This window comes from Cibotium barometz, chromosome 66, assembly GCF_041138505.1.
Source record: "Cibotium barometz isolate CiBa-2024 chromosome 66, ASM4113850v1, whole genome shotgun sequence".
Taxonomy (NCBI): Eukaryota; Viridiplantae; Streptophyta; class Polypodiopsida; order Cyatheales; family Cibotiaceae; genus Cibotium; species Cibotium barometz.
In genome coordinates this window covers 13,683,238-13,827,416 of record NC_141111.1, presented here as the reverse complement: position 1 = coordinate 13,827,416, position 144,179 = coordinate 13,683,238, and the positions used below count along the sequence as shown (strand labels likewise).

Below are 144,179 nucleotides of genomic sequence, written 5' to 3'. Positions count from 1 at the left end.
AGCCTATCATACCATACTTGGACAACATGTCCAAGAAGCCATACTGTCTCTGTAGTAATCCAATACCATGTGGTGACCTAATCACCTCAATGCCCAAGAAATATCTGAGCTCTCCCAGATCCTTCATCTCAAACTTCTGTCTAAGCAAGATCTTTACATCAAAGATCTCTGCATCATGGTTCCCCGTAATGATCAGGTCATCTACATAGATGACAACAACCCCTCTATCACTGTGTCTCACATACATCGAAAAATCTGCATTGGCTATATGAAAGCCAATAGTGAGACAAGATATTCAAAAATCTTGTTAGACCATGCTCTTGGTGCTTGTTTTAAGCCATACAAGGCTTTTTTCAACCTGCAAACATGCTCGGGGTGACTCACATCCTCACCAGAACATATACACCTCTTCCTGCAAATCTCCATGCAAGAATGCATTCTTTACATCCATCTGATGTGAAGACCATTTCTTTGATGCAGCCACTGTTATCACAACTCTCACTGTTGCCATCTTGGCAACTGGGCTGAAAGTTTCCTCATAATCAATGCCATATGTCTGGGCATATCCTTTGGCTACCAATCTAGCCTTGTACCTGCTTATGCTTCCATCACTATTATGTTTTACTTTGTACACCCACTTGCATCCAATGGCTTTCTTGCCTTCAGGCAATTGCAGTAAATCCCAAGTCTCATTTCCATATAGTGCATCCATCTCCTCATCCATAGCTTTCTCCCAAGAAGACACATTTCCAACAGCCTCATCAATGCATGTGGGCTCTACAACTTGGACAACTTTTGCCATGTATGCATAGTGATGTGCCACATAACCATCATAGATAAACCTCTGCACAGGATTCTTCACTCTCCCAGATCTTCGCAGCTTTGCATTCATGGCTTCCATAGCCTTCTTTACACCAAGTGTTTTCATAGCTGGTATCCCAAGATCCTCATCAAGGGGCTCATCTCCGACAAACTAGACTCTCCATCAACATGAGAATGCCCTACAGAAATATCAGGTATACTAAGGGGCTCAATCACTTTCTCTTTGCCTTTATGTGATGTACTAATCACATTTGTAGGACTGGTATTATGACGCAGCCTGCCACTCCATGGTCTATCAACAGAACCACTAGATGAGGACTCTCCTGGTCCACTCAAAGATTGTGATTGCTGACTTGCATTTTGTGCAACCACATTTCCACTCACATCAGCCCCAACCGCTTCTTTTTCAGCAGCATACCAGCAGCTGCTCATCTCATCAAAAACAACATCCCTGCTTACTCTCAACTCACGTTGTCAAGCAAAATTTTGTAAAAGTGTTTTGGGCTTGTGTACATATGGGATGCATGGCATGCAAAAAAGCTTTGCCCTGAATGCCCTGGCAGGTGTACAGAGTGGATGGCTTTGTAGTAGGCTAGTACATGCATGGTTTTTTTCTGTGAGCAGGTGCTTGAGGTTTGAAGTTTTTTTTTTGGTGCATTGTAGCTGTGTGTATGGCCTTGGGGAAGATTGGTCTCCAATGTGTGGAAAGCTTGCGAAAGGCCTTTGATGTTGGCAGCCTTTGGGCTTTGATGCATGTATGTTGGAACGGGGTGGTTTTATGCTCTTTTAAGAGCTCTTGGTGATGCCTCCACGTGGAAGTTTATGGGAACTCCAATTGGCATGATGGCTGATTGATCCTGGGCTGATTCTGGATGTCGTTCCCTGGCGCCTATAGTATGTAGGTGTTGGCCATGTTTAGTAAGCATGTGATGATGGTCGGCAGTGCATGGCACCGAGACTGCAGTGGCCATATTTGGTAATTTATGATATAGTTGATCAAGAATCTGTGACGGCTTTGCAAGGAGGAGTTCCTGCACATGTATGACAGGTATGTCAAATGCGGTGCTGTTTTCAAAAGCCATCAAGTGCTAGTGGCCACCAATCAAGGAAAACAAATCCAGAGCGGGACTATAAGGTATGCTGTAGTGGTATTGCAAGCTATGTACAGTTGTGCATAGGCCCTTGTAAATGAGGGAAAGCAAAGCTCTGTTCGGGAGTGGGTAGAGAGTAACTAGTAGCAGTTATGTACTTATTGTGTGTGCTGGAGATAGTGGCACTACTTTTTTGATATATCAAGAGGCAGGGTTCTATCACGTGAAGGGCTTCCTCTCCGACAATTGTATATGGAATGTGTGGGTATTGAGCAGTCACCTCTTCAAGGGCCAGCGTCCGAAACCGGGATTGAAGCTTGCAAGTGGGTACCTGAGTGAAACCTGAGTGGTTGGGTGTTTGTGAAAGTGTTGGAAGTGTGAGTTTATGTGGGCACAGGGTGTTCCCAATACGGTTCCTAGTGTGGTACCACCTTTACTACTCTCTGTAAAAGATCTCCAGGTCGGGAGAGCTAGAGAATAGAAGCGTGTAAATATAGCAACCTTCTCTCCGTAAAAGATCTTAGTGGAGTAGTGGGTAGCCGGTGCTGTGTGCCAGGCCCAGTGTTGACTCCAAAGGTTCGAGAGGAGTGCGAGTGTGATCTCATATGCGTTCGGATGTTTTCCTCTTCCGTAAAAGATCCAGAGGCTGTTGTGGTTAGAAGAGGGTCATTGTGCTGTTTTTCTGGTGTGGGTGGTGTGGTGAGCCGTGTGAGAAGTGTTCTAGCCAGTGTGCTGGTGGTGCCCCAGGCTCGTGGTGTTTCCAAGGCAGTTGGATGGACAGCTATAGAGGCAGGTGATTCCGTGGTCCGGAATTTCCAACAGCTTTTTGGTGCCCCCCCAATGAGGAGGGCCAAGTGTTTTTCTTCGCCTACAAGGGTGTATGCCCCATAGGAAAGAGACTTGTACCGCTTCTTTTGGCAGGGATTGTCGCAGATTTTCATGATGTGGTCTTATCCAGAATTTCATGGCAGGAAGCGTGAAGATGTGTTTAACTTTTTGGAGCAAATGGAGTTGGCATGCACTAGCAATCATGTTACAGATGAAGAGTAGGTTTTGAGGCTAGTAAAGATTTTCTTGAAGGAAGATGCCCGAAGAGCTGGCTTAAAGATTTTGAAGCACAGGATGCGGCATATGAGCTACATGGTGTTTTGACCTTAGACAGGTTGAAAGAAGGCCTTTTGGAGCATTTTCAGCACAAGCAGAGGAGCCTAGTGTGCCTTGCCAGGAGTTGAGCATCTTGAAGCAGGTCCATGGGCAATCACTGGATGATTTTGTGAAGGTATTTACATGTCTATGGGGTAAGTGGTGTATGACATTGAAGCAGGAAGTTCCTCCTATGTTTTTGAAGAAGAGCTTGTTTATTGATGGTTTGCTACCCCATTTGAAGGTTAGGGTTGAGTTGAAGAATCCCAAGTCATTTGATGATGCAGTTAGGGTTGCTAGGGAAAAGGAAGGCAAGATTTTGAAGCAGATGGAGATGGGTATTTATCCGCATGAAGGTGTTGTGTCTGCAAGTGATATGCATGTAAATTTGGTTGAGGTGGATAAGAGTCCTATGCAAAGTTTGATTAGACAGGAGCCTCAAAGGCCTATGTAGGTGCAAAGGGGGTCCCTCTTCCATAGATGGTGCACACTTGCTGTGTGCCTCTTAACTGGCACTCCTCTTTTGTGTGCCCTTGATTGTTGCACCTTGTGCATGAGACATCTGGCCTAAGTTTGGATCCTACATGTCCTCCGGTAATCTTGGCTAGGGTCGCCCTTAGTTCCTAAACTTTCTCTGCCTGCTTCTTGCGTTTCTTTTTTTGGGGCTTCCGCTCTTCGGCATGTGACTCCTGAATGGATTCCGATGCTGAGGTATCTTCTTTGGAATTAGATTATTCTGAGGTTTCTTCCTCTTATCCTTCTTCTTCTTCTTGGAGTCTTTGTTTGTTTGCTTTAGGACTACTTCTGCTCTAGCGACTACTACTGCTACTACTTGTTCAAAGGTCAGGGCTTTTAGGTCATATGAGGCTACTGTCATCTAGAGCTTTTCCCTTAGCCCTCTCACAAACCATTGGTGGCTGAGTGTGGATGTAGCGGGACGGTTGGGCTGGTCCAGGTGCATCAACATTGCTCTAAATTCAGCTGCATAGTCTTCTGTGTTGGCCTCTTTTTTGTTTCATCCCCTGTAGCTTTTCTAGTACCTCTGTCTTTCTTGAATCTTTTCAAGAAATCCTTCTTTAGCCCTTCAAATGTCTGGAAGTGTTCCACACCATACTGGGCATACCAACTGGTGGCTTTGCCACCCAACATTGTGGCAAAATACTCCATCTTTTGGCCCAACAGAGCTTTATTTGCTTGGAACGTGGTTTCAAAAGCGAAGATGTGGGCATCTCGATCCTCCTCACTCTTGCCTTTGAAATTTGGGTATTTGAGAGACATCTTGTCCCTAGTTGCGAGTTCTTCCCCTCCTTGAGCTTCTTCCTGATTCCTTAGTGGTTTCGAAATCAATCTTTCCTACTATTGTGGAATCCTATCAGGTTCCTGGTGATATTCTTCCTAATTCCTTAGTTGTTCCAGAATGAGTCTTTTCAACTGTTGTGGAATTCTATTTCCCAATCTTCTTGGTCGTGGCGGCGGCAGAGGACGGTACAGTGGTGCTCCTTGTTCTACAGCTTTATCTTGTCTACAACAGTACCACATTTCCTTATTTGAGCTTCCTTCATTCTCCATGCCTGCTCCATTGTGCTCTTATGCCTCTCTGGTTAGCATTCCTGACCCTAGTTGGTGTGTGCTTTCTTTCTAGGATTCTTTTGGCCACTTTACCCTATTGACCATGTAGGACTTAACCTATACTAGCCTCTTTCTCTCTACTCCCTTACTTGGCATACTACTCCCCCAACAAGATCACCAAAAGTGTTGGTGTTCATAATAAGAAGATGATATGCAACATTACATAGCAAATGCAAATCACTGTCTCACACCAACAAAACTAAGCAACACAAAACCATAGAAAAACATAACCAAGCCTATACCAGGCTAGTTCTAGACTCCCACAAGGGCATTCCTACCCTTTTAGAGTTGTAGAGATATCATTTGTATGGAGCACAAAAAAACATGTCACATATTGCCCCAACCCCCGTGGTAGAACACTTTCAAGTGTTTCACAACACTCTTGTGTACTCTGAACAAGTGATCCTTCCACCTGGATCAAATGGGTAAGAGGCCACTCCAAACTTGATGGCCAGCCACCCAAGGGCACTTGTAGCCCTCCCCTTGGATCAAAAACCACATATTCTTGTTACTCACTTGCATATATCCCAAAGACTATAATTGTATGATTCCAAAAATCTTTCATGCCTACACACACATCTCCATCCTCAAAAAAATCAAACCAAATTCGAGTAACAACTTGAACGCTATCAGCCAAACAGCCCAAATCAATAATCTTCATGCAAGCAACCTAAATCAACAACTTGCTACACTCCCTAGTCAACATCCTCAGCTTCTTCCTTCCACAATCTAGTAACAACATCCAAAAGCTCATTATTCCCAACACATACTCCAGCATGGGCATCAACCTGCTCAACATCACGTATATCCACAAATTCTTTGAGCAAAGTAAAGACACCCAAGACACTTGTATAATTGAAACACTATCATAGTTCATGTGGAAATAAAAGAGTTTTCAATTGAGTTTGGTAAAATATTGGAAGCAACTTAATTTAGCTAAAGTTGTCTTCATTTATGCCTTGAAGCTACAATGGCTAACAAGCCACAATTGATTTAGTTAAGGTCTTCTTCTTCACAAAGCTCATCATATGTAGGACCTCCTCTGGCAGATGTGGGGACAAGTGAAAAGTGTCCATCCATTCGGGGAGCCTCAGCGGCATGAACCATTCATACTCAGTCCTCAAGGAGCCAAGCACCTCGAAGGTGAACCCAACACAAAAAATGCCTTGGATATGTGGTTCAAAAACCAAAGACAAAGTCATAGTAGTTGTCTTGATCTCCAAACAAACCAGCACAGGAACAAGATCAAATGTGTGATACTTGTGTTGATCTCAAACTAATCTCAAACCCACCAAAACCATACAATCAATTAAGGTAGAACAACTTTTGAACTCACTCATCTAACTTGGGGAAACACATGCCAAATTTCCAAGGAAACCCTCTCAACTTCCCCCTGTCTCACCCTCACACAAGGATACAATGATCTTTACAAAGTGACAAAAAGGTTATACAATTATTATGATATATGGTTTCCACAACTCACAGACTTTCTTAAAAATGCATGACAATAAGATACCACCACACAGTATTCATAATGCAAGAAATCTGGTACAAAGCTTAGGATCAGACATAAATGTATTCATAATGCAAGAGATCTGGTACAAAGCTTGGGATTAGACTTATAGAATTGTCACCAAATTGACAAGGTCAGCACATAACCCTTCTCCACAATGGCTTTGGTACTTTAAAATGAAGGTATGAAGATAGGAAAAGAGGTGTTTCCTCTCTCACACCAACTCACAGTAATAGGAAACAACAATTGAAGAAGCCCTTGAGACAGCTTCATCTCCACTCGATCTTTCAGGTTGAAAAGAGCTCCAGTTCACCAGTTGAAAAAGCTTTAGGAGAACTTTAGATGGCTAATTCACAAGTCCTCCACTTCATTTATCTTGTATGAACCCACCAAAGACCACCAAAATGTCCCAATGTCAAGACTCCCACTGGCTTGTCCACTCTTTCTTTCTCTCAGCAGTCACAGGCAACAACTACCCATCCACCTCCTTTATCTACACACTTTACTTGCTTCTTCAAAGAGCTAATGTTAGCATAAGCTTCAAAAATGAAACACATGAGGCCAAGCACTGAAGTATACTCAGCTTTCTGCTCAGAAATATTGTAGCAACAACTCCTTTTACACGGCCAAAAAAGCGACTTCTCCCTTGAAGCTTCTATGGCACACCTTTCAGTAGAATGAACTAATTAGCCAATAGCAAGCAAGGTTCTCCAAATATTTTGGATTAGAGGACATGATTTTGATGAGCAGCAAGTCAGAATCAAAACCATAGCGTGACAATATCTCCTAGGCTAGCCTCTCCTTCTCATGCACCACGACAAGGCGTCTCTCCCCTCTACTTATGAACTGGTTGCAGTCTTCTTCTTCTCTCTCCCCAGTCCAAAGAAAACAGCTCAAGGTCTTTAGCTTCTCTCTCAAATAAAAATGGCATCACCTTGACCTCTTCACTTGCCTTTCGTCTCAAACCCTCCTTGTCGTTTTATAGCTTTTAGATACCTCATGTAGCTTCTACTCATACACACATTCAAACCAAGGGCAAGTGTGGCCACTTGGCCCCTCTCTTTTGGATAGCTTGACCCCCATTTCCCTACTCAGATGCACCCAAAAGGCCAGCTCGACATCAGCCAACTGCAGTTCTATTCAAGTTTTTTGGTTGGCTAAGGTCAATACCTTATAAATGATCTTTATCTCTTATAAATGCTACCCCTTGTTCCTATGCTAGCACACCAACTCACCCAAGCACCTCCCAAACACTAGCTGTCTCAGTCAGAAAAGGTACTAGGCACTACCATACAAAGCATAAATATAGGCATCAAATACAATTAGAGTTGTGCCTATGAGATTATGATCTTTCCAACATGAATGCCCATAAAAAATAAATGCTTGTACTGCCCTTCTGACCACTGAAACCCATTGGCTCTACCCTTTGCCCACCATCAATCAAGAGGATCCCATGTTCCCATATGTGTCAATGTCCTTGTCCACATGAGGTTGCTATCACCCACCATTAATAAGTGCACTAGCTACCATCTCCTATCACCTTCCCTATTGCCTTACTTAAGTACTCCATCATTTGTTGCTTCCTCCCAAGGATTACGAGTAGACAAAGTCAAGTAAGGAGAGAGATAATACTGGTGTCATTACTTTCCAATCTTGCACAAAAAGACTCAAATGATCTCAAGCACACTGAAAACCATGCTATATTTGTATAATACGACGATGATATGTAACATTACACAACAAATGCAAATCACTATCTCACACAAGAAAACTAAGCCACACAAAACCATAAACAAACATAAGCAAGCCTATACCATACCAGTTCTAGACTCCCACAAGTGCATTCCTATCCTATTTTATTTATGATTGATGTATTAAATTTTACTTTATGTAGAAATAATAATGTTCATATCAAAGATTTTTTTTTGTATGCCTACATGTGTGTGTGTGTGTGTGTGTGTGTGTGTGTGTGTGTGTGTGTGTGTGTGTGTGTGTGTGTGTGTGTGTGTGTATACGTAACTACATTCATACAAAGATTCAAACACAAGTTCTAATTTAAGGGCATGTATTTGAAGTCCAAAATCCAAGTCATGTTCATTATGCCTAAACCATGAGATTTCCCATAGTCTAGTATGAGCCACCATGATGCCAACAAATGTTGGGCATGCAATCAATGCTACAAGATTCAAACTACCACCTAAATCTCCAACCAATGCTACCAGAGTAATGGCATGACATTTAAACTAGTGTCCAAATCTCCAACCATGGCTAGCATAAAAAATGTCATGTAGCTTGAGATTAGGACTTGTGTACAAATCTCTGACCAAGGCTAAACTAGAAATGGCAATGTCTTCTCCTCACGAAATTTAGATTTGGACAAGAGTCCAAATCATTGTTTGTCGAGCAATGGCTTGAGATTCATACTAGCAAAGGGATGGCTTCTCCTTGCAAAATTGAGATTTAGACAAGAGTTAAAATATCTATTTGTGGACACTAAGAGTAATGTCTTGAGATTTGGACTAGTATCCAGATATCTAACCAAGTCTAGAAGATAAATGATATGATATTTGTACTAGTGTCCAAATCGCAAAAACCAAGGATACAAGAGTAATAGCCCAAGATTTGAAGTAGTGTCCAAATCTCCAACAATGGCTAGAATAGAGAAATGCCATGTAGCTTTTTCTCCTTAAATTAAAAGGTTTGGACAAGAGTCCATTCCCAAGGCACAAGACTAGTGTCTACATCTCCAACCATGGCTAGCATAAGTAATGTCATATAGCTTATCCTCCATAACTTAAGAGATTTAGACAAGTGCATAAATATATTTTTGTGGACACTTTATCTCTCTTTGTGACACTAGGATTTAAAAGACTTAAGCCATCCTCATGGCACAAAAAGGATTAAAAAACTAAATCCATCCTCATGGCACAACAATATTTGTACATTAGTCCAAATCTTATTGCATGTGATTGTGAAAGAATGAATAAAATATTGGTGTATGATTTTTTAAATGTTTGTGCGTGCCAAGATTAAGAATTGAAATCGATTTTTTTTATAACCTTTTGAAAGTAGTTCCATCAATATCTTGTGTCCAAATATTAGTGTTCCATGAGAAAGACCCAAACTAATGTTAGGTTCCATGTTCTTGGATTTGTCTTGTGTCCAAAACTCTATGTGTGTGCCATGAGGAAGATCCTTTTCCAAACTAATGTTCTTGGAAAGCTTATATATCCAAATATGATTAAGATAATGATGAGAATAATGACACCAAGATGGGAGAATGAGAGTTATATTTCCATTAGATGTGTTCCTCTTAAATAGGTTGAGTGCAAGATGGATTAGCAAATGATGAGAATAATGACACCAAGATGGGAGAATGAGAATTATATTTCCATTATATTTGTTCAGTGGAATGATAGATGGTCTTCAATTACTGTATATAATGTTGGTACTCATTTGGCCTAGTTATGATGAAAGATGTTGGTTTGCCATGTGGATACTAGTTAAGCTTTCAATGCATAAATTTATCATTAGGATAGAGAGGTGGCCCATAGAAAGGGCATGGCCTTTGTTGGTCTAGAATGCCCAGTCATCTTCAACATAGTTAGCCTCATAAGATATATCCTCTTGTTTAGCTCTTGCTTCTTCACACTGGAGTCTGATCCTCCTATGAAAAGTTTCTTTTCCTTCCTGTTAATGTTCCACAAACCCTTATTCATTAATGTGAATTTGATCTTTATTTGCTAGGTGTGGAAATTATGTCCCTCAAATTTATCTAATTTCATTTATGTGGCCATGAGAGAGGGTAGGTATTACCTCTCAGCTTTCAGCCTCAAGGGAAACCGTGTCTAAACCCTTCACAAAATTCTTGATTATGTGCCTTGACTAATAGTTTAAGACTTTGATTGATATAAACACTATTAAAAAAGAAAAAACAATAAGTGAATAAACTAAATTGTATTGTGAGATTGAGGTACTAAATCAAGGGGAAAATGTAATGTGATTCTTTACAAGGCTATAGCAACACCCCAATGTGATGTTTGAACCCCCAATGGTTCACAATGATTGAGATAAGTGTTAATTAATCACTAACTAACTAGTAGAGGTGGTTCTCTATTGGAGTAGATTGATGAATTGAATTTAAGTAGTTATGGCTTATAGATCCACCAATGTAATGATTGGGAATGCATAGAAGTGGATTAACCTGATTTTAAGAACCATAAACCATGATTAATATCACTTAATCATTGCTTACTCAAAATATTAGCAAAAGCTACTTCTAGAGGTATCAAAGTCTAGATCTATCCTATATAGTCAATTATTTCAGTTAGAATGGATAATAATACCAACATGCTTGGGGCATCAAAAACCTCTAGGGCCAATTGGGATTGAGTTGTTTTGTTTTGAAGATGAGGAGAATGAGATATTTCCCTCAGAATTTTCTTGGTTCCGGCTACATCACTGATTTTGGCGTGTATTATGGCAAATTATACAGTGTGATGCTATTGAGGCTTTGCCCTGATATGCGATTAAGATCCTCCCAAGATAGCTTGGGCAATGGTGGAGAGAATAGAGAGAGCTAATCTTGTTTTCAATAGGGGCAGAGGAAGAGCTTGGGGCAGAGGAAGAGCTTGGGGGGGTGTACTATGAAGAAATCCTATGTATCATGTGCATTTAAGGAGTATTAAAATTATTAAGAAATTCACAGTTCTTGGCTCTTGGGAGGAGTAGAGTAACAGTGCATAAAACACTATTAAGCTTCAACAAAGGGGGAGGCTTCTATTTAAAGGAAAAAGTGAGCTTCTAACCAAGCAAATTGATTCTAGAATTTTCTAGATCAATTTGGTCAATTTTTGACCATTTTTAGGTCAGTTTAGCTTACTTTTTTGGAACTAGATTTGAATCAGGAGAGAGGAGAGATGCAACATCTCAATTTTTGATAATTTTAAACTCCACCACACATGTGAAGTAGGCGCCTCCTTCATGAGGGGGGAATTCCCATTGTGAGGTGTCAAAATTCCATTTTTTCCTTTGGTCCTTAGTCCACTCTTCATCTTATGCGACTATTTACTCATTTTTGGGGGGGATTTTCTTTATTTCTTCTATTTATCTTCTCCACACATTTGGATGAATCTAATTGGCCCCTAAAAACCTTAATTTAAAATTTTTCAAAAATCTGGACCCCTAGGATAAGGCCTCTTGAACAGATTATACTAGATTTCTAATGCACCTTCTGAAAATCTTTTTGAACTTCTATTTCAGAGAAACTTATTTTAATAAGAAGAGATATTTTTCCATCCAAAAATATTCAAAATCTAAATAACCTCTCTCTAGAATATTTTCTCTCTCTAGTCCAAAATAGGTAGAAACAAGATCTTTTATATTTATGAAGAGGGGATTAATTACAGGGAAAGATACTGGACATCTTGAGAGGCTGGGGAGGAATCTTACATTCTCTCCCACTTGAAAAATGCGAGATGTCCTCATCTCGCAAACTGGGAGGTAATCCCACAACGGTTCGGCTTCTTTCTCCCAGGTAGCATCTTCAAAAGGATAGAACTTCCATTTGACCAATAGTTCTCTCAGAATTCTATTCCTAAGAACCTTTTCTCGAACATCAAGGATTTCTTCAGGTTGGAGTTCCATCTGTCCTTGGAAGAAGTTAAGATTTCATCAATCATCAAGTACATGATTCGGGCTTAGTACATACTTTTTAAGAAGGCTGACATGAAATACATTATGTACTTTGAGATGAGGAGGCAGAAGAAGCTTATAGGCTAAGTCACCTACTTTCTTTGTAATCAGATATGGCCCACAATATTTGGGGGATAACTTCTTGTACTTCCCAAGAGATAGAGAACTTCTTTTGGGGCGTCCTTGAATGAAGACCATATCTGCTTCTTTGAATTTTCTGTCTATCCTCTTCTTATCTTCATATTGCTTTTGTCTATCCTGGGTAGCTTTTATATCTTTGCGAATCGCCTACATCTGCTGCTCCATGTCGTCAAGCATCTGTCTGGACATCTCGACCCTAATCAATGGGTCGACCAAGTTAATGGAGTTAAGCAATCTTGTCCATACAGAGCTTTGAAAGGACTCATCCCAATACTTCTGTGAGATAAGAAGCATTGTAGGTGAACTCGACTAGGTGCAGATAGCTTAGCCACTTCTTGGGTTCCCTGCCATAGCATGACCGAAGTATATCTTTGATTACTTGGTTCACCCCTTCAGTTTGACCATCGGTCTCAGGGTGGTAAGCTGTGCTGAGATCCAAGAAAGTTCCTATTGCTTCAAAAAATGCAGACCAGAATCTTGACGTGAATTTGGGATCTCGATCACTTACTATTCTTCTGGGTAGGCCATGCAATCTGAAGATTTCCTTTAGGAACACTCTGGCCATATCCGCTACAGTGTAGGTTTCTTTTACTGGAATCAGATGGGCAACTTTGGTTAGTCTATCAACTACCACAAAAGATGGAGTTGTAACTTGATTGCACTGAAGGTAATCCAGTAATAAAATCCATACTGATGCATTCTCACTTCATCTGCTGGGGGATGTCTAATGGATGTAATCTGCTACCACATTTTCTTTGCCTGGGCGGTACTTGATTTCAAAATCAAATTCCTGCAGGGTGTCTGCATCCACCTTCTCTAGCGCATGTTAAGATCCTTCTGAGTGAAGATCCACTTTAAGCTCTAATGATCTGTCTCATCAAAGTGAATCTTTGACCCCGTAGGTAATGTCTCCACAACTTCAAGGCATATACTACTAAAAGTAGTTCCAGGTTGTGGACATCATAATTCCTCTCATGCGTTCTGAGTTTTTCGGGATTCATAGGCCACTGGATGACCTTCCTGTGCATGAGTGCACCTCCCAGGGCAAAACCACTGGCATCAGTACTACCTCAAAGGGTAGAGAGAAATCTGGTAGCTTTAGAGAACGGGATTGGTTACCAAGGCGGTCTTCAGCTTATCAAAAGCACTCTGGCACCTGGCAAACCATTGAAACGGGATATTCTTCTTGAGAAGATTAGTCAGGGGGGAAGCTATGAGAGCATACTTTGGTATAAAAATTCTATACCAACCAGTCAATCCCAAGAATCCTCTGACTTCTTTCACTATCTTTGGTTCAGGCCAACCTATGACTTCATGGTCAGCTGCATTCTTTGAGTAAATCAGAATATTATCAAAGAAAACAAGAACAAAATCATCCAAGTATTCTCTGAGAATGTCTTGCATTAAGCGATTGAATGTAGCTGGGGCATTTGTCAATCCAAACGGCATGACAATGAATTCATAATGCCCATACCGAGTATTGATAACTGTCTTCGATATCTCATTAATCCTGATCTGATAATACCCTAATTTGAGATCTATATTTGTGAAGATCTGGGCTCCACTTAGCCTCTCTAGAAGCTCATCAATTTTGGGGATAGGATACTTCTTCTTAACTGTCAGCTGATTGAGACCTCTGTAGTCCACACAGAGTCTTAGCGTTCCATCTTTCTTTTTCTGAAAGAGAACTGGTGCACCCCAAGGTGAAACATTGGGTCTTACAAACCCTTGTTCTAACAGTTGTCTAAGCTATTCCTTGAGTTTGATGGCTTCAAGAACTGGCATTTTGTACATGCACAAGGCTACTGGGATGAGCTTCGGGGGTCAATTCTATGACATGATCTACTTCCCGAATTGGGGGCATCTCTGTTAATTTTGCTGGGAATAAATCATCATATTCACTTAACCATTCAGGTCCTTTAGCTTTTAACTTTGAGTCTACCGGATTCATTTTGACAAGATAAATGCGCTGCTTCTTTCTAAGTCCTTTTAGTAACTTAGAAGCTTTTACTAACTGCAGACTAGGGGATCCTGAAATTTCGGTTCCTTGAACTTTGTTTCCGTGAAGGTCATGGAAGGAGATGGTTCCATTATGACAGTGAATGTCAGCTTGATTTTTCTGAAGCCAATCCATTCCAAGGATCCCGTCGAAAACTCCCAAAGGTATAACTATGAACTGTCAGTTAAATTTCCATCTAGATTGAACTGAATATGATCTGTCTCTCAAGGTGAGTGAAAAGAATCTTCCCACTTGCCAATTCAACTTGCATAGGTTTCCCTGATTTCTAAGATCTAAGACTAGCTTACGCAAGCATCTAGGGGAAATGAAAGAATGAGTACTGCCTAAATCAATTAAAAGCTTGAAAGGCTTACCCTGATACTCAGCTAGAGTATGAATGACGGAGAATTGACGGTTTGGCCCTTGGTTTTTAATTGCAGCATAAATCTGTCCTCTTTCCTCTTCCACTACTTCTGCAATTGTGACTGCTCTGGCTGCTGCTGCAGTCTAAGGCGGGACTCTTTCTCTTTGGTTGCCCCAGTTTTGGGAAGGAGTTCTGAGGCTACTCTGGACAGAGGTAGACGGCTGTGCTAGAGTTCTTCTGGGATTTCCCTGATTTTTCTAACCTTAATCTACTTAGGAATTATCCCCAATTGGTTTAAAGCACTCTAAACTAATCAATTTTCACTTTTAAGAGAGAAACAATATGAAAAGTTTAATTCCAACAATTAGATCACTTGACTAGAATAAAGAAGGACTGATTTTAAGAATGAGAGAGGGGGAAAGCCTTTCCAAGAACGCACAGCATCTTTTTATCATTTTAAGATAACAAGCAATTTAGAAAACCATTAAAAGAATAAGAAAAAGTAAGATTTCTTACTTACATGAAATTCTGGGAGCTTTCCTTTGGCTTGATGGTTTGAGAAATCTACTCTTGTTTGCAACAAGAGTGGCCACCAATTCTTTAGAAGAGGGAATGGTTAAAAACTAGTGAATTATTAAGAAATTCATAGTTCTTGGCTCTTGGGAGGAGTAGAGTAACAGTGCATAAAACACTATTAAGCTTCAACAAAGGGGGGGGCTTCTATTTAAAGGAAAAAGTGAGCTTCTAACCAAGCAAACTGATTCTAGAATTTTTTAGATCAGTTTGGTCAATTTTTGACCATTTTTAGGTCAGTTTAGCTTACTTTTTGGAACTAGACTTGAATAAGGAGAGAGGAGAGATGCAATATATCAATTTTTGATATTTTTAAACTCCACCACACATGTGAAGTAGGTGCCTCCTGAGGGGGGAATTCCCATTGTGAGGTGTCAAAATTCTATTTTTTTAGTAATTCCTTTGGTCCTTAGTCCACTCTTCATTTTATGGGAGTATTTACTCATTTTTGGGGGGATTTTCTTTATTTCTTCTATTTATCTTCTCCACACATTTGGATGAATCTGATTGGCTCCTAAAAACCTTATTTTAATTTTTTTTGAAAATCTGGACCCCTAGGCCTCTTGAACAGATTATACTTGATTTCTAATGCACCTTCTGAAAATCTTTTGTCCAAAAAAAAAAGAGGTTCTATGCAAGTATAATTTCCGGTTTGAGTTTGATTCCGAAAAACATTTTTCCCACAATCCACATTTTCTTAATGAGAATCATTGATCTCACATCAGGGTAATCTACCCATCATTTGACTGAATTTCCAACTTAAGTGAGTGAACACTTCACTCTTCTCCTTCTTCATGAAGTACATCCACACTCTCCTTGTGTGGTCATCAATGAATGTTACGTAGTATCTGCAACCACCCATAGACATAATCTTTGCCACCCTGGACCCCATACATCTGAATGCACAACATCTAGTACATTCTTGCTCACATTTTTGTCATATGGAAATACATGTTTTGTTTGCTTTCCAAATTGACATGCTTCACAAACTTTCTACATACCTTTAACTTTAAACTTAGGCAGCCCTGTTACAATTTCTTTAGTCTGGATAGACTTCATAATTTGCACATTTACATGCCCAATTCTCTTATGCCAAATGTATGTATCTACAACAACTCCTGAACCATTTGCAAACATTGCAGCACTCACTTCAGGCATATTTACATTCTCAGTGTAAACATTTTGCCCCCTCTATTACCTTTTGAAACCAAATTGCACTTATCTTTAAAGTCTAAAACCTGCTCAATCATTTGGCCAATAGAAACCAGATTCTTTGTAATGTTTGGAAAATGAAGTACATCTGCAAGGTACTTCACCTTACCATCCTGCATAGACAATGGCACATCTCCAACATGGGCAATCGAATAAGCAGTGTCATTCCCTGTTTCAACCAAACCTGGTTTTTCAAGACTCTTCATTTCCTTGAACCACTCACCATGACTTGTCATGTGGTTTGAAGCACCTGAATCAACATACCATACATCATCCTTACACGTTGCTACATCATTTCCAGACACAGCATTAACCACATGTTGCATAGCAAACAACCTCTCATTAGCCTCATTATTTCTGCTAGAGGATGCATAGTTGTTTTGCTGCACTTTTCCATTTTGCATGTCACTCTACTTCTTATAGCAATCTACCTACACATGTCCAGGCTTATTAGCATAAGAAAAATAGCCTCGTGTATTATTATGTTACCTTTGCTAATTACCACGACCTCTTCGACTCCCCTTGCCTCTAAACTGGCCTCTTTCCACCTGTGTGTTGTTGTTATGAATCCTAGGACTGTTGCTACTGACCATAATTTTGATTACCTATTCCACCACCTTGCCCACATCCACGGCCTCTACCTACACTTGTGTAGAAGCCATACTGCTTTGAACTCTTTTTGTTTTGTGAAGACTGTTGATCTTCACCCAAGTTCTTCTCTTTAATGGATCAGCATTGACACCAAATCTATGAAATTGGGAATGTTCTCCTGAGTCTAAATAAATGTCTTGAACGTCTTGTACTGTGGCACGAGACCACATAGACACACTTCCACCTTATCATCATCATCAACAGAAACACCAATTGATGCAAGGGATTCCACAATACCTTTGATCTTCAAGGCATAATCATTCATAGACATATTATTCTTCTCAAGGTATGAAGCTCATTCTTCAACTGAATCTTTTGTGCCTTGGTGTTAGTTTCATACAGCTTCAAGGTGTCTTTCCTTGCTCCTTGATTCCAATCCTTGAACTCTTTTACATCTGCAGCAGTTGGATTAATCTCCAGTATGTCAGGTGCCTCCTCATGTTCACCTTCAATGTAGCCCCAGTAACCTTTTCCCATTAAAAAATTTGTCAATATAAACCTCCAAGCATGGAACTTATTCTTGTCAAGATTCTCTACAACAATCTGGTTTATTCCATCATTCGACATCTTTTCTATAATATTGATTTACCAAAAACAACACTCTTATTTGACCTACACAAACTGTTGTATTCTCTACACAGCAGTACTATACTGCACCCAAACTGTCACAACCAGTGACCTCAATTTTCATACATACACTCAATGGAGACTTTGAGACCTCTTTGAGCACACACAGTGTCTACACAACCAATTGCCTTTCCTGCAGTTCCAAAAACAAAGTTCTATAGAGAATTGAAACTTTCCCTGTAGTGCCTATGAATGCCAGTTACGACAGAGGTCCAGATGCGCCCGAAATGCAAATTCAGCATAGAAAATTAAGTCCAATGGATAGTATAGTTTCCTTGCAGCTCTCCTCTCGTGTGAAGAAAGCTCCTCAATCAGAGCTCGTTTGTTGATGCCTCCCGAAGAGCTCCCGACAAGGGTGTAGTAGCCAACACAAAGGGGGGAGAGTAGATGAATCTCTTACCCTCATACCGCTTACTGTGCTTCTCTTGCTTTCCGCTTAGCCCTTAGCATGAACTAGGCTCTGATACCATGAAAAGATGTAGGGGAGAAGAGAGTTTGAGATCTTGCAAACACACACACACACTCACACCACAAACCCTAGAAGAGAACACACAAGGTGAGAGGCTGAAAATTCTTCTTCTTCTTCACACAACAAAAGAGGTCTACAAAGAAGATAAAGTTATCAACACACATAATAGAGTATATACAAGTGGTCCATAATGTGAACATGCTATGTGGAGTGGGTAGATGTGGACTAGTCGGTGTAGTCCAACTGTAGAATCTCTGGCGCGAAGATATGTCGGTGCTAGCTACCAAACCCACCAGTAATATAAATTTCAAACGGTCATGCAAGCGCCTCGTGAGTGTCAGCTCATCGAGAACCTATTTATCTAGCATAGGGTACTTAATTTGTTGGAAAGCTACCCGACTAATCGGGTCCACCCGTCCGTAGGATGGTGCCGTCGGGGCATTCCATCCTCCCACTTTCTACCCTATTCACGCGTTAATTTGTTTTCTAATTAATCCTATCACACTATTTAACATAAATAAACATGTTTCTTAATTAGGTCCCCTTTCACAAGGCTAGTTAAAACATCCTCTTTCCACAGTACAATAATGCTAAAGACAAGATATATATATATATATTTATATACAAGAGTTAATTCCATACAAGCCAAGCCGGCTCTCTTATTCTTTTCCTTTATACTGCTGATGATCTAGAATTCCGCCTTCCAACCTCTACATGCTGGGAAAAACCCTACGGGACCATACACCTCATCGTCACACAGCCACCTGACCGCTGGGCGAGGACTCAAACCGGTCCGTCGCCCCCTCAGGCTCCATCGCTCAATCCTCCCACCCCTCAGAGGGATGTCTACGTGCTAGGGTGGGCTTATTCACCGCACTAGCCTGGGCCCTCAGAACTAGACAGCATCACAATCACTTGCCTTAATCGGCGAACCTCATTCTCCCAATGGTGTGAGGGATACCATGGGCCGATCTCGGGCTTTGCTAACGACGTCGCCCGGCTACACAAGCACGGAAACAGAGTAAGCGTACGCATGTATCCTTTTGGTCAGAGGCAGCATGGATGTCCATGTGGCGGTACGTGTGGACCATACAATGGGTGGTTGGTCTTTGGTTCTTATGCGGCCATTGTACGGGTGCCCTAGTGAATGTGTCCCCAAATTTGGGACGTTGGCCTCGATTTGCTTGCCCGAGCGCCAGGGGGGGGGAATTTAGCAAAAAATGTTCGAGATGTTCCCTTGGTCGTTGAGGTGTAGACCATCCATCAATCGGATGCTCGGTTGTGCATTTATTAAGGTTTGAAGGCCATCGTTTTTTAAACTAAAAAATAACTAAAATTTACATATAAGCTTGATTTGGTGTCTGTTTTGGATGCTGTAAAATCCTATATTAAGGTAAAATCACACGTAAATTCTAAATTTGGACTCAAAATTTGAAGATTCTAAGTAAAAATGGCTCATTTAATAAAATCACTAATTTTTACACCATAAAAACTCATAAATTCATCTATTACAAGGACATTTTTTATTAATGAAGATGGGCATGTTACAGTACTCACGGACTAACTCTTGGGCTGCCAGGAGTCTTTCTTTTTCCTCAATAGGATTAGGATACTCAGTGAGGTTTTGCAATAATTGGTGGCGGGTGTCCACATGGGTTCTCTGGCTCGGGTAGCAGCCCGTAACAATTCTTCTTCTTCAGAGGAAGAAGTCGACAGATGAGTTGTTGTGTCGGATTCTGAACCGCTTTTGATGATCACTTGGCTTTCTCCCTTTCCAATCTTGGTGGCTTTATTTTGTGAGTGCCGAGTTACTCGTGCTTATTCAGGGGCTCTTTCTTGACCTAATTTTGTGAGGTTGATAGGTGATCAATACCAAACCCTACACACAATGGGCCTGGGAGACGGGAGTACCTGCAGGGGCACTCGTCATACCCTTCTTGTTGGGACACTCAGCCACTCGGTCAGGTACGCCACAATTGTAGCACTGTATGGGTGGTCTTTTAGTTGTCCGATTCATGTCCCTAGCCCTTGATATTGAGGCTACTAAGTATACAAGGTATATTTGATCACCCTCCATGACATAGTGACTTAGGATTTGTGAAGATGGGCTTGTTGGATCTTGGGTTTCATAAGTGGGAGTTTCTAGGATTTCTCCATCATTCCCATCCTCAAAGAGTTCCGTCAAGGTTATCTAACAAACTGGTGCAACTCTGGGTAATGGGGGATGAGGGGGAAGAACTGGGGGGTGGTAAGGGCATTTCTGAGGATAAAGATGTAGATGGCCTTCTCGATCCTGATCTTGGTTGATTCTCCATTGCTGGGTCATTTTTTGCATTAGGGCAGTGGCCAATTGCTCTACACTTTGTCCAGACATAGACTCTTTTCCCTTTTCATTAGGCTTTGTGTGCTAGTGGTCTTGAAGGAGGCTTCTGCTGATGCGCCTTCATGGAGTTGTCACGAACGTGTTCCCTTGAAGTTTTCCTCAACCTTCAAAGCACTCCTGCAAAATTGTTCAAAGGAGGTATGGTCTAAGGCAAACAAGGAGTTATGCAGGGGAATATTGTCAAGTCCCTCCAACAATATCCCAATTAATCTCTCATCAGAGAACTTATCTCTGGCACTACAACGTGAGTGGAGATATCTGACTCTATGAATGTAATCCTTGATGGTTTAACCCTCATTTTGCTTGACATTATTCAGATGTTCGACAGGGCTCCATCGGGTACCTTGACAAGAATACCCCCACTTTGAAAGCTTCTTTTAAAGCTTCAGAGGAAGCTTTATCTTCTATCTTCAAAGATCTAAACCATTGGTGGGCCAACTTTGCTATCCAAGGTAAGGCCAAAAGCACTTATCTTAGTTTGGTCATGTATGTAGCCAAATGCTTCACAAATCTAATTAAACATATCCAGGTGAGTAATGGGGCCACCTATACCATCAAATTTTGTGATCAACTTAGAGATGTTCGCTGGTTTGGTTTGTTCCTGTCAAGGTTGAACAGGTGCATGGGGAACGATGCCTATGGCTACCCCCTCCCTATTTCCATGGCTAATCTTAACGTATCAGGTGTCAAACCTACCCCATCGCAAGAGCTGGGAGTGCTGGTTGGGGGATGGGTTATGGAGGAGTGGGTCCAGGTGGATAATAGACTATTGGAGGTCTTTGCCCTCTGGGAGGACTAGGTTGTGGACCATGTGGTCCCATTTGGTATACTGGGTGTGCCCATTGAGGCAGATACAGCTGATAGACAAGCGGGTCTAGTTGTTGTAATGGGCTTGGGTAGACCCACCCGCCGCTTTGGTATGATGTCTCTGGCCTTTGGAAAAATGGGCATGGTTGTTGGTCTAGTAAGGTTTCTGGAACTTTTAATGAATCAGCCCCGCCCGTGAGACCGGTATGGCTCTCCAGACTGGTAACTGGGTCTGGTGGGTCTGATGGCTCTCGCTTTGGCTGACTTCCACACTAGGACCTAAAGGTAGAACAGGCCCACTTTCTTGGGGTTGATCCATATGTCTCACCCTCGGTTGCAGATCTTCAGACTGTGTCTTTCGTAGGATAAAATTGTAAAGCCTCGAAGCAAGGCTTTACTGGGAATGTGTTGTTGGAGAGATCGGAGCTAGTTCTTGCACAGATGGTCTGTCCATACACTATGGTTCAGGCTCTCTTACCTCGGGGTTTGGGGTCCCTCATCCTCTACTGGGGAGATCTTCACTCTCATTGGTACTGTCAAAGACAAGCACCGTTTGACTCCATGCGGTATTTACCAATGGGTCCGATCTTCCTTGTGCAAAGGGGCATCCTGAGAGATTACTTAATTAAAGAGAGGGTTATTTTGCACCAACCTACCCGAGCGTAGGTGCATGGAAATATGGAAGTGCCGTGCAAAACCCTATGAGAAAAATGCTGTTTAAAAAAAAGTAACGGCTGTTCGCTTGTGTTCGAACAGACGTACGCTTTCAGAATGGGAAGAGAACAAGCATTCACTTCACATGGGAGAGGGAACGTACATTCACCTCAAACTTTTCACAGACGTGCGCCTTCGAGTATGGAAGGATGAAGGTGTACTAGCTGTGAAGGAAAAGCTCTATACAGAAACACATGTAATCCATTCCTAGATGTGTTGAATTTGTGTTGCACACCTATGATGTTCTGACCTTAGCCTTCTTGTTTTCTTGTTCGTTGGAATGTGTCGCTCGATTTTTTCCTCACTCAAAAAGTTTCACTTAGAGAACGGGAGGACCCCATATGACTTGGATGCCCTCACCTTTGAACAAGTGGTGGCAGGAGCCACTAGAGCTGAAGGGATCCTGAAGCAAACAAGTAAAGACCCCAAGAAGAAGAAGAAGGACAAAAGAAAGAAGAAGGAGAAGGAAACTTCAAAATCGGATTCCAAAGAAGACCACCTCAAAATCAGAGTCCAGTCAGGAGTTGCGGATGCTGAAGAGCGAAAGCCCCAGAAAAAGAAAGGCAAGAAGCAGGCAATAACTATTCAGGGAGAACTAAAGGCCGCCCTAGCAAAGATTGCCGGAGGACACACACGATATCGACTCAGACCAAACGTTTGGTGCGCAATGTGTAACAATCAAGGGCACATGAAGGAGGAGTACCAGTTGAAGAACACTCAACCGATATGCAGTATCTGCGGGAGAAACAATCACTATAGAAACATGTTACTATAATACTCGGAACATGAATCCGAGGGTGATGGAAAGGTAGCAGCAGCAAGACACAACCCATTAACCAGGTCGCACAAGACCTCAAGTCAACAGACCGTATGTAAGAGGAGGTGGTAGATTTGGACCAATGGGAGCTTTTTTCTACTACAATGGTCTAGGACATAGACAAAATGGTTGCCTCATATTTGAGCGCTCATATTTGAGCGCCATCAGCATGAACTGCAAGAGGCGAGGCTACAAAGGGATGCGAACCTAGAAAGAGCTGATGCAACTGTAAACATGGTAAAAGTGGACCATGGGATAGGAAAAGAACAAGAAAAGCTACTAGAGGTGATGGTTATGACAAGATCACAAGGACTTGTCAAGACGCTGACAGGCAAGAATGCTGACCGGAATAGAAACAGATGGTGAGGATAATGCAGGAAAGCCCACCTCTAGGAGAGAATTTTGAGGAAAATATAGACAAGAAAAAACTTGGTCAAGGAAAGAGAAGAAATTGGCGCAAGAAAGAAGCCGATGTCGAAGTGCCGACTGGAGCTAATTATAGTCTAGAGAGCAACAAAGGCGTTTTGAGGGAAGGAAATCTAGAAGGAATCCAAATAGGAAAACTGACTAGGGGAGTTTAAGAAAAGGAAAGGGAAACAACAGAGGAAGAAGGAAGGATGTACAAAAAACTAACAAGGGGAGAAAAGGGAAGGGAAACAAAAGAGGAAGAAGGAAGAATGTATAGAAACCAAGGCATGCCAATTGACAAGGAGAAAAGTAGCACTCCATGAAGGAATACGACCTGTGGAAGGATCTTCACAAAATGAAATTGAACATCACACTGGATCAAATGCTAAATTTGGTTCCCAATTTACAGGCAAAATATGCTTCACGCCATAATGTAAATAAGAAACTCCTACAAATGCCCTTGTATGAACCGAAAAACCCGGTAGCAGAATGCAGGAATGTGGAAACAGTCTAGGACTGTGACATGTTTGTTCTGGAAGTAACCATCAAGATCACAAGACAGATAGTGACAAGGGTCATTCTAGATGGAGGCTCATGAATGAACATAATATCAGATAGTTTGGCTAAAAAGCTAGAAATTATTGACATATAGCCAGCTCTGTAATAAATCCACATGGCTAACCAGAGAATGGTCCAACCAATTGGGATAATCAATGGAGAACAAATAGAAGTGGTAGGATGCATGTTCATTGTTGTGTTCATAGTTCTCAAAAAGAGTGAGATAGTAGGTGCATACCCCATGCTCTTGGGAATTCCGTGGCTCAGGGAATGGAAGGATAAAGCACAATTGGGATACATATAAGATCACAATTAGGAGAGGGAAAAAGAAAGTATGCATTTTGGTAACGCAAGAAAAGACAAGCTGAATTTGGCCAACTGATCGATGCATGTAGAGGGCCTAAACTACCTACAAGGGGCAGAAGATGACGAAGAAGAGCAGATCATGAAGGAAAATCCAGATCTGCTATCACTATTTGAGGTGGACATAGAAAGGATTGTACAAAGATACGATCTAGAAGTCCTAGTAGCTCACCTTGAAGTGCTACTAAACAAAGAAAGTGCAAAGGAAGAGGAGGAGGGCACTCAGACAGTGTGGCAGAACTTTAGGCTGAGCAAGAAAAAGCCATGATGGCTCTCAAGCAAGGGGAATCCCAACTCAGGAAGATGAACATCAAAGTCTAGGAAGATGAACTGGAAGTAGTGAACCTGGGGAACGACTAAGAGCCAAAAACATTCAGAATGAGTGCCCAGCTAAATGAGAAATTTTGGCGATGGCTACTAGATTTGTTAAAGTCCTACAAAAATGTGTTTACCTGGAATTACTCAAACATGAAGGGGATTGATCCTATCTCTCACCAACACAAGATCAAGAGGATGCAACTCCAACAGAGCAGATACAAAATGAACCCCAACTATGAAAAATAAGTGAAGGAGGAAATTAACAAGCTACTAAGAGTTTGGTTCATCTAGTGGACAGAGAGGAATTTCTTTCGCCCACCAATAGTCATCTAGTGGACAGAGAGGAATTTCTTTCGCCCACCAATAGTCATCATCCCGAAGAAGAATGGGAAGTTGAGGGTTTGCATCGACTACCGCAAGCTGAACGCCTCCACCATATCAGATCCATTCCTGCTAACATTCATAGATTCCTTACTGGATGTGATAGCCAGGCACGAGACATACTCCTTCCTGGATGGGTTATGCGGGTACAACCAGGTACGGATGTCCCCAGAAGATAAAGAAAAAACAATGTTCATGACAAAATGGGAGGCATTTTCCTCTAATATAATGACGTTGGGGCTAAAAAATGCTCCAACTACAATCCACGGCCGGATGGTTTAGGAAATATTCTATGAATATCTTACCACCTTCATGAGGGTGTTTGTGGATGACTTTACTGTGTTCAAAAATAAATAAGACCACATAACACACCTCAGTGTGCATGGAGAAGTGTAGGAAGTCTAGATTGAGCCTGAATCTAGCCAAGTGTGCCTTTTCCGTGTGACAAGTGGATCCCTCTTAGGGCACATAGTATATGCAGAAGGGCTAGCTATGGATCCGGCCAAGGTCATTGTTGTAAAGTTACAGCCGCCCAAGAGCACCAAGAATTTTCAAGATTCCTAGGGCTAATCAAGTGGCATAGCAGATTCATGAGGTTTTGGAAAATGTGGTAGTATCCTTGTACAGCCTGACAATGAAAGATGCAGAATATGTCTGGTCCGGATCCTGTCAGGAGGCATTCAAGAATCTCAAGCAAATAATATCGCGCGGCAACACCCATTCTCTAGCAACCACACTATGAGCTAGTATTTTATGTATTTGTTGATGCCTCTGATTTTGCCCCATTGGTAGTGCTCTGATGCAAGAAGTTCAAGAAGGCTAGTACAGACCAGTTTACTATGCCAGCACAGGAGGCTTTCCAAACCAGAGAAGAACTAATCCACTACAAAAAAGGAGTCGCTAAGGAATGATCTATTCTATCAAGAAGTTCAAGCACTACCTGTTGAGTAAAATGTTTAAATTTCATGTAGATCACAAAGCATTCTTGTACCTAATAAACAAACCAAACCTAGTAGGAAAATTGGCCAAATGGATGCTCTTGTTACAAGAGTTCGAGTTCAACATAAGGCACACCCCACGAACAAGCATGCAGTTATAGCAGACTTCCTGTCAAGACTGGAATCGGGAGAAGAACCAGAGGTGGTGGAAGATGATTTCTCGAATGCGCAGCTCTTCCTCATAGATTACGAAAAACCCAGCTGGTATAATGAAATGCTGCAATTTATGTCTAAGTTATTCTCTCCGGAGTACATGTCCAGAGATCAAAGAAAGAAGCTCTCTCTGGAGCAAGTCATTCATGGTGGTAGTTGGACACCTCTACAAGATGGGCATTGATTAGATATTGAGAAGATGCATCCCCTAACATGAGCAACATGTTGTGCTGGCAGAAGTGCACCAAAGAATAAGCAGAGGGCACTTTTCCAGAGAAGTCCCGAGGTGGAAGGTGGTCCAGGCAGGATTGTGGTGGCCGACTGCATTGAAGGATGCACACAAGTTCACAAAGGAGTGTGATATGTGCCAGAGACTGGGGAAATCGTACGATGCAGATAGAATGCCACACACCCCAATATTTCCCCTAGAGCCATTCTAGAAGTGGGGTATGGACTTTGTCGGCCCATTCAAGCCAGGAGCTCAGAGAATGGGAAACAAATACATTCTGGTGACCATGGATTATTACACCAAATGGGTAGAGGCTAAGGCTCTAAAAGACTGTAAGGCATTGTCAATAGCAAAGTCTCTCTATGAAACTATAATTAAAAGATTTGGATGCCCAATAGAGATAGTCACTAGCCAATGGACCCACTTCCTTAATGAAACTGACAGAGAAGCACATGATAATACATAAGAAGCCAACATTCTACTTGTTAACCCATTCCTAGGGTTGGGAAGAGCTACTACCATTATCTTATATCAAGCAGTTAAGGTAGATACACCAAAAGGTCATACATTCAAGATATGAAGCAATGGTGTCCAAATCTACAACTTGACAGGCGCCCGTAATGGTTCTATGTAATACTTATGGCGATTCAAGATATGAAGCAATGGTGTCCAAATCTACAACTTGACAGGCGCCCGTAATGGTCCTCTGTAATACTTATGGCGATTCAAGCTTCAAGAGCGTGTGGTAGTAAGTTAGGATGAAGTCCCAAGTGATTTACTTCATGTATATATTATGAGACTAGTCATTGTAATAGCATTAGCTCTCTTATGCGCCTAAAGTGCCCGGCTGGCCATATTTTAAGTGAGTGTGAACACTTATGGCCATGTATATAAGTGAATATATCTCATAATACAAAGAACTCTCCCATTGTGCAATAGAGTCTTGCTCTTGCTAATCTCTCTCTCTTATGCTTGCTAGTGAGTGTGTGTGAGTGAAGTGAGGTGAGAGAAGGGACGAGTACACGTAGTGCAAAGCCGCGGTGTGACAACGCTCGCGGGAGGCACGATGGAATTGCTTCTCAAGGAGTTGTAGAGCATGGAGACCTCAGGGGTTACGAGCTCAACCATTGGAAATATCTTCATGACAGTTGCAGTTCACCAGAGGTAATCTCTTGTTGAATGTGTTTCAAGGGGGGCTAGGGTGAGCCACAGCATAGTGCATGGACACCCCCGAGATCGTGCAAAAAAGGAGAAAATTGCAAGTGGACAAGAACCCGAAATTCAAGATCTTTGAAGAAGGCGATGCATTCTTGCTGTTCTCATCAAGAATGGGACCCCACCCAAGAGAATTAAAAATGAGATGGACAGGCCCATTCAGAATTGTCAGAGAAATGGAGACAGAAATGGACATAATTCTAGAGAAAATAAAAAGAGAACAAAATCCGAAATTAGGATGTACAGATGTGAATATGATTTTAGTGTGCACAGAAATCAAGGAGCCAGCTGGCAGTTGCGTGGAGGTGGTGGGAAAATCAAGGTTGACCGTGAAAAAGAGCGCATGGATTTAAAGGGACACGTGTCGTATCGCCATCACCTTTTTTCACCCGTCATTAATGACCTCGCAAAACAAAGGGTGCAACAGGCACTCATGGTCACATTATGAAAGGGATTTGGGAAAATCACGGAGATGTCAAGCAGTTATGGCCATACCTAGGAAAGGCGTGCAACACGACAACGGCTGGCTACCTCTCCATTGAATGCCTAATTTTAAAATCACTATGCAAAACTTTCTCGCTACCCTGTGCTCTAAGCTCTATCGTTTCTAAACTCTGCTTTCACCCATGCCTTCTATCATTCAACCTCGGCAAACCCGACGCCGGAAAGATGGTGGAATTTGACTACCGTTCATCCACCTTATACAAGGAGGCAAATAAACAAGCCCAGTGGGGCTAAAGGAGTTTGTGGAGCTGCCTTGGGAGGAGCTTCAACACAACTTCAAGGCCGCGAAGCAGCTGGAGAAATTGCAGAAATTGAATATCATCACGCTTCCGCATCAGGTGAGAAAAGGGTAATCAATCCTCTTTATGTGGCTGAGGTATTCAAACTGTCGGGGCTGATTTAATTAAGGAGTTTGTCCCGCCTGGAAGGCAAGGCAAAAGAATTCAAGATCACGAGAACGACGGGACGAAGACTGACAGAAGTAGATGCACTTCATGGTGGAGATTATCAATCTCATCCACAAGCTGTATTGCATGTCTAGAAAGGCCTATGGGATGGTAAAACTGGCGGAGGCAAGAACAAAGGTTGCTTGGGTTGAGGTACTCTACAATAACTTGAAGGATCGGATCGAAAAAAATCAACTGCCCAAGCACGAGAACAAAGATTGGCCCGTACCTTAACAGCCCTATTCAATGCACAATCAGGAGACGGAAAGGAGGAGGAGGGCCAAGAGGCATAACAAAAAGAAGATGAAGGGCCCAGGGAGGATTGTAGAGCGGAAAAGCCCCAAGAACAGGTAGGTTCCAGACAGGGGAAAAAGAGGGTCTCTAAGTTTGGAGAAAAGAAGACCATCAAGAAAGGGAGAACGGCCAAGGGCTCGAGCAGCAGGGCAACTGAGGCAAAAAGCAACAAACAATACTTGGCCGACATTCGCAAGTCCATCCTGTCACATCGGCTAGAGTAGCAAAACAACAAGCATAAGCTTGCAGCTGGAGCAAGTGCAATCTGATCTCCCTGCCACCACAGTGCTGTGAACTTTTCGGAAACCATTGACACAGACTGGGTGCACGGAGCTCTCAGCTACTTTTACAGTGATGCATGACTGATGGCCTAAAAGAGATGAGAAAAGTGCAGGCGGCAATAAAAGAAAAGGATGCAATCATTTAGATGGTGAAAAGCTAGCAAGAACCCATGCAGGAGAAGCCTCACCAGGAGGAGAATGGAGAGACACACCACCTAGGAGAGGTGCAGAGCTGGATTAGGGACCTCTAGAAGGCCAATGAGGAGTTCAAGGAAGAAATGGGGAAGATGAGGGAGGCCATGGCACATAAGAAGTAGGCATACGTGCAACTGCAAGAAGATCTGGACAGGGCGAGGGAGATACCAAGCCGCAAAAAAACAGAAGACCAAGTCACCTTAATTAGAGAGGAGCACATTAGGATCACCAAGGAGGTGCAGTCCATGGCTGATAGAGAGAGAATTGATCTGGTCAAGGCAGAAGCCAGGTTGGTTGTCCTGGATGTTGAATTTTGAAGGTTTATGAGCTTGAAGCCAAAAAGATGGAGCAATGGAAAGGGCATGCCATCAAGGAGCTAAAGGAGGTGTGGGGGGAATATTTAAAGAAATTGACAACAGTAATGCAAGCCCTGACACCTTCCTGTGCAGACAGATGGTACCCTACCATTCATATGACGAAAATCCAGAAGGAGGATCCGGGACAGTCAAACCCAACCCAACTAATAGGCCCAGAACCGGCAAGAACCTTAGAAGCAGCAGCACCCAGCCAAGAGGGCAAGGAGGTCGGATCCAGTGGGAGGGAAGTACCAGCAAGGAAAAACAGCTGAAGAAGAAAAATGAGCAATTGAAAAACAAACTAGAGATCTAGAAAAGGAGATTCACACTTCTAGAAGGAGACGGAAAGAAGCCAGCCGCGCCCAACAGACGGGAAGGGGAAGGAGCTTGTGATATACAAAGGGTCATCAATGGACCTAATTCTTGACAATGAGCTGAAAGAGCATGTGTGGGTAGCAACGAAGAAGCTAGAGGAGAAGGAGAATCACGAAGCTGCACATTCAGGGCACAGATCGAAGAGCTAGAAGACCTAGTGGAGGAGTTCAAAGAGCAACAGAGGCAGGACGGGTTGACAATAAAGACCCTCAAGAAAGAGGTAGAGGGTGCAACTCCTACAAGGGTGACAAGAGGAAGAGGAGAAAAAATGATTGTCAATGAGCTAAATGTCGCTTTGACAACAACTCATGCTGACCTCCTGGAGAGACAAGATCAATTGGGCACCATGAGAAGGGCGCACACAGAAGAGGCTCGAAAGAGGCAGGACCATATGGATGCTATGAGGAGGATGCATGCCAAGGAAGTTAGAGCTAAAGATAATATGATAGAGGACTTCCAAGGTTGGGCAAAAAGGAAAAAGAACGCAAAAGAAGACTTGCAGATAAGGGTCCAGGAGGAATTGGGCCAAAAGAACATGGGAGTCTAAAAGGGCACTGTCCCTTAAATGTATGCATACTTTAATCCAAACAGCCCAAGAGGCTGGTGCCCCCTGAAGCCTTCCTACTGAGAGGAGATTGTAAAATTTATGAACCAATTGGAAGTGTCAAAGTCAGACACATGCCGGGACAAGGCAGCTCTCAACAAGCGGGTGCATCAGGACAAGGAATAAGCCCCTCCCCCGGATCTAAAACGGTACGTGGAAGTAGCGGTCTCTTATGACTCGCGGATCCAGAGAAGAGGCCACAACTCATTCAAAGAGAGACCCTGCTAAAGCCCCTCACCAATGAAGTTAACCAGCAAAAAGAAAAAGGGAGATGATAAAGCCTAAACCTACAGGAACACCACCCTATGGGTGGAAATGGAGTCGAGTGGGAAAAGAAGGCCTAAGAAACCAGAGCAAACTGTATTTGAAGAAGACCTCATCACCCCCAAACAGACAGAGCCCCACGCCTTCATAAGTAAGCATGGCAGTAGAAGCAATGCACAAGGCAAGGGCAAGGCATTCGAAGGCACGGCCCATCGATGTGCAATTCCAAAGGGCCGACGAGAGGACTGGCATTGAGCACGCCTGGGTGAGCGGCAAAAAGAGGCCCATGATGGCCCCATCAAGTTCATCTGAGGGGGCATTGCAACAGAGGAAGTACCAGAAGAAGGCGACTGGAACAGAACGTAAGAAATTTGGACAGGAGGATCCAGACTAAATGGCAATCCAAGCACAATTTTTTTCAAACAACAACCGTGGGCGTCGATGCCTACTAGCGCAACGTCCACCGTGATTACCAGGTGTTGGCGACCAACCAACCCACTTGTTCGCCGCCTAGATCGTTGTTGGACTAACCATTGAGCAACAAACTGAGCCTTCTTGTTTTGTAACAAACTTGTAATATCTTCTTGATGAATGGGTAATACTCATGCTTGTAATGGAAAAAGGGGATTAGTTGGATAAGGGGATAGAAGAGTGAGAGTGGATCTAGTCTACCCGGATAGAAGGAATTGCATTACTGTCTGGATAGAGAGATTCATGTCGGGTCTACTTGGGCCCTAAGGAGAGGAACAATACCGAATAGGGGACACAGGAGAGTTGAGTGAGTGGTTCATGAGCAAAGTTGCATTGTACTATGATGCTCAAGAATGGATTGTACCCTCTCTTACTGTTGCTTTCTATCTACTCATCTCTGTCTATTCAATGTTCAATCTTGTGTTAAGTCATTCTTGTCTATGATGCTCAAGAATGCATTGTACCCTGTCTTGTAATGTGATGCTCAAGAATGGATTGTACTCTTTCTTATTGTTGCTTTCTGTCTACTCATCTTTGTCTATTTAGTGTTCAATCTTGTGTTAAGTCATTCTTGTCTAGATGTGGAAGATTGTCTAGAATTTGGATAGCCATAGGAACTAACTTGCTTGCATTCATGATTAATCTCCCTTGCGGTTAGGTAGACGGTAGCTCAACATCTTAGCATTGGCTTATTGCATTGGGTGCAGCTGCATTAGTTGCTACTCCTCTGGAGCCGACTAGGTGGTCTCGAACCACGTAAGTGTCGGGTCTTGACCCGAACACCGACACGCAATGATAAATATGGTGTCCACATCGCTTCATTGTTTTTGGGTTTTTATGTGTTTTTCTTAAACATTAGCATCATATAATGAGAGTAATTTCAATGAGGTATTTCTTTTCAAAGAGAAAACTATTTTACTCACAATACCTTTCTTTGCCATTTCTTGCTGTTGAGAAAGAAACATGTGTTGCAAAGACAAAACCTTATGCAATGGGTTATGAGGTCAATAAAGAATGTGAACAAAGTGCTGAGAGGGACAAGATAACCTCTTCATCAATAAATCACAGCAAATCCCAACAATATGCCCTTAACATGCCTAGAAACACACTTACTAGTGGAGGCGGAGCATTGACCAAATTGAGTTTTTCTCAATGTGATCCTAGTACTCTAGCTTTAGTCTCACTAAATCCATCCGCCTGTGTGGGGCCTTTCCTTGAAGGGTATTTATATGCTCTATGTGCAATATTTCTCTTATATGGCATGGACAACTTGTTCTATGTGCAATACTTCTCTCATATGGCATTGACAACTTGTTTCTATGTATACAATTGATATCTGCCTTTTCAATAGTTTAGATATACTTTGAATGTTTCTTATCTATCAACGTTTCTTTTTTGCAAAAACAAAAAGAATCATTTTGTCAATAAATGGTCTTCTAGCTAGGCCTCATGCCTTTATGATTGTAATCTCACATTCTATTACATCAATTCAATTCCGAGTTCTTCTCGTCTCATTTCTTAGTGAGTTTGCTTTGAATCTATTGGAGTTGTTTTTGCTTAGGGTGGTTGAAGCTCTATTTTACCTATGTAGTTTCATTGCTTGAACATAACATTTCCTAATGTGTGCATGTGCACACTAGTCTTAGTCAAGATATAGATCAAGAATTAAAAAATTAGGATTTCTCATAATTTGCTTGCTTGGCTCATTTTTTGACTAGGATAATATATGTTTTCACAAAATATGGTTTCTCGAACACTGTTACATGAGGGTCCTTTATATAAGCACTGGACCTAGCCTCAAAGTGAGTGCACTAAAGTGTATTCACACTACCTTACATTTAATTGTAGTACTTAGGGCTGAAAGAAGACTCTCAGAGCATGTCACACTTAGGGGGTTTGTATTAATCACTTGTGTTTTGTGTTTAGGACATCCATGGGGTTGTAACATAGAGCAATGCAGGCAGCAAGGAGAGAGGAAACCCTAGCGGGTGCAGAGAGTGCGGGCGGCGTGGAGGGCTCTAGCAGGTGGCAAAAAACATGCTGCGCACTAACAATGTTGAGTGGTGTAGCTTCTATCGTTGAGTGGAGACGCACCGTAAAGCCTACATTTAAATGATGAGCTGTCTAAGGGCACACATCCAAATTGAGCTACTTAAGGAACATAATGGTTTAAGATAATGGCACTAAGCTTAAGGAACATAATGGTTTAAGATAATGGCACTAAGCTTACACTGCATGATACTAACTCACAAAAGATATTGATAGGGGCATGGCAAGTCATGCACCTGCAGTACAGGCGTATTAAGCTAATACTTTGTCATTGATTTGGGTAGGTTGACGGTACTGCTGCCCATAGGAACCCACTCCAACGTAGAATCACAGCCCCTTGCTAAATGTTCCAATAGCCACAACACACACTTACCTGCTCTCATAAAGTGTAAATAATCTCTTGTGCCTGTTACATGAAATCTACTCCTGCACAGTGTATGTCAGCCCACTTACATGCTCTCATAACTGTAAATAATCTCTTTTGCCTGCGTCAGCCTCCATCAAGCCCTATATATATAAGACTTAGCAAACATTCTTAAAATGCACCTGTGTCATCTTCCCCATGAGACCCCGGATATCCTTCATACTGAATATGAACAGAAAGCATTGCTAAAATAGCACGAAACCTTGCCCTAATCATCTCCAGCATATCCTGTAGCCTTTCATCATTAGGATTGTTGAGAGGATAAGCTTTTAGCTGCTCTTCTAAGAGCAGTATGTTTTTCTGAGATCTTGTGGAAAATGTATCAGGACACTTTGACATGGCTGCCTTCCAAATGTCAGTACATCCCTGGTAAAACCCTAACTCTTCCCCCTGCTGAAAACCTAGTTTCAAACCAACCTCTCTACCCTCAACCTCACCTGCTTCTACACCATCTTGAAATCCATCTTCAAAACCTTGCTGAAGTTGCAATTCTTCTAGACTGAGGGTTGAATCAAAAATGTCTTCCAGGTGTGCAGATTGTTCCACACCATTTGACATGCTTCACAACCTGTGCAAGAGTGGCCAGCATTAGATCACCTTCAACTTCTGCTTGCTTGATTGAAAAAAAAAAAGTATCAAACCCAACGAAGTACCAATGTTACATTTGGGCCTTAACCCTGTTGCACTCTCGCCATGCAAGAAGACTTCGTTACATGCACCATGGCCCAACCCTTGCACACCACAGATAAGTCCCTTCCTATAATACTGATGGTTCCATGTGTGACACAAATTGGGGTCTATTCAAGCTTACGAATGGGAAAATTTATCAAGAAAATGCCATAGTCAAAGAGCTTTTTCAACAAACTTTTAAAAAGTAACACCAGCAATCTTAGAGAAACAGATGTTATGTGTTTGGTAGAGTAGCACAATGCCTCTATATAGCTTAACCCAGTATCATGCTTGCATCACCAACAAACAAAGCACCACTGACACAACCTTTTAAGAAAACCTCAGACACCAAATACAACATCCAACAAGATAACACCATAAGACCAAACTATGGTATTGAGTGAGATAAAGGGGTCACTCTTATTAAAATAGTGTATTGTGATCAGATTATTACAATGATAAAGATTTAGAAAATAGCCTCCTCCTCTCACAATTCTATATGGTAAACTTCTTCAAGTAAATGGGATTCAATCTGGTTGATTTGCAATGAGTCAGGAACTTGCAATAGGATGAACCATTCATAATCGGTTTGAAAAGATAGAATCACGAAAAAGGGGAATCCAAGACACTCCACTTGAGTTATCTCAAAACCCAACACCAATGATAAAATCATGGTGGCACAAATACTTCAAAACTCTCAACTTATATAAAAGAGTGTCCAGTTCTTCCAACAACACAACCAACAAAACCAGAAAATGGCCAATGGTTCTTCAACACCCACTATGTACTCACAAAAAAAACTATGATATAGATGGTGTCTTAGAGAAACACAAGAGAGTTCGTCACAACATACTCTCCTCTTCTACATATACTCTTTGCTGCAAAGTCGGCCCTCAATTCTATTTTGCTCACAAAAAGGATGTCAAGATTAGAAGCGATCCACCCTTCTAGCGGTCCGTCAGCTCCACACAAGTTAAGTAGCCTTCAACAAGAACAACAATACAACAAAAACCCAAAGATGGCCGTTCTTTTGCAGAGAACTGGCTTCACCAATCATAAGCTAATTGGCCATCAACAAAACACCAAATGAACCCAGAATCGGCGTCTTCTGTATGGAATTGGCTTCAATGCAAATTAACAAGCTCTAGCAGAGACCAACGATTGGGAGTAGCCGGCCCTTGATATTGACAACTTCAAAGTTTAACAAGCCAATCACCAACTAGAAAAAAATGAACTAGAAAAATGGCCGTCCTTCTCACTCAATCGACTCTCACAGAGCCTGGGTAGCCGTCAATAACACGTTCGGTGCTACGCTGTCTCCTCCACCACCCGTTTCCCACGTTTGTTGCATCTCCTCACGACTATGGTTGCTATATTTTTCCAGTCTAATCCGGTTGTAGTTGTGGTGGCCAACTTCTTCTTTTCAATCAGCCACAGTCGGGGGGAGGAGCTCAGGGATCCGCTAGACGTTGCTGGGAAAAAAAAAACAAACGGCCTGTTTCTCGCGTTTCTTGCCTCTGAGAAATGTTTTTAGGTCCAGCCAGATTTCATTGTCTCCCCTCTTTTAGGGTGTGACATGATCCTCGGGGTCCAATGGTTCAGACCATATGCACCCATTCCTGCTTGGAGGCAGGACACTTTTTCTATTGTTGAATGTAGAACACTTTGATTATTGTTGAAGGTTTTCCTGAGCCCATCATGATTCGCGGGGATCGGAGCATTCCTGGAATACCACTCATTTTCCACATTCAAGCCCAATGAGCCATACGAAAAAAAGCAGTGTGTGCGTTGATTTATGTCCGCTCTCAATCCAAAGCAGTTCAGAGAGCACCCGCATTGGAGCAAAGGATGGTTGCTCTCCTGTCTCAATATAGCAACATTATGTTGCGAGACGACCTCCCATCCAATCTCCCGCCTAGTAGACCTGATGACCATCGCATAGAGTCGATTCTTGGTTCAGAGCCTCCAAGCAAGTTCCCCTACCGTCTTTCTAAGGCATTGGAGAGCGAGCTGGAGCAGCAGTTATTCCAGCTACTCCGGGCTGGATTCATCTGGCCTTCCTCCTCCCCATTTGCCGCTCCCATCCTGTTTGTCCAAAAGAAAAATAAGCCCGCACACTTACGTGTGGATTACATGGTGCTAAATAAGCCCGCACACTTACGTGTGGATTACATGGTGGTAAATAAGAATAGATTCCCCATGCCCAAAATAGAGTACATCTTAGAGCGACTCACTGGTGCTAAAATATTCTCTAAGATAGATCTTAACTTTTAAGAGTGGCTGCCATTAGGTTTGGATCTTTGAGGCTGACATTCCAAAAACCGCCTTCGGACCAAGTGCGGCTACTATTGAGTTTGTGGTGATGCCATTTGGACTCACCAATGCACTAGCGATGTTCCAACAAGATGATGTCTGAGGTTTTTCGGGATCTCATTGGCAAATGTGTCTTCATCTTTCTAGATGATATCCTTATCTTCTTAGGGACTGCAGAGCAGCACGTGCGAGACGCGGAGTTTTACAACTCTTGTAGAACAATGAGTTGTTTATCAATGCCGAGAAGAGTGAGTTTAGAGTACTAGAAATACATTACCTGGGATACATCATTAGCTCATCAGGTATTAGCCTTGACCCTGAAAAGGTACTTGCCATACTCACTTGGGATATTCCCAAGACAGCCCAGGAAATCCGCTAATTTGTGGGTCTTTGCCAGGCCTACAGCACGCATATGGACAAGTTTTTTGACTTTGCAACACCTCTCACCGACTTGCTTAAGGGCGTGAAGACTCGTTGCCAAAAAGTGTCCCGTTAACGGGCAAGGCTTTAGAGCCATTCCAAGCTCTAAAGAAAGTTGCATCTAGGTCACCTGTGTTAAAGTGGGTATCATGGGATGATCCTTTCGAGGTGGTTATACCGATGCTAATAACCTACCCATTGGATCTGTTTTACAACAAGATGGTAGGCCAGTGGCTTATTATAGCTGCAAGTGAATACAACCGAAAAGAACTATTTAGTATATGAGAAAGAGCTTTTGGGGGTGATGACAGCCCTTAAATATTGGAAACGTTTCCTTTATGGGAGAGATTTCACAGTTAAGACAAATCACCAAGCACTTAAATGGTTGCAAACCATGCCCAGTGCCCAATGGAGTGACACACAATCCAGATGGAGTTAATTGTTCCAACAATTTGGGGTAATGATTGAATGTCTCGAGTAAGAATAACCCCATTGCCAATGCTCTCACTCGTAAAGGCACGATTCAAACATTGCAAGAGTCCACGATTATAGAAATTCAAGACAAAGACTTGCAAAGCATGAAGGCACAGTATTCGGATTTGGAAGAATTCGGGACTCAGTATGAGTTGGCCCTTAGTTCAGAACCATGCCACTAGAGTATATAGGATAGCTAGTTGTTTTTCAAGAACCACCTATGTGTACTCAAAGAAAAGCGCCAAGTGCTTCTCCATGATACCCATGATTCTCTTGTCGGCACAATCACATTAGACAGAGATCCGAAGTTCACGTCCCATTTTTGGAGAGCATTATTTGACAACTTTGGGATTAAGTTACAGCTGTCCAATGCATTCCATCCATAGACAAACGGCCAAACACAGATATATAATCAATTGGCCTTTGATATTCTCAAATCATACTGCCATGACCAACAGTCGAAATGGGAACAATATCTTCCATTGGTATAGGCAATCTTGATGATAACTCATCGAGTATTCAATGAATGCCATATGAGGCAGCATTTGGTCCAATTCTCATCTCTTTTGACAAGACAGGTATCACCATCCCTAGAGGCCAACAAGACTACTGAAACATTTTCAGAAATCATTGAGTTGGTTAAGGAGCGCCTTGCCAAAGCTCAAGAAGCTTATACCCGTCAAGCCAACAAATCCAGGCGAGATGTCATATTTAAGGAAGGGGATTAGATATATCTCTAGATCATGAAGCAACGGCTGAAGCAAGTGGACATGCGTTGTCCCAAGCTTTCATTCCGTAGTTTCCGCCCGTTTCCTGTCATTTAGAAGTTAAGCGATGTCTCTTTGAAGTTAAAGTTACCAGAAAGTTGGATTATGCACGATGTCTTTCATGTTTCTTGGTTGAAACCATACATACATTGTTGGATGTATCAAAAGAGCAGCAACCAGATATGATCGACGAGGAAGAAGTCATAGAGCCATTACAACTTCTTCCCCACAAATGGAAGCACGGTTCCAATTGAAGAATTAGACAATTCTATACGAAGTTCAAGGACCAAGGAACCCATGAAGCGGTATGGCTAGATGAAGAGTCCTTTCGAAAGTACCCCCAGTTATTGGCGGACTACTTGGAGCCTTGAACTTGCCGCCAAGCTAAGCAAGAGTGAATGTCATGTGCACCTTGCACTAGGGTACACAAGGACACATTGGCATCATAATCAGTGCAACATTTGTACAAGAATTACCTTTTTAGGAATATTGTTGTACGCTATGACCCCATTGTGAGCCCTCAATTGAGGGATAGTCAAGCACATGCTACGGAGGTCAGTCTCCGAGCCATACAGGTCAGTAAGGAGTCAGTCCTCTCAACTCCCTTGGAGAACCACATCAAATAAGTGCATATAGCAGTCAGCCTTAGCGTTAGGTTTGTATCAAAAGCATGTAGTAAGCATGTAGGGGCTAAGTTGCATGATTGGCATGCCTCCCATGGCTATTTGCCCCAGTTGGCAGCCTGGTTGGTGCTGTTTACAGCCCTGAACCCCAAGTAGAGCCAGCCGACAGCATGAGGGAACACTCATGTTCCTGTCCGGCCAGCAAAGGACAGCATAAGCAGCAGGTCGTGGACTTTGGGCAGGCGGCCAGCATAGAAAGGGCAGCCTGTTGTGAGGCACAGAAATAAATACTTAATTTTAGCATTATTTGTCCAAAGTAAACTGGCCGACCAGCAGCATATCACCATATAAAAGCATGCGCTTGATATTCAGCATAAATCAATTCATCATAACTCAAGTGATCAAGCCGATTTCAGTCATCAGGACAGCATTCAGCATCCTACCTCTCTAGGCAAATTCATTGAAGTCCTCTTCAGCATTCAGCCAGCATATGTACAATCTTACAGGTAACGCACAACAAAGCCTTTACTTTGATGAGATATTTAGCATCCATTCACTGAGTAGAGAGAGAGAGAAAGAGAATAGAAGAGGAAGTAGACGACACAGTATTGGGTCCCAAATACCCATTGAAACCCCTGCCCGAAAGCCTTCTTCAAACCTTTACTTTGATGAGATCTTTAGCATCCATTCACTGAGTAGAGAGAGAGAGAGAGAGAGAGAGAGAGAGAGAGAGAGAGGGAAAGAGAATAGAAGAGAAAGTAGACGACACAGGAGCTTCGCCAACCTCGCAGTGAGAGCCTGTACGCAGTGGAGGTGGTGGTACTGGCAAGAGAGAGAGAGAGAGAGAGAGAGAGAGAGTCTGCTGCAGCAGCCCCCTCCTCTGCTCCGCCTGCTGTTTGCACACAGTGAGAGAGAAAGAGACAGCGTGGAGAGAGAGAGAGTCAGTGAGAGGCAGAGAGAGAGAGAGAGAGAGAAGCCAGCGTATTCGCCCACAGTCCTCGGTCGCAAGTTTCTCCGCCAGTTTCTCAACACAGGTAGCCAGAGCAAGGAAATACGCCGGAGCAGGATGTGGTGCAGCTAGAGCAAAGCAAATCGGGTTTGAGCACTCGCCATCCACTGTGCAAGGTTCCGGCTCTAGGGTTTCAGGCAGCAGTGGAAGAAGATTAAAAAAATTAAAAATAAATAAATAAATCAGGTTTGCATGTTTTCTCAAGGGTGCAGCAATGGTTCAAGCAACTATTTAAGGGTTTGCAGGTGCTGAATTAGGGTTTTCAGGTGCTGAATTAGGGTTTGAGAGAAAGGGTTTTCTTTGCTTTTGTACATGGATTTGGATGACCCGGCTGCTGCTGTTGGTGGCATGGCTGCCAATAGCCTTAACATGGATCTTATTGAGGAGATGATCGAGAAGGATGTGGGTTATGCTTCAGATGCCTCGGAGCAACAAAAACGTCAAAGGCTTAATGTTGATGCAAGTTACACTCTGGTGAATGTTGGAGAGAATGCAGAGGAAAGTTCTCAGGTACCTTCTCCGGAGTTTGCACGTTTGCTGCAGATCACTGGTGAGCTTCTTCAAGAATATGTGAAGGCAAATAGCGTGCAAATGGCTGCAGTAGATAATGATGGTGTGGCTGATGTATGCATGGAGACTCCTTTGTTGCTACAACAGCTAGCAGATTTTCATGATCGTGCTGCTATCTTCTTCTTTACTGGGCGTATTCCGTTGTTGCCTCGTCTTAGAGCATGGTTGGGCCGCTTGGTATCGCCTGAGGCACTTGAGGAGATTTATGATGGTCCGAGAGGCTTTTATGAAATACTTTTTTGCACTTCGGAAGCCCGTATGGCAATCTTGGAGCAGGTGCCACTCTTTTTGGATGGGTAGTTGGTTCATGTGGTTCCGTGGAAGCCTATGGCAGAGTACCAAGATATGTTGCGCCAGGCTTGCCTTGTTTGGGTTGAAGTGAAACAATTCCCACCAATGTTTTGGCGTGTTTTACCAAATCTCATGCGAGGTATCGGTGATGTCTTGGTGGTACCTCGAATGACATCTAGAAACCGAAATCGTCTATGCATGTTATGGGATACTGGGAGACCTAGGCCGACACATTTGCGTGTCAATATGGCTGGGCTGCAACCTTTAATGAGGTGGGATACATTTGCTGGCCACTGTTTCAAATGTGGTAAGATGGGCCACTTTGTCTCCGAATGTCCTAAGAAAGAACAAGTTGTTGCTACCAAGGATATCGTTGATGGGCAGTTGCCCGTGGAAGATGAGCATGATGCTCCTTTACATGATGCCCAGCACATGGATGTACATGTGGATGTTCAGAATGAGGTTAAGCAGCCATGGGTGGAAGTACGTGGTAAAAAGACACGATTTGTTGCCCCGCGGGGGGATTTCTCAGATGCTGTTTGGCGGGGGCCTTTGCGTACTCATCAGGGGCCCTTACATACATATGCTCGTCGCCCTTTGGGTTCACGTGCCCAGCAACAGACCAGGATTGAGAGGCCGGGAGGCCAACTTTCTCAGGGTTCAGGGGCTCTTGGGGTGGATAAAGTAGAACGCTATCCTATTAGAAATCGCCTAACAAAAGAAGCACAACAACAATTGCCTCTTATGTTTGGTTCGTCATCTCGCCATGGGATAGTCATTACCCTTTGGCACGTGCTCGGGAACTCCAAGGGCAGTCTGAGATCACAAATACCATGTCTAAAAATGCAATGCTTCAAAAGGTTCGTGATTTGGCAAATTGTCCTGGGCCTAGTACACGGCCTTGTTGATTCCTTTTCTGGGAAGGCTTATGAAAATTGTACAATGGAATGTAAAGGGTATTTCTTCGCGCCAAAAGCAGTTCAGGCTTTGGCGTACAACTTTTTATCATGGTTGGGATGTTTTGTGTGCAGTTGAACATAAGCAGCATAAGTTGGCTGGCAAAGCCTATGTATATAAGGGGTTTCATGTTTTCTACAACGGACATCCTGCTTCGCAGTCAGGTGTTATGTTTGCTGTTCGTTCGCAGTTTCAGCCTTCTCTTGTGATTCAAGATGTTCATGGAAGATTTCTAGTGATACAGATTGTTTGGGATGATACGCCTTTATGGTTATTAGGGGTGTATGCTCCAAATAATGCTCGTGCACGCCGTTTGCTGTGGAATGACTTGTGTGCTCTTTCAATCTCTCATCCTGGCTTTGTGATGGGAGACTTTAATATGTGTGTCTCCGGGGAGCAAGCCACGTCGCCTCATTCTGTAATGGATGGCCCGGAGAGAATGGCGTGGGAAGCTTTTGCAGCAAGGTCGCTAAAACAAGACATGTGGTCTTGGTTGCATCCAGATGAAAGGGGTTACACTCACAAACAGTTTCGGGGCACTTATGCTAGATTGGATAGGATGTATATTTTACATCAAGATCTCTTTTTGCCAGAGGTTCTTACTATGATGGTTGATCAGCAACAGTGCTTGTGTTTGAAATGGTCTATCATCCTGTGGATGCATATAAAGGCTTGTTGGGACGCTTGCCTTTGCGCTTAAATCACACTTTTTTGGAGCATGAAGTTTTTGATGTTTATATGCGTCAGTTGATACGACATTTCTCCACAAGAGTGTCCATGGCTGATTATCATGCTTGGCCAGTGTTCCTTACAAACACTCGGAAATTGGCGCGGCATTATGGTCTTGCTAATGCCTCTATACAAAAACAGCATGTGGCTCTTCTTGAGTCGCTTTTAAAGGGCTTGCAGGCGTTCATGTTTAGTGACTCTATGGATGCTGAAGTTGTGGATGCCATAGAATGGCTGAAAAAGGAGCTATCTAGGGTGCAGGAAGCACAATATGTTCGCTTTAAACTACTTGCACGTCTTGATGCTTTGCGGGATGCTAATTGTCAATCTCATCGCTTCTATGATAAGTTGCATCAAAAACACATGCGTGAGAATATTGTTAGGCTGATGGATGCCCAAGGCAACCTTGTTACTCAACCTTCTGAGGTTATTCACCATTGCATCAGGTTTTATGAAGATTTGCTTGCCCCTCGAGAGGATGTCTCGCCGGCTGTCCTGGCTGCAAGGGAGTCATTGTTTGCTGAAGTACGATATCAAGTTGACCCTGATGTGGCGGTTCAGCTTGATGCTCCTGTTACTCAAGGGGAAGTGGAAGCTGTTCTCTCCAAACTTTCCATGGGAAAGAGCCCTGGTTGGGATGGTTTAACAAATGAGTTTTTCCGAAAATATGCTGATCAGCTTGCAGAGCCTTTGACACTTATTTGTCAAAGGGTTTGGGATGAGGGATATATGCCTGCCGATTGGAAGTTGGCCATACTTCGTTTGTTGCCCAAAGTCCCTTCGCCTACTTCTTTGGCTCAATGGCGCCCAATCTCACTTATGGGTATTATGTATAAAATCTTTACAAAGATTTTTGCCAATCGCTTGCAGAAGGTGCTTCCTACTCTTATTCATCCATATCAATATGGATTTGTGCATGGCAGGAATATTTTGCATAATATTCTTAATGTTCAAATTGGAGTGGATTATGCCAAGGCAAAGAAGCAAGAGATTGTGATGGTGCAGTTGGATCTTGAAAAAGCTTTTGATCATGTCAGTTGGTCTTTCCTTTCTCAGTTAATGACAGCCATGGGCTTTGGTCCCAAAATGGCTAATTTGGTGCATTTACTTGGCTCTGGCTCTATCACGCGGATTATGCTCAATGGAGGACTTTCGGATGGTATTTCTCTCACCCGTTCTCTCCGGCAGGGCTGTCCTCTTAGCCCTCTTTTCTTTGCCATTGCCACTCATCCTATGTTATCTCGTCCAGATGCTATGGCATCGCATGGTGAAGTGGTTGGTTTGCATCTCCCTCATGGCAAGCAATTGGTTGCTCAAGCCCTTGCGGATGACACTTTTATGTTTCTCAGGGCCGAAAAAGCCAATATAGATCGAGCAATGGAAGCTTGGAATAATTTTGCATTGGCTTCTGGGCTGAAAATAAATTCAACAAAATCAGCCCTCATTGTATGCACGGAATTTGATCTTGAGGCTTTAGGGTGGCAAGGCCGTGTGGTGCATACAGGAGACATTATTCGTCATCTTGGGTATCCGGTGGGTGTGGATGTGGACCCCCAAGCGCTTCTTGCTTGGATTTGTGCTCGGATCTCGGATAAATTTATGTATTGGAAAGCTCAAGGGTGGCCTATGCACGTGAGGGTTAAGGTAGCTCAGGTTATTATGCTTAGCATGATTTCCTATTTTTTGCCTCTGCTACCTTGGACGCACAAATCTCTTCTCCGTTTGGTTGCTCCCATTCGGTTTATGCTGTGGAAGAGGCAAGGAAATATTATGGGTCAAACATGGATAGCTTGGAATCACATTACGACGCCCAAAAGAATGGGTGGGGCTGCTTTACTGGATGTCCGCTTGCATATGGTGGCTCGTAGGTGGGCGCTTTTTCAGGATATGTGTTTGCAGGAGCAGCCTTGGGTATTCATGGCTCGTGACTTGATTGAGTTGGAGGGATTGTCACATGGACGGACACGTGTGCAGGCTTCATGGTGGGACATTGTGAATGCGGCTCATCCTGTCCGTATTCGCTCATCTCACATTTTATCGCATATTCTCCTTTCTTGGCATGAAGTTCTACTATTGGCTCGGTGGGATCCTGGTCATGAAAGACTTCTTTTGAACTCTTTGCAGTTCGAAACATTTGTGGAGTCGCGTGTCATTGTTTGGCCAGACAGAGATGCTTCACGCATACGACTCAACCGCATGGTCAGGTTAGGCTTGGTTAGAATCCGAGATGCTGTGATACCTGGTCGTGACAGGCCATATTCGTTTCGTCGTATTCGGCAACACTTTAGGGTTCCTCGGACTTTTCAGTCACTATGGGTTGACATCATATATGCAGTTGAGCCTTTTAATCCATTGCCTCGGCCATCTGCAGATCAGCCTTGGCTTGATTGGGCACTATGTAAATCTGGTGACTTGATATCACTTTCAGCTAACCAGGTCTATCATAAGCTCGTGTCAGAGAAAGATTGGGTTTCAGCCAAGGCCAATAAGGTGTGGGGATTGCACAAGTCTAAATCATGGTGGCAGAAAACTCTTATGCGTGGTTGGCAGTCTAAACTCCCTTACCAAGGTAAGGTTTTCATTTGGAGGATGTTGGTGGGAGGGTTACCTACACGGGATCAGCCCAGCAGTCGTTAAATTACATTGGCCTCTTGCTTCTTCTGCACGACATACACTGAAACAGTTATGCATCTGTTCATGAGTTGTCCAGTGGCCCGTCAGATTTGGTCTTTTGTCTCTCGCGTTTGGAAGGCAGTAGAGAGGTCTATTGTTTCGGCTCATCAGTGGATATTTGGGATTTGTCCTCAAGGCATTACTTCGGACAGTCACCTTGTGATATTCCATTTCCTTAGATGGACAGGACTTTGGCATATTTGGACTACACGGAATAGGTTCATTTTTGATTCCTTGTTTGGAATACATGGGCACATTCTACGTATCCGCGGTTTGCTGCTTTGGCAGTTTTCTTCTCTTCTCTCAGCTCAGCTACTGGATGCAGATGTTATTTCGTTATGGTCTACGGCGGCTCGGCTGGCTCATCTTTGATGCTTTTATCTGGGATGCTTATTTGGCTAGGAGGCTTTCTTATTAGTGTACAGGTTTGCATGGTCATAATCCTTTAGAGGATCTTTTGTGGGGGGTTTTTTGGGCCATAGGTTCTGTGTGAGCCATGTGGCTGATGTACATTTTTACATATAATATAAAACACCATTTCACGAAAAAAAAAAAGTAGGCGACACAATATTGGGTCCCAAATACCCATTGAAACCCCCCCCCCCTCCTGCCTGTCCGCTCGCAAAGCAAGAGTATTTTCTTATATTACTTCTTTGGAGAACTGTTGTACAATGTTTTAGAACAAGATCTAAAACTTCCCAACGCAAGGACAAGGAAAGGTTGAGAATCCACCAATCCAAGGACACCATAGAAGACTCTTCTGGGCCACTTATGCAAGTCTAGGATACCCCGATCAACCTCGGTGCATGTAACATTTTACCACGTGTTGATTTGATTCAACGAAGCTCTGAGTTGTGCTGCAGTACTTGTGACGACCTGTACAGAAAGGATGGCGTGCCCCTCTATGGACACGTCTGCTGCTGACGTGCTGTGAGGGCAAAAGGACGAAAGGACTAGCTGTGCGAGAGATCAGAGCAAATCAACACAGCATGAAATGGATAAATGAGTGTATGTATGATGGTGAATGAAATCCTCTACAAGAGGCCCTCTAATGTTAGGTGACTCTGAGTAGTAGACCGTCGAAGAAGCAAGGATGAGCTCGGAGCTGAAGACGGTTAGTGACAAAGGCTCATGTCCAGGACAACGGTGGCACTCCGTGAGACGACGGTGGCACTCCGTGACGTGGTCGATGTCAAAGGCTTGCGTCGGTGGATGCAGAGGCACTCCGAGGTGGTAGATGTCTGTAGTGGGTAGTGGAAAGTGTAGTGTAGGCTTTGGTGACAAGGGTGCTGCAGTGCCTCAGGGGTGCAAACTCTGGTGATGAGGGTGCTGCAATACCTCGATGTCGAAGGCACGCGTTGATGTGAGGCGATGGCTCTCCGAAGGTGAGGTGTAGACAAACACAAACCTGCCAATGAGTGGACAGCAGGAGCAACGCAGGTCTGAGGAGCAGAGAGGTCTGATGTCCCGAGTAGATGGTGTGCTACCATCACGAGGTAGGTGGTGAAGAGCAGAGAGGGCTGTTGTTCCGATGTCATCAAGTGGTGATGAGCAGAGAGGGCTGCTGTCCCAAGGTGTGCTGCAGGAGAAAAACGCAGATGTGATAGATGCAAAGAGGGCTGCTATCCCGAGTTGTGCTGCATAAGAAAAACGCAGATGTGATGGATAAAAACGCATATGTGATGGATAAAGATCCCGGTTGCTGCACAGGTAGGCCCGCAGCAGCAGATGATGTTGATTATGATGTGGTGTGTTTTTATACTGATGAAGCGATGCATATTGGGTTGCTAGTCGGCCCAGAGTAGGGGCTGTCAGCTGCAGCACGACCAAAATCCCAAAAAAAAAAACCCTTTTAGGGCTGGTTAAAATACCATTTTCACACAACCCCTCCCAAACGCAAAGGGGACCATGAGAGAAGATGACAGAAGATGAAGGATACGGTATACCAAGGTCCCACACTGGGACACTGGCAGAAGGCATCTATCCCCCTCTGGAAGCGAAGTCTGATAAGTTCCAAGAGGAAGATCGTGATGGCAAAGGTGTAGAGGGTGAGTAGGTGTAGACAAGCTGATCATCTCCCAAAGTAAGACCTTGAACTGGGCTCTCCAACAAGCAAGAAGTCCCATCCCCTGTGTGGTCCATATCTGAGTAAGGAGAATCCACTTCTAGTGAGAAAGGTTGGTCCTCCGGAAACATGGGTAGACGATCCATGCTGTGTGCTCTTGAGGTCTTCAATCCCTTTGCTCGCGATAGCTCTGATACCATGTGAGGGCAAAAGAACGAAAGGACCAAATGTGCGTGAGATCAGAGCAAATCAACACAACATGAAATGGATGAATGCGTGTATGTATGATGGTGAATGAAATCCTATACAAGAGGCCCTCTGATGTGAGGTGACTCTGAGTAGTATACCATTGAAGAAGCAAAGACGAGGTCGGAGCTGAAACACGGTCGGTGAATAAGGCTCGCGTCGAGGATAGTGGTGGCATTCCGTGAGGTGGTCGGTGTCGAAGGCTCACGTCGGTGAATGCGGAGGCACTCCGAGGTGGTAGATGTCTATAGTGGGCAACGGAAGGTGTGCAGTGGTGTAGGCTTTGGTGACAAGGGTGCTGCGGTACCTGAGGGGTGCAGACTCTGGTGACAAGGGTGCTGACCTGGATGTCGAAGGCACGCATCGATGTGAGGCGTTGGCTCTCCGAAGGTGAGGTGATGTAGACAAACACAAACCTGCAGATGAGTGGACTGCAAGAGAAACACAGGTCTGAGGAGCAGAGAGGGTTACTGTCTCAGGCAATCAGACAGAGATCCGAAGTTCACGTCCCATTTTTGGAGAGCATTATTTGACAACTTTGGGATTAAGTTACAGCTATCCAATGCATTCCATCCATAGACAAATGGCCAAACACAGATATATAATCAATTGGCCTTTGATATTCTCAAATCATATTGCCATGACCAATAGTCGAAATGGGAACAATATCTTCCATTGGTATAGGCAATCTTGAATGATAACTCATGGAGTATTCAATAAATGCCATATGAGGCAGCATTTGGTTTGATTCTCATCTCTTTTGACAAGACAGGTATCACCATCCCTAGAGGCCAACAAGACTACTGAAACATTTTCAGAAATCATTGAGTCGGTTAAGGAGCGCCTTGCCAAAGCTCAAGAAGCTTATACCCGTCAAGCCAACAAATCCAAGCGAGATGTCAACTTTAAGGAAGGAGATTAGATATATCTCCGGATCATGCAGCAACGGCTTAAGCAAGTGGACATGCGTTGTCCCAAGCTTTCATTCCGGTAGTTTCAGCCCGTTTCCTGTCATTTAGAAGTTAAGCGATGTCTCTTTGAAGTTAAAGTTACCAGAAAGTTGGAGTATGCACGATGTCTTTCATGTTTCTTGGTTGAAGCCATACGTAGGTCCAACATTGTTGGATGTATCAGAAGAGCAGCAACCAGATATGATCCATGAGGAAGAAGTCATAGAGCCAGTACAACTTCTTCTCCACAAATGGAAGCATGGTTCCAATTGAAGAATTAGACAATTCTATACGAAGTTCAAGGACCGAGGATCCCATGAAGCGGTATGGCTAGATAAATAGTTTTTGTTGGGTGTTGGACTCACACACTCACACACACAAACCTACACATTAGGGTTAGGTGCAGGGTAGAGAAGCTCACACACAGAAATGAGAGAGAGAGAGAGAGAGAGAGAGCCAAAAGTGTGGTATCCACAAAATGCAAGTCAACCCTTGCATGTGTGCCACATCCATATAATATAGAAGTACAAAATATTATATGTTAGAGTGTCCTTTCACACTTGATGTCCAAGGGGAAAAACCACATGGGAAAAAGTGCCCTTGGTTAAGCCCTGTTCACACATAGCACTACCATAAGTGAGCATATTCCTACAAATCCCCCCTGTAGCAGATCACTCTCTGTATGAGAGTAAGCCCAAAGCTTTGCGAAAAGCTTCAAACTTTTCTCGATGTAAAGCCTTTGTGAATAGATCTGCAACATTATCCTGTGTAGGGCAATAAGATAAAACTGATCTCCCCTGCATGTAGCCTCTCTCTGACATAGTGATAATGAATCTCTATGTGCTTGGTACGTGCATGAAATACTGGATTTCGTGCCATGGCCATAGCACTCTGGCTATCAGTGAGAATGGTGGTGGGTGTCTGCTGACACTCACGAAGATCAGCCAATAGTCTCCTCAACCATACACAATCTACTGTAGCTGTAAAGACTGCCCTGTACTCAGCCTCACAAGTAGATGTAGCAACAGTGGGTTGCTTTTTACTCAACCAAGATATGCATGAGCTGCCAAGAAAAAAACAATTCCCATTGGTGGATTGCCTGGTATCATAATCACCAGCCCAATCTGAATCACTGTATGCATAAAGCTGCAAGCTGCCCCCCCTGGGATAGAACAAATCAAGATCCAAGGTACCCTTAAGATAACGAAAAATGCGTTTGACTGCTTGCCAATGCTTTGTGCCTGGACTGTGCATGAATTTGCTAAACAGACACCCCAAAAGATATGTCTGGCCTGGTGTTACACAAGTAAATGAGACATCCCACTGCCTGGCTGTAAATGCCGGCCTCAAAAGGCTCTCCAATATCATGCATAGTAAGCCGTACACCTGGTTCTACCGGAGTAGAAATGGGCTTACATTCATCCATGTGAAACCTTTTTAGCAAACTTTTTATGTACTTAGTTTGCGCATTACAATGCCATCATCTGTATGCATAAACTGTATGCCGAGATAGTAGTGTAAAGGCCCCAAATCTGACATATCAAATTCAGCTTTCAAATCAGCTTTGAAATCTGAAATTTGTGCTTTGCTTGTACCTGTAATGAGCATGTCATCTACATACAAGATGACTATGAGAATATCGGCATCGGTTTTCTTCACATACAATGTGCTTTCAGCTGGACTATTCTCATAACCTTGGCTGGTTAGATGAGCATGTATCTTATCATACCAAGCTCTTGGAGCTTGCTTTAACCCATACAATGCTTTGTGCAACCTGCATACTTTATGTTCCTCACCAGGAACTACAAAACCAATGGGCTGATTTACATATACTTCCTCCTGTAAATCCCCATTTAAGAATGCAGTTTTGATATCCAATTGATGCACTTTCCATCCTTTATGGGCAGCCAATGCAATCACTGATCTTATTGTGGTCATTCTCGAAGTAGGAGCAAAAGTCTCTTCACAATCTATTCCCTTTTTTTGGGAGTAGCCTTTAGCGACAAGTCTTGCTTTGTACCTGTCAATAGTACCATCAAACTTTCTTTTTACTTTGTACACCCACTTTGTGCCAATCACATGCTTGCCTTTAGGCAATTCCACAAGATCCCATGTATTGTTCCTCATAATAGAAGAAATTTCAGCTTGCATAGCTTGCAACCAATGCTCATTCTCATGTGCTTCTTCATAAGAAGAATCAAAGAGACCACCCATTGCGAATGCAGACTCCCCACGATGTACATTCAAAGCATGGCTGGAACTAGCCCTTGTTCTACCTATGAGTGGAGCTGCAAGTTTGCTTTCTTGCAAAGTTTTCAGCAACCATCTTGGCACTGACTTGGCTGTGTCTATGGCTGTTTGCTTTTCCCTGACAAGATCTTCCACTTCTTCCATAGAAGGGGGCTGAATAGCTGGCTGGTCCACATGTTCTACATGTGGATTTTCTTGTGTAGGGGCTGGCTGTTCTGAATCCCCCCTAATTGCAATGGGTAAAAGTCCATCAAACATGTCCTGTATGCCTGTATCATTGCTTTTATACAAGCTGACCATGGGCTGTTCTGAATTTTCAGCAAATACCACATCTCTACTCACAAAAATCCTTCGTGTAGTTGGATTATAAAGACGGTATCCTTTGCTTTCATTGCTGTAGCCCACAAAAATGCATTTAATTGCTTTGTCATCAAGCTTTGTTTGGAGTTGTTCTGGCACATGTGCATATGCCAAACACCCAAATGTACGCATATAATCCACTGTTGGCTTTCGGCTATACCAAGCCTCAAATGGTGTTATGGTTTTCAAAGCTTTTGTTGGACACCTGTTCAACACATGAGTTGCACACATTATAGCTTCCATCCAAAATTTGTGAGGCAACTTTTGTGCTTTCACCATGCATCTTGCCATCTCCATGAGAGATCTATTTTTCCTCTCAGCTACACCATTCTGCTGCGGTGTATAAGGCACAGTACATTGGTGTTTGATGCCCTTTTGTAGCATATAATCCTTGAATGCATTTGACATGTATTCTCCACCTCTATCTGAGCGGAGTGTTTGGACTTTACATGCACACATATTTTCAGCCATTGCTACAAAGTGTCGAAAGCGTGTAAACACATCTTCTTTGCTTTCAAAGGGTAAGCCCAAGCAAACTTGGAGTAGTTATCAATGAATGTGACAAAGTAAAGATGCCCCCCTATGGATGGTGTTCGCATAGAACCACATACATCACTATGTATGAGCTGTAATTTACTTTCAGCTCTAACAACTCCATCTTTGGGGAATGGTTTCCGTTGCATCTTTCCCAAAATACACCCCTCACATACATGTCTTGGCGGAGACTCAAGAGGCGGCATATTATCAACCATATGTTGCTTTTGCAAAAGCATCAAACTTTGAAAATTTACATGCCCAAAACGAGCATGCCATAGCTCTGCATCATGCATAGCAGGAGTGTGGACAGCCACTGTATTTGCATCATAAGTGCGCTTGTCATAGCTGTCCAGCTTATACAAGCCTTTGTATCGTGTTCCAGAAGTGACTATTTCATAACCCTTTGATGGGTCTTTTACCAAACACTTCCCATCTTCAAATTCAACCTTTAAACCTTGGTCGTTTATGGGCTGAGACGGAGAGCAGATTTTTCTTTATCCCTGGAACATACAATACATTTTTCATACATATATTGGCACCATTGGCTGCAATAAGTATGACATTACCAATTCCCTTTACTGGATATGTGGTATGATCTGCACATGATACAGTGCGGCCATTTGAAGCATAAACCAAGTGCTGAAATACATCTTTGCATGAAGTGATGTGGCTCGAAGCACCACTATCAAAATACCATGATGCATTCTGTCTGTCACATGCAATGCAAGACATATCAGTGTCTGAAGCACCTGGTGTGTCACTAGTGCATGTGACCAAAAAAGTGTACTATTCCTGGATTACATTAGCTGATTGCTGTGCTTTGTCATCTGAAGAGTCTGCTACTGCATTGCCTGTTTCTTTCTTTTTCTCTTTTGCAATCCGCTTCCTACATTCACTGATGTAGTGTCCAGGCTTATGGTAGTAGTGACATTTGCCCTTCTTTTTGGGCTTGTTTGCATCCCCTTTGTCAGACTTTTCACCACTAGAAGAGGGCTGTCCATGACCAGCCTTGCTAGACTGTTGTCCCCCATGCTTAAAGCTCTTTGCTTTACCCTTATCCTTGGCTGTAAATGCCTTTTCTCCACCACGGTTGCTCGATAAGTTTGCTCTTGTTTGCTCTTCCTGCAAGAGTAAACCCACGAGCTCTTCAAAAGTGACGGGATCACCACCTCCTCTCATTGAGAGGTTGAGAGAGGTGTGTGAGCCCAAGTAGGAAGGCGATAAAGAATGAAGAGTGTTGGTGACCATCTGTCTGTTTGGGATAACCTCATCAATGTTGAGCAATTGTTCCTGCAAATCTTTCACTTTGGTGAGATGATCTGCCATGGAGTCACCCTCATCCATAGAAAGAAGATCCAATTGCCTCTTCAAGTAGTCAACTCTTGCCTCGTTGCTTCCCTGATACATTGCTTCCAATGTGTCCCATGCAAGCTTCGATGTCTTGCATGAACGAATGTGCGGAATAATAGTCCTTTTCACTGAAAGGGCTATCAATGACATGGCCTGTGCATCTCTAGAGTCCCATCTCTTCTGCTCTTGTGTGGGAGCAGGATCTACATCCAGGAGCTCTTTGAGCACCTGCCCTTTGAGGCATGGCTGGCTGAATGGTATGTGGGCGTGTGTCATCACCACACACGATGCCCCAAAGCCCTTTGGCTACCAGCAAATTACGGATCATAAAACTCCAAAGGGAGTAGTTAGATCCATCCAGCTTGTCCTCTTGGGTGAGCACACCAAATACATCTGTAGCATTCTGTGCCATGTCAACAAAGTATAACTGCAAGCAAACCAAGCACCAATGTGCACTGCCAGGCAACCAAATGTCCTGTGCAAATGTATGCCTGCAAACCAAAGCAAGTGTAAACCTGCACCAAATTGTCCAATTACACTCAATGTGTATACATACGCGACAAATCGCAGCTGTAATGCCCAATTACATGCTTCAATCAGAAAATCCCCAATTTTTATGCACTCCAATTGCTTCAATGTGCATCTAATTGGCCAATTTTCACAAAAGCCCCAAATTTCTGCAAGTGAGTTTTGACCTCAATTTCGAAAACCCCCAAATTGCAGGCAAAGCAAAATGCCCAATTTTTTTAATTTGTTCTGAAATTGAGAAATCCCCCAATTTGCCTGAATCCACCACCTGCAATCTTTCAAATCTTCCTTGCACAGCAGTGTCTGCAAAATCTGCATATGGCCTGCACTGGAATGGCTACAAATTTTGTATTTGGGTTCGATAAAAAATGTGTATTAGAAATACCTTATACTTGCAGAGTGTAGGCTAGGAGCACACAGTCGAGTGGCCTACTAGGCACACGGAGGCAGCTGGACGGCGGATGGCTGTGGGCAGCCGATGGAGAGCTGGGGCTGAAGCTTACGGAGCTGATGGCACAGGCGTAGGCTAGCTGCACCAGGCAGTTAACGAGGTAGTCGCTGGAGTCGGGCGGGCGTTGAAGATCCAGTCGGTCGTTGTGCAGTTGTCGGGTCCCAGCGGCGGGCAGGTGTCGGGCGAGCAGCACGGCGCTGGAGTCGCTTGTAGAGCAGGCGGGACAAAGGCGACGGACGATGCAGGCATAGGCTCCCGGTGCTTGTGCCAGGCTGGACTAGTCGGGACGGAGCAGACGGAGGCGCAGGGAGTCGGGCAGGACCCGTCGGGACGCGAGAAGGAGACTGAGGCGCAGGGAGGCCTGGAACCGTCGGCGCAAGACGGACGGCGGGTTCGGGTGTCCGTCGACGGAACAGAACGGACGGCGACGAAGGCCGAGCAGAACGAGACGTCCGGTGACGGAGCCCGAGCGCGTTGGGACGGCGTGGCGTCTAGTCTGCAGGCGTCGACGGAACGGGACGGAGGGGCGACGCCTGTGCTGACCGTCGACGGGCCTGGGCTGGTGGCGCTGACGGGGCCACGGAAGCGTGTCAGAGCCAGTACTGGGACGTCGGCTGAGGAAGCGCCGCCTGGGAGGCTGGGCGGAGGTGGTGGGCTCCCCACTAGTGCCGCCCGTCTCTGGCGGCCAGACGGCTGAGCTCCGACGGACGGAAAGACAGCAGCGACGGAATCCGACGGACGGAAACACAACGGCGACGGAAACCGACGGAATTTTTCCAGCAGCAGCAGAATATCAGGGCCAGCTTCCAGCTCCCAGCTCTGATACCAAATGTTGGGTGTTGGACTCACACACTCACACACACAAACCTGCACATTAGGGTTACGTGCACGGTAGAGAAGCTCACACACAGAAATGAGAGAGAGAGAGAGAGAGAGAGAGCCAAAAGTGTGGTATCCACAAAATGCAAGTCAACCCTTGCATGTGTGCCACATCCATATAATATAGAAGTACAAAATATTATATGTTAAGAGTGTCCTTTCACACTTGATGTCCAAGGGGAAAAACCACATGGGAAAAAGTGCCCTTGGTTAAGCCCTGTTCACACATAGCACTACCATAAGTGAGCATATGCCTACAGTTTTTTCGAAAGTACCCCCAGTTATTGGCGGACTACTTGGAGCCTTGAACTTGCCGCCAAGCTAAGCAAGAGGGAATGTCATGTGCACCTTGCACTGGGGTACACAAGGACACATTGGCATCATAATCAGTGAAACATTTGTACAAGAATTACCTTTTTAGGAATATTGTTGTATGCTATGACCCCATTGTGAGCCCTCAATCGAGGGACAGTCAATCAAGCACATGCTACGTAGGTCAGTCTCCGAGCCATATAGGTCAGTGAGGAGTCAGTCCTCTCAACTCCCTTGGAGAACCACATCAAATAAGTGCATATAGCAGTCAGCCTTAGCGTTAGGTTTGTATCAAACGCATGTAGTAAGCATGTAGGGGCTAAGTTGCATGATTGGCATGCCTCCCATGGCTATTTGCCCCAGTTGGCAGCCTGGTTGGTGCTGTTTACAGCCCTGAACCTCAAGTAGAGCCAGCCGACAGCATGAGGGAACACCATGTTCCTGTCCGGCCAGCAAAGGACAGCATGAGCAGCAGGTCGTGGACTTTGGGCAGGCGGCCAGCATAGAAAGGGCAGCCTGTTGTGAGGCACAGCAATAAATGCTTAATTTTAGCATTATTTGTCCAAAGTAAACTGGCCGACCAGCAGCATATCACCATATAAAAGCATGCGCTTGATATTCAGCATAAATCAATTCATCATAACTCAAGTGATCAAGCAGATTTCAGTGATCAGGACAGCATTCAGCATCCTACCTCTCTAGGCAAATTCATTGAAGTCCTCTTCAACATTCAGCCAGCATATGTGCAGTCTTACAGGTAACGCACAAGAAAGCCTTTACTTTGCAGTGATATTTAGCATCCATTCACTGAGTAGAGAGAGAGAAAGAGAATAGAAGAGAAAGTAGACGACACAGTATTGGGTCCCAAATACCCATTGAAGCCCCCGCCCGCAAGCCTTCTTCAAACCTTTACTTTGATGAGATCTTTAGCATCCATTCACTGAGTAGAGAGAGAGAGAGAGAGGGAAAGAGAATAGAAGAGAAAGTAGACAACACAATATTGGGTCCCAAATACCCATTGCAGCCGCACCTCCCCCCTCCTGCCCGTCCGCTCGCAAAGCAAGAGTATTTTCTTATATTACTTCTTTGGAGAACTGTTGTACAATGTTTTCGAACAAGATCTAAAACTGCCCAACGCAAGGACAAGGAAAGTTTGAGAATCCACCAATCCAAGGGCACCATAGAAGACTCTTCTGGGCCACTTATGCAAGTCTAGGATACCCCAATCAACCTCGGTGCATGTAACATTTTACCACGTGTTGATTTGATTCAACGAAGCTCTGAGTTGTGCTGCAATACTTGTGACGACCTGTACAGAAAGAATGGCGTGCCCCTCTATGGACACGTCTGCTGTGCTGACATGCTGTGAGGACAAAAGGACGAAAGGACTAGCTGTGCGAGAGATCAGAGCAAACCAACACAGCATGAAATGGATAAATGAGTGTATGTATGATGGTGAATGAAATCCTCTACAAGAGGCCCTCTAATGTTAGGTGACTTTGAGTAGTAGACCGTCGAAGAAGCAAGGATAAGCTCGGAGCTGAAGCACGGTTAGTGACGACAGTGGCACTCCGTGACGTGGTCGATGTCAAAGGCTTGCGTCGATGGATGCAGAGGCACTCTGAGGTGGTAGATGTCTGTAGTGGGTAGTGGAAAGTGTAGTGTAGGCTTTGGTGACAAGGGTGCTGCAGTACCTGAGGGGTGCAGACTCTGGTGATGAGGGTGCTACAATACCTCGATGTCGAAGGCACGCGTTGTTGTGAGGCGATGGCTCTCCGAAGGTGAGGTGATGTAGACAAACACAAACCTGCCAATGAGTGGACAGCAGGAGCAACGCAGGTCTGAGGAGCAGAGAGGTCTGATGTCCCGAGTAGATGGTGTGCTACCATCACGAGGTAGGTGGTGAAGAGCAGAGAGGGCTGTTGTCCCGATGTCATCAAGTGGTGATGTGCAGAGAGGGCTGTTGTCCCAAGTCGATGGAGAATGATGAGCAGAGAGGGCTGCTGTCCCAAGGTGTGCTGCAGGAGAAAAACGCAGATGTGATAGATGCAGAGAGGGCTCCTATCCCGAGGTGTCTTGCATAAGAAAAACGCAGATGTGATGGATAAAAACGCATACGTGATGGATAAAGATCCCGGTTGCTGCACAGGTAGGCCGGCAGCAGCAGATGATGTTGATTATGATGTGGTATGTTTTTATGCTGATGAAGCGATGCATACTGGGTTGCTAGTCGGCCCAGAGTAGGGGCTGTCGGCCGCAACACGACCAAAATCCCAAAAAAAAACCCTTTTAGGGCTGGTTAAAATACCATTTTCACACAACCCCTCCCAAGCGAAAAGGGGACCATGAGAGAAGATGACAGAAGATGAAGGATACGGTATACCAGGGTCCCACACTGGGACACTGGCAGAAGGCATCTATCCCCCTCTGGAAGCGAAGTCTGATAAGTTCCAAGAGGAAGATCGTGATGGCAAAGGTGTAGAGGGTGAGTAGGTGTAGAATCTCCCAAAGTAAGACCTTGAACTGGGCTCTCCAACAAGCAAGAAGTCCCATCCCCTGTGTGGTCCATATCTGAGTAAGGAGAATCCACTTCTGGTGAGAAAGGTTGGTCCTCCGGAAACATGGGTAGACGATCCATGCTGTGTGCTCTTGAGGTCTTCAATCCCTTTGCTCGCGATAGCTCTAATACCATGTGAGGGCAAAAGGACAAAAGGACCAAATGTGCGTGAGATCAAAGCAAATCAACACAACATGAAATGGATGAATGAGTGTATGTATGATGGTGAATGAAATCCTATACAAGAGGCCCTCTGATGTGAGGTGACTCTAAGTAGTATACCATTGAAGAAGTAAAGACGAGGTCGGAGCTGAAGCACGGTTGGTGACTAAGGCTCGCGTCGAGGATAGTGGTGGCCTTCCGTGAGGTGGTCGGTGTCGAAGGCTCGCGTTGATGAATGCGGAGGCACTCCGAGGTGGTAGATGTCTATAGTGGGCAGCGGAAGGTGTGCAGTGGTGCAGGCTCTGGGGACAAGGGTGCTGCGGTACGTGAGGGGTGCAGACTCTGGTGACAAGGGTGCTGCAGTACCTGGATGTTGAAGGCACACGTCGATGTGAGGCGATGGCTCTCCGAAGGTGAGGTGATGTAGACAAACACAAACCTGCAGATGAGTGGACTGCAAGAGAAACACAGGTCTGAGGAGCAGAGAGGGTTACTCTCCCGGGCAGATGGTGTGCTGCCATCATGAGGTAGGTGGTGAAGAGCAGAGAGGGCTGCTGTCCCGATGTTGTCAGGTGATGATGAGCAGAGAGGGCTGCTGTCCCAAGTCGATGGAGAATGATGAGCAGAGAGGGCTGCTGTCCCGAGGTGTGCTGCAGGAGAAAAACGCAGATGTGATGGATGCAGAGAGGGCTGTTGTCCCGAGGTGTGTTGCAGGAGGAAAACGTAGATGTGCTGGATGAAGATCCCGGCTGCTGCAGAGGTAGGCTGGCAGCAGCAGATGTTGATTATGATGTGGTGTGGTTTTATGCTGATGAAGCGATGCATATATATATATGGGGTTGGGCTGCTGGTCAGCCCAGAGTAGGGGCTGTCAGCCAGCAGCACAAGACCAAAATTTCAAAAAAAAACCCTTTTAGGGCTGGTTAAAATACCATTTTCACACATGCTGTTGCAACATGTCAGAGCCAGTTGGGCACCACCTATCAGAGCCACAATGTGCCTAGCTCTCAACCGCTTCTGTGTCTGCTGTCGCTATGCCTCAACACCGCCTGCGCCTGCTGTCTACACTGCCAGCCCACCACCAGCGTTCTTACGCTCAGCTGCCTGCAACGCTGCCCTGCCCTCTTAGCCGCCTATCACAAGGCCACGCTCAGCTTGGCTAAGCTTCTGTTGCTGTTCCGAACACAAGCTCTTGCTTGGCGCACAACTCAAAGCTTCTCAACCTCTCTTCCGCCTGATGTCCTGACGAGCTACTGATAATGACGACCTCCTTTGGCTCTAATACCAAAAGAAGGTCTCAAGTACAGGCAAGGGAAGGGTAAGGTGGTGGCAATGGGAGAAGACGACGACCAGCAGAGTAATCAACGGAGAACTAACACTTAAGCTAGATTAAACAAAGGGATTAACAAGGGATTAAGGGTTTAATGAACAAGAGACTAATGAGAAAAAGAGTAGTGGACTGAAAGGATAAATTCATTATAGACATAGGTCCTTTTTATAGGAGAGAAATGCATATGCCTTATGCCAAATATGATGCCAAGTGTGAAATGCATATGCCTTATGCCAAATATGATGCCAAGTGTCCCTAATAGTGTCACTTTGCCACACATCACTACTTTACATACTATCCTTCTAAGAAGCTCTTTCCACACAAAAGACTTGTACACACTAGCGGTTGTTCGCACTCATTGGAACCGCTTTATTTAAAGCCTACATACAGTGCTAGTTTACCCAACCACCTAGCACTTGTTTATTCCCACATTAATCAGTATTAATATTTAACAATCCCCTCTTCTCATTCAATCACAGGTCCAAACTCCCGAATAACTCAGTGCCATAAAATCTGTGTAATATGGGATGCCCCTTCTACTACGTTTTAACCCCTAGTGAAATAAAATCCTTCATGCTCTCTTTTAATCTGTAAGTATCAACAAACTCGACTTCCTTGAGTTGAGTTTGTCTACCATATATTCCAAGCTGGTTCTCCCAAATTTCCTTCTCAGTTAATGCTTCCAAAACTTGGCTCAACCAATCCAGTAACTACACTTCTCAAGAGTTCTGTGGTGCTGAAAAAAGCCACAGCTGTGTTGTGTTGGGAATGCTATTTAACCATACAAAGTCTACAAACAACACTTCCAAAAGTCTTCCCCAACCAGAAATTTTAGCCTCACATTGGTCTAAGCCTTGCAGAAGCACTTAATTAACACAAATAACTTAATGTAATTGCATTGACGACGGAAACTTGGAATGATCCTTCCGATAGGTCATATGCCTCCGGCAGACAACTTTGACCCCAGACCCCTCGTAAGTGCATCTACATCCACCTAACCTACACTCAGTCACTCATTGGCCGCATCCGTTTTGTGAGGGATCACTAAGACGCTAATTTCTGTATACCCTATACATGTCCTCCAGTTGTCTTGGTGCATGTATCTCCGATTCTTTCAATTGCTGCATGTATCTCCAATTCTTTCAAAGATAACATTGTTTGGCTAGTTACTATTCCAAGCTCTAATGCTTTGCAATCACAAATCCTTTGAGCTTCTAATCAACCCACATCATCTATTCTTTTTTTCCGGGAAAAATATTCTTCTATTAGTTAATAGAAAACAGCCACGAAAGGCTAAATACACCCACGAAGGGCTAGATACAAACTCACCTCCATGTGCGGGGTGTGTCACCAGCCTGGACATTTCCCAGTCTGAAAGGGGTTTGGTGGACTCCAAGATGTTTAAATATTTGGAAAGTACAAGCTTTGGGAATGGGGGATTATCCTAGAATACAAAGGACCACACTCCTAAAATTTAAGAGAGTTGCTATTTTTGACCCGACTCCGATGGAAATTCTGTTCGCGTCCGTACATCTGGAATTGAGCAGATACCAAGAGTTGGCAAAGTGCCTATGACAGTATGTCTACCAGTTGGGATATTTTTAGAGATAAAGTTTATGGAAGGACCCATCTCTTAGATTGGGACATGTGGCAAGAAAGTGGACCAAAGTGAGACAAGTGGCCTGACACTTGTTAGGAAGTGGATCAAAGTGAGACAAGTGGCCTCACACTTGTCACTTCAGCTATTGTGTGGCTCTCCACTTGTCATTGTAGCCTTCTCTTGCCATTTTAGCTCATGGGAGGCCCAAATCTATAAATTGGAACCCTCTCTCTTCATTAATAGAGGCTCTCTTGCTGCACACTAGCCTCTACCACCGTTACACGCTGCCCTAATGATGGCTACTCTCTTTCTCTCTCACTTGAAGGCTGCCCATGAAGAATACCGGCTGTTGGGGACTGTTTTGGAGGCTTCCATCGAAAGAAATACTGAAGGCAAGGGTATTTAATCATTTATTATGATTTCTAGCCATTGTACTTGTTGTACCAACATTTGTACTTGCTGTACTTGTTGTACCAGCCCTTATACGGGCTATACCAGCTTTTGTACTTGCTATACCATCCATTGTACCGACTGTACCAGCCACTGTACTCGCTGTACCAGCCACTGTACCGGTTGTACCAACCACTGTACCTGCTGTACCAACCACTGTACCGGCTGTACCAGCCATTGTATCTACTGTACCGGCTGAATGGAGAGTTGTACTTGCTGTAGCCTTTCTATTGCATGAAGACCCGTGGTTTTTGGGGAAGAATTAGTACCCACACGGAGGTATATGGATTATATTGTTGGCTCGGCATTTCTACAGCCTATGTTCCGGCTTGGTTGCCTCGTGTTGGGCTGTGTTATGGCATTTGTATATGGATAATCCGGCATCTCCCGTGGGGAGAGTAAGGCCCTCAAAGCTTGTACATGATATTATTCTCCTTGGGTAATAAAATACTCCACGGGGGGGGGTCGGCCCATTCCGGCCTCTATGCGGTGTCACACGTGCACGCTCCATTTTCAGCATTTGTGGATGTTTTGTCCAGCTTTATGTTTTATGCAAAGTGATGATGGATATGTGTTAAGGCTGTGGCCATGTTTAAATGTTTTAATATGCATTGATGGTATCAACAAGTGTGTCAAAGGCCCTAGTCCCCCACCGCGAGGCGAGTTTCAGGGTGAGGATCATGAAATCAAGGGGTGGAGAAAGATGGCTCTTCTCCTCAGGCTGGCCGCTCAATGAGGAGAAGGCTATCTCATACAGGGAGAGGGAGGGAATAACCACACAGATGGTTTGTGGTGCCAAGTGGGCTCACCACCTCTATCTGTGAGAAAAGAGCCAGGCCGCCACAGCCTCAAGAAGGCTTCCCGTTGCTTCCGCATGCGGTCAAAGCCACCTTGCAACTTCCCCCACTAGCTGCGGAGGGTATGAATGATATCAAGCCAAAAGCTCTTGATGGACTCCACAGGTGGAGTGTGGATGCCTTCGATGGCTTCGTTGCATCTAGCTCGCGAGACGTGCCAAGCTGCAATGCTGCTACAAATCTCCCATCTCTAGCACGACCACGAGGTCCAATGATCAATAGATGGGGCTAGGACTCATACTGCCGAAATGCGAAGGTGAGAGACCTAAAGGGCTAGCTGCCCACCTTCCTCCTCCAAGGCCATGACAAACTCAGCCTCAATGGCCCAAGCGACAGTGTGTCACAAACCCCTATATTCTAGGGACATGCGGATGCGTGTCAGGCTAGAAACATGCGGATGCATGTATGTATTATACCTGGGCATGTGTATAGATCATATGAGTGGATGCATACGAGTCCAAGGACATGGCAGGACATTTGTGGACTTTAGGGTGGTGCCCGTGTGGATTCCGGCCATGCACACATGGTGTGTTATGATGGCAGGCGGAATATTTTCAAGTACAAGAATGATGATAGGTGGTTCTCCAAGTTTACATGTGCACAATGCATAAATGATGCATGCCATAACTTTATTTTACTTTGTGTGACATTGTCTTACTGCCTGGACAATGCTTGTTATTTTGGCTTGTGAAGTTCGAGGGACCGGGGACACCCGGGCACCTTGTGGACACGTGTGTGCACTCTTGTTTGGGCCTAAAACTGTGGGCTTATGGGTTTTGCAGGTGGTAAGTGCGTCCACACTCAATTTACAGCTTACTTCATTTACTACTAAGGTTTATTGGTTTGCAGGTCCACACTCATTAATAAGTGGCCGGACAACTTATAATGCGTTCGCATTTGGTTGGACCAAAATTAATGAAGTCCGGACAGCTTATGGCCATTTCCCATTTGGTTGGGCCTAAACTTATACAAACAAGACAAATGGAGCACTATGGGCTGGACACCTACCTGGACACCTTATGGGGACACATGTCAGCCAGTATGTGTACCCACCAGGCCCCTTAGGTGGCACTGGAAAAAGGCGCCTCCCTCAAGAGGCCCTCTTGGGCTGTTTTATTCATTATTCAACATATTGGAGAGCTGGTTGGAGCTTTGGGAGTTGCTAAGGGTTGGTTGCTTGCTTCCCGGACTCACACAAGCTTGGACAACGATCCCCACACTCTTCTAAAGGGCTGGTTGGTAAATTTCAGACCTGCAATTTCTGGTTATTGTGAGTTTTGGGCTGGTTACAGGTGTCCAAAGTCAACTTGGACAGTACATGACAGCTCTACGGACCTCCACAGGGCTGTAGGACCCTTTACAGGTGGATTTCTCGCGATAGAAAGTTGCTGTTTTGGACTGGTTATTGCACAAAACAGGTCGGACAGCAATGGAATATGTGAACATGGATGTGTCTCAAGGATTCCTGGTATAACAGGTGCTTAGGGCAAGCTTTGGGGACACTTGCTCGCGGAGAACACAGGTTTCTGGATCAGTTTCTCGCGTGGAAACAGGGCCTAAAGATTCATTTACATCTTGTGCAGGGCGGAGTACCTGTGAGGATTGTGATACTCTTGTGCAGGGCGGATGTACCTGTGAAGAGGCTTGTGCAGGGCGGATGTACCTGTGTGTAGGGCGGATGTACCTACAGATTCTCTTGTTTGAAATGTATTCATTCATGATGTATTTGGAAGAATCGGGTGCAGGCTGGTGGTGAATCCCCAGGCACCCGTAATCTTGTACTTTGCAAACTCTTTTGGTAATATAACCTAAGGGGGGGGGGGGGGGCAGCCTATCATCGGCCCCTTTATGTGGTGTACTGTCATTTTCAGTTTTGTGGTTGTAATGCTTAAGTGTTTAAGTGCTCAGAATCTTGTTCACATTTATACGATTCCAATACACGCGTCCGCCTCCCGTTTCATTGGTATCAGAGCTCAGTTTTTCCCCTCATTGGAAAACGGTCTGAGGCTTGGAATCATAACTGGTGACCTGATTTGAGTGTCATGGACAGCCACATTTCTGACAGTGTGGAGAACACACAGGACCGTGAATTTCATGGTACAAGGGATGCAAAAGATGCTGTAGGCAATGATGTCTATGGAGATGCAGGTACTCATGACACTATGCATTCTGATTTGGAATCTTTGAGGCGTCAAGTGCGACGCTATAGGGCTGAAACCGAAGAGCTTAGGTCATTGAAAAATGACCCGGATGTACAAAGGGTGTTGGCTGCGAAGGCAAAAGCTTCGGTCCATGAAGTCACTTTTGAAGCAATTGCAAAGGAAATGGATGTTGAGAAACCCCGAGAGCTTGCACTTGCATACCTAATGGTTAAGGGTGATATATACACTGAAGCAGATGGTAGTTTGGCTTTCAAGAAGCCACCCCTCATGGCTGCCCGTGGTGGTGCACATGATACACAACAAGCAGGAAGAGCACAGCAAGTGCCAAATGCTGAAAGGACAAGAGTCCCTGGTGCTAGGCTTGATGCAGGTCAAGAGAAGAGTAAGGATGAGGGATCCTCTACTCATTCCCGCTTTGCTCCAAGAAGACATATCCGTTCTCGTGTTGAGCTTTCCACTCATTTGGAGAGTGTGGCTCAAGAGAGAACGAAGAGGGATCGTGAATCTTCATCACGGCATCATCATCATGCAGATGAACAGGATGTACATAGGGATGCATATAGAAGGAAGAAGCCTCGAGAGTTCAAGTCCGGTGACAAGGATGTAAAGTTTGAAAACTTTCAGGGACGGATGGACTCTACCAAAGCACTTGCTTTCATTAGACAGTTTGAGATAGCTTTTTGCAATGAAGACTTTTCGGAAAAGTCTATGCTCAGGCATGTGGGAATGCATCTCAAGGATACGGCAAGTGATTGGTGGCTTGCAAAAATACTTGATGGAAGTGCTGCCCCAACTTGGTCTTCTTTCAAAATTCAGTTTTATGATCAATTCTTACCACCAAACTTTGCAAAGGATGTACGCAAGGAGTGGGATTGGCTGTCCCAAGATGAGGGAGAGTCCGTTGCTTCATACATAGCAAAGTTTTGGAAAGTCCTTCTCAAGGTTACTCCCTTCATGAAGATTGGAGAGGACGAGGAGAAGAGAAAGTTTGAATCGGGGCTCCATCACATCATCCAACAAAGCTTGGGAGTGTACCCAAATAAGACCATACAAGAGCTTATACACTCAGCCATGATTGCGGAGAACTTGCACATAAAAGCACCCACAAATAAACCATTTGCAGGTCAAAACAAGAGCAAATTCAGAACTGGTTATGACCAGAAAAAGGGTGTGGAAAAGCCTCTTGTGAATGTTGTACCCGATGTGCAGGGTAATACAGGGCATGAGCCCAAGAGTAGAGTCATATGCAAGGCTTGGGGCAAATTGAAGGATCAGCCCGCTTTATTTCTTTTTGATGATGCTTCCACACATAACTTTATATCCGTACAGATGGCTGCCGCCATAGGTCTCAATGTGAAAGACATGGGAATGCAAATGAATGCAGATGCCGCCTTTGAGGGCAAACAGGTTGATGTAACTCCGATCATTGGTAAGCTCCGTGTACATATACAGGACTACCTCGACCATGAGAGCTTTTTAGTGGCTTCTCTTACAGGTTGTGATGTTTTGTTGGGGATGCCCTGGCATCACCGTTTAGAGCCTATTAAGGCTTACAAAGAGAAGAAAATCCGCTTTGTACATAGAGGCCGTGAGCACTCTATAGATGCTGATACTACTGGAAGTACCATACCTCTTGTAAGCCATGTACAAATTAATAAGGCAATAAAGAAATCAGCTTGTTCTTACTTGGTTTTTGTACGTGATACCATTGAACATTCTAGTGTTGATGTTAGTACATTAGATCAAGACAAGCTTAACTTTTTGAATGAGTTCAAAGATTGTTTTGTGAATGCTTTGCCAGCAAGGTTGCCACCAGAGAGGCCGGAAGATCATTGCATAGATCTAATTCCCGGTAGCTCTCCACCCAATAGGCCACCATACAGGGTGAGTGCTAGTCAACAAGAAGAGATTATGGCACAGGTGAATGAACTTTTGGAAAAGGGTTTGATTCGGCCTAGTTCCTCGCCTTATTGCTCGCCGGTACTTCTTGTTCAAAAGAAGGATGGTACTTACAGGATGTGTGTTGATTACCGTGCCCTCAATAAGATAACCATCAAGAATCGGTTTCCGATTCCGCGCATTGATGACATCTTGGACAAGCTTGAAGATTCGACATGTTTCAGCTGAATAGACCTCAAGAGTGGGTATCATCAAGTGAGAGTGGCACCTCAAGATGTACACAAGACTGCATTTAGGACAGCCTTTGGTCTTTATGAGTTTTTGGTGGTGCCTTTTGGCCTTACAAATGCACCCGCTACCTTCAACAGGATGATGGACAGGGTGTTCAGAAAGCATAGAAAGTTCATGGGTATATTCTTTGATGACATTATTGTATTCTCAAAGAATGAAGCCCAACATCGTCAGCACCTGGCTATTGTGTTTAAAGAACTTAAGGAAAATCAGCTCTACATATATGCAAAAAAGAGTGAATTCTTCCTCCCAGAGATTCACTATCTTGGTCACATTGTATCAAAGGATGGTGTGTGCATGGATCCCGCAAAGATACAAGCCATGCAAGAATGGCCAGAGCTGAAATCAGTCCATGAAGTGAGGAGCTTCCTTGGTTTATGTGCTTACTATAGGAGGTTCGTCAAGCATTTTGCTTTCATTGCCGCTCCGTTACATGAGTTAACGAAGAAGAAAGCAATCTTTAAATGGACACAAGAAGAGAGAGATGCCTTTCAAAAGTTGAAGAGTGCAATCATCTCGGGACCGGTACTCATTATTCCGGATTTGCACGAACCTTTTGTGGTGGAATGTGATGCATCTGGGGACTGCATAGGGGCTGTTTTGAACCAAGAAGGACATGCCATTGCCTATGAGAGCAGACGCTTGCAACATGCAGAGCTTCACTTACAGGTTTATGAGAAGGAGTTGTTGTTGGCTGTAATTCATACCCTTACTATTTGGAAACGCTATCTTTTAGGGGCTGATTTTATGGTCAAAACTGATCATCAAAGTTTGAGATACTTTTTGACTCAAAGTAAGCTCTCAGACAAACATATGAGATGGGCAAATTTCCTCTCAATGTTTCATTTTCAGATTTTACACACTCCAGGGAAAAAGAATGTGGTGGCAGATGCCTTATCTAGACGACCACAGGTTCATGCTATTACAGTTGCATACCATGAGGACTTATCGGATATGCGTAATACTTATCATCTGGATGAGGATTTTGCACATGTATGGGCTGATTTGCAAGAGGGTATTGCTGTCCCATCTTATGTCATAAGAGATGGATATCTCATGATGCAAAATCGTATGTGTGTGGTAAAGAACCTTCGCCATAAGGTTATGGATGAGTGCCATGCTCCTCCATATGCAGGTCATACAGGCGTTTTGGCCACAGCACAAGCTTTGGAGAGGTATTTCTTTTGGCCACATATTCGCAAGGATATTGAAGTATATGTACGTGAATGTATGGTATGTCAAAAGGTCAAGTTTGACCGACATGGATTGCTTCAGCCTTTGCCTATACCAAATGAACCATGGGAAAGCATTGCTATGGATTTCATTATGGATTTGCAAGGACGCCACAGGGAAATGATGCTATTTGGACCATCATTGACAGGTTTAGCAAGCAGGCACATTTCATTCCCGTGCGCAAGACAATAAAGCCAGATCATATGGCTAGGATGTTTTTGGCACAGATATTCAAACACCATGGCATGCCTAAATCTATTGTGGGGGATAGAGATCCTAGAACCACACGCTTATTTTGGCGCGCATTGTTTGACAATATGGGTACAAAGCTGAACTTCTCATCAACTTACCATCCACAGACAGATGGGCAAAGTGAAATAGCAAATTCAGCCGTCCTCGACTTGCTGAAATCTTATGTATCCGACCGCAAATCGGATTGGGAGAAGTATTTACCACTTGTGGAGTTTGCCTGGTACATACTTCTACGGGCAAGGCGCCCTTTGAGATTATCTATGGCAAGGTGATACTACCACCCATCCTTCGTACAAAGGATGAGATTTTTGCAGCAGATGAGTATGTCAGAGACTTGGATACTGCATTTGCACAGGTACGGACAGCCATAGAGAGGTCTCAAACCAAGAATAAAAAGGCAGCTGATAAGCATAGAAGGGATGTACAATTCAAACAAGGTGATTGGGTCTTGCTGAAATTTGAAAAGGCACGCCTTCGGAAGAGGCCAGGGAAAGAGGGAAAGTAACCTAAGCTTTCCAACAGGTACTATGGACCTTTTCAGATCTTGGAGAAGATCAATGATGTTGCATTTCGGCTTGTACTCCCAGATCATTGGAACATGCATAATGCTTTTCATGTGAGCCTATTGAGGCCTTATGTGGGACCGACACCGTTTGAGCCGGTTTTGGAAGACCCACCCGAGGTGGATGAGCTGGAAGAGATTCTTCAACCTGAACAGATTGTTTTTCACAAGGAACGAAAGCTTGCAGGAGGCAAACTTGTTCGTAGGTACCTTGTGAAGTTCAAGAATTATTCAGCTTTGGATGCGAAATGGATAGATGAGGCCTACTTCGAGGATTACCCAGATCTTTTGAAGGCCTATCTGGAGGCTTTTCAGTTGCAGTCAACTGAAAAGCCAGGGGCATGTCACAAACCCCTATATTCTTCAATCTGAACAGATTGTTTTTCACAAGGAACGAAAGCTTGCGGGAGGCAAACTTGTTCGTATGTACCTTGTGAAGTTCAAGAATTATTCAGCTTTGGATGCGAAATGGATAGATGAGGCCTACTTCGAGGATTACCCAGATCTTTTGAAGGCCTATCTGGAGGCTTTTCAGTTGCGGTCAACTGAAGCCAGGGGGATGTCACAAACCCCTATATTCTAGGGACATGCAGATGCGTGTCAAGCCTAGAAACATGCGGATGCATGTATGTATTATACCTGGGCATGTGTATGGATCATATGAGTGGATGCATATGAGTCCAAGGACATGGCAGGACATTTGCGGACTTTCAAGCGGTGCCCGTGTGGATTCCGGCCATGCACACATGGTGTGTTATGATGGCAGGCGGAATATTTTCAAGTACAAGAATGATGATAGGTGGTTCTCCAAGTTTACATGTGCACAATGCATAAATGATGCATGCCATAACTTTATTTTACTTTGTGTGACATTGTCTTGCTGCTTGGACAATGCTTGTTATTTTGGCTTGTGAAGTCCGAGGGACCGGGGACACCCGGGCACCTTGTGGACACGTGTGTGCACTCTTGTTTGGGCCTAAAACTGTGGGCTTATGGGTTTTGCAGGTGGTAAGTGCATCCACACTCAATTTACAGCTTACTTCATTTACTACTAAGGTTTATTGGTTTGCAGGTCCACACTCATTAATAAGTGGCCGGACAACTTATAATGCGTTCGCATTTGGTTGGACCAAAATTAATGAAGTCCGGACAGCTTATGGCCATTTCCCATTCGGTTGGGCCTAAACTTATACAAACAGGACAAATGGAGCACTATGGGCTGGACACCTACCTGGACACCTTATGGGGACACATGTCAGCCAGTATGTGTACCCACCAGGCCCCTTAGGTGGCACTGGAAAAAGGCGCCTCCCTCAAGACGCCCTCTTGGGCTGTTTTATTCATTATTCAACATATTGGAGAGCTGGTTGGAGCTTTGGGAGTTGCTACAGGGCTGGTTGCTTGCTTCCCGGACTCACACAAGCTTGGACAACGATCCCCACACTCTTCTAAAGGGCTGGTTGGTAAATTTCAGACCTGCAATTTCTGGTTATTGTGAGTTTTGGGCTGGTTACGGGTGTCCAAAGTCAACTTGGACAGTACAGGACAGCTCTAGGGACCTCCACTGGATTTACGAGTCCAATACACACGTCCGCCTCCCGTTACATAGTGCCCCATGAAATGATGTGGGTCGAGGTCCTGTCCATCGTGAAAATGCGGAGAAATCGCTACCAAACTTGTTAAGCCTTCGGGCAATCCCAAAGACAATGTCGCTGAGACTCCTGAGGGTGGCCACACCTCGGACAAGCAACTAGTCCACTGCCAATGGCCAACCATGTGCAGACCGCCAAACTCCTATGTGCCAGCAACCAAAGAAAGAGAGTGATCTTTCGAGGCCGAAAACTGTCCCAGACCCTCTTCCAAAAATCTAAGAGAAAACGCTATGAGAGGCCCTGTGTGACAGCCACTGTCCTGCTGCTGTCGAGGTGCCCTCAACCTCAAGCATCTGAATCCTACAGCCTAGCCGCGCGGTGTATGCAAAGAACGCGATACTCAGTGTCTCCTCCCGGTCAGCAAGATCACGTCAAGTCCAGTCCCCCTGGGTCCCACTGGAGGCACACGAGGGGCCAACTCTCCCAAATCCATAACTGCCAGTCTCTCCTTGGCCACCTTGGCCGGCGGGAGGTCAATGTGCCACTTATGTGCCTAAAATCCGATGACCCTCACCCTCTGTAAGTTGCAGCCACTGAAGTCATCCAAAGAAGGCTCTCACTCTCTAATCTGCCATGGGGTCCAATAGAAAAAGTGAGCAAAGCACAGCTCTCGTCCGTGCCATGAACTACCAAGAGAATATCATGCCTAGAAAACACACCCAACCACTGCAAGGGGTCGTATCTGGGATAGGGGTCAACCACTCCTAGGAAATAGCAGAGTCGATGTCGAGGTTGAGTCTGTCTCTACCCCGGATCCCACGCAGGCCTCTCTCCTAAGCCTCCAAGGGAAGCTGTCTGAATGCAAGCCAATCTCCAAGGGACCTAGTAGGTCCTATGCTCAATGCTTCCCATGATACATGAGGTCGGGCCCCCAACATGTGGCCACTCGGTAAACGGATCAAATAGTTCCATATCAAGGGCTGCCTAGGACGCTGCTCCAAGGTTACCAGAGCTGACTGCTGGAGGGCTGGCTTGAGGTGATCCCAAGCTCGGAGTAGGCTGGTTGCAAATCTGTCCTCAAAAGCTCGGCTAAAGCCGCGGCTCCACATCTCTGCGAAGATCCATCTGGTTCTCTGCAACCAAGGGCTCCCCAAGCTCAAAGTACGGGCTGAAATCCTGTTAAATGCACTCAGGTTGACTGTGCTAACGCACAACAGGGCCTTCTTTATACCTTTATGTGGTGAGAATCTTTAACATCCAATTCAAAGAGTAGAGAGAGAAGAGAATGAGAATGAGAGTGAAGTAGATGACACCTTATTGGGTCCCAAATACCCACTGAAGAGCCCCCCTGCAAGCGGGAGTATTTGCTTATATTATTCCTTGGAGAATGTTGTACAATGCTTGAGTAAACAAGCGATATGAATGCCCAACGCAAGGACGATGAAGACCGTACGTCAGCTGAGTATCCACCAATCCAAGGCTCTGCTGAAGACTCTTCGGGCCACTGATGCAAGTCTAGGTAACTGTAGGACTGCACATATGCTGGTTGAATGTTGAAGAAATCTTCCTTGATAGCCTGGGTGTTACGACCCTGTGTTTTGCACTCTGGACAACAAGCAAGTGGGCACGGGCACGGGCACGGGCACGGGATGGACAGTGTGGACAGGTATCAGTTGGATATGAAAAGGAAATTCATAAGTGTGGCTAGCCCAAGTGTGAAAGGGGACAAAAAAAGGACTTTAAAATTTATAAGGTTTTTAAACCTTTGATGATTTAAAATATTAATATATTTTTCAGCATGTGTTTTGCTGATTGCTTTTGGCGTTTTTGAAAAGGGATCGCCTCTTTAAATAGGTGAAGGGTGGCACATGGGCTAGTGTGGTCCTTTTGAGCAGGTCGCCGTGTGGAGGCTGCACGTGTGGAAGAGCAGGGTTGCTGTGCGCATGGGCTTCAGGCAGGGCTGCTGCGCATGGGCTTCAGGCAGGGCTGTTGCGCACATAGGCTTCAGGCTGCTGCGCACAAGGGTGACCAGGGTGCTGCTGCTGCACATGGATTACAGGCTGCTGCCCATAGGCTACAGGGTGCTGCTGCTGCACACAGGGAGGCCAGGTGGCTGTAGCACACACATGGGCCAGGCGGCTGCTGCACACATGGGCTACCGATTGCTGCGCATGGACTACAGGGTGCTGCGCACATGGGCTACAGGCAAGCGGGCTACAGTCCACTACGGGCGCCAGGTGGGCTACAGCCAGTCAGGGTAGTCAGGCAGGTATCAAGTGGAGGCTCTCTACGCCAGGTGGTTGCATGTATGGGCACGTATGGGCTACAGCCAGCAACGGGCGCAAGGCGGGAGACTCTCTACAGCCAGTCAGGCAGCCAGGAGGACTGCAGGCGGCCACAGAGGCGCAAGGGCTGAACAACACGCTTGACTCTCTCTCTCTCTCTCTCTCTCTCTTGGAAGGAGGCGAGCTGAAGGAGGCACCGAGGGGCTAACAGCCAAGGGGTTTCTCTCTCTCTCTTCGCGAGCAGGTTTTTGGCACCGTGATTGGATGGTGCATATGTGGATTTATCTGTCATGGAAACAGGACATTGGTCTTTCGAGAAGAAACAAGACATTGGTCTTTCAAGAAGAAACAGGACTTTGGTATCGAGGAAACAGGCCTATGGTTTATAGATACATGTCTATGGTTTATCAGATACAGGTCTTTGGTTTCATGTGGAAAACATGTCTTTGGAATTCATGTGAACAAGTTATAGTTTTCTCGAGGTTACATGCACGTTGTGACTATAGGAAGGACATATGGTTTGGTACAGCCCTACTGCTGCTGTTTGGGAAAGGGTTCGTGGGATCCATGGTTGAGATGGAGAAGACCTTTTCAAGCAGGGAGGTGTCGTATAGGTGTGCCTTCTCTATGGAATGCTTTGTTGTAATAACGAGAGTTTTTATTTGGAAGTTTTGGGTGAAAAGCTTCGAGGGATTCGACAAGTTGTACTTTGTACTCAAATTTTGTTCAAGTAAAGAAATACCGCAAGGGACGCCCACTGCATTTTGGGGCCAATCGGTGTCCTTGTACTATTTGCAGGAGCACTCTAGCTCCCCTGTTTGTTTTACTTTTCCAGGTTCCCATGGGTGATGAAGTGTTTTGTGTGCGAGTGTTTGTTTCACCGCCCGTCAAATTCCTGAAGGCCGGTTTCACTGGGGATGATTGGATGATCTGCTACTACTTGATCTTGTTGAATACCTGAATGAATGAATGATGACTCAAGCGATTGCTTTTATATGCCCTTATGCTGCTGGTCGGCCAGCAGAAGCTATCGGCCAGTAGCAAAATGGACAAAATTAGCATTAATTGCTACATTAAATACTTGCGCATGGAAAAAAGTTGCTTATGCTATCCTGCTCGATCATATCTCAGTGATGGTTCTCTAAAAATGAGTTCTAAGGTCTCTTTGAGAGCATTCAAAATGGCCAAAGTTGTGTTTTTAGCATAAAACTTTAAAAAACAGCCAAGTGCCCCACTTTGTACTCGAATAACTCAAAAACAAAAGGGATTTGGCTTTCTAGCCTCTCATACACTCTTGTAGAGTTTTCTGCCATCTAAAAATTTTGTCTTTATGTCAAAATCTGATTCTAAATACATGGAAAGATAAATGCTTCGCAAAACAGTCCCTAATAAAGGTTATACCTAAAATTAGTCACAAACTAGTTAAATATTCTATCTTCTAATTCTTTACCTTACCAAAACTATTTATTCCATGAGTCTCATAGACCAAGATGATCATGTACAATTAATAAAGTTAAGAATTACTCATCGTTAAGCATGCCCTAAATCGACTCCGATTCTCTCGTATACACTTATCAATTTATTTATTTCATATCAAAAGAATTTGAAGAAAAATAATAAAAAGAGAGTTTGTGTACTAACTGATATATTTAAAGATGTCTTGATTGATTGGGAATCCAGGAAGAGTTGTTTATGATTTAGCAAGCCTCTTAGATCTGCTGTTGAGGGGTGCAACCTGCACAGGTATAACTTCATGCACAGTTATTAGAAACTTGTCGTGTGGGTTCCTGAAATTACTAGAACATGTGCATTCTACAACCTAGCATGGGTGGAGTTGTTAGCCTGCTGTAAATGCCGATCGATTGGCATATTAATGCCTCAATACATGGTCGGCTAGCCCATGCTGTTGTCTAGGGCCATGCTTTAGGCTAAATGCTATTGATGCATACCTACTTCTAGGGCTGACTCTACATGCACTATCTGATGAATTCTCCAAGTGGGTTAAGAGGACCGACTTTCAACTGACCTTTAAGGCTCGGAGACTGACCAACATAGCTCGTGCCTAACTGTCCTTGGACCGAGGGCTCACACTGGGGTCACGACGTACGACAAATATTCCTATAAAAAGGTACTACTTCTGTACAAATGTTGCATTGATGATTATGTCAGTGTGTCACTGTGTACCCCAGTGCAGGGTGCATGTGACATTCCCTCTTGCTTAACTTGGCAACAGATTTAGGGCTTCCAAGTAGTCTGCCAATAACTGGGGGTACTCTTGAAATAATTCATCTAGCCATACTACTTCATGGGTTCCTCTGTCTTTAAACTTCATGTAAAACTATCATATTCTTTGACCAGGTCCATGCTTCCAGTTGTGAAGGAGAATTTGCTTTGGCTCTATTGACTTCAGCTTCATCGATCATATCTAGTTGTTGCTCTTCTCATATATCCTACAATGTTAGACCTACATATGGCTTCAACCAAGAAACATGAAAGACATTGTGCATGGTCCAACTTCAACTTTAAAGAGACCTCACTTCACTTCTGAATGACTGAAAATAGGCCGAAACTTCAGAATCAAAGTTTGGGACAATGCTTGCCCACTTGCTTTAGTCGTCATTTCATGATACGGAGATATATACCCAATCCCCTTCTCGCCTGGGTTTGTTGGCTTGCCGGGTATATGCTTCTTGAGCTTTGGCAAGGCACTCCTTAACTGACTCCATGATTTCCGAGAATGTCTCGATGGTTTTATTAGCCTCAAGAGATGGTGACACATGTCTCATCAAAAGAGATGAGAACCGACGACTAAATGCTGCCTCATACGGTGTCCGGCCAATACTCGATGAGTGAGTATCGTTTAGGATTGCCTGAACCAATGGAAGGTATTGTTCCCATTTCGACTACTGGTTATGGCAGTATGATTTGAGAGCGTCAAAGCTAATTGATTTTATATCTTTGTTTGGCCATCTGTTTGAGGATGGAATACACTGGACAACTCCAACTTAGTCCCAAAATTGTCAAACAATGCTCTCCAAAAATGGACGTAAATTTTGGATGTCTATCTGATGTGATAGTCCGTAGCAAACCACCAATGGGGTACCAAAACCGAATGAACAAGCGAGCTATGTCCTTGGTTGTGGCTGTCTACTTGCATGGAATAGACATCCCGTCGCATCTTAGGCCAATAGAATGACCTCTCTTAACTTCTCCAAGGTACTGTTGATACCCCTATGACCTCCAACAAGAGAATCATGGGCATCATGGAGAAGGACTTGACTCTTTTCTTTGAGAACACAAAGACGGTTCTTGAAAAACAACCAACCATCATGTATATTGTAGTGACCTGGTTCTGAATTAAGGGCCAACTGATATTGAGTCTCGAACTCTTCCAAATCCGGATAGTGTGACTTCATACTGTCCAAGTCTTAGCCTTGAATTTCCAGCATAGTGGACTCCTGCAATGTTTGGATTGTGCCTTTTCGACTAAAAGCATCGGAACAGGGTTGTTTTTGCCAGGGACGTATTCAATCATTTCTCCAAATTGTTGGAACAATTGACTCCATCTGGACTACCTGTCACTCCATTGAGCACTGGGCATGGTTTGCAACCATTTAAGTGCCTCGTGATTTGGCTTAACTATGAAGGGCCTCCCGTAAAGAAAATGCTTTCAATGCTTAAGAGCAGTCATCACCCCCAAAAGCTCTGTGACATACTGAATAATTCTTTTCGGTGTTATTCAACTTGCAGCTATAATAAGCCTCTGGCTTACCATCTTGCTGTAAAACTGTTGGAAACATGGATCCTCCCACATCCTGAGAGGTCACCCATCCCAGTTGTGTTCCTGTGTAAGCGCGCTTAACTGAGGTGTTCCACATATTGGTCTAGCCATCCTGTCATGGCCCTGTGAAAATGGAGCAGGACAAGTGTGGGCATGGTGGTTGCAGAGTCAGAATATTTTATGATTCACATGGGGGGTGCCCGGACAGTGTTTAAGATGTGTGGACATCCCTAGGTGTGAAGGGGGGAACTAGAAACATTAAGTTTTAATGTTTATTGGAGTTTGCCCCTAGGCCTTAGTGGCCCTAGGAACTTATTAAAGTTGGGGCCCTAGGGATTAAATTGGGGAGGAGTTTTCTCTCTCTTCTCTCTCTCTCTTCCCTTTTGGGAGTCGTGGAGCAAAAGTGGGCTCTCATGCGTGGAAAAGCACAGAAGCTCCAGGCGGCTGCTGAAGACTAGTCTTGTTGCTGTTTTCTGTGGGCTGTGAGCTGTAACAGGCCGTACAGCAGCCGTACAGTGCTGTACGACTGCTGGTTTTGCTGTGGATAAAGGAGCGCAGAGCTGTAGGACTGTTTCACTACTGGACTGGCTGCGCACAGGACCTGTACAGGCTGTACAGTCAGTTTTTCAGCAAGTACCATACTGTACGACTGCCGTACAGTGTACGGGGAGTCAGGTACAGCAAGTACTGGTGCAGGCGGCGCTTTTCAGGGTGCTGGACAGAACTGTGTACGCTGATTCAGGCAGGTACAAGAGTGGACAGCAGGCTGTTTGTGCAAGTACAACTCCTGGCACGTATCCCGAGGCGGTACAGACGGGTACAGTGCTGATTTTCAGATCTGTAATTTCAAGGACAGCATAGGAGTGAGCATCAGGAGGAGGATACAGGCAAGTGCAGACACACGTGTGAAGCAGGGTTGTGGATTCAAGTGCCTGGAGGCACAGATTGGTGCTGTTGCATCCTCCAGAGTTGTTTCACGAGCTGAACTTGGTAAGCTCTGTTTCTGTTCATCTATCTCTCTTTCTATTGCTTGATGTCTGTTGCAGATATGTGTTATCTGGCCCCTTGTGAGAGGAGGGGTATGGCAGATTGACAAGGGTTGAGACAGAGATTGGACAGCACATGTATGTTTGAGCTGAGAAGATGTATCATGCACTTGAGTTATGCCAGATGTATGCCCATGGCTGGCCTGCGTAGTGATCTTGGCTGATCAGAGGGAGGCACAGTGTGTTGTTTGAAGACACAGATCTCTGTGCATAGATCCTCTGTGCTAAGAAGGATTAGTGGGCCGTCAGATTGGACTTACAGGTGTAAACTCTTGGCTGGTCTTTGTGTTGTACTCAGCCATACATATTATTTTTAATTGAATAAAGAAATACCGCAAGGGGCGCCAAGCTTTGGGGCCAACAGGTGTCGTTGTGTTTTCAGATTTGGGCACTCTAGCTCCAATCTATGTTTTGTTTCTCATCTAGACTACAAGTGGACGGGTGATTGCTCTTACCGCACTCTGGTTTTCTATCAGAGGCCGGTTTCAAGGTTCCGTCCCCGGGACCAATCATCAACTTTCTGAAGGGGGTGAGCTCGTGGTTGCTTTGAAGAAAGCCATCGCTGAAAATTCAGCAATCATGTCTGATACAGAGGAAGAGTACTTCTATCATGAAGAAGAAGAGCAAGAGACTTCTCCTGAAAGAGATGTATCTGAGGATATTTTTGCAGGAGAACAGGCTGCAGATGTTGAGCCTTATGAGGATGTAACACCGTCAGAAGATGTGCATAGTAAAGAGGATGATGATGCTCAGTTCAAAGATCGCTTGGCTAGTGTTATGGATACTTTTATGCAGCTCACACAGAGTGAGAGATTTGCTGAATTTTTGAGATCTCGCACAGAGCCCCAGAAAAAGAAGAAGAAGGTTCGTTCGAAGAATCTTCCTCAGGGTCATAGTGGTGCCATCCCACAGGAACCATCTTTTGGCCAGTTTCCGAATATGCAGTCCGGTATGGCTGGAAATATGTTTGCAGGCATGCAACCTGGGATGCAAGGCAATATGTTTGGTGGCATGCAGCCAGGTATGCATAATGGAATGTATGGAAACATGGCTGGAATGTATGGTATGCCTGGTGTGGGAACGGGAAATGTTGACCCAATGATGGGTATGAATGTTGGGGGCAGCAATCTCACGAAACCACTTCCATATGATAATCTAACACCTATGGGAAAGGCGAAGGATTACAAGGAAGGGGGAGCTGCAGTGAAGTTTGACACTTTCAGTGGGGCCAAGGATAAATTGAAGGCACTTACCTTTTTACAGCAGTTTGATGTTGCTTTTTCTGGTGGGAATTACACAGAGTCCTCTAAGGTGAGGAAAGCTGCCACTTTTCTCAAGGGCAATGCTTTGCAGTGGTGGTCTACTCTTCTTTTGCAGGGCATAGCACCCACCACATGGGTCCAATTCAAACAAGTTTTCTCTTCCGTATGGCTCACATCTACATTTGAGGTGGATGTTATGACCGCATGGCACAAACTGGATGCTTCAAAGTGTGATAGTTTGGAGGATTATAACAAGAAGTTTTGGGAAGCTCTACTCCCAGTGACTTCTTATCGTGCTGTGCCATTATCTGAGCAGGTTGAGAAATATTGTTGTGGGCTGCCCAAGGAGGTACGAGATTACTGTATAAAGACAAGAGTAACGAACATGTCACAGATGATTGAAAATGCTATGACAGCTAATGCGTTACTCACAGGTGGTTCATCTGGGTTTAAAGGCAGTAAGAAATTGAGCAAGAAAGCTGAAAAATTTGGGCATGCTTCTCGTGATGCTAAAGGGTCTTCAGAGACAAAGTATAAGAAGTTGCCAATGCCCAAAAGGACTTCTGAGGAAAGACAGGCTTTGAGAGATGCTCAAAAGTGTTTTTACTGTACTGAAGAGGGGCATATGTCATTCAATTGTCCCAAAAGAACGTCCAAAAAGGACCCTGACAATAAAGGAGAGCCCAAGCCAAAGCAACCAAAGCCTTCTGCAGGCTTAGTTCCTGATCTTGTGGGAGAGCAGCTAGGTGGTGAAGCTACAGAGTTGTGCAGGGCATGGGGCAAAGTGAGAGATCAGAATGCTTTGATCTTCTTTGACACAGGTGCTAGAGCCAACTTCATTTCACCAGATTTGGCTGGCCGATTGGGGATTCGCGCAGAGGAGATGGGGCCGTTACATGAGGCTAATATGGCTTGTCCAGGGTATGCAGAACCTGTTACTCCTATCATTGGGAAGCTTCGGCTTCATTTGCAGGGTTATGTGGACAGCGAAGAGTTCTTCATCATGCCTTTGGATGGCTGTGATGTTTTGTTGGGGATGCCATGGTGCCACAGGGTACATGCGGTGGTGGATACTTACAATAGGAAAATTACTCTGACTCATAGAGGAAAAGAGCATGTATTGGATGTAAAACTCAAAGGGGAATCTGTTCCTATTGTATCCGCTTCGGCGATTTCATCAGTAATGAAAAAGCATCTTTCCGCGTATTTGATTTATGTAAAGGATGCACAAGATGATGAGTCTAAGTCTAATTTGTCAATGTTAGATAAGGACAGGGCTGATTTCTTAAATGGGTTTCAAGACTGTTTTTCCGAGTCATTGCCAGGAGAATTACCTCCTGAGAGGCCAGAAGATCATGCCATAGATCTGATTCCTGGTAGTACTCCACCGAATAGACCGCCGTATCGTGTTAGTGCAGCCCAACAGGAAGAGATTATGAGTCAGGTGCAGGAGCTTTTGAATAAAGGGTTGATTCAGCCTAGCTCATCACCCTTTTGCTCACCTGTGCTCTTAGTGCAGAAGAAGGATGGTTCTTGGCGCATGTGTATAGATTACAGGGCGCTGAATAAGAATACCATCAAGAATCGATTCCCCATACCGAGGATCGATGACATCTTGGACCGCTTACAGGGCTCCACAGTTTTTAGTCGTATTGACTTGAAAAGCGGGTATCATCAGATACGTATTAGACCCGAGGATGTGCATAAGACAGCATTCCGAACCACGTTTGGGTTGTATGAGTTCTTGGTTATGCCCTTTGGTTTGACGAATGCGCCTGCCACATTTAACAGAATGATGGACAGGATTTTCAGGCCTCATAGAGAGTTTGTGGGCACATTCTTTGATGATATGATTGTGCATTCACGAACTGAGAGAAGGCATTTGGCCATTGTGTTTGCAGAACTCAGAAACCATAGGTTGGTGGTTAATGGCAAGAAGAGTGAGTTCTTTTTGCAGGAGATACATTTCTTGGGGCATATTGTGTCTGGTCATGGAGTCCGTATGGATCCAGCAAAGGTTGAAGCAATACTTAATTGGCCAGCTTTGAGGACAGTGCATGATGTACACAGTTTTCTAGGATTGTGTTCCTATTACAGGCATTACATACGGCACTTTGCTGAAATTGCTTCACCTCTTCATGCTTTGACGAAGAAAGCAACTCCGTTTAGATGGGCTGATCGGGAAATTACAGCATTCAAAAAGCTCAAAGAAAAGCTTACTTCGGACCCAGTATTGGTGTTACCGGACCTCCGAAAGGCTTTTGTTGTCCAGTGTGATGCATGTGGAAGTAGCATTGGTGCAGTTCTCATGCAAGAGGGACATGTGATAGCCTATGAGAGTAGAGTTTTGCAAGATGCCGAGAAGCATTTGCAGGTGTATGAGAAAGAGATGTTGGCTGTAATTCACGCTCTTTCTACATGGAAACACTACTTGCTTGGGGCTGATTTCACTGTACAGACAGATCATCAGACCTTGCGTTATTTCCTCACGCAGACTAAGCTTTCAGAGAAGCATATGCGTTGGGCAAACTTTTTGTCAATGTTTCACTTCCAGATTGTGCATGTGGAAGGCAAAAAGAATGTAGTGGCAGATGCTTTGTCACGCAAGCCACAGGTCTCTGCAGTTTCACTTGCTTATCATCATGAGCTTGATGAAATGAAAGAGCAGTATGCCCATGATGAGGATTTTGAAAAGTTGTATGATCAGATGTCTGAGGGTCAGCGGCATGAGCATTACACTCTCAGAGATGGGTTTTTATTGATGCATGGCAGACTGTGTGTTACCAGGCCATTGCGACTCAAGGTTATGATTGAAAGTCATGCTCCACCGTATGCAGGTCATAGAGGTATTGACGCCACGGTCAAAGCAGTGGAGACTTTCTTTTATTGGCCAACCTTGAGAAGAGATGTTGATGCCTTTGTGAGGCAATGCATCGTATGTCAGAAGGTAAAGTTTGACCGTCAGAAGACACCAGGGTTATTACAGCCTTTACCTATTCCGGGTAGACCTTGGGAGAGCATTGCCATGGATTTTGTATTTGATCTTCCACGGACACAAACGGGAAATGATGGCATCTGGACTATCATATGCAGGTTCAGTAAGCAGGCTCATTTCATTCCCGTGCGGAAGACAATTAAAGTGGATCATATGGTGAAGCTGTTCATGGCGAACATCTTCAAGTATCATGGCTTGCCTACGTCTATCATTAGTGACCGTGATCCACGGATGACAAGTTTGTTTTGGAGAGGGTTGTTTGACAACATGGGTACAACTCTCAAGTTTTCATCGTCATTTCATCCACAAACAGATGGTCAGTCAGAAGAGGCTAACTCTACAGTGTTGGATCTTCTCAAGTGTTATGTGTCAGAGCACAAGCAACAATGGGAAAAGTATCTTCCTTTGGTGGAGTTTGCATATAACAACACCGTACATAGCTCGACAGGCAAGGCGCCTTTTGAGATTGTAGAAGGAGAGAAGAAGGTACCGCCCATTTTGCATACAAAGGATAAGATCTTTGAGGCTGATCAGTATGTGGAAAGCTTGGATGAAGCTTATCGGAGAGTTAAGTTGGCCCTCCAGAAAACTCAGCAGAAGCAAAAGAAAGCCGCAGACCGTCACAGACGTGAATTATAGTTTGCATTGGGTGATTGGGTTCTTTTGCGCTTTGAAAAGGCTAGACTCAAGAAGATGAAGGGTAAAGAGCGCTTATTCCCTAAGTTGAGCATGCGATATTATGGGCCTTTTCAGGTTTTGGAAAAGATTGGTGAGGTAACCTATCGTTTGAAGTTACCAGATCACTGGAGGATTCACAATGCTTTTCACGTGAGTCTTCTTAGACCTTTCCGTGGGGATGTGCCTGAGGATGTATCAGATGAGGCTCAGCCGGAAGTTGAGGAACTTGATGAGGTTTTGATTCCAGAGCAGATAGTGGCACATAAAGAAAGGAAGGTACGAGGTAAAGTTTCCCGTCGTTATCTTGTGAAGTTTAAGAACTATTCACCGATGGATGCGAAGTGGATGGAGGAAGGTGACTTAACAGATTCACCTCAGGTTTTGCAGCTTTATCTCGATGCCTTTGAGTTAGAGCCGACTCTTATTGTGGCTCATTCAGGTTCAGCAGAGCATGGGTCTGGAGCATTACCTGATGCTCAAGAGGGGGGTAGCACCTCCACTCCCTTGATACAGACAGGCTTAGATGACATCTAGAGGTCGCTTGGTGCAGATTTTATCTCATCCGAAGGTACTGAGGCTGACAGTACATCTGTTTATGGGACTTCTATGATATATGTGTACTAGTCACATGAGATTGTTGTGGATATGTATGGTTCACAGTGGTATACAACTTGGACTATTACTATGCCATTGGTTTGCAGTGAATGTTGATACATGTGTATGGCTCAGAGAGATTGGGACGCTGATCTTGCCATATTGTATATTTCACTTTGGATATTTTGATGCATCACCAGAATGCAATCGAGGACGCTTGCCATCTTTCAAGAGGGGGGTATGTCATGGCCCTGTGAAAATGGAGCAGGACAAGTGTGGGCATGGTGGTTGCAAAGTCAGAATATTTTATGATTCACATGGGGGGTGCCCGGACAGTGTTTAAGATGTGTGGACATCCCTAGGTGTGAAGGGGGGAACTAGAAACATTAAGTTTTAATGTTTATTGGAGTTTGCCCCTAGGCCTTAGTGGCCCTAGGAACTTATTAAAGTTGGGGCCCTAGGGATTAAATTGGGGAGGAGTTTTCTCTCTCTTCTCTCTCTCTCTTCCCTTTTGGGAGTCGTGGAGCAAAAGTGGGCTCTCATGCGTGGAAAAGCACAGAAGCTCCAGGCGGCTGCTGAAGACTAGTCTTGTTGCTGTTTTCTATGGGCTGTGAGCTGTAACAGGCCGTACAGCAGCCGTACAGTGCTGTACGACTGCTGGTTTTGCTGTGGATAAAGGAGCGCAGAGCTGTAGGACTGTTTCACTACTGGACTGGCTGCGCACAGGACCTGTACAGGCTGTACAGTCAGTTTTTCAGCAAGTACCATACTGTACGACTGCCGTACAGTGTACGGGCAGTCAGGTACAGCAAGTACTGGTGCATGTGGCGCTTTTCAGGGTGCTGGACAGAACTGTGTACGCTGATTCAGGCAGGTACAAGAGTGGACAGCAGGCTGTTTGTGCAAGTACAACTCCTGGCACGTATCCCGAGGCGGTACATACGGGTACAGTGCTGATTTTCAGATCTGTAATTTCAAGGACAGCATAGGAGTGAGCATCAGGAGGAGGATACAGGCAAGTGCAAGCACACGTGTGAAGCAGGGTTGTGGATTCAAGTGCCTGCAGGCACGGATTGGTGCTGTTGCATCCTCCAGTGTTGTTTCACGAGCTGAACTTGGTAAGCTCTGTTTCTGTTCATCTATCTCTCTTTCTATTGCTTGATGTCTGTTGCAGATATGTGTTATCTGGCCCCTTGTGAGAGGAGGGGTATGGCAGATTGACAAGGGTTGAGACAGAGATTGGACAGCACATGTATGTTTGAGCTGAGAAGATGTATCATGCACTTGAGTTATGCCAGATGTATGCCCATGGCTGGCCTGCGTAGTGATCTTGGATGATCAGAGGGAGGCACAGTGTGTTGTTTGAAGACACAGATCTCTGTGCATAGATCCTCTGTGCTGAGAAGGATTTGTGGGCCGTCAGATTGGACTTACAGGTGTAAACTCTTGGCTGGTCTTTGTGTTGTACTCAGCCATACATATTATTTTTAATTGAATAAAGAAATACCGCAAGGGGCGCCAAGCTTTGGGGCCAACAGGTGTCGTTGTGTTTTCAGATTTGGGCACTCTAGCTCCAATCTGTGTTTTGTTTCTCATCTAGACTACAAGTGGACGGGTGATTGCTCTTACCGCACTCTGGTTTTCTATCAGAGGCCGGTTTCACATCCAGACCCCAAAACCTTAAGGTGTTAGGTGACCTCCGGTAATCCAATTTGTAGAAACCTCAACTTGCCAAGATTCAAACCCAGTCCCACCACGTGACCTGGTTCTCTCTAGAAGTGTGGATTACATCTCCAACACCCCCCCTCAAGCCACACTTTGGTTGAGGTCTCTTAGCTTCCAACATCACAACCTAGGCTCTAATACCATGTTGGAAACATGGATTCTCCCACTTCCCGGGAGGTCACCCATCCCAATTGTGTTCCTGCGCAAGCGCGCTTAACTGAGGTGTTCCACAAATTAGTCTAGCCATCCATACCCAAAAACCTTAAGGTATTAGGTGACATCCGATAATCCAATTTGTAGAAACCTCAACTTGCCAAGATTCAAACCCAATTCCACCACGTGAGCTAGGTCTCTCTAGAAGTGTGGATTGCGTCTCCAACAAAAACAACTCCAATGGCAAGGTTATTGGCAACGGTAATCACCTCGAAAGGGTCATCCCATGATGCCAACTTCAAAACTGGTGACTCAAAGGCAACTTTCTTAATTGCCTGGAATGCCTCTAAAGCCTTGCCCGTGACGGACACTTTCTAACGATGAGTCTTCACGTCCTTGAGCAAGTTGGTGAGAGGTGCTGCAAGGTTAGAAAACTTGTCCATGTGTGTATTATAGGCTTGAAAAAGACCCACAAATGAGCGGATTTCCTGGGCTGTAGTGGGAACATCCCACCTGAGAATGGCATGTACCTTTTCAAGATCGAGGCTAATACTTGATGAATTGATGATGAATCCCACGTAATGGATTTCCAGTACTCCACTAAGAAGATGAAGACGCATTTGCCAATGAGATCCCGAAAAACCCGAGACATCATTTTGTTGAACGTCTCTGGTGTGTTGGTGAGTCCAAAGGCCATCACCACAAATTCATAGTGGCCGCGCTCGGTCCTGAAGGCGGTTTTTGGAATGTTTGCCTCAAAGATCTGCCTAATGGTTATCACTCTTAAGATCTATCTTAGAGAAAATTTTTGCACCATTGAGTCATTCGAGGATGTACTCTAATTTGGACATGGGGAATCTATTCTTAATTGTTAGCTTACTGAGTGCCTTGTAATCCACACATAAGCGTGCGAACTTATCCTTCTTTTGGACAAACAAAATGGGAGTGGCAAAAGGGGAGGATGTTGGTCGTATAAATCTAGACCGGAGTAGCTTGGCTAGCTACTGCTCCATCTCGCTCTCCAATGCCTTAGAGAGACGGTAGGGGAACTTGTGGGAGGCTCTGAACCAGGAACCAACTCTATGCGATGGTCCTCAGGTCTACTAGGTGGGAGGTCGTCTCGCAGCATGATGTTGTTGCATTGAGACAAAAGACCAACCACCTGCTGCTCCATTGCAGGTGCTATTTGAACTGCATTAGACTGAGAGCGGACATATAGTTGCGCACACTTTGCTCCTTTTCTAATGGCTCGTTGGGCTTGAATGTGGAAAATGAGTAGAATTCCAGGAATGCTCCGATCCACGCGAATCATGATGGGTTTAGGAAAACCTTGAATAATAGTGAAAGTGTCCTGCCTCTCTCCAATCAGGAATGGGTGCATACTGTCTAAACCACTAGATCCCAAGGATCATGTCACATCCTAAAAGAGGGGAGACAATGATATCCCGCTGGAATGTGGCCCTCTCAACCTGAAACTCAAGCTGTTGAGCTTTATGAGAAATGTGAGTACATAGACTAGGGGTGAACCTGTCCACATCTAGATGATAAGAAACCAAGGTACATCTCATCTTGTTTGCCAACTGCACAGAGATGGCATCCTCAGAACTACCCATGTCAAAGAGGACAATGAACTGTTGTCCCCTTGAAGTGCCATAGGCACGGATGAGAGCCTGTCTGTCCCTCAGCCTCACCCTCCTGCTAATCATCAAATACCACTAGTGGCACTGACGAACAAAAGTTGAACAGCATTAGAGGCTGATGGTGGCGAAGGTGTGGATGGGGCTGTTACAGTTACTACTGTGGAAGTGGATGCCTTAGCAAACTTTTCAACTTGAAACTTAGTGCAATCTTTCTTCTCATGTCCCACAGTGTGACAGAAGAAACAACGGTTTTATGTCCTGTATCGTGTCTGTGCATCCGGCTAGAGATAACCTCCAGTGATGCCCTCTTAGCTTTTTCCTCAGGAGTTTTCTTGGACGTAGAATCCTTCTACCCAATTGACCCTAAGAGTTTTTCTTTTAGTCCTTTAGGTCTTTGCAGTTCTGAGCCCCCTCACCCTGGATAGATGGCTGTTGTTGGGGCTTAGGAGTAGATTGTACCTATTTGGGCTTACCTCCATTCAGCATTAGTTCCTGATTCTGAGCAAGGATCAATGCCCGTGCATTAGTCTGAGGCTCAAAATTCCTAACTGGGTACCTAGTGTTAGTATCTAAACCTCGAATGAACTGCTTGAGCTTATCTTCTTCCGATATGCCCAACTGTTGGGCCATTGTTAATGACCTTGTTGGAATAGGTCAAAACAAGGACACCACCCTGAGTGAGTTTGTAAAACTTGTCCTTAAGATTGGTCATGTACTGTGGTGGAAGAAAACAGGCTTTGAAGTCAGCCACAAAGATAGTCCAATGAAATTGGAATTGGCCTATGATGGGATCTCTGTGAAGTTGTGACCAATGCTGGCACCAAGTAATAGCTTCCCCAGTGATTTGGGGTGCTGCTCTTTTCTTCTTTGTTCCTCCATAGTGAGGAGCATCTGTGCCAGATCTGAGATGCCTTCTTTGGGCTTCTCTTTTTCTACGAGACGGCAAGCTACATATTCAGAGAATTTATTTGCTCCATCGTTATTCTCAAGAGCTCTTCTATGCTTGGCGGAAGCATGCTTTCTGTTTAGAAGCTTTGTGCCTCCATAACTTCTTGCTGCCTTTCTTCTTGATGTGATTTCTCTCCCAACATGGTGGAGGCCTGGGTGTTTTTCCCAGACCGCAGTATTACCATCCATCGCATACTCTCAATTCTTCAGGTAGCCAAGTTGGGTCGCCAACTTGATGCTCTAATACCAATGTTACATGCACTGAGGTTGATCGTGAACATGCTAGGACCAGCCGAGGCACTTTTTCCCTCTTTAGGAGTTTTTTCCCCGTACTAGTATACACCCATCCTGGGATGTACTTATCTTCTTAGTCTAGCACACATTCTGTCACGATTGTGACTTAATCTCTCTTAATTACCTTTAATTATTCTTAATTACTCTTAATCATTGAAGGGACACCAGTGAAGGGACACCAGTGAAGGGTCACAACCTGTCACATGGGTCATCACCAACGATCTTCAAAGGGACACATCTATTGATCAAAGGGCACATCTCTACGTCCAAAGGACATAACTATTCATTCAAGAGTCACACCCTTTCATTAGGGATGTGTCTCTTCATTTGTGCCTCTTAAAGCCCTATTTAACAAGGCCTTGTGTCTTAATGCAAACAACACAGCTTTCTACTCTTTGCCTCATGTTTACTCAAGTATTTAAGCATTAAGATATTTTAATCATGTTTAATTAAGCTAAAAGCTTAGAGCAAACAAACTCCAACCTGTAAGATGCCCACAGCCAAACCCTAATCCTAAAAATCAAAAAACCCTAACCCTAAAATTCAGCCAGCCCTAACCCTAAAATCAGCCTTAGCAAGGGTTGTATGGAAAAGCACGAGAGAATGTTCCCGCCATTTGCCCAATTTTGATTGATTTTTTATTTTCCCCAAATTTTCTTCACAAAAAGAAAACAAAAACGATGTCAAGCTATAGTCTCACCGTTGTTCTTGGCTGTTCCCAATGTGTGCCTGGCTCCTTCTGCTCTCCCATGCGCCAATCTCTATGCCCTTTTAGGCTGAATCAGCCCCTAGCCAGAGTCGCCAACTCTCTGGAAACAACATAATGTTTGACGATTTTTTTTTTAAATGCTTTGGCAATCCTTAAGGTTTCGAACCCTATCCTTCTTTTAAAAAAAACAAACACGGGCGCCAGCCAAACAACCTCTCCACCAAAAAAAAAAAAAAGTAAATCGCGCCCCAACGGTGCTCGAAAAAACCGGCGTATGTGTAATCCCACCTGTGGATTTTTAATTTTACCTTTTTTTTCAAAAAAATCAAAGGTTTGAATAACCGGCAAGTTGTAGGGCTTCAAAGGTTTTTAACCTTTCAATACATAACTAGCAGGTTTTATCATTTGGGTGAGGTGAGGGGAAAAAGTATTTCAAGGGAACCTTTGAAAACAAAGGGTATGCTTTTGGTAGTTTCACAATCCCTTTCACGTACAACAATATGTTGAACGGGCTTTTGAAGCCCTAAGCCTCAAGGTCCTACAGCTCAAGTCTCAGCCCTAATGATCCCTAAGCCTCAAGGTCCTATAGCTCATGTCTTAGCCCTAATGATCCACCGACGCGAGGGCTAGAGCCAAAAGACCAGGCCTGGGTCTATGCTTTCCATGGCAGCTTTTATAAAAGCTTCAAAATTAGTATTTTTTTTAAACACTAAAGTGTTATTAAACACTAAAGTGTTATTAAACACTAAAGTGTTATTAAACACTACCTTTATGCATTAATCTTCAAAAGACATTCTTTTTGAGGCTTAGGAGCAGAACTTCTTCAAGCCAAGAAGAAGTGGATCAAACAAATCCCGGTGTATGCCATTGAAGCCATTTGTAAGCTTCAAAATAGTGTTGTTAAACACTAATATTCTTCTTAATCAGCATTAATCATCAATACATTTTCTTCTCAAGCCTTTCTAAGCTTTTGGTCAATGTTTTGAAGTGATGGGGCATTCACCATTGATTGGTTCATAAGCCTCGACATCAACAAGCTAATCACCAATGAAAGTGTCATTTGACACTAAAAAAATGTGCTCTTAAGCACTAATAGTGTTTCTTAAACACTACTGGTGATCATAATCACCAAAGAAAGTGTTCTTTGACACTAATGAAGCTCTCTCCATCAGAATTAGTGGTTGGGCACAAATCCTAAGTGCTAAACCATAAGCTTCATCAACTAAATCTCCTTTTTATGCAACATCCTTGGCTTGATTAAGGGTTGTTGCACTCTCATAAGCCATTCTCTTTCTACTTAAGCCAAAACATCACAAATTTTCTGGTTTTCTTCTTCATAAATCAGCCCATTACACTCTTTTGATCTTCCTTCAATACCCAATGTCAAAGGAAAACACCCAAATTAACAAGTTCTCAGGAGAGGGCTTCCACACTTGGCAAGTTCTTGTCAAGTACAAGATAATGTCCAAAGGTTTTTGGCCATTCATCTTCGGCACTAAGGTTATTGATCGAGCTAAGGCTGAAGATATTGAAGATGATGAGAGGGCACAAGCCATCATCATGCTCCATCTTTATGAGGCTCTTATTCACCATGTGGACCAACTTTCGCGACTGCAAAGGAGAAATGGGATGAGCTTGACAAGCTCTATGGAGCTCGTGGTGGTAAGAATTCCAAGATCTCACTTAAAATTGAATTTTTTAGCTTGGAGCTCAAAGAGGGAGACGGCATTGGAGCCTTTATCTCTCACTTGAAGGGCCTTATGGCTCAACTTGCATCAGTGAATGCGAGAATGGATGAAGATGATGCACTGGCTATTTTGCTAAAAGCAGTCAAGAAGGTGTATCCCACCTTAGTCACCACCCTGAAGAACATACCTAGTCCCACCCTTGAAGGAGTCATTCAATCTTGCCTTGATGAAGAAAAGAGGCCAAAGGGAGGAGCTGAATCTTCAAATGCATAGACTTCATTGAATATCGAACAAGCTTTGTCACATCATCAAGTGAGCAAAGTAAGGTGTACCCATTGCAAAAAGGTAGGTCATTTGGCAAATAATTGTTGGATCAAATATCCCAACAAGATGAAATGTAACAAGTGTAAACAAATGGGACATATCACTTCTAAATGTCCTTAACAAAGAGTCAGAGCCTAACTTTGCATCAGAGCCTAACTTTGCATCAGCCTCTAACTCCACCGAGAAATTGTTTTAAATCTCAATGCAACAACACCTATATTCCTAAACCTTGTACGCCTAATGTTATAAAGGCAACCTATGTCTAATACCACCTATTCCAATTTTCTTCATAGTTGGTATTGAGGGGGGATATTCAAAGACTAAGGTCATGTAAAAGGGTAGGAGAAGGGCCAAGTTGTATTTCTAAGCAACTTAATAAGCAAGATCTTTTCTTGTATTTTGGGGTCTCTCTCTTCCACATGTTTGAATCTAGCATGAGCACCACGAATTCTATCAATGTCTAGTTAACTAGAAATGCCTTCATATTTGATGCAAAAGTTGGTATTACAACTCACATAGGTCGTATAAAAGGGCTACTATTGTGGCAAGTCTCTTCCTTGCGGTTAGCTCATTTGGTGGAGAATGACATGGCTATATATTGGATGAGGGTACTCTGAGCTACACCTTTGGCTCGGAGTAATTAGGGAAAGCTAGTACATCACCTGGCAGCTATGTGGCCATTTGTAAAGTAATTTTTTGTAATATATCTTCTATTACGAAAAGAGAGAGAGAGAGAGAGAGAGAGAGAGAGAGAGAGAGAGAGAGAGAGAGAGAGAGAGATAAACATTTAATTTCATGCAAGGTCGTGTTTCTTTTCAAAGTATGAAGCACCAACAACTAGCATGGGCACATCATAGTGGAAAGAAGAGTTTTGAGGTGGGGCTATCTAAACAATATGAAGCCATAGAAGATGGTATGATGAATTTATTTCGTGTGGCTTATTTTGTTGCCAAAAATGATCTTGCTTATGCTAAATTTGTTCCTACTTTAGAGTTGTTGAGAGAATGCAAAACTCCTAATGTTCCTGAGAACAAATGTATAATAATGATGAATCATGTGCTACTTTTGTTCATTATGTAGGTAAGTCACTCGAAACAACTTGTATTACATACGTAAAACAATCACCTTGTTTTGATGATGACTGATGAGTCAACTGATATTGCAATTGAAGAGCACTTGATACTGTATGTTACTTACATCGATAGTCATCAACCAAAAGTATCATATTGGGACTTATTAGAAGTACATGATTGTATTTCTAATGGGCTGTTTGACTCATTAAGAAACTTGATAAGGAAACATGGGTTAGATAAAAGAAAACTAATAAGCTTTGGTTCTGATGGTGCTTCAGTCATGATTGGTAAGAAAGGGGGGGGCAGTAAAAAGACTTAAAGATATATCACCATTTATGACTTATATTCACTGCATTGCACACTACACTAATCTTTGTGCTAGTAATAGCATTGAAAAGTTTCAATATGCCAAGTATATTGACTCCACTCTAAATGAAATAGCTAAACTTTTCAAAAAGAGTGTTGTGTGTATGGAGAAGTTTAAAGCTTTAGAAGAAGAATTTGATTTGCCAACTTTGAAGTTAGAAATGATACATTCAATAAGATGGTTAAGTAGGCACATTACTTGCAAGTTGCATGATTACTTGCTTGGGTATTATCAGAAATGGCAGACAACACTTGATGTATTTTGGATATTATTCAACTGAGGATAAGCTTGACGGGACCAATTACCCGTTATGGTCCTATATGATGTGGCAAGTATTGATAGCCAAAGGGCTATGAAATGTTGTGGTTGGCATTGAGAAACGTCTTGGTTCTTCTGATGAACATAATGTATAAGGCACATCTACAAACACGGACTCAGTTTTACATGGTGCATTACCACAACATAGCATACCTATGTAGGAACAAACAAAGTGGGATGGAAGAGATGCACAGGCACATGCATTGCTTGCTTTGTCAATTAAGAGAAGTATCATTCCTCACATTCAGTCATGTAGGACTGCTAAACATGCTTGGGATGCACTTGTGTTATTATACCAGGTACGTAATGAAGCACCTGTTACTTATATATGCAAGCAATTAGAGTCTAAGCATATGGACGAGGGAGACTCCATGGACAGTTTCCTTACAAAAATCAAGGATTTTAAGGAGTAGTTGGCCAGTGTTGATGAAATATATACTGACATCTCATTGGTGACCTACTGTCTTGAATGCATTGCCGGACTCGTATATCAAGGTTTTTCTTCTACCATCAAACTTATGATGAAAGATAATCCAAATGCCTTAAAGTTTTAAGGGTTGGTTTCTGTGCTCTTGCAAGAAGAGAAATCCAGGCAAAACAGATCTGTCGTGCGTACAGGAGATCAGGCTTTTGCTTCTGCCAGTCACAAACAACAAAAAGGCAAAGGTAAATCCTTTCCTCAGGGTAGTTACAAGCTAAAATCTGAGTCATCGAACAAGCCTATAGACAAAGAAGATGACAAGCTAGAGAAAAAAAGACAAATGCAACTATTGTAGAAAATCGGGTTACTACATTTTAATGAGTGTAGAAAACGGCTAGAGAAGGAGAAAAAGAAAGACTTAAGTTAGCTAATGCATCAGCATCCAATGCAGAAAACAAAGAATCTGCAAACTATACACATGATGATTGGGCTTTCATTGTGCAATGCAGTTATGACCCTTCGCATAAGGATGTATGCATGGCTGTTATAGATGTACATGTTTGGTATTTTAACAGTGGTGCTAGTAAGCACATTACTTCTCATCACTTGAATCTGATCCATAGGGAAACACTATAACATGTGTAAACAACTCCTCATATCTTGTAAAAGGAGTTGGTAAAATTGTTCTCACTACTGCAAATGATGAAACAATCACGCTTTCAGATGTATTATATGTACTAGTAGGGATCAAGAAGAACTTGTTATCTGTCCTTGCCATTACTAAGGCTGGCTTAGTGGTTTAGTTTGAGGATGACACATGTATTGTTTATGATTGCAAGACGATAAGATAATTGTTGCTTATGGTACTTTGTCTCATGATCTTTACAAGCGAGTTCATAGGCTAGATGCATATGAAAGACAAAGACATGTTGCATGTTCAGTTTCTGGCCATGGATGATGATAAGCTGTGGCATGCACACTTTGGTTGTTATGGCTCACCCTAACCCTCCTTGAAACACATCCAAAAAGAGATTACCTGGTGAATCGCAAACTATCGTGTGAGGATCTTTCCAATGGCCGAGCTTGTAACCCTTGAGGTCTTCAAGCTCTACAACTCCTTGAGAAGCAATCCCACCGCATCTCCCGCTAGCGTTGTCACACCGCCGCGTTGCACTACGGGTCCTCGTCCCTCCTCTCACCTCACTTCACTCACACACACTCACTAGCATGCATTAGGGAGAGAGATTAGCAAGAGCAAGACTCAATTGCACAATGGGAGAGTATGTTGTATTATGAGAGAAATTCACTTATATACATGGCCATAAGTGTTCACACTCACTTAAACTGTGCCTGGCCAGGCACTTTAGGCTCATAAGAGGCCTAATACTATTACAATGACTACTCTCATAATATATCCATGAAGTACATCACTTAGGACTTCATCTTAACTTACTACCACACGCTCTTGAAGCGGGAATTGCCATAAATACTCCGTCGTCACACCATTACGGGCGCCCGTCCAAGTTGTATCTTTGGACACTATTGCTTCATATCTTGAATGTATGACCCTTTGGTGTATCTATCGTGACTCCTTGATGTAAGATAATGGTGGTAGCTCTTGTTAATCCTCGAATTGGATTAATATTGGTCACTTGAACATTGACAGTTTGTTGTGTTTGCATAAACATGACATGGTGTCTAAGCTGCCACATCTTGAAGCCTCTATAAAACATGTTTGTGAGAGGACTGTATTCTTGAAAAAATTCAACAGGCATCATTTCTCAAAGATGGTGGAGATTTGTAGCCATATTTGGTAGTGATGTGTGTGAACACACTAGGACCAGCTGAGGCACTTTTTCCCTCTTTAGGAGGTTTTTTTCTCGTGCTAGTATACACCCATCTTGGGGTATACTTATCTTCTTGGTACAACACACATTCATTATCTAGAATCGATCATCTCATTGTGTGCTTCCTTGAGCTTCTCCACTATGTGTGTGCGCGCATTCATGTAACTCTATTTCCAACATTCTTTTATGTGGTGAGAATCTTAACATCCAATTCAGAGAGTAGAGAGAGAAGATAATGATAATGAGAGTGAAGTAGACAACACCTTATTAGGTTCCAAATACCAACTAAAGATCCCCCTTTTTGCAAGTAGGAGTATTTGCTTATATTAATCCTTGGAGAATGTTGTACAATGCTTGAGTAAACAAGCGATATGAATGCCCAACGCAAGGACGAGGAAGGCCGTAGGTCAGCTAAGTATCCACCAATCCAAGGCTCTACTGAAGACTCTTTGGGCCACTAAGTCCAAATAACTGTAGGGCTGCACATATGCTAGCTGAATGTTGAAGAGGATCTTCCTTGATAGCATGGGGATGATTGGATGATCTGCTGTGGTGCTTGATCTTGCTGAATACCTAGTAGCAAAATGGACAAAATTAGCATTAAATGCTACATTAAATGCTTATGCATGGAAAAAAGCTGCTTATGCTGTCATGCCCGACTGCAACACTCGGCCGACTGGAACCGACCACCACTGACAGCCTATAAATGTTGGCCAACTGGCATATTAAGCCTCAATACATGGTCGGTTGGTCCATGCTACTATCTAGGGCTGTGATTAGCCATTAGACGGGCCAATAAAGCCAAGGGCTGGCCCTTTGGCTAGCCCAGAGGTAAAGCCATGCTTTAGGCTAAATTCTATTAATGCATACCTACTTCTATGGGCTGACTCTACATGCACTATCTGATGCATACCTACTTCTAGGGTTGACTCTACATGCATATTTGATGCATACCTACTTCTAGGGCCAACTCTACATGCACTATCTAATGAATTCTCCAAGTGGATTAAGAGGACTTACTTTCAACAACAAGTGACATCTAAGGCTTAGAGACAACACCTACGTAGCTCGTGCCTGACTGTTCCCTAGACTGAGGGCTCATAATGGGGTCACGGCATGTACGACAAATAAATATTCATATAAAAAGGTACTACTTCTTTGCAAATGTTGCACTGATGTGATCATGCCAGTGTGTCACTATCTACCCCAGTGCAAGGTGCACATTATAAACCCACGCCAAGAGGAAGTCCTTCCAAGGCTCACCACCTTGAAGAAGTCCTCTAACAATCAACTTGCCTAGCAGAGCATGGCTTTGAATGGCGGGGTCAATGATGCCTAGGCCCCCTCTGTGTCATGGCTGAATGAGTCATTGTCCAAGCCACCGTGGCTGCTCGGGCAGGCCTCCCATCATTCATTGTACCTAACCAATGCATGCTCGAGAGAAGGCCCAACAAGAAGTAATGCACCACATGGTGGCAAAAGGACGACCTTCACCCACCACCACTTGGCTGGCTAAGGAAAGCCTTGTAGAACTCTAGTATAAAGCTTCTTCCAAATGCTTAGAAGAAGAGGGGAGAGCTATTGCTTTGGGGAGATATCGATGCCCATTGGCATTCTAGATAGCGGACTAAAGTGCCCCTCGGGATCTGGAAGCCTCAAGTGGATGCCAAGTTGGGGGGGTGTTGAACCTTCCCAAAAACCACATGACTTGTGCCAGTTGATCTGTGCTCCTAGATGAGTGACAAAAGATCTCAATCACCTTTGTGAATCTCTGGAGATTACCCACATCTCCGGATAAGTATGCTGTTGTGTCATCTGCAAACTTTGAGTCTATAGCAGCTCCTCCTAAGATGGGTAGACGTAATCCCTGGAGCCTCGTCTCCTGAGCTGAGAGAAAACTGCTCATGGCCTTGGCGACAAATAGGAAGAGGTATGGTGCCAATGGATAGCCCTTTCAAACCAAGCGAGAAAGGAGAAATTTGTCACCTCGGGCTCCTTGAATGAGAACATGACTTTGAGAGGCTGAGTAGAGGCCTGAAACACCATGGATCCACTCCATTGGGAACCCCATCCGGTACATCGTGCCCTCCAGAAAGCTCCAGTCAACTCTATTATAAGCTTTCTCAAAATCTATATGGAGCACAATGAGGTCCTGTTGCCGCATCTTGGCCAAAGTTGTCCCCTCCCAAAAAGTGAAGATGTCCAGAATGCTATGATCCTAAACAAAACCTCTCTGAGTGTCATGGAACAAGTGGAGGAGGAAAGGTTGAAGTCTTCGGCTGATGGCCTTGGTCAAAATCTTGTAGAGGCGGTCCCAAGGAGGATGATGTGTCTCTACTGTTGGATCTCCAATCTGTCACCACCCTTCTTAAAAATCAAGTGAATCAAACCCTTTGAAAGCCTCTCTGGCATGGCGCCTATAGTCATAATCTCGTCGAAGGCTGCTTGAAGGCCGTCTTCCATGAGATCCCAGTGGGTGGCAAAGAAAGAACGAAAGTGGAAGCCCGTCTGCCCCCCGGGGCATTTGCCCCTAGGAAGATCCGGCAATACCTCCATCAGCTCCTCTGCTGTAAAGGGAGTTAATAAGAAGGTCCATAGAGCAGGGGGAGCCACCTCTCTCATGTGCTGCCAGAACCTCTCTCATGCATCCACCACATGTGAGGATAATGGGGCACCGGTGAGGTGGGATCTGAAAAAATCCATGGTAATGGCTCACACATGGAGGGGGGTCAGAAACGATAGCTCCATCTTGGCCCCATGAAACCTGTGAATACCATGTCTCCGCCCCTCTGAGGGCCTGCAATCTCAAAGAATTCCCAAGTGACTCTATCTTTGGCCTGGGTTGGCCTGGGTCCAGAAGGAAGCTCTGGCATGGTATCCATACTCCACCCTCCTCTCCTTGATGGATTTGATCTCTGTACGGGCAGTAGCAAGATGATTCTCAATCCACGGGCTATCGGGGGAACTCTCCTGAAGACGCTGGAGAGAAGCAAGACCCCTCTGAATGCTCCTCTCTTGCTCACAAATCCCTCCAATCTGCTTTGTGCTGCCTCTTGCAAAAAGCTGTTGATCTTGTTGAGGCCCTCATCTAAGGTGCGTGCAGAAAAACTTGAGATAAAATCCGATCCCTCCCATATCTGCGCTATCCTATTGCTCTGCAAATCTCAGGGTCTTGTAGAATCCTAGTGCTCACATGCATGTCCTGCCTCCAAGGTTCCTCCAAGGATAGAATAACTGGAGCATAATCAGAGAAGGTGGTGCCTGTCAAGATACCAGTCATGCCCCCATGACCGCAAGCCCACTCATCCACATAGAATCTATCAAGTCGAGAGAGGTTGGGGCCGATGCTCCTCATATTAGACCGTGAGTAGCACAGGCTCTCGGGACTGCGCCCAAACTCTGCCGAGTGCCAAGGGTCATGTCCCCTGAGTGCCAGGATCATCTCCTTCCAAGTAGAGTACTCTGTGCCGCCTGAGACTGTAGTCGTGCCTCCTTCGAGTCTATCCTCTACTGACTTGATCATGTTAAACTCTCCACCCATGCACCAAAAGTCAGCCTAAGGAAGGGATTGACAGACTGTAATTCAGAAGGTGGCTCTACCTATTGTGACATTTGGGGCATAAACACTGAGGAAGCCCACACAGTCCTCTCCAATCCTAATGGTAACCTACTGTGCCCGCCTAGTGATTATGACACCTGACAAGAGCTCCTCACTGTTGACAGAAATACAAAATCCTGCTGTGTCTCGGAGGGACCAAAAGAGGGAGACCAAAAAGTGTGATCCCTTCCTAGTAAAATCTTCCCATAGCAATGGGTACGCCCCTTGGAAAGATTGTGCTCCTGGAGAAAAAGAATGTTGATGGATCCCCCAACTGTAGCTCTATGGAGCTCTCCTCTAAGGACACCTCACCTCTGAAAGCACTGAGGCACCTTCAAACCCTGAATGTTCCATGAGGCTATCTGCATATCAATCCCTGTGGGAGGAGGAACTATCAGAACTGCCCTCCGCTTGAAGAGTCTTAGGCATGGGTTTCAACGAGGAGTAGTCACAGTTGGGTCCTGGGGCAAAGGTGCGCCAAGTGGGCACGGATATTGTCCTCCATGTGTCGCCACTCTGTTCGAGCGCAAGAGTAGGCATACATTGAACTCCACCGATCAAAATGAAGGTATCTATAAGATGGGGGAAGGAGTATTGTAACTTAGATATGAAGGAACACAAAGAGCAGCACCTTCAGGTTGGAGGACACCACCTCCCCGTTCGTGATCTCTATGCCTCCTAGCTCCATCTGCGCCAAGGGCCAGAGATGGGAGAGCATGTCGGTGATGCGTAGATCATGAATATGGTGCAAAAGTTCTATTGCTTGCCCTTGGATTGTGGCAGCCACCAACTCCAAATCCCACGCCGTCCCCAGGATTGCACTCAAGGAAAAGGAGAAGATCATCGCGCCACTCTCTAGCGTGGATGGCCTAGAATGATGAAACACCACACAGATCCAACTGGGAGCCATTGTATCCTCAAAAATATTAGTTTCTTTGACAGGAATGAAAAGATGCATGGGAGAAGAGAGCTTGAGCTCTTGCAAGCACACACACACTCACAAAACCCTAAAAGAGAACACATAAGGTGAGAGGCTGAAAATCTTCTTCTTCTTCACACAACACTCAACACACCATATACAAAGATAAGAGTACACACAATATGAAAAGGTACTCAACCAAATACTAGGGTTCTCTAGGGTTCTCTATAGTATGAACCCAACTAAATGAGTTGGCGCTATAACTATGCCAGTCTCTAGAATGGCTGTCACACAGCCATTCTAGAGACAGGCTGTCACACAGCCATTCTAGAGACAGGCTGTCACACAGCCTGTCATCCCACTAGCCGCATATCACCCATGATCTCACCAACCATGCCAATGGTGTAAGTGGGGCCTATCCCCTAGGCGGGTCATCAGTGTCCACCGCCTCACTAGATGAGCTCGATATATCTCAACACTCCCCGTCGAGCTCAACTCCATCTCATGTACACCAAGCGAAGCCCTGAATTTACGGAGCTTCTCTGTACCCAATGCTTTGGTGAAGATGTCAGCGACCTGATCTTGTGTGCTGACATAAACAAGATCAACGTCTCCTGCCAAAACCTTCTCTCTGACAAAATGGTAGTGGACCTCTATATGCTTCATGTGTGAGCATGAAAAACTGGGTTCTTGGCCAACTGTATACTGCTAATGAGTCACAGAAAATGACAACTTGTCTATCCACTGCTGATAGACCCAAATCAACAAGTAGCTTTCTCAACCAAGCTACCTCACATGCTGCCAGCACCTCTGTACTTGGCCTCTATACTGGATAGAGCAACCGTAGGCTGCTTCTTGCTGCTCCAAGTAATAGCAACACTCCCCAAAGAAAACATGAAGCCACTAGTAGATCTTCTATCTCAGATACTACTAGCCCAATCAGCATCTGTGTACCCATGTACACATATCTCTATCCCAGTTTCATAAAATAGTGGATAGAGCAACCGTAGGCTGCTTCTTGCTGCTCCAAGTAATAGCAACACTCCCCAAAGAAAACATGAAGCCACTAGTAGATCTTCTATCTCAGATACTACTAGCCCAATCAGCATCTGTGTACCCATGTACACATATCTCTGTCCCAGTTTCATAAAATAGTCCACAATGCAAAGTAGACCTCACATACCTCAGTATGCGTCTCAATGCATCCAAATGTGGCTTCTGAGGAACCTGCATAAACTGACTCACCAACCCAACATCATAGCTCAAATCTGGCCTGGTGATCGTCATGTAGATCAAGCTTCCTACTATGCGCCTATACATAGTAGGATCCTCCAAAATCTCTCCTGAATCTGCAAACTCAACTTGCCATTCTGATCCAATGGCACTGAGATAGGCTTATAGCCTATCATACCATACTTGGACAACATATCTAAGCCATACTCTCTGCAGTAATCCAATACTATGTGGTGACCTAATCACCTCAATGCCCAAGAAATATATGAGCTCCCCTAGATCCTTCATCTCAAACTTCTATTTAAGCAAGATCTTTACATGAAAGATCTTTGCATCATGGTCCCCCGTAATGATCAGGTCATCTACATAGATGACAACAAGCATAACCCCTCTATCACTGTGTCTCACATATAGCGAGAAATCTGCTTTGGCTACATGTGAAAGCCAATAGTGACAAGATATTTAGAAATCTTGTCAGACCATGCTCTTGGTGCTTGTTTTAAGCCATACAAGGCTTTCTTCAACCTGCAAACATGCTTGGGGTGACTCACATCCTCATAACCACGTGGCTGTAACATATACACCTCTTTTTGCAAATCCCCATGCAAGAATGCATTCTTTACATCCATCTGATGTAAAGACCATTGCTTTGACGCAGCCATTGCTATCACAACTCTCACTGTTGCCATCTGGGCTGAAAGTTTTCTCATAATCAATGCCATATGTCTGCGTATATCCTTTGGCTACCAATCTAGCCTTGTACCTGCTTATGCTTCCATCACTGTTATGTTTTACTTTGTACACCCACTTGCATCCAATGGCTTTTTTACCTTCAGGCAATTGCACTAAATCCCAAGTCTCATTTCCATATAGTGCATCCATCTCCTCATCCATAGCTTTCTCCCAACACACATTTCCAACAGCCTCATCAATGCATGTGGGCTCTACAACCTGTACAACTAAATCCCAAGTCTCATTTCCATATAGTTCAGGCAATTGCACTAAATCCCAAGTCTCATTTCCATATAGTGCATCCATCTCCTCATCCATAGCTTTCTCCCAACACACATTTCCAACAGCCTCATCAATGCATGTGGGCTCTACAACCTGTACAACTTTTGCCATGTATACATAGTGATGTGCCACATAACCATCATAGGTAAACCTCTGCACAGGATGCTTCACTCTCCTAGATCTTTGCAGCTTTGCATTCATGGCTTCCATAGCCTTCTTTACACCAAGTGTTCTCATAGAGCTGGTATCCCAAGATCCTCATCAAGGCTCATCTCAGAGCCACTAGACTCTCCATCAACATGAGAATGCCCTGTAAAAATGTCAGGCATAGTAAGGGGCTCAACCACTTTCTCTTTGCCTTTATGTGATGTACTAATCACATTTGTGGGATTGGTATTATGACGCAGCGTGCCACTCCATGGTCTATCAATTGAACCACTAGATGACTCTCCTGGTCCAGTCAAAGACTGTTGCGGCGGACTTGCATTATGTGCAACCACATTTCCACTCACATCAGTCCCCAACAGCTTCTTTTTCAGCAGCATACCAGCTGCTCATCTCATCAAAAACAACATCCCTGCTTACCCTCAACTCACGTGTAGCAGGGTTATAACACCTGTATTCCCTTTTGCTCAAGGGAATACCCAATAAACACACATTTTTCAGCTTTTGGATCCAGCTTAGTTCCTCAGCTGTCTGGCACATGCATATATGCAATGCATCCAAAGACTTTCAGATGAGACAAATTAGGTTTTCTGCTAGTAAACCTCTCCTCTGGGAGTTACATCATGTATGGCTGCAGTTAGAGTCCTGTTCATGATGTAAAAACTGCTATAGAAATAGCCTCAGCCCAATAGCTATGCAGCATATTCTTCTCTCCCATATCAATGCTCGCATAATCTCAGCAATGTGCCTGTTTTTCCGCTCAGCAACTCCATTTTGCTGCGGAGTGTATCTGCATGTAAACTATCTCTGAATACCATTCTTCTTCAAAAATTTAGAGAACTCATTGGAGAAGTACTCTCCCCCTCCATCTGACCTTAGGCACTTTACATGTTTCCCTGTTTGCTTTTCAACTCTGAAATTCTGAAAATGAGTGAACACCTCACTCTTCTCCTTCATGAAGTATACCCACACTTTCCTTGTGTGGTCATCAATAAATGTCACATAATACCTACAGTCTCCCATAGACATGGTCTTCGTAGGACCCCATACATCTGAATGCACAACATCTAGTGCATTTCTGCTCACATTTTTGTCACGTGGAAATACATGCTTTGTTTGCTTTCCAAATTGGCATGCTTCACATATTTTCTATGTACCTTCAACTTTAAACTTTGGCAGCCCTGTCACAATTCCTTTAGTTTGCATAGACTTCATTCTTTGCACATTCACATGTCCAATTCTTTTATGCCAAATGTTTGTGTCTGCAACAATTTCTGAACTATTTGCAAACATCGCAGCACTCACTTCAGGCATGTTTACATTCAATGTAAACATTCTGCCCACTCTGTTGCCTTTTGCAACCAACCTACACTTGTCTTTAAAGTCTTCAACATAACAACCATCAACCTGCAAACCCTACTCAATCATCTGGCCAACTGAAACCAGATTCTTTGTTATGTTCGAAACATGAAGTACATCTGCAAGGTACTTCACTTTGCCATCCTGCATAGACAATGGCACATCTCCAACATGGGCAATTGGATGAGAAGTGTCATCCAATTGGATGAGTAGTGTCATCCCCTGTTTCCACAAAACATGGTCTTTCAAGGTTTTTCATCTCCTTGAACCACTTCCCATGACTTGTCATGTGGTTCGAAGCACCAATCAACGTACCATACATCATCTTTATGTGCTACTTCAATATTTTCAAACATGGCATTAATGACATGCTGCATAACAAACAACCTTTCCTTATCCTCATTGTTTCTGCTGGAGGATGCATAGTTGTTTTGCTGCAATTACCCATTTTGCATGTCAGTCTTCTTCTCATAACAATCTGCTTGCACATGTCCAGGCTTACCACAATAAAAGCATCCACGTGTATCATTATATTGCCTTTGCCAATTTCCACGACCTCTTTGACTCCCCCTACCTCTGAATCGGCCTCTTCCACCTGCGTGTTGTTGTTGTTGTGAATTTTGGGACTGTTGTTGTTGCTGCTCTGCTGGCCATAATTCTGATTACCTGTTCGGCCACCTCCTTGGCCGCGTCCACGGCCTCCTCTACCTCGTCCTCTTCCTGAACTTGTGTAGAAGGCCTGTTGCTCTGAACTGTTTTTGTTTTGTGAAGATTGTTGGTCTTCACCCAAGCTCTTCTCTTCTATAATCAACATAGACACCAAATCTGTAAAATTGGGAATGTTTTCTCGAGTCTGAATAGACGTCTTGAACGCTCGCATCCTGTATGTGCCCAATCATGGTGTCATGTATACTGATAGAGAGCCAATACATAACTTTTCTGGCTCCTTGGTTCTAATCCTTGAACTCTTTCACATTTGCAGCAGTTGGATTGATCTCCGATATCTCCGGTGCCTCTTTATGCTCACCTTCTATATGTAGTCCCAATAACCCTTTTCCATCAGGAAATTTGTCAACCTGAACCTCCAAGCATGGAAGTTGTTCTTGTCAAGCTTCTCAGCAACAATATGGTTTATGCCATCATTTGACATCTTGCCAGACACACAAATTTACCAGAAACAATACTCTGGTTTGTAATGCACAAACTGCTGTATTTTCTACAGCAGTATTGTACTATACTCAAATGTCACAAACCTCAATGTACATACATACACACAATGGCAACAACTGTTGACCTCCTTGCAGCACACACAATGTTTGCACAACCAATCTGTCTTCCTGCAGTTCTTAAAAGAGAGTTCCACATAGAATCGATGGCTTACTCGCAGTGCTAGAAATCGTCTGCTTTCTGAAAAACGGAGGTCCAAACGTGCCCAAAACGCATTTTCGGCCCGGTAAACCTTGTTCGATAGGACAGTATGGTTGCTCTATAGCTTTACTCCGCGAAGAAAGCTCCTGAATTAGAGATCGTTTGCCAGTGCCTCCCGTAGAGCTCTCGATGAGACAAGGGTGTAGTCGCCAACACAAATAGGGAAGAGTAGATGAAGCTCTTACCCTCGTATCGCTTCCTCGTATCGCTTCCTGTGCTTCTCTTGCTTTCAGCTCAGCCCTTACCATGAAAAGATGTAGGGGAGAAGAGAGCTTGAGCTCTTGCAAGCACACACACACTCACAAAACCCTAAAAGAGAACACACAAGGTGAGAGGCTGAAAATCTTCTTCTTCTTCACACAACACACCATATACAAAGATAAGAGTACACACAATATGAAAAGGTACTCAACCAAATACATACTAGGGTTCTCTATAGTGTGAACCCAACTAAATGAGCTGGCGCTATAACTATGCCAGTCTCTCTAGAATGGCTATCACACAGCCTGTCATCCCACTGGCCGCATATCACCCATGATCTCACCAACCATGCTAGTGGTGTAAGTGTGGGGCCTATCCCCCAGGCGGGTCATCAATGTCCACCGCCTCACTAGATGAGCTTGATATCTCAACAAGGAAGACATCGAAAGAAATTGTAAGCAGCCCCAGGATCCGGGGGGCCACCTGGCGACTCTTGCAGGAGAGCCCTCAGTAAGAGGAAGCAATGGTCATCTCCCAGCTCCGAGAAGCGATGAATCAAATGGCGGACGGAGCACGCCGGCTACCTCTGCTCTAGGAGGGGTGTGGGGAGGCGGGTAAGGGGGAAATGGAAGTGGTTGTTGTTGTTTGGAGTGATCCACCGGAGAGGGAGAGTGCAGGGAGGGTCTTGCCGAGGGCTTAGTGGGGCTACTTGGCCTCACTCAAATATGAGGAGGAGCCTCGATGGAGTAACGACTACCAAACTGGAGGAATCGGAGGTGGGACCCTCTAATTACCAGGGGGCATCGCCAATAGGTGGATGCCTGCGGACGATAAATGCTCAAAACGGTTCTGTCACACAAAACCAAATCCTTGTGTACTCTGCCAGCCTAGCATGCACGACAATGCCACTCAGCTTTGGAAATCGGCTCTCCTAGTAGCCCTAGTGCGGGCCAATAGCCTGCCACTTTCTGACAGTAGAGTCAGAAAGTGTGGGCCAACAGTTTGCCACTTTTCGACAGGAGAGTCGTATGCAATCGAGTCCTGGTGCTCAGCTGCCTGAGGGCTTGCATCTCTCCCTACCCCCGATGATGATCTAAGCTAGGACCGGGGGGGGACACCGGATGCAATCTCCCCCGAACTGGCACCGAGAGCAAGCTCTAGCAAGGTGTCCCATCTACCTACACAAATGAAGCATTGACTTGGGAGGCTTGAGTACTCCACTCTCTACAGGATGGGGTCCCACCAGAGGTAGGGAAGGGATATGATGTGAGGCACTGGCTCCAGTGAGGTAATACAGATGCGAAGGGATGAAATCCCAGGTGCTCGTGCGAGGGACAAAGTGGCAGTGTGGGGGAGGATTCCATCACTCTCCTAATGGCTCCGCCAATCATCACCGGGAGAAGAGGAAGGTATTCCTTCCTGAGGCCTAGAAAGCAGACTGTCAACGCGCCAGGGTCAAAGCCATCATGCTGCCACCTCACAAAGAAGGCCTGGGCCACCGTACACAATGCAACAAGGCTCAGTTGCATGACTCTATCTGACACTGCTGTGGTGAGTCAAACTCAACCTGGTAGTAGCTGCACCCCAAAGGATGAATGAATGTGATCTTTGTAGGCGCTCCGAGGAGGCTAGCCTGTAGAAGATCTTTGAGTTGTTTGCGTGCCGGGCGGCTACCAACAATCTTACACAACACAGTGGAGGCCTCTAGGGATGTAGCAAGGATCTGGAGACCTGCTTCTGAGAAGGATAGGCAAGGGACCGTGGCCTCAGTTTGGGGATGATAGTAGTGAAGACCAGAAGGGGCCGAGGCTTGCCAAATGAAAAATACCCAAGAACAAGAGAAATTTCCTAATGAAATGAAGGGAAAGGAGAGACAGAGGCAAAGGAGGACAGGGGGGGACTGGAGAGGTTGCGAGGGAGGGATGTAAGGGAGGGGGAAGGGGAGGGGGGGAAACGGGAGAAGGGGCAAGGAGAGAGGCTCAAGTGGAGGCAAAGGGGATGGAGTAGGGGGGAGAGTAGGTGCAGGCGGAGGGAGGGGAGCAGGCGGCGGGGGGCAGTGAAAGAGAGAAAAAAGGGGGGGAAAAGGGCAACAAGAGAGAGGGAGGAGGTGTAGGAGGGGGGTCAATCAATCAGAGGGGGCGAGAGGGGGCCACAGGTGGAAGAATCAAGGAGGGGAGGCGGGAAGAGGGGGAGTGCAGGAGGAGGGGGGAAGAGGTGCGAGTGCAGGAGGAGGGGGGAGCGGTGCACAAGTAGAAGGAGGAGTAGGGGAGGGGTGCGCAGGTTGAAAGGAGGGAGCGCAACGAGTAGAGGGTGAGAAGAGGTGGTAGCGAAGGGGGGGCACATGCAGCAAAACTATTCATGGGGGGTGGTGTGCTCGCAGCTCCTGCTCGTTGATCAGGAGTCAATTGAGGCAACTCTAAATGAGTATAAGGATACCAGCTAGCATTTCTATCCACATTATCTATTCTTATTCTCGAGGTGATTGCTCTCCAACTTTTCCTTAAGTTGCATTGACTAAGCACCTGTAGGAACAGCCTCCCCCCTAAACCACCATTGAAGAGATTATGTATAATTGCTATACCAAATAATACAAAGATTCAATGGCCTAAAAATCCAAAGAGGGTCCCAAAGAGGAGGGATGTATGTGCATGTGTTCACGCAAGCAAGCACACCACTACTATAGCAAAGATTACGACTCAAGCTTACAAAATACAGGTCACATCTCAAAGGCCCATTGATCCATTAAGATGATGAATAAAATTACAAGTTATACTACCTGCAAGTCCAAACTTTTTGTTATGGATACAAAAAGTTCCAAACTTAAACTATTGTACCTGCTGTACAAAGTAGGGGATTACCGTGTTCAATTATGGGAAGCTTTGCACTGTTGGATCTATTGGTTGAACTTAATCACTTCTCATGCAATCTCCCAAGCTTAAGCTACAAAATGGGGAAAGACACACCTTTGATATATGAAAAGCTAATCGATGCATCCAATTAAAGGCTGGCCATACTTTTTTTTTCCACCTATAAAGAACCCCAAGGCCCACTTGGCCCACCAACCTGACCAACTAGCCCGGGTTGACCAAATACTAGTAAAAGCATCCCCTCTGCGGAGAAAGGAGACTGCAATTGCTATTGACACTTAGCATCTTCTACCCCATCTTTGTTGTGGTAGCACGGTTAGCAAACAAGTAATCACCAGTGAGAGAAGACTGCAGACTAAACAACCATTTTCTCAAGATTTTTCCATAGTCACTTTGCAGCGTGCCTTGGTAGCATTCTGTGCTTTGTAATTAGTGACTCATTCTATATTCAATTCAAAAGTATACAAATAAAAAGCTTAAGGATTTGCATGAGTATTTAAAAGTCTCCTATTATCACAAATTCACAAATTCACATGAGGAATTCTCCTACACAAGAACACAATCAAATGCTTCATTTTGCAACCCCAAGGATGGCATTTTCTCATAATCAGTGCTATGAGACCCTTGCCTCCTCCACGCAGCCTCCTCAGAAGCAGCAGAACCTCTCGCACATGGCAGGGCTTCCCACTCGAGGCCTCGCCCCACAAATGTCTAGACAAGAGACTAATCCGGCGGCTCCTCCGAAACCGAGACGAAAAAACTTCCCTCTTAAGTATAGATAGATAAAAATGAGAAATGGTCAGCCATACAAAGGAGGTTATGGCAAAATTTTCCAGAATTTTGTGAAAAAGAAAGTTTGTTTTTATGTTATTCCAAAAGAGTAATTCCCACCATTTTTGCATCTAAAAGAAATATTCTAATTACTCCATGTATATATTCACCTATGAATATGCATGGATATCACTAATATTAATTATTAAAATTGATTTCTATGCATAGAAAGATGCATAATGGAATTTTATTATTATTATTAAAGTGTTATTCTTATTAAATTTGATTTTTATGCATAGAAAGATGCATAAAGGAAATTTTTTTATTACAAAAGTGTTATTCTTATTAAATTTGATTTTTATGCATAGAAAGATGCATAAAGGAATTTTTTTATTACAAAAGTGTTATTCTTATTAAATTTTATTATGCATGGAAAGATGCATAAAGGATTTTTTTTAAAACTACAAAAGTGTTATTCTTATTAAAATTGTTTTTTATGCATAGAAAGATGCAAAAAGGAATTTTTTTTTAAAATTACAAAAGTGTTATTCTTATTAAAATTGATTTTTATGCATAGAAAGATGCATAAAGGAAATTTTTTAATTATAAAAGCATTATTCTTATAAAAATTGATTTTTATGCATAAATAGATGCATAAAGAAATTCTTTTTATTTTAAAAGGGTTATTTCTATTAAAATTATTTTTATGCATAAATAGATGCATAAAATGATTTTTTTAAGTGTTATTCCCATTGAAGTTGATTTTTAAGCATAAATAGATGCATAAAGAATTTTTATATCAAAATTAGATTTATCTTAAATTCTATGTTTAAATTTTATGAGTATTAATGAATAATTAAATACTCTAAGAGAGAAATTTTTATCGTTTTATATTCACACAGATTGTAAAAAGAAAATTCAAGAAATCTATCGAAATATTCAGATAAATGATTAATTTATTTCTCATTGGAATTCGTAACTAATTTAGAAATCAGTTAAGTGAATATTCAAAGAAAGAAATTCAGTAAAATAGTAATTGAATTATCAAACCTTTTCGAGAAAGATAGTTTAGGAAAAATCTTCTCCGACTCGAACCTTAAACAGACTATGACCAAGACCAAACTCTTTCGCCAGTTTCGAGGAAAGAAGGTGTGATCAGTTTAGAAAAATACACTCAAAGCTCTCGCCAAATCTGAAACTAAGTTTGAGACCCTTGGAATTGATCTGTGGAGGATCAAGGTTATAGAATTCGAGGAATTCTAGTATGAAATTCAGAATGCCGATCAAGAAGTTTTGGGGATACTGATTTAAGAAATACTCCTTGTATTAAAAAGAAAATCAAACTTAAAACTTGCATAGAAACCCTGTTTTCTTGAAGGACTGTCTTACGCCAGAATGCTGGAGGGAGCATTTGGTATATATTTTTCTAACGGAAGTTCGGTTGCAATAGCTGGCGGGGAGTGTTCAAAGGACGGCTCATGTGACAAAGCCTACCCAGGTCTTGACCAGCTTCGATATGGTTGAAAAATGGTGTGCTTCCAGTACAATGGGCGAGGGCCGACGAAGCGGTCCCTGAGTGAAGTGCCAGGACACCTAAGGAGGATCCTGGAGGGTTCTGACCAGGCGATGCACGGCCTCGCAGTGCCTAGGACACCCATGCGTATATCGTGGAAGATATGTATGATGGACGAAATGATTATTATAATCTGTTATACTGGATCTCGTTTTTGCTGACCAATTGGTCTCAACGGAGAGTCCAGAGTGATACTGTTTTTTTTTTGAGAAACAAGGGACTGGATGGAATTTTTGAGTTATAACATCTATAACCAATAACTATTTGTCAATGGATTATTTTATATGTTAAAGTTTTAAAGAGGAGTGTGTGCGTATCTGTATTCTAAAGCAAAAGTTAAGAAAGGCATTCAATTATGGGTGGGGGCCAGTTGTCTTTCAGAAAAAGAAGGATGGAACGTTAAGACTCTATATGGATTACAGAGGTCTCAATCAGTTTTGACAGTTAAGAATAAGTATCCTATCCCCAGAATTGATGAGCTTCTAGAGACATGCTAAATGGAGCCCAGATCTTCACAAAGATAGATCTCAAATCAGGGTATTACGAGATCAGGATTAATGATAAAGATATCCCGAAGATAGCCATGAAAATACTCGCTATGGGCACTATGAATTTACTGTCATGCCGTTTGGATTGACAAATGCCCCAGCGACATTCAATCGTCTAATGCAGAACATTCTCAGAGAATACTTGGATGATTTTGTTCTTATTTTCTTTGATGATATTTTGATTTACTCAAAGAATGCAGCTGACCATGAAGCTCACCTCCGTAAAGTTCTTGAGATTCTAAGGAAGCACTATTTCTTTGCAAAAAAGAGCAAATGCACTTTCTTTGTCGACCATGTTGAATACTTGGGCCTTCTGGTATCCAAAGACGGAATTTCTCCTGATTCCGCAAAAGTCCAAGCAGTCATAGATTGGCCTGCACCAAAGACAATGAAAAATGTCAAGGGATTCTTCGGATTTACCGGTTGGTATAGAATTTTTATACCTAAGTATGCTCTCATAGCTTCCCCCCTAACTAATCTTCTTAAGAAGAATACCTCGTTTCAATGGTCTGCCAGATGTCAGAGCGCTTTTGATAAGGTGAAGACTGCCTTGGTTAACCAATCCCATTCTAAAGTTGCCAAATTTCTCTCACTGATGCCAGTGGTTTTGCCCTGGGAGGTGTGCTCATGCAGGAAGGTCATGCAGTGGCCTATGAATCCCGAAAACTCAGAACGCATGAGAGAAATTATGCTGTCCACGACCTGGAGCTACTTTTAGTAGTCTATGCCCTAAAGTTGTGGAGACATTACCTACTGGGTCAAAGATTCACTTTGATGAACAGATTATCAGAGCTTAAAGTGGATCTTCACTTAGAAGGATCTCAATATGCGCCAAAGAAGGTGGATGCAGACCTTGCAGGAATTTGATTTTAAAATCAAGTACTACCCAGGCAAATAAAATGTGGTAGTAGATGCCCTCAGCAGAAAAGCCTCCTTGCTTGCAATCACAGTGGTGTCAAATCCATCGATTAATGAAGCAAGAGAGAAGATCATGCTGGATAGATTCTTTGGCCCTATTGCTACCCTACTTATGCAGGAAAGTTCAACTCCTTAGGAGTTGAACCGAGTTCAAGGGTACAGCTTGGATGAAGGAATTATGTATTATAATAGCAGGCTATGCATTCCCAATGATGAGGGAACTAAGGGTCAAATTCTGAATGAAGCCCATGATAGCCTTATAGCAAGATATCCAAGTTTCATCAAAACCTACATGTCTATAAAGAAAAGCTTCTTTTGGCCGCCTGGACTAAAAAAGGATGTACTTAATCATGTACGTCAATGCCTGATATGTCAGAAAGTCAAAGACGAGAGAGTAAAAATGCCTAGGAAGTTACATCCATTAGACCCCCCAGATGAAGTGGGAATGTATCAGTATGGATTTTATTACTAGACTACCTTCAGTGCAATCAGGTTAGAACTCCATCTTTGTGGTAGTTGATAGACTAACCAAAGTTATCCATCTGATTCTAGTAAAAGAAACCTACACTGCAATGGATGTGGCCAGAGTGTTCCTCAAGGAAATCTTCAGATTGCATGGCCTACCCTAGGAGAATAGTAAGTGATCGAGATCGAGATCCCAAATTCATGTTAAGATTCTGGACTGCATTCTTCGAAGCAGTAGGAACTTTCTTGGATCTCAGCACAGCTTACCACCCCAAGATCGATGGTCAAACAAAAAGGGTGAACCAAGTAATTGAAGATATACTTTGGTCATGCTGTGGTGGCAGGGAACCCAAGAAGTGGCTCAGCTATCTGACCTAGTCGAATTCGCCTACAATGCTTCTTATATCACCGAAGTATCGGGATGAGCCCTTTCAAAGCTCTGTATAGACAAGACTGCCTAGCACCATTATTTTGGTCCACCGATCCATTGATTAGGGTTGAGATGTCTAGACAGATGCTTGACGACATGGAGCAGCAGATGCAGTCAACTGCCCAAGATAGACAGAAGCAGTATGCAGATAAGAAGAGGTCAGACAAAAAATTCAAAGAAGGAGATATGGTCTTCATTCAAGTACGCCCCAAAAGAAGTTCTCTATCTCTTGGGAAGTACAAGAAGTTATCCCCTAGATAAAGTGGGCCATATCTGATTACAAAGAAAGTAGGTGACTTAGCATATGAACTTTTTCTGCCTCCGCATCTCAAAGTACATAATGTATTTCATGTCAGCCTACTTAAGAAGTCAGCCTACTTAAGAAGTATGTACCGAGCCTGAATCATGTGCTTAATGATGAACTCTTAACTTCTTCAACCCAAGGGCAGCTGGAACTCCAACATGAAGAATGGAAGTTCTATCCTTTGAAGATGACACCTGGGAGAAAGAAGCCGAACTGATGCGGGATTACCCCCAGTTTGCGAGAATTATCCCCAATTCTTAATCAATAAAACGAGATATTTTCATCTCTCCTCTCTCGTGTTTCAAAACTAGATCCAAAAAGTAAGCTGAATTGACACAAAAATGGTCAAAAATTGACCAAACTGATTTGAAAATATCTAAAATCAGTTTGCTTGGTTAGAGGCTCACTTTTTCCTATAAATAGAAGCCTCCCCCTTTGTAAAAGCTTAATGGTGTTTATGCACTGTTACTCTACTCCTGCTGCCCTGAGCCATCTACATTGAATTTTTTAATAATTCAATTGTTTTTGGCCTAATCCTCTCCAAAGTGAATTGGTGGCCACTCTTGCTTCAAACAAGAGTAGAACCCTCAATCCCTCAAGCCAAAGGAGAGCTTACAAGCTCCATGTAAACTAATTTTCTTACTTGTTTACGAATTTTTATGAAAAATCTATGGTTTTCTTGATTTTTATGTTTTGAAATTGATTGAATTAAATTCAAATGCTATGCCTTTGATGAAAAGGCCACCCCCTTCTCTTCTTTACATTCCAGTCTTTCTTAATCCTAAAAAGATTAACTAAGGGATTAATTAAACTCTTCTTATTGTTTACTCTCTTGAATTTAGAAAATTGTGTAGATTAGAGTTCTATAATTCTAAATTGGGTTAATTAAGTTAAGTATAGATAGATAAAAATGAGAAATGGTCAACCATACAAAGGAGGTTATGGCAAAATTTTCCAAAATTTTGTGAAAAAGAAAGTTTGTTTTTATGTTATTCCAAAAGAGTAATTCCCACCATTTTTGTATCTAAAAGAAATATTCTAATTACTCCATGTACATATTCACCTATGAATATGCATGGATATCACCGATATTAATTATTAAAATTGATTTCTATGCATAGAAAGATGTATAATGGAATTTATTATTATAAAAGTGTTATTCTTATTAAATTTGATTTTTATGCATAGAAAGATGCATAAAGGAAATTTTTTTTATTACAAAAGTGTTATTCTTATTAAATTTGATTTTTATGCATAGAAAGATGCATAAAGGAATGTTTTTATTACAAAAGTGTTTCTTATTAAATTTGATTTTTATGCATAGAAAGATGCATAAAGGAATTTTTTAATTACAAAAGTGTTATTCTTATTAAATTTGATTTTTATGCATAGAAAGATGCATAAAGGAATTTTTTAATTACAAAAGTGTTATTCTTATAAAAACCAATTTTTATGCATAGAAAGATGCATAAAGGATTTTTTTAAATTACAAAAGTGTTATTGTTATTAAAATTGATTTTTATGCATAGAAAGATGCATAAAGGAATTTTTTTAATTACAAAAGTGTTATTCTTATTAAAATTGATTTTTATGCATAGAAAGATGCATAAAGAAATTTTTTATTATTATGAAAGCGTTATTCTTATAAAAATTGATTTTTATGCATAAATAGATGCATAAAGAAATTCTTTTTATTTTAAAAGTGTTATTTCTATTAAAATTGATTTTATGCATAAATAGATGCATAAAAGGATTTTTTAAAGTGTTATTCCTTTTTTTTTTGGGAAAAACGATCCTTCTATTAGTTACTGAGAAAACGCCATAAGGCTACAAAGCTCACCTCACAAGGAGGGATAATAAACACAGTGAATACCGGAGCTCCACCCCTGTGGGGCTGGCCGCTCTCTGGGGGGGGCTACCTAGTAGTACATGCGGGAGGTGAGAAGAGCCCAAACTGGAGGCCTCCTGTAGTGCCAAGTGACATCCTCGCCGCTCGCGATGAGGAAAGGGCCAGGATGCCAAGTGCGGAGGAACGCCTTGCGGCGATCTCTCATGCGATCCGAGTCGCCCTGAAGTTTTCCCCAGTGTCCTCTCAAGGTGTGAATGATGTCCACCCAGAGGGTTTGTATGACCTCCGCCGGTGGAGTCGCCTGGCGGTCTATGGCCTCCCTGCATCGGCGCTGCTGATCTCCCATCTGTGCCCGTCCCCCTCCTGGGAGACTGCCGAAGAGAAGTCTGGCGGTCTATGGCCTCCCTGCATTCGGGCTCTCCATATGCGCCAAGCCGTCATGCTGCTGATCATCTCCCATCTGTGCCCGTCCCCCTCCTGGGAGACTGCCGAAGAGAAGTCTGGCATCGGAACCACTGCCATCGCCCTGTCAGAGACCTAGATGGTCACACTGCCAGGGACGTCCTCGTATCCAAGGGCCGGGCCGCTGTCCATGGCCCAAGCCACCGCACCCCACGTCACCATCATCTCACCTGGGGAGCCTGCAAATACCATCCTGAGAGCGCGTTGCCAGACCTGCTGTGCCTGTGGGCAATCCCATAAGCAGTGCCGCTGCGACTCCTGTGCGCATGGCCGCACCGCGGGCAGGACGCTGGGTGTCTGCCAAAAGCTAGCCAAGCCCCCACAGCCAGTCCTCTATGCGCTGTAAGCCAGAGAAAAAGCGTCACCTTTTGGGGCCGGAAGCTGGCCCAAAGGCACTGCCAGAAGGCCCTAAGGAAGGCAGGGGAGAGCCCCTGTTGCCGCCGCCAATGCTCGACCACCGTCGGGGTGCCCGCTATCCTGTGCCTCTGGATCCGCCGCCCCAGCTTCGCTGTGTACTGAAAAAAGGGGGTGCCCGGGCTGGTGGGGGCCGAGTAGGGATCTCGCCCAAAGCCACTCGCCTGGATCCCACTGAAGGCGAATAAGAGGCCTGCTGTCCCAAGCCCATAATCTCCAAGAGTAGTCCTCCCCTATCGAGGCCGGTGAGGGGTCTACATGCCACTGTCTTTGATGAAAGCCGACCACCCGCACCCTCTAAAAGATACAACCCTGGATCTCATCCAAATCTAGTTGGGTCCTCTGAAGCTAGCCTCCCTCTCCCACCTCGAAGGTGAGTGGGGCGACTCTCTCTGCCCTGTGTGGAGGTGGAGGGTCCTGTACTGGAGTCCGCCACTCTCGAGGGATGGCCGCCTCAATGTCCTGCCTCATCAACTCTCTGCCCCTCATCCCGCTGAGTCTCCTCTCCTGAACCTCTAGAGGCAGCTCGCTGAAAACATATCCAGTCGTCTAAGGACTGGGGCTGGGGCCGGAGCTCAGCGGGCCCCACGACACATGAGATCGCGATCCAACCATATGACCACTGGAAAGTCGGATCAAGGGGTTCCAGATCAATGGCTGCCTCAGGCGCTCCTCATCGGTGCCCGGGGGAGTCTGGAAGAGTGACGGCCTCAGATGCTCCCAGGCCCTCAGAAGGCTAGCTGCAAAACGCTCCTCGAAACCAAGGCCCACTCCTCTGGATCGCTGCTCTGGTAAAGATCCACCTGATGATGCTGGGGGTCTAGGGGCCGCTAAGAGAAGGAGTGCGGCTGAGAATCCTGGAAATAAGAAACTCCTTCCACGGCTCAGTGCTTGGTAGGAGGCCACAAACCACCAACTTGCCGAGCAAAGCCCGGCTCTGACAAATAGGATCAACTATGCCCAGGCCGCCTCTCTCCCTCGCCTGAGTGATCACAGCCCATGCCACCTTGGCCCTGGCGGGCCGCCCGTCACCATCGGACCAAAGAAAGTTCCTGATGAGCCTCTGCACACCTGGCCAATGCACGCCCGAGAGAAGGCCCAGCAAGAAGTGATGTACCACATGGTAGCAAGCAGAACCTGGTTGGCCACAACCACTCGGCCAGCTAGAGATAAACGAGCGGTACTCCAATACAGAAGCTTCTTCCGAATGCTCAGAAGAAGGGGGGCTATCTGCTGCTCCGGAGATATGTCGATGCCCACATAGCATCCCAAATAGCGCACTGTAGTGCCGGGGGGGGGGGCAGCCACTGAAACCCATCAACTGGCCTCCAAGTCGGGGGGGCACAGAACTGACCCACAACCCACACGACTTGTGCCAGTTGATCAAAGCGCCTGAGGCTCTGCAAAACCTGTCCATGGCTGAGGTGAAGCGGCGGAGGTTCTCCTCCCCTCCCTGAAGATAGACAGCAGTGTCATCCGCAAACTCTGAGTCTAGGAGCTCCGAGGTGCGGATGGGGAGCTGGAGGCCCCGCAAACCTGTATCCTGTGCCGTCAAGAAAGTGCTCATGGCCTCTGCCACAAAAAGAAAAAGAAAGGGCGCCAAGGGGCACCCCTGTCGCACCGAGCGCGAGAGCTGGAACCTCTCTCCGCGCATGCCCTGTATCAGCACCTGGCTATTAGCCGATGTGTAGAGTGCAGAGACCCCACGGATCCACTGAGGGGGGAAGCCCATCCTCTCCATAGTGCCTTCCAAGAAGGCCCAGTCCACCCGATCATATGCCTTCTCGAAGTCGAGTAGGAGCACTGCCAGATCCTCCTGCCGAAATCTAGCCAAAGCCATAGCCTCCCAGAAAGAGAAGATGTTATCCAGGATGCTCCTATCCTAGATGAAGCCAGTCTGCGTGGAGTGGATGATGTCCGGAAGGTGAGGCTGAAGCCGCCTGCTGATCGCCTTAGCTAGGACCTTGTAGGCTGTGCCTAGCAAGGTGATCGGTCTCCACTGTCTAATCTCCAGTCTGTCTCCTCCCTCTTTGGGGATCAAGTGGATCAACCCCTCTGCCATGCTGTCCGGCATGTCTCCCGACTCCATGATCTCCTGGAATGCCAATCTGAAACCCCTATGCAAGAGACCCCAGTACCTTTGAAATTAAGCCACTGAGAGACCGTCCTCTCCTAGGCATTTGCCCCGAGGAAGTGCCTGAAGAGCCTCCTCTAGTTCTGAATCCGAGAAGGGGGAGAGAAGGGAGTGCTGCAAATGGGCCGGCACAACCGGTCTCGTGAAGCTCCAGACTGCCTCCCGAGACACTCTCACCCTATCATCTGCTGGCTCAGCAGAGAGCAGATCCCTGTAAAAATCTGTGGCGATCGCCCGAACCCTGGGGGGATCCACCACTACCTGGCCATCAGCCTGCCGAAGACGCCTGAGACCCTCTCGTCTGAAGCGAGGCCCTGTCTCGCCTCAAAGAAGTCTCGAGTCACTCTGTCTCCAGCCTGTGTCCAAAGCCTGTGTCCAAAAAGAAGCCCGAGCATGGAATCGGAACTCCACCCTCCTCTCCTCGATGGATCTGATCTCTATGTGAGCTGACTCCATCTGCTCTGAAATCCAAGGGCTCGTAGGATCCCTCTCCTGAAGTCTCTGAAGGGAAGCTAGACTCCTCCGCAGGCTCCTCTCCTGCTCTCTGAAAGCCTCCAGACGGTCCAGGGCAGCAGCCTGTCAGAGCATCCTACTGCTCTCCTGCAAACCCCTGTCAAGATCGCTGGCTGCCGATCCTCTCCTGAACTGAAGCTCCTGCCAGACCTACTCAACTCTGGTCGCAATCTCGGGCTCCTCTATGAGACAATCTGGAATCTGGACGCTCTGGCCTCGCTCTCCTCTCGTAGGGTCCTCGATCTGGAGGAGCACTGGAAAGTGGTCTGAAAACGAGGAGCCTGCAAGTATACCCACAGTGCCACCTCTATCGCAAGCCCACTCATCAATGTAAAACCTGTCTCGATGCGAGAAAGGTTAACTCCTGTGGCCCGTCTATCTGAGCGCGAGAAAGATAAACTCCCCTGCAACCTGCCAAACTCCGAGAGAGTCCACGGATCCTGGCCTCTCACCTGTAGCACTAGTTCCTCCCAGGTAGCGAGCTCCGGCCCATGAATGGTCTCCTGGCTGCCCCCATCCTGTCCGCTGCATCCTCCAGCATGTTGTAATCCCCCCCTAGGCACCAATGGTCTGCCATGGGGAGGGACTGCCTAATGGTGCTCCAGAACTCAGCTCTCCCGGTTAGGGGCGTAGAAGTTGAGGAAGCCAATGCGGTCTTCCCCAACCCGAAGGATGATCCACTGCGCTCGACCCTGGACTAGAATGCCAGAATCCACAACCTCGGATAGAAACTTCTCTCGCTGACTGAGATGCATACTCCACCCTGGTTCCCCTGGGAGCCATATGCCGGTGACCAAAAAGTGTGACTCCTGCGCCCGGCAAGATCTTCCCGCAGGTGCGGGTACGCCCGGCAGAAAGGTGGTGCTCCTGGATGAAAAGGATATCTATGGGTCCTCCAACGAGGGCCCTCTGGATCTCCTGGCGAAGTCTTCCCCGACCAATGTAGCAGCAAGGTCCACCAAGACCCTGGATGTTCCATGAGAGGATCCTCATGGATGAGCTATGGCAAGTGAAGCAGCCCCGCCACCACTGGCTCACCCCTCTCAGCTAGCCCGGATGATCTGCCCTCCACTCTGTGAGTCTTGGGCACCGGCTTGGAGGGAGAATAGTCACTGTCTGTCCGGGTGCGGAGTCTCTCCAAAAAGAGGGTGACCTATCTCTATGTCTAGCCCCACTCCACCTTCGCCCTGTCCAGGGCATAGGCGTGAGACCAATCTTCTGCATATATGTATCTAAAGGTAGGCTGCATCCTCGGGGCGGCGTGGAGGAGAATCAGTAGCACCGCCTCAACTGAGGTGTGGACCAGATCCGCCCGCCGATCTCCTATACCAAACAAGCTCATGCGGGCTGAGTGTAATCGGTGTAATAGGTCCGTGAGCCCCAAGTCACTGAAGTGGTGAGAAAACTCCAGTATTTGATCACGCAAAACTTCCTCTACAGAGTTGCAATCCCATGCTGTGCCGCCTAACACTAAGAGAGGAAAGGAGAAGGCCACCATGCTGCTCACCACCGAGAGGGATGGCACACCACGCAAACTCGCAAGGGCGCGACCAGTGTCTCGAACGGCTGGAGACACCTGAAAAAACTGTAATCCACTGGGAGCCCCATCACTCGTAGGGGCCCCCAAGGGAGGCTGGAGAGAACTCTGTGGGGCGGGCGAAGCTAGAATCGCCATCTCCAGCGGCTCGGAGTGGCGGTGGAACAGCCGTTGAACTGAACTCTGGCCTATCCAGCTGCGCTGCCCCGGGGCAGTGGGTGGTCTAGAGGAGTATCCTGGAGAGGCCGCGAGGGGGGGATGGTGGCTCGCATGGAGAGGAGGGGGGAGAGCGAGGAGAGGATGGAGAGGCATCTGCCAGGGGAGAGGTGTCAGGGGGGGCCGCCGGGGGAGGCGGGAGGGGGGGCTGGAAGGAGTGGGGGGGGAGAGGGGGGGTGGAAGGAGTGCTCTCCGAGTGAGGGGGAAGAGGGGCCGGGGGTCGCAGAGTGCGGCCCGGGATCCTCAGGAATCTGCTCCATGGAGGGGGCGGGAGCGGGGTCTCCACGTGGGGGGCTCCTCCGGCGGCCTCAACGGGCACTGAGACTGAATCCTCATCCATCGGGGTGGGACCTACTAGCCGCCTATCCCTGACTGGAGCATAAGTGCGGGTAGATGCTTGGTCGCCAGCCGGAGTCGCCTGTCCGCCAGCCTGTGCTGCCTCTGCTGGCATCTGCGCGACGGTCCCTACTACGGGCCGGGCGTTTCTGCCACCGACAAACCTCCTGCCATCCGCCAGCCTCCTGGGTCTACGCGGCATCCTCCGCTGGGGCTTGCTCGTCAGATGATGGTGCCTGCTGAGACGAGCCAGGGATGTCCGGTCTCTGAGGTGGATGGCCACCCCTCGGGCCTCCTGAAGGGGGTCCAGAGGCGGCAGAGCGTGAAGGATGAACCCCCTTACGGGGACAGGTGCGTGCGAGGTGGCCTATCTCCCGACAGATGTAACACTGGCCGGGGAGGCCTGAATACTCCACACGCTGTATCAGATGTCCTCCAGAAAGACAAGGGAGGAGGATCGTCTTCGGGAGGGACTCCGGTGAGACGGAACCACAACGCGAATGGCCGGGAGTCCTGCTTGCCCGAGCTATCACTGAAGCCGCTGTCTGAGGCGTCTCCACCACCTGCCTGAATGCCTTACCAATGGATGACAAGAGGGGCAAGTACTCCCTACGGAGTCCAGGAAAGCAGATAGTGATGGGGAAACCTGTCGCACCTGCTAGCGGGTCAGAAGCGGGGTCGAAACCATGAGTCCATCGCGCCAGGAACGCCCGAGATGAGCGGAGGGCAACGGGGCTCCGAGCCAGCACCATCTGAGCTGCCTGGGGGGACTCGAAATCCACCTGGTAGTAGCCACGTCCCAAAAAATCGACGCTGACGATCTTGGCAGGCACGCCAACGAGGCTGCCTTGCAGAAGGTCGCGAAGCTCTCTCCGCATCGGACGGCTACCCACTATCTTGCAGACCAAGGAGGAGGCCTCAAGAGCGGATACTATGGAGACAAACAACTGATGATCTGCATCTGTGAACTCCAGACGGAGACCGGAATCGGCAGGGTAGTCGGAGCGGCTTCCATGGAGTCCTCCAGAGGGAAAAGGCCAGAAACCGGGGTCACCAATGGGAGGGACACAACCCTACGAGGAAACGGAGAGGCAGAAGGAGAGAGGATAGCGGGGGCGGAGCGCGGGGGGGAGGGGGGAGCTGAGGCGGGGGAGCTAGCGGTGCGAGGAGGGGCGAGACGAAGGGGGAGGTGAGGGAGGAGGTGGGGGGAAGAGCCGCGAAGCGGAGGAAAAGGCCGGGGGGGGGGGAGAGATGGCGGGGGAGGAAGCGAGGAAGGAGGCGGGGGAGGAGAAGGCGGGGGGGAGAGATGGCGGGGGAGGAAACGAGGAAGGAGGCGGCGGGGGAGAGAGGCGGAGGGGATGGCGGGGGACAGGCGAGGGGGAGAGGGGGACGCGTGACGGCGAGAAACAGCAGGAAGGTAGACGGGAGGGGGATGAGGCGGAGCTCGCGCAGGAGCAGATCACCAAGCTAAAGACTTATCCAGAAAATCTCTCTTCTCCTTAAAGTGTTATTCCTATTGAAGTTGATTTTATAAATAAATGTATAAAGATTTTTTATATCAAAATTAGAATTCTCTTAAACTCTATGTTTAAATTCTATGAGTATTTGATAAATGAATAATTAAATACTCTAAGAGAGAAATTTTTATCGTTTTATATTCACACGGATTGTAAAAAGAAAATTCAAGAAATCTATCGTCGAGATCGAAATATTCAGATAAATGAATAATTTATTCCTTATTGGAATTCGTAACTAATTTAGAAATCAGTTAAGTGAATATTTAAAGAAAAAAATTTAGTAAAATTATCAAACCTTTTCTAGAAAGATAGTTCAGGAAAAATCTTATCCGACTCGAACCTTGAATCAGACTATGACCAAGACTAAACTCTTTCGCCAGTTTCGAGGAAAGAAGGTGTGATCAGTTTAGAAAAATACACTCAAAGCTCCCGCCAAATCTGAAACTAAGTTTGAGACCCTTCGAATTGATCTTTGGAGGATGCACGGGCTCGCGGTGCCTAGGACACCCATGCGTATGTCGTGGAAGATATATATGATGGATGAAATGATTATTGTAATCTTTTACTGGATCTCATTTTGCTAACCAGTCGGAGAGTCCAGAGTGATACTGTTTTTTTAAGAAACAAGGGACTGGATAAAATTTTTGAGGTATGACATCTGTAACCAATAACTGTTTGTCAATGGACTATTTTATATGTTAAAGTTTTAAAGAGGAGTGTGTGCATATCTGTATTCTGTCTGGTTCTACCCGATTCTAGTGGTTGGGTGTTGGCTAACCCATGGGTCGGATGGGGTTAGGCTGCTGGAATCAGTGGAGTTTTAATAATTAAATTGAAATAATAGGAATACGCTTAGAATTTGAGTAGTTAAATAAAAACATGAAGAATTTCTCAAATGAGTAGATCAATGGCTGTGCCTGACTTTGGCTAGAAAAAAAGCGTTGATTTTCTCAAATGATTAGATCAACGGTTGTGCCTGATTTCGATTAGGAAACAAGCGTTGATTTCTTCAATCTAAGTCAGTGATAGTTTTCCTTCTATCTGGTTTAATCAGGTGAAGGATAGTTTAGTCTCTTAACCTCATTTTAGAAAATTTGTTAAAGAAAATAAAAAAGGTGGAATCATCCCCATTTTTCGGGCAAGGGAAATTTTCCCGGTTTCGGTTTCGGAATGACCACCGGATTAGTCCCGTGTCCGGACATTCGAGGGCGAGGCTGCGAGTGGGAAACCCTACCCCGTGCAAGAGCAAGGTACTTCCGCTGCTAGCAACCGAGAATCCCGTGCGCGGAGGGGACAGAGGGGTCTCACAACTGGTATCAGAGCGTTGTTGTAAACTTACCAAACAGGAGTAGAAATTGCCTAAAATTTTAAACTAATTATGGGAAATAATGTTTTCCTTTGTTAAGATTATGTTTAAAACAAACTTCATAAATTGAAAACTCATAAATTGAACTGGATTTTTAGATGGATACCCCAAATCTGTCTAGCACTCCTGGACTCTCCCAGAGTCAGGATATGATCGCCTTTGTCTTAAAAAATCTCATCAACTCCGCTATACAACCCGAGAAAGCAGAGTGAGACTCGCTCGTCACTTTGAGGATCTATACTTTCCTAATCCAGTAGAGTGACATCAGCATATGCGGTTCTCTGGAGGGTGAAGTATTTGCGTCAATACCAATCAACGACAGACTTAGACAGAATATCTCGCTAATAACCATGATCTTGATAAGGCTAGGAGTTGTTCATTATGTACAACTCTATAATCATTCACCCCAAAATTTTAGAGTTTCTTGCCGTATTTTTAGACTTCTTAGCCGCTTTATTCCTAGGAGAAGAATTACAACACCATTATCAGTGATGAATCGTGTATATCATAGCATGTCTCCATCGTAGTATCGGCTTTTTATGCATACGCGATTGAGGCGGTGACTTTAGGAGCCGAGACGCTCTATCTATATATCAAAAACTTTTGATAAATGATGTTTTGCAAAAGATTCCAAATTATTTTGGTGGTTGTGAATATTGGTTAATAAAATTATCAGAGTGAATCTTGTTTTCAAGAATTATGATGGAATATTTATTTGTTTAAGAAATAAATCTCAAAATTAAATAGTCATAAATCCTTGACAAAGTTAAGTTGACAAAAATATTGTTTTGTTAGAATCATGAGGCGCGCGGCTCACCGCTGAGCAGCCGGATCCTCTTACCGATGATGAAGAGTTAGATCCAGACATTCGTAAAGCCTTGCATAGATCCCAACTTGGTCCCTTCAAGGGTGAAGGGAAACAGTTAAGAGAAGTAGTGGAAAAATGGATTGAGGCAATGGAAGAGTATTTTGATGTAACCCGTTATAAACGAGAAGAGCAAGATGGCTCTCGCCAGATTGAAAATTGTGGAAACGGCTAGGGTCGCATGGAGAAACCATTGCGAGACAAACCGTCTCGACCGAAATACCTAGACCTGTTCTTAAAGCTTACCTCAGGAAGAGGTTTTGTCCTCCGGGCTTCCTGGAAACAAAAATGAACGAGTTCTTGGAATTGAAGCAGGATAGCCGAACGATTTAAGAATACCATCATGCATTTGCCCTTCTCCTCAAATATTCTCCACTTTTGGATGAAGAGAAGTTGATGGCCGGATTTTTTTGAGGGATGAACGAGCCATTGGACACTTTAGTGAAAAATGCCAAACTAGTCTCAATGGTAGAAGCTATTAGAATGGCAAAGGACTTTGCCAAAGCATTTGTTGTTAAGGTCTCGTCTCGAAGCCTGCACCCTCAAACTTTAAAAGGTTCCAAACCCCGGGAAGTGCTTCAAACTTTCTACCCCCAAAGAGGCAGCAAGGCCCTAATCAGAATCAAGATGCTGGGAAATTCAGAAGTGAAGGAAGACCCTTCCCTCAGAACACTTTCTCTCAGGAGCCCCACCTCTTTCAAGGATTCAGAGAGATGAGCTTAGAAGTGAGAACAGATGTTTTGGGTGTCAGGGTTTTGGTCACCAGCTTAAAGACTTCCTGATAGGGAAGTCAAGGACCCAGAGTGCAGAGACCAGCCCCTTCGTATCAATCAAAGCCTCGCCAAAATTAGGGCAATCCCAGGAGGACTCCAGCTCAACCATCTGCCTCTGTTCAGAGTAATCTCAGAACTCCCTCCCAGAACTGGGGTAACCAAAGAGAAAGAGTTTCGTCCCAATCTGCAGAAGCAGCCAGAGCTGTTACGATAGCAGAAGTAGTGGTGGAAGAGGAAAGAGGTTAGATTTTTCCATTTTGCATGTCAACCTGCTTCTTATAACAATCTACCTACACATGTCTAGGCTTACCACAATAAAAGCATCCACGTGTATCATTATACTACCTTTGCCAATTTCCACGACCTCTTTGACTCCCCCTGCCTTTGAATTGGCCTCTTCCATCTGCGTGTTGTTGTTGTTGTGAATTCTGGGACTGTTGTTATTGCTGCTGCTGGCCATAATTCTGATTACGTGTTCGGCCACCTCCTTGACCGCGTCCACGGCATCCTCGTCCTCTTCCTGAACTTGTGTAGAAGGCCTATTGCTCTGAACTGTTTTTGTTTTGTGAAGACTGTTGGTCTTCACCCAAGCTCTTCTCATCTATAATCAATATAGACACCAAATCTATAAAATTGGGAATGTTTTCCCGAGTCTGAATAGACGTCTTGAATGCCTTGTATTGTGGCCCGAGGCCACGTAGACAAACTTCCACCTTATCATCATCATCTACTGAAACACCAATAGATGCAAGGGATTCCACAATACCCTTTATCTTCAATGCATAGTCACTCACAGACATACTCTTTTTCTCCACAGTATGAAGTTCATTCTTCAACTGTATCTTTGGTGCCTTGGTATTTGTTTCATAGAGTTTTACCAAGAGGAGCTAGAAAAGTTATGTATTGGCTCTCTATCAGTATACAGGACACCATGATTGGGCACATACAGGATGCCGAGTCCCCCAAGGAGGCGTGGGACACCTTGGTAAAACTCTATGAAACGAATACCAAGGCATGCAAGATACAGTTGAAGAATGAACTTCATACTATGGAGAAAAAGAGTATGTCTGTGAATGACTATGCATTGAAGATAAAGGGTATTGTGGAATCCCTTGCATCTATTGGTGTTTCAGTAGATGATGATGGATGTGGATGTATGGATGTGGATATGGATGTGGATATGGATGTGGATATATGGATGTGGATGTGTATGTGGATATATGGATATGGATGTGGATATATGGATGTGGATGTGTATGTGGATATATGGATATGGATATGGATATATGGATGTGGATGTGTATGTGGATATGGATGTAGATGTATGGATGTGGATATGGATGTGATGTATGGATGTGTATGTGTATGTGGATATGGATGTAGATATATGGATGTGGATGTATGGATGTGGATGTGGATGCGCATGTGGAAGAATGAATGTAGATGTGTATGTGGAAGAATGAATGTGGATGTGTATGTGGAAGAATGGATGTGGATGTATAGATCTATGTGGATGTGTATGTGAGGAATGGATGTGAATGAGTATGTGAAAGAATGGATAAGGATGTGTATGAGAAGAATGGATGTGAATGTGTATGTGAAGAATGGATGTGAATGAGTATGTGAAAGAATGGATGTGGATGTATGTGAAAGAATGGATATAGATGTGTCTGTGAAAGAATGTGACGTGATGTAAAGAGATAAGATGTGACATGAATATATGTGGATGTAAAGTGATAGATATGAATGTATGGATAGATGCGAGTAGTCGTACATGTGAACGATTGGATGGATGTGGATGAATGAGATGAGGTGTATGAATGAGTTATGATGTGGATAGAAGTGATGTGATATAATGGTGATGAGAATGAATATGATAGATATGAATGAAAGTGAATGTGATGGATATGAATGAAAGTGAATGTGATGGATATGAATGAATGTGATGTGATGGGATGTGAATCGGAGGATAGATGTGAATGAATGAGATGTGATAGATATGAATGAAAGTGAATGTGATGGATATGAATGAAAGTGAATGTGATGGATATGAATGAATGTGAGTGATGTGGTCTGAATGGATGAGATGTGAGTGAATGTGATGTGGTCTGAATGGATGAGATGTGAATGAATGTGATGTGATGAGATGTGGATATGGGTAGATGTGGGTGGATGAGATCTGATGAGGATAAATTGAGGAAAGTTGTGATGAGATGAAAATGATGCTAGATGAGAATAGGAATACTTATGAAATGGTTGTGGAATTAATTATTGTGGTTTGATGTGGAGCAATGTGGAAAGATGAGAGTTCGTTATAGAAACTGTATTTTTGAACTGTTTTTAAATGACTGTTTTATGTCAAGAATGCTGGAGAAGCATTTTGACCATCTTGTGAATGAGGTCATGGAGACCTAATCTGATAAAGTTGCAACAGCTGACGGAGAGTCATTGGAGGACATCTCGCGTAGCAAGGTCAGCCGAGGTCTTAACCAGCCTCGGTTCGATTAAAATGGTGATCTTCCGGTACGGTGGATGAGGGACCAAGGAAGCGGCCTATGACTGAAGTGCTAGGTCACCTGCTGGCGAAGGATCCTAGAGGGTGCTGACCATACGGTGCTCGGGCTCTGGGTCGCCGACGATACCCACACGTGCGTCGCGGAAGATATTGGAACAAGGAGTAAGAGTTGTTTTCTGAATTCGGGCATGGATCTGGTTGATTGACCTTGCTGGTCCTCAACGGATGAGTCCATGGCTCTTTTATATGGATCCGTTGGTTGATCTTGCTGATCTTCAACGGAGATTCCATTTTGATATGTGAATATATTGCCGGTTACTATGAGCTAGGAACTATCGAAAAGGCCCCGTGTTCTGGTTGCCAATGATGCCATAGGTACACTGATGAAGGAAAGATTGGAAATAAGGATTCAACCAGAGATTTTGAGGTCTATGATCAGTGACACTATGATTTCATTAAATGATTGTTTTAAAGACAGCTGAATCTGTGAAAAAGGCAATTTCATATTGGGTGTGTAAGTGGTGTGACTAGTTTTAAGTTTGCATGAATATCCAGCAAGGGGACCTGGGAACTCTTTTCCCTAGTACCTGCGGGACAAAACCTAACCAAATTCTTAATTGGATCCCATCACTACAGTGGTTGTTGGGTGGTTGGCTAACCCACGGGACTGGATAGGGTTAGGCTGGACTGATGGATCCCTAAAATGAGACTCAATTCTACTATGGTATTCATTTAAGCAAGATAACAACACAATAGTAGTTCAACCCAATCTCATAACCTAATCTCATAAGATACAAGAAATGGCATTATCTTTTCTTGAATCAAGGGAACAAGAATGCAACAATTCTACAAGAAATTAGATTTTTATGTTTAGATGGTTATGGAAGCCTATATTCTCAGAAAAGTAACATCTTTTATCTTTCTTAATTAATGTTAAGATTAAAGATTTACCTAAATCCTAATCCAAAAACCTCTTTTTAGATGATTTTCAAGCTAACTTGGCCATTGCCTTCATGAGGGACTCCTAAGGGAAGGGTTGGGGCCGTGTTCGGAGCATCCCCTCTTGTGTCATTGCCGTGCATGCTTCTTGAGGCAACATTTTGGCATCTTCAAGGAGGAGCCATACTGTCCACTCTCGTGTAGCTTGTATAATCATGAACTCAACAATCTAGATAGTTCACAATTTGGAGTCCCTTTGCTCACTTTATGAGCAAAAGACACCTGTGGGAACCACCTCTTAGAGCTAGAGTGTGCTTGCTTAAGTCTCTTTATATGGGGGGGAAGTAGCGTGTCCTTAGTTGAAGAACATGGCTGGTTGGAACCAGAACCGGAAGAGGATGAGAAGGGTTCTCCCATTATGTTTATTCACAGGGGGAGGTTGGATATAGACGGCTGTCATGGCAGAGATTTCAACTTGAGAGGGGCTTCTAGCCATAGAGTGGGGTGTTGAGGTTGGGGGGTTTATATAGGGTCTGATATGGGTACGGGTACAGGTAAGGAGAGAGGAAAAGGGGGGTGGAAAGAACCGTGTACGTGAAAGTATGCCGGGGTCTGTGGTTTTGCGGTCTGTGGTTGCATGAATCTGTGGTTGCGATCTATGGTTGCATGAATCTGTGGAAAGGGTGGTACCTGTAAGTGGGCTAAAGGTGGGGTACGCATGGGCCTTCTAGGGCAGTGGTCCCCCATGGGTGTCCACGTGGCTCCACGAAAGACCTTACGTTAGGATAGCCAGTCTTTGGTCTATGTGCGAGCGTTGTATGGGTGTCCTGGTATGTGTACGGTCGAGGGTAAGATCCTTTGATGCACAATTCCCAAGGAGGCATCTTTTGGGATAGGGACTCCTTTTCTTGGGACACATGCCTTGATATGTGTGTCGGCGCATTCGATGGTTGCTTAATTTTTTTCATTGAAATTGTTCGGGGTGTTTTCTTGGTCGTAGAGTTGCAATCCGTTCATGAGTTGGACACCTAGATATGTATTTATTAAGGTCAAAATTTTATCGTAATTTTACTAAAAATTTACTTAAGTCTTATTCTAGTGTCCATTTTGAGTTCTATAAAGTCCTATATTAGGGTAAAACCGTACTCAAATTTTAAATTTGGACTCAGAATTTTAAGATTCCAAGTACAACTAGCTCAATTATTAAAATGATGATTTTTACACTATGAAAAGGATCATAATTTCATCTATTTAATGGACAACTAGCTCAATTATTAAAATGATGATTTTTACACTATGAAAAGGATCATAATTTCATCTATTTAATGGACATATATAATTATTGAAGATGGGTATGTTACATCCTTCCCTCCTTAAAAATTTGAGATGTCCTCATCCCATCATGAATTTAGGGTAATCTCTTGAGAGTGTAGCTTCATCTTCCCAAGTTGCATCCTCTTCAGGGTAGTCTTTCCATTGCACTAATGTTTTGTAAGGGTTTAATTAACAGAGCAAAAGTCTATGATCCTACTAGGCTGCAATTCAAGGACTCCTTGAGTTGGGATTACAACTTGCTCATCACATCAAGAATATGATCGAGACACATGGCCTGGGAGCTGTAGCTTATAGGCACTTCTACCCAAACACGTGATGACTGTATAGGGTCCATAATATGTTGGGCTAAGTTTCTTATATTTCCCAAGTGATAGAGATCTATGCTTGGGTCGCACGCGTGAAAGAACTTTGTCTCCTTCCTTGAAGATCCTTTCAGATCTCCTTCTGTTAGTGTAATGTTTCTACCAATCTTGAGCAGCTTTAATATTTTTATAGATACCCTCGGCCTATTCTTCCGTCTCCTCGAACAATTTTCTAGAGGCTTTGACTCTTAACGTTGGATCAGAGAAATTTAGAGGAGACAAGCATTCTTTCCCAGAGAGTGCCTTAAATGGTGACATCCTTATGCTCTAGTGATAAGATGTATTATAGGTAAATTCTACTAGAGAAAGGTATTGAATCCATCTTCTTGGTTCCCGCCCCACAATATTCTCTAAGAATTTCTTTAATTTCTTGGTTGAATTTCTCAGTTTGGCCATCAATCTCTCGATGGTAAGTTGTGTTGAAGCAAAGTGGAGTACCCAAGGCCTGAAATAAGGACTTCTAGAACTTTGAAGTGAAGTCAAAGTCCCGATCTCGCTGACTATCATATTCTGTAAACCATGAAGACCTCCTTGATGAAGATAAGATGCTTTGGTGAGAAAGTCCACCACTAGAAAAATGGAATCATATGCTCCTTGTACAGTGGGGAGACTTGTGACAAAATCCATACTAATGCATTCCCACTTCATTTGAGGAATATCCAAGGTTGAAGCTTTCTAGGCATCTTAACTCTTTTAGCTTTTATCCTTTGACATGAGAGACACTACTTCAAGTATTGTAGGACATCATTTTTTAAGCCTTCCCCTAATTATAGCTCCTCCTTAGAGCATTCAAAGTATTTGCATAGCCTCGGTGCCCTGTGGGCAGGGCTATCATGGGCTTCATGGATAATTTGTTGAAATATGCAAGTGAATAGGGTGTGTGCGGGAACAAGCCCTTGGTTAGAGGCTGTAAAAGAGGATGTGTAAATGTGAAAGAACCTGTGAAAAGGTGAGAAGAATCTACTAGGAGAGAATAAAGGGTAGCATGAGAAGATTTAGGAAGTGTGGAGATATTCTAGGAAGTGTGGAGATATTCTGGGAAAAGTGAAGAGGTGGAGAGAATCAGGGAAAAGAGGTGGAGTGAATCATGGAGAAATCAGTGGGATTAGATGCTTGATGTAAACTCTATAAATTGAGGCATTGCCCTAATGAGAATTTGCTGGTTTTTGAGTATCCATGCCTACATTAATCTATTTGTTAATTACCCACTAATTATGTCTTAATTATTTGCTCACTTTGTTAATGATGTTGATTCTAGTGTTTGATCCACCATAGCTCATAACAATGCCCTAATGCTCCGTTTTTCAGCAGAAGATCTCAGATCTACACTCACTCAGGGTGAATCACTCTAATTCCTCTTAGCCCAAGGTGTTTGTGAGATCCCTGTCCCCACCATGCGACGGATTTGGGGTACTAGCAGCGGAAGTAGCACTTCATGCACGGGGCAGGGACCCACACTCGGAGCCTCGTCCCACGGATATCCGGACAAGAGACTAATCCGTTGGTTTTTCCAAAACCGAACCCGGAAAAACTTCCCTTACCCGGAAAGCATGGGCAATTCCACGAGGATAACTTTTTACTCTAACGTAGTCAAGATCATTACTAATCACGCTGATCCGACTGCACCTATAAAGATACTCGATCGGATCAAGGAAGAAACTTGCACTTGGATCATTGGGATCAACGCTTTTTTCCCCATCAAGAGGCACAGCCGCCGTTGATTCCTATCCATAGAACAATTACTATCCGGGATTTACTTTATCTATCGTAATAACAGAAATTGAGTCTCGATTTACGGATCCTTTAGTCTAGTCTAACCCAATCCCATGGGTTAGCCAACCACCCAACCACTGTAGTGATGGGATCCAATTAAGAATTTGGTTAGGTTTTGTCCCGGGTACCAAGGAAAAGAGTTCCAAGGTCCCCTAGCCGGAAGTTCATGCAAACATAAAACTAGTCACACCACTTACACACCCAATATGAAATTGCCTTTTTCTTAGCATCAGCTAACTTTAAAACAATCCTTTAATGAAACCATTATGTCACTGATGACAATCCTCAAAGTCTTTGATTGAATCCTTATTTCCAGTCATTCATTCATCGGTATACTTATGGCATCATTGGCAACAACCAGAACGCTCACCACCTGTTCACTCAGGGACCTTTTCCATAGTTCCTAGCTCATAGTAACCGGTAATATATTCATATAATAGAATGGAATCTCCGTGGAAGATCAGCAAGATCAACCCACAGATCCATATAAAAGAGCCATGGACTCATCCGTTTTGAGGACTAGCCAGGTCAATCAACCAGATCCATGCCTGGTTTCAGAAAACAACTCTTACTCCTTGTTCCAATATCTTCCACGACGCACGTGTGGGTATCTTCGGCGACCCAGAGCCCGGACCCAGAGCCCGAGCACCGTATGGTCAGCACCCTCTAGGATCCTTCGCATGGTGACCTAGCGCTTCACTCATAGGCCGCTTCCTTGGTCCCTAATCCACCGTACCGGAAGCTCACCATTTAAATCGAGGCTGGTCAAGACCTCGGCCGACCTTGCTACGCGAGACGTCCTCCATTGACTCTCCGTCTCAGCAGTTGCAACTTTGTTAGGTCTCCTTGACCTTAATCCACAAGACGGTCAAAATGCTTCCCCAGCATTCTTGACATAAAACATTCATTTACGAACAGTTCCCCAGCATTCTTGACATAAAACATTCATTTACGAACAGTTCACAAAATACAGTTTCTATATCGAACTCTCGTCTTTCCATTTTATCCTCCTTAGTCCACATTACTTATTCCACATCCCATTCATATGTATTCATCATCATCCATTTACTCATATTGACGACACATTATTTCCCATACACATTCACATTCATTATTCTACATACATATCCATGCATACATCCATTTTCACATCCTCATTCATACATCCACTTCCACATATATACATCCACATCCGTATCTACATCCATACATCCACATCCACATCCACATTCATATCTCTACATACATATCCATGCATACATCCATTTTCACATCCTCATTCATACATCCACTTCCACATATATACATCCACATCCGTATCTACATCCATACATCCACATCCACATCCACATTCATATCCATACATCCACATCCACATCCACATTCACATTCATACATACACATCCATACACATCTTATCACATCTCATACACCTCTTATCACATCTTATCACTTCCCATACGCATCTTATCACATATTATCACATCTCATACACCTCTTATTACGTCTTATCACATTTCATATCTTTTTATATATTGGTAGGAATTACACTTTTAGAATAAAAGAATTTCTCTTATGTATCTAAGTTATGCATAAAATCCATTTATGATGAAAATCACACTTTTAGTATAAAAAGAATATCTTTTATGCATACCTCTATGCATGAAATCCAACATGATAAAAGTAACACTCTTACAATAAAATAATCAACTTTTATGCATATCTCTATGCATGAAATTCAATTATGATAAAAGTCACACTTTTATAATAAAATAATCAACTTTATGCATACCTCTATGCATGAAATTCAATATAATAAAAGACACACTTTTATAATAAAATAATCAACTTTTATACATACCTTTATGCATGAAATTCAATTATGATAAAAGTCGCACTTTTATAATAAAATAATCAACTTTTATGCATACCTCTATGCATGAAATTAAATATAATAAAAGACACACTTTTATAATAAAATAATCAACTTTTATGCATACCTTTATGCATGAAATTCAATTATGATAAAAGTCACACTTTTATAATAAAATAATCAACTTTTATGCATATCTTTATGCATGAAATTCAATTATAATAAAAGTCACACTTTTATAATAAAATAATCAACTTTTATGCATACCTTTATGCATGAAATTCAAATATGATAAAAGTAACACTTTTGATATAAAAATTTATCCATTATGCATACTTCTATGCATGAAATAAAAATGATAAAAGTAACACTTTTTATATAAAAATTTATCCTTTATGCATACTTCTATGCATGAAAATAAAAATGATAAAAATAACACTTTTGATATAAAAACTTATCCTTTATGCATACTTCTATGCATGAAAATAAAATTTGATAAAAGTAACACTTTTGATATAAAAATTTATCCTTTATGCATACTTCTATGCATGAAAATAAAAATGATAAAAATAACACTTTTGATATAAAAATTTATCCTTTATGCATACTTCTATGCATGAAAATAAAAATTGATAAAAGTAACACTTTTGATATAAAAATTTATCCTTTATGCATACTTCTATGCATGAAAATAAAAATTGATAAAAGTAACACTTTTGATATAAAAATTTATCCTTTATGCATACTTCTATGCATGAAAATAAAAATGATAAAAGTAACACTTTTGATATAAAAATTTATCCTTTATGCATAATATAAAAATTCAATTTCTCCATGATTACAATGAATTTTTTTTTAATTAATCTAGGATGATAATTCCTAGAATATGGTAGGAAGTCCTCTTTTCATGCTTTGAATGAAATTATTTTATGTGTAAATTTTTACAAAATTTTGCCATAGCTCCGCTGCTATGACTGATAAATCTCAATTATTTTAAAAGATAAAGCTTATCTTTAAGAGAATGATTAGAATGATCCCTAATTGGATCATTAACCCATAATGGATTGAATAAAAAATAATCATGAAATACATAAACTAAAAGCATAGAAAAAAAACCATTAATTTGGTCTCAAGCATAGATTAATCTTGGATTAAGGAAAAGCTTTATGAAAAGCTTCATTTGGATTGAGAATGGGTCATGAGTATGACCATTTCTTGAGTGAGAGAGAGAAATTACATAAAAACCATTAGAATTAAGCATAAATAGAAATTTATGTAATTCTTTACTATCATTAATCAATTAACTTCAATAGCATTCATCAAATTATGTAACTCTTCACTACTATTCATCAATTAACTTCAATAGCATTCAAAAACCATTCCAATTAAGCTTCTCAAGCTTGAGAGGGGTTGAGAAGAGAGAAACATTGAGAAATTATAGAAAAGATCAAAATTCACCATTTACCTTACAAATTGCTTGATTCTTTATTCACGGTAGAGTCCCCCAACCAATCAATTGGTTTAGTATGTTGATGGAGCCGCCAATGGGGATTGAAGAAAGAGGGAAGTGTCAAAAACTAGTGAATTATTAATGAATTCATAGTTCTTGGCTTAGGTGGAGTAGAGTAACAATGCATTAAACATTGTTGAGTTTCAACAAAGGGGAAGGCCTCTATTTAAAGGAAAAAGTGAGCTCCTAACCAAACAAACTGATTCTAGAATTTTCCAACTCAGTTTGGTCAATTTTTGACCATTTTTAGGTCAGTTGAGCTAACTTTTTGCAACTAGACTTGAATTAGGAGAGAGGAGAGATGAAATATATTAATTTTTATGAGTTTAAAACTCATTCATGTGAAATATGCACCTCCTTTAATGGACTCCCCTTCCTTACATATGTGTCAAAATGGAATCATTATACCCAAAATATCTCATATTTTTAATATTGCTCATAGTTTTTTTACTAATAAACCTTGTACATTTTTAACTCTTCATCTTATGTGAGCATTTACTCATTTTTGGATACCCAAAATATCTCATATTTTTAATATTGCTCATAGTTTTTTACTAATAAACCTTGTACATTTTCAACTCTTCATCTTATGTGAGCATTTACTCATTTTTGGATACCCAAAATATCTCATATTTTTAATATTGCTCATAGTTTCTTACTAATAAACCTTGTACATAGTCAACTCTTCATCTTATGTGAGCATTTACTCATTTTTGGGTATCTTCTTTTACAAATTGGATTTATCTCCTCCCTACACATGGATTGATGCTATTGGCCCATAGGAACCTTAATTGGACCATAATCCAAAAATTTCTGAAAATCTAAACCCTTAGGCTAAGGTCCTTTATACCCATTTCCAATAAATTCCAATTGCACATTGGAAAGTTCTTTTTGAATTTCTATTTCAGGGAAATTCATTTTAATAATATGAGAAATTTTTCTATCTAAAAATATTCAAAATCTGAATATTCTCTCTCTAGAATATTTTCTCTCTCTATGTCAAAATAGGCAGAGACAAGATCTTTTATATTTCTGAAGAGGGGATTGATTACAGGGGAAGATGCTGGACATCTTGAGAGACTGGGAAGGAATCTTACATTCTCTCCCACTTGAAAAACGCGAGATACCCTCATCTCGCAAACTGGGGGTAATTTCGCAAGATACACGAATATGAGACTGAGAGAAATTTTTTTAATTAAGATTAACCACCAAGAAAAGTCTCAGAGAGAGCAAGACTCAAGACAAGAACTAGATTTTAATTTTATTTATTCTTGGAACATATACAATAAGATAGAAGAACTTTTTACACTTCCATAAGCCCGTCCATCATATGGTCACAAAAGCAGCACTCACAAGCTGCGCACGTATAAGGTAACTCATCTATGGGAATAATTCGGCTGGTTATTGCCGCACCTACCTCAGTGGTATGAGGTGATCTAACAAAAGGACCTCTGAGAGGCAAGCCAAAAACGGGGTAAAGGCATATCTTCTGATGAGGAAGAAAACACGCCAGTAAGAAGACCCGCTCAGAAAACCCAATATGCCTTGATCTCATCACGCAATAATATCAAGGACCCAAACCCAAAGCTTCAATAACCAAAGCCAAGCGGACATTGTTGTGAAAGTGCTGCTAACTCCATGGTGTTACCCTAGTTATGTCTTGATAGGTGAGGGAAAAGTGAGCGCTCATACAGTTCTATAAAATCCTTCTTCACAGACTCGCTTGCGTCTTGAAGGTGAGAAATCATCATGGATAAAACTAATTCTTGTTGCCAAGCCATGAAGGAGATTAAGAAAGAAAGGAGATCGATGGAAGTAAGATTACTGTGAGCGACAAGTAAAAGTTACGACTTATATAAAGGAAGGAGCTAGCGTAACCTAGAAGCCAACGGTATCTTGCCACTGAAGTTTTATCGTCTTTCCATGATTTGGTTTTGGCACATATTTCTATAGGAGGCATTAAGAACTTTGAGATGAGGAGATAAAAGAAGTTCGTAGGCTAAGTCACTTACTTTCTTTGGTCCACAATATCTGGGGGATAACTACTTATACTCCCCTAGAGATAAAGAAATTCTTTTGGTCCATATTCAAATGAAGACCATAACTGCTTCTTTGAATTCTCTGACTGTCCTCTTCTTATCTGTATATTATTTCTATCGATCCTGGGCAACGTTTATATCTTTATGAATTGCCTACATCTGTTGCTCTAAGTCGCCAAGCATTTGACTGGTCATCTCGACCCTAATCAATGGATTGGACCTAGTTTAAGTAATCTTGTCCGAGACGGACCTTGATTAGATTGGTATGAAGGAATTGGTCTCTGAATTTGGGTTCTAGACTTCCCTGTGTCCTTTTCATGGTAGGAGTCGGGCAGTCTTTTAACTGATGACCAAAACCTTGGCATCCAAAACACCGGTTCTCACTTATGAACTCATTGTTCTGAATCCTTAAAACAGGTGGGCTCTTGATAAGGTATTCTGGGGAAAGTGTCTTCCCTTTTTAAACAGAATCTTTCTTTTATTTTAGAGAGGGAATAATTTTAAGATCAGAAAGGGAGATTCTTACTCTTGTATACCTCGAAGGTTGGGGGAGGAATCTTACAAACTTCTACCCCACTTAAAAAGGTGCGAGATGTCCTCATCTCGCAAAGTAGAGGACAACTCTTTTTCTTAAGATCCAATTTATTCTGGGTTCCTTAGATTCTGGTCAACCCAATAGAATACTGGGATAAATATTCCTTATATAGAACTCATCATTAAAGAATAATTCATTTAGATCATATCATTCCTACGATAATGGTCTATTAGACCGAAAAATTTCCTTCTGAATATTCCTCCACGAGAATTTCAGTTAAGTAAGTTATCAATTTGTCATCCCTTAACTTGATCTACCGTGACAAGTGTTAACAGTAGTAATTTGACAACACAATCCACTAATCTCATAGTGATTTGCTGAAATCATTATCATCATTCTAGTTATGAGTATCATCACAGGGACTCGTCCCATTCATCCTCATTGTGGTTTTGCTCAGGTTATTATATTTCAACTAAATTTCAGAAATCATCATTTTTCAATCAGAATCCAAATCAATTCATTAATTCTCAAACAGAATTAAAAATCATATCAACCACATTCGAAATCATCATCTGGATAGCATTAACGCTTATAATTTCAAGTCTTAGATTTACACGTATATACTATCAGTAAAGAGCCGCAGTTATACTCTCGGTATATACGGGTAGTCATGATACTTGGAGCTATAAGATAGATACCATCATGTCTAGGCCTCAAGCAAGTCAGGGTTCCATACAATTACGGTACTTCCATCTGAAAACCCAATTACTAAATTACAAAGTTTTCAGTTTGAATATCAAATTGTATGAATTATATCACACAATTACAACCTTTTTGTGTTTCTTGATAAATTTTTGATATATTTGGCTTCTCAGTTGATCTTTATTAGCCAATGGCTCTGATGATTGTATCCTGTGACGTCAAAATACTCTTCCAAGGCTTCCACCCATTTCTCCACAGCCTCGCCCAGGTTCTCTCCTTCTCCTTTGAAGGGTCCTGGCTGAGTCCTCTGAAGAGCCTTGCGAACATCAAGGTCAAGCTCGTCATCTTCAGAGACAGGGTCTGGCTGACGACCACGGTTTCCTCGTCTCATGATTCTACCAAAATTTATATATTATTAAATTTTTATTTTGATATTATTCACGAGATCCTAAGACTTAAGAGTTTGGAAAACAATTTCTTATACAAGACAAGATCTTAATGGAGATCTATGACATATATCCGATAACAGATTTTTTTTTCTTTATCAGCAGGCAGATCGTCCGCCATAAACAATCATTTATCCAATCGGAATTTTTTCACCGGAAAACGTTTCTTTATTTATATAAAAGTTGCAATATGTACATAGAGCAACTCGGCTCTGAGTTCAAAATCTCCTCGGAAGACATATAAGAGGACCGTACTGGGGGCCATAGTCATGCCCTGTTACATAAGTTCTCTAACTGCGAAGGGAGTTATTATTTTCTCCTTAGGGATAAATCGACTAAGGAGTCTATAAATTCGACATGAAAGTCTGAAATTTCGAGGCGTCAAATGATATAGAATGATACCACGCACCATTTTCAGCTTTAACAGGATCATAGTCAATGAGAGATTCTGCCACAGCATTGTACGGCAGTCAGGGGCGTGGACATATTGCCCTGCAAACCACTTATGATGTATTCTCTCCGCTGGGGTAGGAAAATATAAATCCGCGAAATGGCGTGCGAGTCTTGCTCGGCTTGTTTGAGTTGAAGCAGAAGAGATGAGATGTTCGAAGGCGATACCAGATAAGTAGGGAACTTCCATCTATAAAAAAAAATTCTTTGATTAAAAAGTCTTCATTAAAGAGGCTTACGGAATGAAAATACATTATGAAAAATGCTTTTTCTGAATTTTTATTATCAATTTATGATAAGAATTTGCTTATCTGTATTAGTTTTAAACTTGCTCTGATACCAACTGTGAGATCCCTGTCCCCACCATGCGACGGATTCAGGGTACTAGCAGTGGAAGTAGCACTTTATGCACGGGGCAGGGACCCACACTCGAAGCCTCGTCCACGGATATCCGGACAAGAGACTAATCCGTCGGTTTTTCCAAAACCGAACCCAGAAAAACTTTCCTTACCCGAAAAGCACGGGCGATTCCACCAGGATAACTTTTTACTCTAACGTAGTCAAGATCATTACTGATCACGCTGATCCGACTGCACCTATAAAGATACTCGGTTTGATCAAGGAAGAAACTTGCACTTGGATCATTGGGATCAACGCTTTTTTTCCCATCAAGAGGCACAACTGTTGATTCCTATCCATAGAACAATTACTATCCGGGATTTACTTTATCTATCATAATAATAGAAATTGAGTCTCGATTTACGGATCCATCAGTCCAGCCTAACCCCATCCAGTCCCATGGGTTAGCCAACCACTGTAGTGATGGAATCCATCAGTCCAGCCTAATCCCATCCAGTCCCATGGGTTAGCCAACCACTCAACCACTGTAGTGATGGGATCCAATTAAGAATTTGGTTAGGTTATGTCCCGGGTACCAAGGAAAAGAGTTCCAAGGCCCCCTAGCCGGAAGTTCATGCAAACATAAAACTAGTCACACCACTTATACACCCAATATGAAATTGCCTTTTTCTTAGCATCCGCTAACTTTAAAACAATCCTTTAATGAAACCATTATGTCACTAATGACAATCCTCAAAGTCTCTGATTGAATCCTTATTTCCAGTCATTCATTCATCGGTATACTTATGGCATCATTGGCAACTAGAACGCTCACCACCTGTTCACTCAGTAGGGGCCTTTTCCATAGTTTCTAGCTCATAGTAACCGGCAATATATTCATATAATAGAATGGAATCTCCGTGGTGGAAGATCAGCAAGATCAACCCACAGATCCATATAAAAGAGCCATGGACTCATCCGTTGAGGACCAGCCAGGTCAATCAACCAGATCCATGCCCGGTTTCAGAAAACAACTCTTACTCCTTGTTCCAATATCTTCCACGACGCACGTGTGGGTATCTTCGGCGACCCAGAGCTCGAGCACCGTATGGTCAGCACCCTCTAGGATCCTTCGCAGGTGACCTAGCGCTTCACTCATAGGCCACTTCCTTGGTCCCTAATCCATCGTACAAACCGAAAGCTCACCATTTAAATCAAACCGAGGCTGGTCAACACCTCGGCCGACCTTACTATGCGAGATGTTCTCCATTGACTCTCCGTCTCAGCAGTTGCAACTTTATCAGTTAGGTCTCCTTGACCTTAATCCACAAGATGGTCAAAATGCTTCCCCAGCATTCTTGACATAAAACATTCATTTACGAACAGTTCATAAAATACAGTTTCTATATCGAGCTCTGGTCTTTCCATTTTATCCTCCTTAGTCCACATTACTTATTCCACATCCCATTCATATGTATTCATCATCATCCATTCACTCATATCGACGACACATTATTTCCCATACACATTCACATTCATTATTCTACATACATATCCATGCATACATCCATTTTCACATCCTCATTCATACATCCACGTCCACATTCATACATCCACATCTGTATCTATATCCATACATCCACATCCACATCCACATCCACATTCATATCCATACATCCACATCCACATCCACATTCACATTCATACATACACATCCATACACATCCATACATACACATCCATACACATCTTATCACATCTTATCACATCTCATACACCTCTTATCACATCTTATCACTTCCCATACGCATCTTATCACATATTATCACATCTCATACACCTCTTATTACGTCTTATCACATTTCATATCTTTTTATATAGAATACAAGAGAATTCTTATATTTGATATAAGATTTCTCTACATTTTTATTTATGCATAAATTCCATTTAAGGAGACTAACCACTTTTGAATTAAAAATCAATCTTTTATGCATCTTCCTATGCATAATTTCATTTTAAATGAAAATGACACTTTTGAATTAAAATTCAATCTTTTATGCATCTTCCTATGCATAAACTCAATTTGGATGAGAATTGACATTTTTGAATTAAAAATTCAATCTTTTATGCATCTTCCTATGCATAAACTCAATTTGGATGAGAATTTGAATTAAAAATCCATCTTTTATGCATCTTCCTATGCATAAATTCAATTTATGCATCTTCCTATGCATAAATTCAATTTATGCATCTTCCTATGCATAAATTCAATTTGGATGAGAATAACGCTTTTGAATTGAAATCTTATTCTTTTATGCATCTTCCTATGCATAAATTCAATTTAGATGAGAATGACACTTTGAATTAAAAGATGAGAATGACACTTTGAATTAAAAATCAAACTTTTATGCATCTTCTTATATGCATAAATTTAATTTGGTAGGAATTACACTTTTAGAATAAAAGAATTTCTCTTATGCATCTAAGTTATGCATAAAATCCATTTATGATGAAAATCACACTTTTAGTATAAAAAGAATATCTTTTATGCATACCTTTATGCATGAAATACAATATGATAAAAGTAACACTTTTACAATAAAATAATCAACTTTTATGCATATCTCTATGCATGAAATTCAATTGTGATAAAAGTCACACTTTTATAATAAAATAATCAACTTTATGTATACCTCTATGCATGAAATTCAATATAATAAAAGACACACTTTTATAATAAAATAATCAACTTTTATACATACCTTTATGCATGAAATTCAATTATGATAAAAGTCGCACTTTTATAATAAAATAATCAACTTTTATGCATACCTCTATGCATGAAATTAAATATAATAAAAGACACACTTTTATAATAAAATAATCAACTTTTATGCATACCTTTATGCATGAAATTCAATTATGATAAAAGTCACACTTTTATAATAAAATAATCAACTTTTATGCATACCTTTATGCATGAAATTCAATTATAATAAAAGTCACACTTTTATAATAAAATAATCAACTTTTATGCATACCTTTATGCATGAAATTCAAATATGATAAAAGTAACACTTTTGATATAAAAATTTATCCATTATGCATACTTCTATGCATGAAATAAAAATGATAAAAGTAACACTTTTTATATAAAAATTTATCCTTTATGCATACTTCTATGCATGAAAATAAAAATGATAAAAATAACACTTTTGATATAAAAACTTATCCTTTATGCATACTTCTATGCATGAAAATAAAATTTGATAAAAGTAACACTTTTGATATAAAAATTTATCCTTTATGCATACTTCTATGCATGAAAATAAAAATGATAAAAATAACACTTTTGATATAAAAATTTATCCTTTATGCATACTTCTATGCATGAAAATAAAAATTGATAAAAGTAACACTTTTGATATAAAAATTTATCCTTTATGCATACTTCTATGCATGAAAATAAAAATTGATAAAAGTAACACTTTTGATATAAAAATTTATCCTTTATGCATACTTCTATGCATGAAAATAAAAATGATAAAAGTAACACTTTTGATATAAAAATTTATCCTTTATGCATAATATAAAAATTCAATTTCTCCATGATTACAATGAAATTCTTTTAATTAATCTAGGATGATAATTCTTAGAATATGGTAGGAAGTCCTCTTTTCATGCTTTGAATGAAATTATTTTATGTGTAATTTTTTACAAAATTTTGCCATAGCTCCGTTTTGCTATGACTAATAAATCTCAATTATTTTAAAAGATAAAGCTTATCTTTAAGAGAATGATTAGAATGATCCCTAATTGGATCATTAACCCATAATGGATTGAATCAAAAATAATCATGAAATACATAAACTAAAAGCATAGAAAAAAAACCATTAATTTGGTCTCAAGCATAGATTAATCTTGGATTAAGGAAAAGCTTTATGAAAAGCTTCATTTGGATTGAGAATGGGTCATGAGTATGACCATTTCTTGAGTGAGAGAGAGAAATTACATAAAAACCATTAGAATTAAGTATAAATAGAAATTTATGTAATTCTTTACTATCATTAATCAATTAACTTCAATAGCATTCATCAAATTATGTAACTCTTCACTACTATTCATCAATTAACTTCAATAGCATTCAAAAACCATTCCAATTAAGCTTCTCAAGCTTGAGAGGGGTTGAGAAGAGAGAAACATTGAGAAATTATAGAAAAGATCAAAATTCACCATTCACCTTACAAATTGCTTGATTCTTTGTTCACTGTAGAGGCCCCCAACCAATCAATTGGTTTAGTATGTTGATGGAGCCACCAATGGGGATTGAAGAAAGAGGGAAGTGTCAAAAACTAATTCACAGTTCTTGGCTTAGGTGGAGTAGAGTAACAATGCATTAAACATTGTTGAGTTTCAACAAAGGGGAAGGCCTCTATTTATAGGAAAAAGTGAGCTCCTAACTAAACAAACTGATTCTAGAATTTTCCAACTTAGTTTGGTCAATTTTTGACCATTTTTAGGTCAGTTGAGCTAACTTTTTGCAACTAGACTTGAATTAGGAGAGAGAAGAGATGAAATATTTAAAACTCATTCAAGCATGTGAAATATGCACCTCCTTTAATGGACTCCCCTTCCTTACATATGTGTCGAAATGGAATCATTATACCCAAAATATCTCATATTTTTAATATTGCTCATAGTTTTTTACTAATAAACCTTGTACATTTTCAACTCTTCATCTTATGTGAGCATTTACTCATTTTTGGATACCCAAAATATCTCATATTTTTAATATTGCTCATAGTTTTTTTACTAATAAACCTTGTACATTTTCAACTCTTCATCTTATGTGAGCATTTACTCATTTTTGGATACCCAAAATATCTCATATTTTTAATATTGCTCATAGTTTCTTACTAATAAACCTTGTACATAGTCAACTCTTCATCTTATGTGAGCATTTACTCATTTTTGGGTATCTTCTTTTACAAATTGGATTTATCTTCTCCCTACACATGGATTGATGCTATTGGCCCATAAGAACCTTAATTGGATCATAATCCAAAAATTTTTGAAAATCTAAACCCTTAGGCTAAGGTCCTTTATACCCATTTCCAATAAATTCCAATTGCACATTTGGAAAGTTCTTTTTGAATTTCTATTTCAGGGAAATTTATTTTAATAATATGAGAAATTTTTCTATCTAAAAATATTCAAAATCTAAATATTCTCTCTCTAGAATATTTTCTCTCTCTATGTCAAAATAGGCAGAGACAAGATCTTTTATATTTTTGAAGAGGGGATTGATTACAGGGGAAGATGCTGGACATCTTAAGAGGCTGGGGAGGAATCTTACAGTGTTTTCAAGCATGCTCTACAAGCTGGTGAAGACAAAATTCAGTTTCATCAAGTCTACAGTGAGATCCAAGCTCTTCATCAAATCTGCAGGTGACTTTGGTAAAACAAAGATTAAGCTTTCAATATTTGGTCAAATCTTGTGTTTATTGGTTTAATCCTCTACTAGACTCATTGC

The 144,179-nt window shown here is 43.4% G+C and overlaps 1 protein-coding gene across 2 annotated transcripts; it reads right to left on the bottom strand.

Annotated features, from left to right (window-relative positions):
• Positions 1–32,787: 32,787 nt before the first annotated feature.
• LOC147602788 (uncharacterized) lies at positions 32,788–88,231 on the bottom strand. 2 transcript variants are annotated; one of them, XM_086797578.1, is made up of 3 exons: positions 88,007–88,231; positions 73,832–73,925; positions 32,788–34,103 (listed from the first exon to the last, which is right to left on the bottom strand). In XM_086797578.1, the coding sequence occupies exon 3, from the start codon at positions 34,091–34,093 to the stop codon at positions 33,647–33,649; it is 447 nt and encodes a 148-aa protein (XP_086653704.1). In that variant the 5' UTR covers positions 34,094–34,103; positions 73,832–73,925; positions 88,007–88,231; the 3' UTR covers positions 32,788–33,646. The 2 variants fall into 2 exon arrangements, with proteins under 2 accessions (XP_086653704.1, XP_086653703.1); XM_086797577.1 differs by lacking the exon at positions 73,832–73,925 and having other exon boundaries at positions 88,007–88,228.
• Positions 88,232–144,179: the final 55,948 nt, after the last annotated feature.

Coding starts and splice junctions, on each gene's coding strand:
- LOC147602788 (XM_086797578.1), bottom strand. CDS start 34,093: ATGTCAAATGGTGTGGAACAATCTGCACACCTGGAAGACATTTTTGAT.